Consider the following 121,896-nt stretch of genomic DNA (forward strand, 5'->3'; position numbering starts at 1 on the left):
TTAACTGAAAAATAATTGAAGCACAAGCTGCTCGCAACCATTACTTGTAATTACCCTATACATACGCAAATGTTATGTACTTCTCGTGAATAAATAATTCTGTATCACATTACCCTTTAACAGAACTTATATTATCGTTTAATTTAAAGGCGTTTAGTTTAATTTAAACCGACTGTGATAAACTTTGTCTGTTTGAAGGGATATGATGGTGTAAAAATAAATTTATGATTCTTTATGTTTCTTTATCCAATCTACGAGAATACACAGTATATCTTCTTAGTTTTTTCTGTCTTGTACACAGTCTTCGAGTATAGCTTAGATATGTATTTAAAACGTTAACAGGATAACGCCTGTTGGGATCGCCAGATAATATAATTTGGATTGATTTCCCTTTACTTTTTTTTTGTTAAGGGCTTAAAGATCAAATATTTTCCATGTTTAGCTTGTAGTAAAACATAAGTAATCGTGTTCATTGTCATAATCGTGTGTAAAATATGCAGCATACGTTAGGCTTGCAAATGTGGCTCGCGTGATCTTTAAGAAAATCTATTACTAAGTATTGCAAGTATTTCATATATATTTTTCTAATTATAATATGTATGATATTTGTAGTTGTAGGTCAAAGGTCAGGTAGTGTTTATGGCAGGAGGACGCGTATTGTTTCTGTAGCCGAGGCAGGTAATGAAAAATGAGAATTCTCTTTGTTTGAACTATTTATTACTGGGATATTAAAATCATTTAAAATTACGCTTGAAAGTTTTTAATTTAACTGTTTTATATGAATCAAGGAACCAAACGATTTATTTATTGAAATCTATATCTTTATACATACGAAACAAAAATATATCATGAGGTTGAGAATAAGAAAGAGGTAAGACGCAACTTTTTGACCAATCACCATCGAAAGAAGCCGACCAAAGTTGCGTCTTTTGCTTTCTATTCGTACATAGTAATTAATGTTAATGCATTTGATGAAGATAATAGATAACATAGAAATTAATGTTAATGTGAATGATGATGTATGTGTTAGTTTAAAACTAATAATTGAATTAACCACACCATTTAAATGCAGTTTCATCTGCATTATAAATATTAATTTACAATTAATATATTAAACTTCTAATTTAAGAATTTACTAGTTATTTGTTGTTTCATAGTACGGATAAGGTACCAGATTGGCTTAACAGTCTTTCTTTAAAATTATTATTATTTATTACTACCGAATATATCAGGCTCTGGATAGGTAGTGTTTATTCTGTAATATTAGCAAGGAATTCGAATGAGGGGTGACTTAAATCCTAGTTTGGTTTCTCAAGAATTTGGAAAATTCTGCTGACCTTAGATACAAAAGTTAATAACCTGGACCAGGCTTACTAATTATGTTCAAAAATACATGTAATCTGAGGTCCGGCGAAAGGCTTAAAGCCTCCTATTATTATTTAAGTCCCTCTCCTCTCCAGCAGACGCAATGCAGATAAGAAAATAACAATAATAGTAAAAAATTACTACAACAATTTAGATGCTAATTAGCTCAGGCTTTAAATGGTTTCAGTTTATTATTTGAGATAACCTTTTAACGTTTTCAAGTTTGAAAAGCTAATTAAGGGTTAGTTTACGAGAAAGAAGAAAGATAATAGGTTTTATGTAAGTTTAGAAAATAAATTCTTAAAACGCCGACAACGCACTCGCTAGCCCTCTGGCATTAAGAGTGTCCATGGGCGGCGGTATCACTTAACATCAGGTAAGCCTCCTGCCCGTTTGCCCCCTGTTCTATAAAAAAAATTAACAATCACAAATAAACATATATACAATATATATTTAAACAAATTAGGCAAATTAAGGTGTTCATTTGTGATGTAATTTTCTAAAATTCTATAAAGATATAAGCAGATATATTACCGTTGGTATTAAATTAACGATATCACGAAAATTTCATAAAGCAATCATATTTTATAGGTTCATTATCGTAGAGTTTAATATAGCAAAGATATAACATTTGATTTATTAGAGTAATATCATTATGAACAAAGAATTATTGAGGGCTTTATAACATTTTAGATAAAATCGGTGACATTATGTAATATTTGTACAAAGTATTCTTGTGCATATAAAGCTAATATTTGTTCAAGCTAATTGTTGTTTGATTGTTTGTAAAAATTAATTAAACTATTGATTCGATGGCATAAAAAGCTACATTTCTCCTGAACTGTCACATATATATTTGATTATGATTAATATTTGTAGTTTTCCGTTTACACGCGAACTATCGATCATCCAGGCTGTACCATGGATTAAATTTTTAATGGTAGTTTTATTTTAAATAAATATTCTATTATAAATATATTTAACTAGCGGATCCGACAGACGTTGTCCTATCTACACGTCTATAATTTCAAAATTTCAATTTTTAATAAGCCATTTTGATGAAAATTATTATTCAAATGTTATGACAATATCTAACGATCCAGCACATGGTCACACACGATATAACACAATGATAACAAAACTTTTTTTAAATTTCGGGACAGACTAAAATTAAAATTCGAATATTATTTAAAATTTGATACTGCGATGGTAGCGCCGTCTGTCGGATCCAATGTAAAACATTCCAAAATCAACAACAACTAATAAATTGAAAATTAATTAAAAAAACATTGTCCAGCGGACAAAATTGTGAATCTAAACCATTTCCAGATCCCCTTGAACACACACAAAAAATTTCGTCTAAATCGGTCCAGTCGTTTAGGAGGAGTTCAGTCACATACACACGCACACAAGAAATATATATATTAAGATACGCTCAAAAAGTTGCAATAATATATTTGTAATATGAGTATATGTCAAATGAGGATTACGAAAAAGTCAGCCAAAGTCTCTCTTCTGTCAAAGTTCATTTTAGCTGCGATGAAAAGATGTAGTTTTAAAAAGGTGTAAGAAGTGTTGATTTTTTTTAATAAATCAGGCTTAAACTGGTAATCTATAACTGTATACAAGATGTAATTATAAGACTTTAAACAGACGCCTAAAGGTTACGAGACTTCATTTTTATGTATGGATAATTTGAAAAGACGCTTAAAATTATAAGCCTGTGCCCTAGAAAACTTTTCCTTTTAAATTGCAGCAATTTTTTTCGTAAGGCATTTCAACAGTTTTAATTAAAAGAATTCCTGTCGCTTAAATTTTCGGGCCTTTTGAATTGTCCTCTTTTCACAATTATATTCTCTTAACTGGGAGAATGTTTGTTGAGTACACACACTTGCACATACATTGTGAATTAGAATGAAGTTGTGAATAAACAAATGAACGAGATTTTTTCATTACAACTGGCGATGTTAAATGCACATTCCCAGACATTTTTAGGTTATGCATAAACGCAATGGGAAATTGTACCCCACAACACCCACACTAGACTACGACAAATAGATCGGTGTCATATTTATTGATGGGTGGGCTCTGCTAAGCTTTCAGTATAAACTAATCCTAGCGTACGAGTGTTCTCCTGGTATGTCTGGAACGAAAAGGCAAAAACAAGTTTTAAAATCGATTTCCTCTACGTCAACATTGCCTTCTAATCGTCCATAAGATAAAAAACTGACAACGCAATTTACTGCAGCATAAATCAACATTTTATAAAAATATATTTTAATATTTACAACCTCATTATATTGTTAACTTCCGCCTCATTAAATATTTATTGTCATTAACATATCTTATTTTCAGTCGTTTTATTCGTAGCTATTTTCCTTGGAAAAGTAATTTTCTCACAATACGGATTAGATGAGTTTTGTCTTTTCCTTATGAAACGTGGAACGGTTTAATTTGGAGATAAAATAAACATTGTATAAGTGTCCTAATAGTGCTAATATTCTCAAAATATAATAGTGAACGTAATTTGATGACATTAACAATTACCATTTAGTATGGAAGAGATAGCCCGTAGAGAGCCCAACTTAGTTTTTGGCTTTTCTTAGAACTGAATTAAGTGTGATTGATACTTATGTGATTTTTAAAGTGATATAAAAAATATTTATCATTGTTGCCTTATAGATTATATACATAAATATCTCGAATATCAATATAATAGAGTTTGTATTAAATTTAAAATGTATTTAAAGATAAAAATCAGTCACACAAAATAAATTTTTTATTTTAAATTAAATGTAGATAAAGTGGTCTGAAACAGAACACAGTTCTCCAGTTATTTAATTATACAAAATATAAAACTATTACGATGCGAATTTTTGTGACTGTTATTTTGACTAAATTTTTTCATACAATTGTTTTGTATTCTATGGTCGAATAATCTGTGCACAACATCTCTTTATGCTTTTTTATAACTTTTTATAATATGGGAACATTAAAGGCAAATGAACGTAGCACCAAATTTTTGTACTTAAGACATTTCGATTTACTTACACTTTTCTTCGCCATACTAATAGGTTATGTGTGCACATAAGAAGAAAAACACATGATTAACGTAGTGAATCAAGCTCTTCATACAGAAATATATTTTACCGTTTGAATATGTATATATAGCTTCCTAGGACCAATGCATCGTTGGTTTTTAATATGTATTTACATCACTTGTATTTAAATCATTATCTCAGTTTTAGTTAAAACGAATTCTGTTTATATTGCGATCAATTCCCTTTTATATGAGTTGAGAACGTTTTATTTAAAAACGTTATTCATATACGTTATCTAGTCAAGCAACAGTTGTGAGATGCGTGAGGAAACGGGGTCGGAAAATCAATAGATCCTAACCCCTCCTCCAAAGGCCAAAACATCCCTTCCTCTAAATGTACCTTTAGATTATTATTATGGCAATTTTATTTTGGGTAAAGTTGTTAAATACTTTAACTGTGTCGATTTGATATCTTCGGTATGTTTGAATATTAGTGAGATAATACTAGCTGAGGTAATTTCTTACTTAATAGAAATCGAGAGTAATATTTGTGTATTAAAAGTGCATTATACGGTTTTCTCAAATACACACATAATGAAGTGGTAATAAAACCACCGAGTAATTCCCTAATTACACGCGGAAATATCTCATAGTCACCCGTGTATTCGAAATTTAAATATACACAACTAAATATTAATACCTGTGTGGCTAAGGTTCTTGTTATATTACATAGTAGTCAACTATTCAAGGGAAAGGGTAGGATAACTTATGTAAAAGGAAAGGTAGATAGCTTATGTGAAACGTTGGTACTTTTAGCACAGCGCCATTGGTTAGAATTGTATCAAATTATAAACAAATATTCGCAATAAAATAATATTGCGGGTATAAATTGAGATGTAAGCTATCCTATCTTTTAAGCTGGATCAAACTGCACATGTTGTAAAGTTGCAAATTTGATTGATATCGGTTCGGCAGTTTGAGAGTCCATCGCGGACAAACAACATGACACGTGACTTCTATATATTAAGATTGAAAATTGTAGTAAACGTCTTCCCTTGAATATAGACGATAAACGCCGTTGTTATAGTTTCTAGTTCGCTTTGAGATGTAAATAAGATATTGTTAAGTTCTAAATTTCTTGTATGGCAATTTTAATATTACATAATGAATGTGCCTAGCCAAATACGCGCAAATTTCGTTTGTGAAATTCTATATTAAGGGTTTGTTTTGTTGGGTTGTCACGACCCTTTGTTTTATTTGCCCAATGTGTTATATAATTCTGTTTGCCTTTCTTTAACCTTTTTTGTATAACAATGGGTTATTTAAGTCATATATTTAAATAATATATCCTGTGAGTAAGTAGGATATATATATACATATTCTAATAATCCGTGGTTTGTATGAACGTCTTATTCTTTAATATTGAAATATATGTAAAAATATTACTCGGGTTTAATGTCGTATTTTTATGGTAAAAGGGCTTTGAAATCTGTTCAGTAGTTTGAGCTTATTAGTTACAAACCTTATATAGATATGTCTTTTTAAAAGTTTTATATTTTTTTTTGCTTGCACTCCAATATTTGGTAAATAATTGTAACTATGATACAATACAATACAATCGAGTTATTGCAACAAAATATGATGATAGACTAAATCGGAATCCGCACATCAACACTGTTCGTGACAAATTAAGAGCATTGCAATTGTTATAAATATAAAATCAGTATAGAAATAGAACAGGTTCCTGCACTTTGTACCTAACACTTTAAGATTGTAAGGCCTGGTTTAAATTTTCGAATCTAATTGAAAAAAAATTAGTAATTTTTTTAAAGTACTAATAATACCATGAATGTCGATGCTTTGGTAGATGGAGAAATTTTGACTAATTTGAGCATATTTTGGGCGTCAATTTCTTGTACGGTATTTATTTTCAAGAGTGATATGTGCCAAATTTGCATTGTATCTTAACAGATATGTATGTATAGCTGTCTGTATAGGTGACCGCAGGTAGGTTACACGGTTTTTCCTGCCACAAATTATTAGTCCCTTTTTATCTGATTTCCCGAAGCAACAGCCTTGAAATTGGTTTGTGATTTTGGGTATACTGATTTTTACTTTGCGTTTTGTTATTGTGTATTTTTTCTATATTAATTTATGAGTTTAATTTATTTTATGCAAAGTTGTTTACACAGATAACATATATTAGTTGCTATTGTAAGAAGATTTAATCAAAAAGTTCAAATTCAATTCAAACACATTGTGGTGAAACTTTTCAATGCTATAAATATACTTTGATTTTATCACAATCAACAATTATTGTGAATCCAAGATCTTAACAATTCTACAGAATTATAATTCACCTATTAACGAAAAAAATTACGATATTTCAAAGATAAAAAACTGCTTTTTTTGCATGTTAATGCGAGGAAAAGAATTTCCCTTTTAAGTTGCAAAAGTAGGCAACGTTCTAGAAACTAAATGGATACCGCAAAATGTTAATTACATCCTAAACGTTTTAATTGCTTTAAAATACATTTTCTTGACCATTTTCTAAAACTTGAAGTAACGATCGTCGTTTGCCTTAATTTACGGTCTTATATCCCCTAGGTAGCAATTCTCCTGAATGTGACTTTTTATGTTGAGCTGGTGGGTTTGAACCCCAGCTGGTTCTAGGTACTTGTGCCGTTCACACTTGGTTCACTTGGTCACTGGATGACATTAATTACAGCCAGGGTGAAGTTTAATGATTTGACTGCTGATTCTTGGCGTACAAAGCTATTTATATTTGGTAGATGATTTGGTTAATAAATTTTGATCTAAGATACAGATTTAGATCTGTATAAGTATTAGATTGATTTAGATCTCAAATCTTTTGGGATAGACTAAGAAAACCATTCAATGAAACATCTGCAGGAACCTAACGCCGAGAGACTCGTGTGATGTGATTTGGATCAATTAAACCCATGGTTATTCACTTCGCCGTTATATCGTGTAGCCTCAAAAAATATATAGTAGAAACAAAGTGCGTACCAAGGTTTTATGAATACAATAACAGCCAATGAAAGATGGTTTAATATAGGGAAAGCAATTCCCGTAAACGCCAAAAGCACGCTCACATGTTATTATTTCACGCGAACGAGGCCAATACTTTCAATATAATGTGTTACGCGCTGTAATCTGTACGTATAAATATATATTTTCCACCGTATTTTCACGGGCGTATATATTAATCAATTCTTTGTTGGCATTTTTTTTAATATTCAATTGTTTATCTGTCAAAAAACATGCGTGCGTACAAAGTACACATGTCATGTATATGTATATTCTATTCACATTGTTTACACACCGTGCTAATCTTAATATATATATTTCTTGTGTGCGTGTGTATGTGACTGAACTCCTCCTAAACGACTGGACCGATGTAGACGAAATTTTTTGTGTGTGTTCAAGGGGATCTGGGAATAGTTTAGATTCACAATTTAGTCCGCTGGACAATGTTTTTTTAATTAATTTTCAATTTATTAGTTGTTGTTGATTTTGGAATGTTTTACATTGGATCCGACAGACGGCGCTACCATCGCAGTGTCAAATTTTAAATAATATTCGAATTTTAATTTTAGTCTGTCCCGAAATTTAAAAAAAGTTTTGTTATCATTGTGATATATCGTGTGTGACCATGTGCTGGATCGTTAGATATTGTTATAACATTTGTATAATCATTTTCATCAAAATGGCTTATTAAAAATTGAAATTTTAAAGTTAAAGACGTGTAGACAGGACAACGTCTGTCGGATCCGCTAGTGATAATATAAATAACTTAATAATCTGGGTTTACTGCACAACACAGAATTGTCATCTAAAGTTCTAATATGTAACTATTATACGAATACATCAGCCAATTATGTATTTTTTGTCGATCTCTCTTACTCTCTCTCTCTCTATCCCACCTCTTACTCCATGCCATTGTGCGTGATGCGATGCGCTCTAGCTCACTTTCTCCCTCGATCTTTCTCACACGCTTGCTCTGTTATTAATATTGTGTTTCATCTATAAAATGACCCTAAAGAAGTTTCACTTTAAAATATATTTTTAAACGGTTAATTAATTTTTAAATTTGTTGAGAAATTGTAGGCATTATTCATAATATCAAAATTAATTTGTCGTAATAAAAGACCAAATTCACTTGCTGATTGCTGCACTTTGCTGATTATATCTTTGTAATACGACATATAAAATGAAAATGATAATTTACTCTACATTTAGTTTTCGTTGACATAAAAATGTGTACTATAAAATCTATACATTAAAAATGATTGTAATTAGAAACCTAATTCAAATGTAGAATGGAGTACCCATTATTTTTATAAATTTTTATTCTTTGTATTTACAGAACGACGTTTTCCTACTAAATGTCGTAGTAAAATACCTAAATCAAAATATATAAAGGACTTAGGTGTTAACCAACCGGTAAACTCATCATATTTCATCTTTATAGGCACTCTGGCTCTACCGAAATAATTATAATTAGTCTATTGATTATTTTTTCACGTTCAAAGACCTTGAGATATAAACTATATAAGAGCTTTTTTAATCGAATTAACTCCTATGAAGCAATATTATTCATAAAATTTTGCATAATTCAAGATTTCGTCTCACGCTATACTTTGACTTTGAAGCATCGCTGTTAAGTTTCACAAAATAGCTTCTGTAAAATAGATCAAACCTACTTTAAGTTGCATTTTATCTTGCAAAGGCTTTTTATTGTTATATGATTAACTTTTGACAGCTATTACCTCCTCATACGCGGAAAATTTCTGTCGAACATTCTCTTGCAGTCTGAAAACAGGAAAAAATCACTGCGGACAAATCTTATATTTTTAAAAATTAGTTTTGAAACACCGTTAGTTTATTAATAAAACATACAATTAACGCAAAATAGCTGTATTGCATGAAAATTACTAATCAAAGGTTATTGAAGCGTAATTTAGGGAAATAAATTGTTAATGTAATTTATGAGCAACACGCCTTCATAAAACTTGTATTTGCTATAACTTCAGGTTCGTTACCAAATTACAGTTTCATTATACAAATTACTCACTTATTTTCAATTTATGTAATAAGCTTTATTAATCGGCAGTTCAATTTAGAAGTGATGCAATGTCAAGGGAAGTAAAGCGACATTAATTGGGGTTAAAAACCTTGATGGGTAGCCATAAAAATACACATAGTTTTTGGATTATACAATTTTCATTTCATGTATGTAGTACTGTTAAATTTCGTTCTGGGCTTTTGATTTTATTATATTTATATAGTCATATGGTCCTTACAAATAATTATTATCAAAAACAATACCCTTTTGCCTCCTCATGGTCACAATTAAGTTGTATAATTTTGAAGACTTCTAATAAGGGTCTTTATTACATCCCAACGATTGTATCTGGATAGAATCAAGCCTACTTGGCTACGAAATAACCCGATCTTTTAGTTTAAGAGTTTTAGTGTAAAGTTTTACTGAAAATGCTTGAACCAAAAATAGCTAAAGTACATTCTCACAATACATTTTAAGTAAAAGCTGTGAATAGAAGTTTCCTAATATCTTAGTTTTACGTAACAAGGCAGAGAGCGACCGTCGACTTCTTCCTCTCGAGAATAGTATAAAAATATAGTTTAACTGGAATAGATTTCTACCATTACTCCAGTTGATTTATTTGCTCTGCGATAAACGGCCTGCCATAATATAATAGCTTTTCTATATTGTTTTGAAATTAATATCGATTTTAAAATTGCGTTATAAGCTTGTAAAAATAACGCTGAAACAAGATTTAATATTTCATACTCGTAGTTTCATAAGCGCTAGTTTTATTAAAACATTGTTGATTAATTTTGTTGAAGATAATCTATATTTTTTGACACTTACAATCGCTGATGTTTGATTTCAATCTCCTTTGCTTTGTGCTATCGCATTGAGTGAAGTAATTGTTTCGATATTTTTTACAAGTTTTTATGTTATTATTTAGAACGTCAATAATATATCATTCAGTGAATGTTTTGTCTGCTGTAATTTTTTTTTCTGTTTGGTAACGATTAACTATTTAACGAACTAGTAAAATATTATATGTACCTTTCAAATTGGCACAAAAATTATTTTGCCCTTATCCGTACGAGTAGCAACTGTATACATTTTTACCTGAGTTAAATACAGTATGTAATAATGTAATAACGACCATCAATCTATGTGGTGCAGTTGTACAAAATAGTTATTTTGACATTACTGCTTTCTCAACATTGTTAACTCTCAAAGCGTATCTGAATTTTCTTTTGGATTCCCAGCTATCTATATACTTATATAGTCTTTAACATGTTACATTTTAATAATAAGTATGATGAATTCCATCTGTGGCTATGTTTTCAGTGTATTTATTTGTAATTATATATAATTTTTGTTAGTTGTAGGATTACGAAATAAATAAATAATAAAGTAATGTAATAATATTAGATCTCTTTATTACGATTAGGATCACTGAAATTTCAAGTCACTAACAATGGATATATTCATTAAGACATATTCATTCAAAGCTTAACCGTGTATTAAGGAAGAGTTTGCAGAGTTATGAAGCGATAGCGTACCTGTAAGTTTGACCACGCTATCTGCCTTAACTTTGACTTCCCAATTTACATACCTTTCGATAGGGGAAACTATTTATCGTCTGAAATGACTACATTATAAAGTTTTGTGTACGTCAGACTCAGGAAACCGTTTAGCGCTGCGAGCAAAATGCAGATGTTTGGATGTTTATATACGTAAGAATATAAATTCTCATTTAGACATTTGCTTTTCCAAATGTACTGAATTATTAAAAGCAAATTAGTCAAGCCCATTTCTCTCTTCATCAAAGCGTAAACACAATTTTATATAAAGAGATGAGAGTACTTTTGTTCATATTGTGCAATTATATTGTTTATTTTTTATGAAGATATTTTTTATGAAATGGTGGTGTGGATTTTTGTAATGATCGATAAATGCTGTAATGTAAATTAAATGCTCGATAAAAAATCTATGTTTGGTTTTGGTTCAAGGTTTGTACTTGACTGTAGAAAATCCATTTTTTCGATGAAAAAAAAACATTTATTTTAATTAGGCTTTTGTCAGTTTTTATTATTAATTATCTACTATGTAAAAAAGTTACTTGATTGTAGGGCCTTTGTAAAAATTATGCGATGTTAATTTATCTTTGTTAATATTGTTTGAAATAAATATTAACGCTGCATCCTTCATATCGGTTTTCAATAAACATCGTTCGTCTTATTTAACTCCATTTGCAGCCTCCGTGCCAACTTAGACAGTTTAATGAAGCTAAACTTGGCTGAGTATTCAGTTAAGTTAAAACGTGTTTGTTAAAAGAAATAATTTACGATCCACCAGCTGTTGATGCGAGTAAATTAATTATTCACACTTTAATGAACGCAAAATACAGGAGTGTAGCAGGCAGACTCATGGCAGACAAGGCTAAGATAAAATATAACAAGTAAAAAAAAAATTCTAACTTGCAAACACTACAAAATAAATTAATAAAAACACTATTAAATACATTTTTTACGTAGACTAATAAAATCTACCAAGAAACCAAAATTGTGATGATTGAATAACTATATGAAGCACCTGTATCTAAATTTAAAAAAATTAACTACCTCTCTCCATAGTCTATACTAATATTATAAAGAGGAAAGGTTTGATTTTCTGTTTGTTTGTATGAATTGAATAGGCTCCGAAACTACTTGGCAGATTTGAAAAATTCTTTCACTGTTGGAAAGCTACATCATTCCTGAGTGGCATAGGCTATATTTCATTTTCAAAAAAAATAGGCATCCTTACTAAAATTACGATAACATTAACATTTGTTTATTATTTGATACAATTCTAACAGATGGCGCTGAGTTAAAGGTAGTTTAGTTTAGGTCCGTGTCGTGCTACCAACGTTTCACATAAGTTCTCCTACGGTTTCCCTTGATTAATTTACTACTATGTAATATAACAAAAACCTTAGCCACAGCAACGCTTGGCCGAGTCTGCTAGTAGCTTATCATTTAAAAAATCAAATACACAACTACACGCAATACTCGTCGAGTGAGTTTGCTTATCTTGTCGAAGTCGCGTTCAAATTATTTGAAGAAATCTATTAGGTTGTGCAATTATTAAATCAATTACCAGCGAAAATTCGCATTATTAGCGCGTTTAACAAATTCAAAAAGGCATTAAAGATGCATGTTAAAGTGAACATAGAAGACTAAAGTGAGGACGGCTAATGGCGACGTGTATCTCGCTCATATATACTTACATATTAAGTTTCTCATGTAAAATATACATTTTTTGTAATGCTTCTCATTATCGGACTTTAAACATAAAAATATTCAAAAGTATAATAGTGAGAGTAAAAACTAGAAACTAGTTTCGTATTCATGCACCACGATTTTTAACATATTACAAGCAAATTTGCTTCAAAAGCATTTAAACAATATTACAAAGTTCAGTATTGAATTTGTACTTATTTTTCTTAATAGACGTATAGGCCTGTACCAGGCACACGATGTCGATTTGTAGGTGGTATCTTTACAACGCTTTTCTGTATCATCCGAGCAAGTTTAAATGTCGCAATAAGAAAGTTCTATTAGTTCACTGCCGTGATTCAAACTCACAACCCCAGGATTTGGGCAACTAGCCACTAAGCTGACACTACTCTCCACTGATTAATTTAAATTGATTCTGGTGGAAATGCTTTAACTCGTGTCTACCTCTTTTATCTATACATTACGTATGTGTGTGGTACGTATTATGTGTGAGTCAAGTCAAGTCATAACTTTACATACCACACGTTATAATGCTTTCCGTTTCTGCTCTAAAGCTAGCGAATTGTCAAACTAAATAAAATAATGCAAGGACGTGGTTTCAGTAACAAGATTTTAATGTTACATTTAAGTTATAACTCTGTTATAACAAAGAGCAAGTTTAAGTTAAGGAAGCAACATTTAAGCAATTTATAGTTCTTTTACATTAAATACGTTTACAAAAGTTAGCGTTACTAGTTATTTGTATTTTGACATTTAACTTGTTTGAGGTAACTTTTATAAATATCCTAATATCTGTCAATTTCTTTTATTTAACGTTAAAAACCCATAATAACCCTTTTGTCAAAAAAAGTTTTATAGTTATATAATTTCCAGTACGGGTTGATGTCTCAGACTTAAATGCAACTTTAATTTCAAAGTATTTTCTCTGAAATGTTTTCGAATGGTTGTACGAAGAGATCTTAGCCAGCATTTTCCACGTTTGAATTCAATGGAAATTTATTGGGAATATTATTATATGGGTATAGATTAAGGCTATGAAGATAATTATAAAAATCTAACCTATTATGATTCGTGAATGCTATTAATTGCATTTCATATCATGTCTTTCAATAATTGACTTATCTTGGCGCATTTAAAAATAAATAATATTATTATTAACACACCAGTCAGGCTTGTCCGTGAGGCTTAATTGTTTGGCATTTCGTAGGGCCTCTTTGCATCTTCTACCGCATTTACCATGGATGTGAAGACAGAATAGAAAATACCATTAGTATCACCTTGACGTCTTCCACAGCGTAGCACTTTTTATATCAGCTTTTGCCGCGCCTCATCACTAAGTGGAATCAGCTGCCCGCTAAAGTATTTCCGTACCAATATGACTTTGGGTCCTTTAAGAAAGAGCGTACATCCTTAAAACCTTCTGGCAATGTTCCCCCTATTACATAAAACATATGATTATGAAATTAGTAGCTACAATCCTTTATTCATTTTATTACTTTATTGTATTTAAGCTGAAAAATAATAACCTGACTGTTAAACTGGAATTCAGAGCATGCCACGTGAAGGCATTGTCTGTTAAACATGTTTCCGCTTACCAGACAAATTCTTTTGACATTTCTTAGAAACTTCTACAATTGTATGTGTGTCAAGCTAAAAGGCAAACAAAGAAATAGTTGTATTCGAGCAAAAAAAAAACTGTTGTTCAGCTAAATATGGTTACAGTAAAATAAGCGTAAATATAAAGAGAAATACAACGAAATGCTCTCCCAAAACAGTGAAGCTTATTAAAAACTTAAATATTCATGAAATTTATCTCGCGGTAAGTAGTGTAGATGTGTTATACATACATAAGCACTGCAGTATATAACTGCATTGCACCTTTCTGCCGATTTATATACACACCGAAATTCTGGTTGACTTTTAGTTTTATACTATTGCGTGAAACAATTTAACGATATTTATCAGTTATATTTAAAAAGGTTTTCGCATCGTTTAACAACTAAGCCTTTATGAAAGCACTATTCTTCACCACTTTGTGCACCACTGTGTGATACAGCTGCCCGTTGAAGCTGAGGTCCTAGGTTCGATCCCGGCTTTGCACTTTATTTCTGTGTGCGCATTTAACGTTCGCTCAAACGGTGAACTGATTTTTTATGACGATTTAAGGTCTTTCAAGAAAAGAGCTTACTAATTCATACTGGCCTAGTAATGGACTTGCCTTCTGGCAGCGTCCATGTGCGGCTCGTTTGCTCCCTATACTGTATAAAAGATTTTATAAAGTATGTATTTTTTTTAAGAATACTACAGTAAAATAGCGTAATAATTTAAGCTAAGCGTAAATAGAACCTATTCGCTAAGCTAAAAAGGTTTTTATTGGCAAAGAGCTTGCAATAAATTAAGGTTATCAACAGTTAGCCTGTGTAGCGCAAATTGAGCAATGCAAACCAGTTTAATTGCAGTGTTTTGCTGCGAAATAAATTTGTATGTTAAATCTTTACGGTTAATTAAATATGTCAAATGCAAAAATTGGGCTTGACTGTTTATTTATTATAAATATTTTATGATTGAAAGTTTTCGTTGGCGTTAGATAGTTGAAACAGTTCTATATCTGTATTTATAAAGTGGTCCAAATATAAGCTAATAAATACCGCTTGTCATAATCTCCATTTCGTTTGGATAATGTAGTACCCACTATACATGCTCGAAATAGTTGACATTCGTTGATACTTGATTTTAAAGTCAAAGTCAAATAAGTTTATTACTATAGGTAAACAAGTACACTTAAAAACGTCAGAAAATAAGTTAATTTAATTAAAAATGTACACTTACTACCAGTTCACAAGTCAAGGGCGTAGAGCGTGCAAGAAGAACTGGCAAGAAACTTTCCGCCACTCTTTTTAATGGCTACGTCTTGAAGTATACAAATTGTTTGAACAGAAATTAGAGCACATCAATCCAGATTAGGATCATTTAAATAGTCGTCAAACTTATAAAAAGCTTTATTGATTGACGAGAGCTTTGTTTTTAATTCTTTAATTTTGCTTGGGAGTTTGTTGTAAAAACGAATACAATTTCCAAGTAGTTTCTCATTTGGAGTTTGGTTGGTCGTACGCTTAAATTATTTATGTTTCGAGTACTATACTGGTGAAAGTCTACATTTGTTTTAAAATAGTTTAAATTATTTGTACAAACAATAAGGCTTCAAGAATATATTGATCAGATAGTGTCATAATATTTAATTCCTTAAATTTATTCCGTACTGACTCCCTTGACACAACAAATACCCCGAATCGCCCGCTTCTGCAGCACAAATATGGATTGAACCTCTACAGGAGCACCCCGTGCGACATAACGCTGTGAAAGTAGTTTTACCAACAAAATCTATACATCGGTTTAAAACCTTTAATAACCCTACTTTTATAATTCTAAATGGTATTGATAGAATTAAACAACTTAAATGGGAATAAAACGGGATATGAAGCTTGTCAGGGAATATCCCATTGAGAATACGAAAGCGATATTTTATTATTTTTTAGTATCATAAAAATGTAATAACCGTCGATACAGCAGTAAAGTACTTCAAAGAATGAAAGAGATTCTTTTTAAAACCCCATTCAATTTCGTTACTTTATAGCTTCAGTATCCTTAAGTGTTTTCGGATCTTTGGCTTGTTAATGATATTTTCATTCCGAATGGTAAAAGTGTTGTGAATTTTTTTTAATGACATGTGAACTACACTTGAAATGGGCTTTGATTTTCTACATATTTACTCTTTCTAGATACCCTTGAGAATTTTGCTTCAGTACAAAGAAAATCTCGAAGAATATTGCTTGCAAAACCTATTAAAAAATATTATTTAAAAATGTATAGCCCTAAACAACGGGTGCGGATTGCGTGCCGGATACGCTAGGACGTAGGGGTACCCCGTAAAAAAAAACAAAGAGTGCTCTAGCAGCAGCAGCTCTAGTATCAAATATGACAGTACACTACGATTTTCAATGAATTCTATCTGTACTGTTTAAAAAATAGTAAATTAATTTTTATCTGTCCATATACGTTGGGTTTCATATAAATTATTTAAGACTTACCCTTTCCGCATCTAAAAGCTAAAAGTCCATTAGATGAAGAGGTTTTATCGTTGAAATATAAATGGAAATTAAAAATTTGGTAGCAAACTATCCTGGTTATGAGCAATTGAATTATTTCTTAAGTTGTTTCAAGTAATAATAATTTTTAACTAACAGCAGCATCTTGTTTATAAGACAATTTCTGTCCCTAATAAACTAAACGTAAAACTGCATAGAAATTATTATATTGGAGTAAATTAAATAGAAAATAACTGATTGATATGTGTGTGCATATTTTACTATTTTTATATTGTATGATATGAATAAAAATAAATCAATGTCGCTACAACCTCTTTAGGTCTTGGCCTCAGATTTCTGAATCTGTTTCATGATCATTTTTAAATCTAGCAAGTAGGCGATCAGCCTTCAGTGCCTGACACACACGTCGACTTTTTGGGTCTAAGACTTGTCGGTTTCCTCACGATGTTTTCCTTCACTGTTTGAGCAAATGTTAAATGCGCACTTAGAAAGAAAGCCCATTGGTGCACAGCCGAGGATCGAACCTACGACCTCAGGTATGAGAGTCGCACGCTGAAGCCACTAGGCAAATACTGCTCTATGGTATGAATAACATTAGTAATAATATACTTCGAAGTTATATATTATATCATACTTAATATATTCGAAACACAAGGTATATTGAAAGAATAAATCTTCGGAGACAATTCTCCCTTAAAACCTTTTCGTAGAAGCGTTTTATGATAAAAGAAAAACTAGAATATTGGGTGACGCAGAATATTGAAAGTATTTTGAAACGTAAAATACTTGAATACAAATTGTCTTTTTAACTTGGTTTTATCGCCGACGCGTATAAAAGTGACATTTATCTTACGAGACACTCCATTATGTTGGGAACAAAAGATCAGATCGAATTACATAAATTAGACGACATTTTTCTTATAAACGTTTTATCGGGAGTTGTAAACTAGTATTATTCTGTATACATATCAAATTATCTCATGATTGATAACTTTTTAAATATTATCATTAACATTTTAGCATATAATCTTATCTTTACAGAAGGCTAATTACAAAATTTAATATATTAAAGAGCATATTAAATAATTATTAAATATTTAAAGAAAAACACTTTTTTAACGGATTGAAGTTAAAAAAGTCACCGTGACCACGCACGCTGTAAAGCACGCCAAACGTCCGTTAAATTTAAAATTATGTTTAAATAATTAAAAGTTTACAATAATGCATAACTTTAATCCGTTAAAAAAGTGGTTTTCTTTAAATTTGTAAAAGTTATGTTAATAAAAGACAATCCTATTTATTAAATAATTAATTTCTTACTTAGTCCATTAACTATTATTGTATAAAATGTCCCATTTCTAGAAGATTTTTTTAAGGCGATTATTAGTTCTATATATAACTATAGCATAATAAGCCTTTTGTAGGATACACTGACCTTATACATCTCATATAAATAACTAAAGAACGCACTGGTAAATGGTGCAGGGCTGAGAGTCCTTAAAAAAGAATGTACCTGAAAAAAATATATACGAACGTAACCGCAAAAAATCTTATAGTATTGTCGTTTTTAATAATACCACGGTAATTAAGTACAATAAAAATGTGCAAAATAGGATGTAAACATTTTTCTATTTAAATTAGTACAAATTTCTGAGAGACTCGGAGATGCTCTGTATTTCTCAGAAATTCGTTTCACTCAATAATCCCTCAATTGTCCTCACCAGGTGCTACAAGTTAAACGAAGCGTTCTGGGATGTGTACACTGTACACACTAGGTACTTACATATACATTTCATTAATAGCTGTTGAGTTATTTTGTTTTAGAAATTTACTTAGTTACAAACTAAGTAAATATTGAAAACAAAATAACAACTACTACTTTTTTGGAATGTTTTAAATGTATTCTATATTCAAATGTAAAGTAAAATACTGTATAAGATGACAATTGAATTTCCAATTCGATATTTAAATACAACAAAGTGATTCAATATCAAAATACAAACCATAATTGTATGAACCGCCTCGTAGCATCAATATCAGAGGCTTGCTCGGAATAATTGCCTTGAAAATTGCTAACCCGGAAACTGGAATACGAGGCTTCGATGTTCCGTTTCAGTACACTCACGCTTCAAAGATGTTTGAGCGATGAACAACTATGTCTTTATCGGTAAAATAGGACTAATTTACTTTGAAATAGTCTGACATTTACACCTAATTATTAATGTAACAGTTTTGTCAAAATATGCTTTTCTAGATAACGTTTAGAATTTAGTATTAAATATTTTATGAATGAATCAATGCACGGTCACGGGTTGTTTCTTTAGAAACGTTGGCTTATACTTACGATACTCAGAAAAACCCATAATAAATATATTGGTCTTATCATATTTTTCTCATAATAATTCCGCACACACTCCGAGGCTGACCTGAAAAAACTGCGAAAAATATTGTCACATATTCCATTCAAGTATCAGTGCAAAAAGCAACCCGGCGAATCTTATATTATCAAAAGAGGTCCCATTTCTGTCAGCGATGTGTTTGACCTCAATAACATATTCCAGTTATTTACATCTTGGAACTATACCCGCTTTTTCGCACGTCATATGTATGAATCGATTTTACATCTAAATCTTTTGTATTTGTAATAATGTTAACGTATATTATAAGGTATTATTACTTATTTTATACTTTTTTTCATTTAAGTTAAGAATATATAAGGACATGGATATTCATTTATGTGAACTAATTTTTAACTAGTTCTATACTAATTTTAGTCATTATTCATATAAAGAAAAGCCAGTTGTGCAATGTACTATAAAAAGGTCCCCATATGAAAGTCGCAATTACAGACTTTAAAACACGATTTCACAACTAAAGCTGAATTTTTTCGTTTAAATATAGATATAAGGTCTGAGGTGATTTTTGTAATATGATATAAATAATCATTCAACAACTACCATAGTTTACTGCTTTTATTTTTAGAAATACAGTTTTACCAGAATTTTATACATATATAGAGAAGCCAGTTGTGTAATGTAATATATAAGGTAAGCCGATACAAAGTCGCAATTACAGACTTTAAAACACTATTTCACACCTGTATGCTGACCTTGTTATCTTATCCCTAGATAATACAACATAATCCGCTTTCATGATACTTAACTCGTTAAATATAAGCTTTATACATACACAAAATAACACTTACGCTAAGAATTTTCGTCGCCAGTGTCCCACTTATAGCATTTTTTGTTGTCAATTTTCCTTGTATTAACGACACCACGATAGTATCCTATTACCCATCTCCGGATGTGCCAATAAAGTATTTCTAGCGGAGTTTAAGAAAGTCTCATTTGGCGGTACCTTTTTAAATCGGTTAGATCTGTTGACAGGTTGAAAAATCGGTATATTAGGTTTCCGTAAGCCTAACTTGGTGAAGGTGAACTAATGCAAGGACCATAATAAGTGTTTGATTTTATCGTAATTAGTATCGGTTATTTTTTTGGGTCCTAGCTATTTTTCCCCTTTTCTCGCTATATTTTCCTTTAACATTTGACCGAAGAATTAGAAACAAAAAAAAATATTCCAACTCACGACCTCACAGTTGAATAGTGCAACCTTAAGCCACTAGGACACCGCTGTTATTTTTTACGTAGCCTCGGGTTTTTTGGTATATTATAACAGCACCACAATCCTCAAAGCCCTCTTAAAAAAATTTTCATTGTAGGGTTTATATTAACAAGAGATTGAGATACTACAGCAAAATATGTATATTATAATATAATTTTGTTGGAAAGTATATTGACTTGACCCTTATCAACTATAGTTAACATTCTAAAACCTTTATTAAAGGCTCGTGTATATGGATTATGATCTGGATATAAAATCTGATGATTATGAGCCAGTATCAGCTTTCTATTTGTTTACTTTGTATACGATGAATAATTGTACCCATCCGATGCGATAAAAGATCAATTTAAAATGATGACAACCGTTAAATGACACCGCCGCCCATGGACTTACTCTGCCGGGAGGATCGCAACCAATCGAAACCAACAAGAAACGCCGGAATTGTAAGAATTCCTACGATTTATTCTTGTTGTTTTGGATTTGGATAAATTGGTTTGGAAATAATAAAGTGAATTAATTTTATTCTGTGAGTAAAGTGATAGAAATATAAAATTAAATTGGGTTATATTATGGTTAATATGATTCGCACTGGTTTCTTTATAACTAACGAGTTTATCTTAGAACCGCGCGGGAGCAATCAAAAGAAATGGTTTAACTTCAGTATCTGAGAAAGCTATTTAGGATCTTGTCATGCTTTGCATTTTTACAGTGTAAAGATTTTACAATATCATTCCATGTAAAATAGCTAAAATAACTGTTATTTTATCACCAGCTTGGAGATTGAAATTGTATTAATAAATTAATTTGTTGTTAAATATTAAAATAATCATTTTAATTTAAGAAACAAAAAAATACTTACAAAATTACCTACAAAGATTAATTTGTACTCATTCTTACAAAATGAAGTACTAATTCTTGAAAGGAGGCAACGCATATGCGAGTCTTCTGGCAATGTATCATCCATGGGCAGCGGTATAACTTAACATCGGGTGTGCCTTCTGCCGGTGAGCCTCATTTTCTTCAGTATTGCATAAGAAAACACGTGAAAGTTTTTCCTCGTACTAAATAAAAAACGTTTTCGTTTTTCTGTTGGCTTGCTGTAGTTTACTCACTGATTGAGGTTCCTAAACTGTCTGTTTGCATATCTGACTACTGAATGCGAGAAGGGAATGAAATAACACAGCGCATTCAATCCGTCGCTTTTGATTCATTTGAATTCGGATCATATTACTTAGGTATTACATATTGATTGATCATATTATATAGGATATTTATTTATTACTTAGGTAGGATTGGATCTGAAACTTTACAACCTATTGTCATACAATTCATAAAGACAATCATAATTGAAAATTAACGTTTGGAAGATGCCATAAATCCTAGCACACGAGATGTTTAAGACATTTATTTGAATGATATATTACAAAGTTAAAATCAAATTTCATTTTCAAATAGTGCAATTAATTTTACTATCTTTCTGTGCTTTAAAACTCAAATATCAGAGAGAAATTTAAAGAAAATAATGGAAAAGTTGTAGGTAGCATAAAATGTATTTTCCAATAATTAATATACCATAATTCCAGTGTAAAGGTGCCTTGACATATCAAAAACATTAAATTTTATTCTGGTTTTTCGATGAATTAAGCTAAAAGTAAATTCTTGTCAAAGACATCTATACGCGAAGCTGAAATAGGCCAGTACTATTATACTTACATGAAATTGCACTCGCGTACTCAAAGAACTTGGAATTTCTATTAGATAACAAACCCAGCTGCATTTCATTTCTACTGGATAAATATGTAAAAATTGGAGTTACTTATTTATAAAAAATATCACGACAGATACAGAACAGTAATATTTAGGATGAATTTAATACAGATATTGTATGGGACTTCTTTTATAAAATGACAAGTACTTTTAAGTAATAAACGAGATTATCTATAATAATTCTTACAAACTTGGATGAAGATAAGCCCATTAAGTTGTTCGTTCAAGTATTCTCAAACATACAACAGTAACTTAAGATTAATGCCAAGACATTCTTATATCGAACTCCAAGATAATATAAGAAGAGACAAGAACTTTAAATCGGGCGCAATAATTTAATCACGTATTTCAAAACTAAATTAATGAGCAATGTAAATCACTTAAAAATATAAATTACTTGAAAGTCCAAAATGCAAAGAAATCAAATTTAGTATATGTATTATTAAATGTATCCTCTTTGAATATATCTTCGTTCTTATTGAATCTACGCCTTTTTAATTCAATAAAGATTGATGTGATAATTGTATAACTACGATGCGGCAACTTATATTTCATAAGACATGTCAGATTATTCTATAACGATATTTTATGCGCTAAAAATCGCACTCATTTTGAATGTATTGTGGGAACGTTTTTTACGGAAATATAATTTAATTTAATATTTCAATCCACATTGGGTATAATTATGTATATTAATTCGTGAGCCATTAAAAGTTATCGTATTAACAGTTATAAACCAGTAAATGAGCGATTAAAATTATACAATGTATAAATGCTGATGAGTTTACTTGAATTAAGTTGTAATTTCGACATCGATTTTATTATTGGAATACAAAATTTCAGATTGATTGATTAAAGTTGAATTTAAATATTTCAATATTTAAATTCAACTTTAATCATTAATTGACTGAAATCATATATTCTTGTGGGTTTTGTCGGTTTTTCTTGATCAGCCTGGGCGACAAATGGCCAATTTTTTTGCCACTTCCTCCTTCTCTAAAATTCCATCTCTCTCTTAAAAAGTATTATTAATTACCTACCGGAGTTAAGTTTACTGTGCTTTGCTAAATTCCATACGTGTATGCCACATATATATTTCTTTAATAAGTAAAACCGTAATCAAAATGTAAACAAATTCAAACACTTGACGTCAATAAGAGCCCTTTATTTTTTTAACACTCACAAAATTCCGATATAAAAAATATTAAAAAAAAAACATAAAAAAGCGGACCAATTCTTAAAAAGCCGGCAACGCACTCGCGAGTCCTCTGTGTCCATGGGCGACGGTATCACTTAACATCAGGTGAGCCTCCTGTCCGTTTACCCCCTGTTCTATAAACTTCCTTACTATCCCTAATATTATCTTATAAGCTAAAAATTAAAGCCAATTGTTACCCAGCTTCAAACAAAGTTCATTTAAAATATCTGAACATATTCATACAAAAACCGCCATCGAAGTTAATTCGTGTATCAGTATAATTAAAAAAAAGCAGTATTTCAAATATAACCATATAAGTTCCAAACACGTTATTATTGACGATAACATAGTCAAGCAACATGCAATTTGTCCGTGAACTAATTTCATAGTTTCTAGTTATTGGCATGCAAATGCCGTAATATTTATTACTATATGGATAAGGGCAATGAATTGCAACTGTTAGTGTTTCTATTCGATTACATACATCATTTATCTTACTTACAGTTGATTAGATGTGCATATCTGAGCTTTTTATTAATAAATATTGATTGCACGATTTTATTGTGTTCTGTGTTAACACATTTTGTTGTTCTATGATTTTGAAATGTATACAATACAATAGTCCAGTTTTTATAAATCTATTTGTTTTCATTATTAATAATATCACGTCTGAAAACATATACAGATGAAAAACAAACAGTGAATTACGGCTTATTCCTATTCATAAATATGATTTAGATTCTTATTATTTTAAATAAGTAATTAACTTAAGGATTACGTTTAGTTTACGTATAAAATCTTAAATTTACTAGAGGAATTCAATTCAGAAAGGAGGAAAACTAGTTACTCTACGAGTATACTATTGTATAATTGTATTTGTATTGTATTTTATATAATTGTACTACATGTCATTCTATTGTTTTTGTTGTATTGTAAATGTTAAGATAACTTTGTACTTGAACTTTTACCCGTGACAGTTGTTATTTATATGAATCTTCACCATTGTCGCAACATACTTGCATCCTCTGTGGACTCATAAGTACTTTGACCCACATACGACCTCTTTCATTCCAGCTATATTCCCTTATCACTCCTGATTTTAGAGGGGCGTATTAGCTAAAATTGTGGTACACAAATTTTAAAGACACAAACCTGAGAAAGTTCTGTGTCGAATTAATTTTTAAGCTATTGCATAGATTTATCGCGGGCTTTGAGCGCGGCGACCGAATCAAGAAATTCCGTAACGAAAATAAAAACCTAACACATGATGTCGTAATATAGGTGCGCGTTATACGCCAATACGCGTTAGAACGGGACAGAACGCATACTGAACAAGAAACAATTTAATTGAAATTTTGGGAATTAAAAAAAACTGCATGTATAAAAAAAAGTATAATTGCACAAGTTGATAAAAAATGCTACGCATTGGCTTTACCGCGGCAGTCTCCGAGCGCCATACATTGTTTTATATTTAATACTTTTTTACATATTTTTAATAAATTCAACGTTTTAGCCAGTTTATTTCTAAATATTTATGGTTCAATATAAATATTTTGTTATAGCATTCCAATGGTCAAAGAATTAATTTATTACCTTAACCGACAGAGACATCCGATTTACCTATTTCAATTTAAATGTTGTGTGCTAAACACAATTTAACTGCAATTTGTTAGGAAAAATGTTGTAATGAAATTTATGTAATCAACCTTTCCCTTTGTTAATGTCCGTTTAGTATATTGTAGAAAGTTTTAATTAAAAGTGAAACTATGGACACATCGGGTTTACACTATTAATTTATTACATTTAATACTATCTGTACTCTGCGGTAATTACGTCGCAGAGTTCAGCTGTATATTATACAGCCTTAATAAATACATTAATAATAATAATATTTCTAGCATATAGGATATATAATTGTAGATTTCGAATATTAACTGCATTTTCCCTATGACTTACAAAAACCCAGTTACTATTTTATATATTTCATTGACAAATTAAATTGCAGAAATGAAAATGCAATAAAGATTAGTGACTAATTATTTTTTGCATATAAAACTGAGTAGTGAAATATAAGAACATTAACTAATACTTAAAACTCTATAACATTTTCCTTTAAAAATGATTTTCAATGTTCACCGTATTTATCATATATTAAGACGTTGGCAGAGTATATGAAAGATAGTTTAAATGCTAAGCTGCATTCCGGTACTAAATTTCCTTTTAATCATAACACTGTCAAAGGATAACATGTTCTTCATCTTTAATTAAAAACAGTCAGTGGAAATGTCGGGTCGTAAAATATTTTAATATGTAGTAGCGTTATGTGATTTATATACATATTTATATATCACTTAATAAATTGATAAAAATATAACGGTACATAACGGTTTGTCTTTCGATAAAGGCTTTTTTTCCATTTAGTATCTGCACTAAGAACATGTTCAAATATACAGGTTATGGCACATCTAGACAATCCATATTTGTGTCTTATATTGGTCGTAATAAAAACTGTAAACCAAAGTAAATGCACCAGACTCTACTTGTATTTTTATGTACAGTTATTCTATTTAATATCATAACAATTAAATCTCAATGTTAATAGTAAAATATTACTCAAGAATGTAATAACATTCTTGAGACGAACCGAATGGGAAAAGAAAAAAAAACTTTTGTATATCTTTTATTTGATTTAAAAAATATATATATATATAATCGTTTACTATCAATTGTGTTACAAGTTCAGACGAAGTTACAGCACTAATACCTTTAAATTGATGCTAGGCAGGTCTAGTTAAGACTAGCTTAGGCAAGAAATAGATGAATAAGATTAAAGGGGTCTTTAGTTAAGATTTTATTGCATACACAAATATAATTTAGTTTTTATTCTTTTGCTATAGCTAACAAATACATTTTCTCGAGTAATTTTAGTAGAACCATATTAGCATTGACAAAGAATTTGTAGTTAGTTCGGGAAGCAGCTAATGTGATAAGAGACTAAAACTTAAATTAATATAATATTCACAATAAAAGTAAAACAATTATTTCATGATTAATAGTCCAAAAATTTACGTCTATAAAAGTTATACCAAGTTTAAAGCTTGCTTAAATTATAGTATCTATGTTACCTAAAATAGCAGCAAACCACAAGTAGGCGTACCTTTGAAAGCGCTTTAAGTATCATCACGGCCAGGTTAAAAACGGGAATTCCTGGACTTATAAAGGACTCGAGTTTACTTCATCATAGCGAATACAATGAAGCCATTGTTTTAACTCGGTTACGAACCAGAACTTATGAGGTTGTGACCTAGTAAGTTAAGTAATAAAATGTTTGAGATATTTGTTTCTTTATGCTTAAAATATTTTAGAGTATTTTTAAATTACAATATTAATAATGAAAGTTCAGTCAAGGATTATAATGATTGTGTTATTTATTAATAGATTTTCACGAGAATATACATGTAAAATGTGCATATAGACCAGTGCCGAAGCCTTCAAAAATGGTAAAAACAGAAAAAAAATTACAGTAGGATGAAACCCATTAGAAATGCAAGGAAATATGATAAAAATGACAGGAAAAATAAATTACGGTCGATCCGAGTTCGGGAAGTGGGAGGGGGGTGGCTTTTAAGGGGGAAAAATTGTTAATCTTGATTTCCAGCGAAACTACCAGTCCTATGGAAAAAAGTTGAATGGCAAAGTTGTAGGTCATAAAAAGATCTACAACTTTTGTATTTACAATTTTTTCACATAACCTCAAAATTTAGGTGAAAAATTCAAAAAACCATGTTTTTGGTTTTTTATTTATATCTTTTTTAAAAAGTTTTTTTTTTCTACGAAATTTGGTGAAAACTTACCTTATTATGTCCCAAATATACTGTAATTTATTTGATTAAAAATATTTATTTTTTCGCCTCATTTTAACTTAATATCAAAAAATCACCCTAATTTTCAATCGAAAATTCTGACGTCAAAATTTCAGCTTTTTTCAAAAAGTTTTGGGGCTTTTTGTTCGTTGAAATGTCTAATTTCTGATGGTGTAAAAAAAAATTTACATTACTATAGGAAATATTATTAGAAAATGCAAAACATTGAAAAAACCTCAAATTCGAAAATTTTCTTTTAATTGTTTACAATTGTGAGGTATTTATTAAAATTTACACTTTAATTACTCAAAAAACGTAAGATTTCATGCTTCATTGATAAACGAAAAAATTGCAAATTAAAATATACTTCTATAATTAACAAGCAAATAAGTTAATAAAGTTAATATTTAATAAGACATCTACAATATTTTGAAAAAGTTGTAGAATCTTCTGTAAATAATATTTGTAGATGCCTATTTACTGCTGTTTTAAGATAATTTATATACCTGAGTGACCTTCGGTGAATTTTGAATTTTTCTTTGAATAAAGTAAATTTCTCACAAATCACTTAGAGTAACTCAGCCTGCAGGTGTATTTTTAAAAACGATGTTGTACTACTCTGTATCTCGAATACTGGCTAACGGTTTTTACAGCTGCTACGAAATAGCAGGTAGCAGTAAGGCCCAGACCCTCCTAGGTCCATCCCCACTTCTCAATGAAATAACTTACACTGGGCTAAAATTCACCGAAGGTCACTCAGGTATATAAATTATCTTAAAACAGCAATAAATAGGCATCTACAAATATTATTTACAGAAGATTCTACAACTTTTTCAAAATATTGTATATGTATTATTAAATATTAACTTTATTAACTTATTTGTTTGTTAATTATAGAAGTATATTTTAATTAGCAATTTTTTCGTTTATCAATGAAGCATGAAATCTTACGTTTTTTGAGTAATTAAAGTGTAAATTTTAATAAATACCTCACAATTGTAAACAATTAAAAGAAAATTTTCGAATTTGAGGTTTTTTCAATGTTTTGCATTTTCTAATAATATTTCCTATAGTAATGTAAATTTTTTTTTACACCATCAGAAATTAGACATTTCAACGAACAAAAAGCCCCAAAACTTTTTGAAAAAAGCTGAAATTTTGACGTCAGAATTTTCGATTGAAAATTAGGGTGATTTTTTGATATTAAGTTAAAATGAGGCGAAAAAATAAATATTTTTAATCAAATAAATTACAGTATATTTGGGACATAATAAGGTAAGTTTTCACCAAATTTCGTAGAAAAAAAAAACTTTTTAAAAAAGATATAAATAAAAAACCAAAAACATGGTTTTTTGAATTTTTCACCTAAATTTTGAGGTTATGTGAAAAAATTGTAAATACAAAAGTTGTAGATCTTTTTATGACCTACAACTTTGCCATTCAACTTTTTTCCATAGGACTGGTAGTTTCGCCGGAAATCAAGATTAACAATTTTTCCCCCTTAAAAGCCACCCCCCTCCCACTTCCCGAACTCGGATCGACCGTAATTTATTTTTCCTGTCATTTTTATCATATTCCCCTGCATTTCTAATGGGTTTCATCCTACTGTAATTTTTTTTGGTTTCAAAAATTATTGGCACTGGTCTAATATAACATTTATAATAGTAGAATAGCAATATAATATGTAGAATATTTACATATAAAATAAATTGCATAAATTTAAAAATTAAATATTGTTAAACTGGATTGATGTAAGTGTAAAGTGTCCTTAAATGTTCTAATTTTAGCTTTTATTGTGTGTCAGATTTTGTTTCTTATTTAGAGTACTTTTACCTTACTATATAATTTGATTTATGATATGGTTTTGTTAGATATAATCTTTAAATGTAGTTTTAGGGTTTCTGTAACCATTATTGCGTTGCAGGAAATTAAAAGAACATAAAAAAAGCTTTATTATTATTATCGAGCTAGTGTGGCACTAAGTTAATAAGTTCGTACTAACGTCAATAATCATGACATCACCACATCAGGCAATGAAAACAATAAATACATCAACCGATAATACATTCGCTAATAATACAAAATCAAATTTATATCCAGTAATCGTGTTGTGTTTCAATTAAAATTGTATTAAATTAAACGTGATACATATTAATAATAACAATTTACCAGAGACTACTATCAGTCATTACCTTAAATAGTTTTTATATGTAAGTCATAATAAGTTTATTTTAATGTGTAATTTTCGTCTATTCGAAAGGTACACAAGAAACATTATAACTTAATTATAAGAGTAATCTTATGTAATTTTAATAGTTAACTAAGATCCTAACAACCGCACTCTGGATGTTCTATTAAGAATTAACGATAATTTAAGCCATGTAAGATGGTAATGTGTTTACCATGAATGAATAATGAATCGGAAACAAAATTTTAATGAATCTGAATTTTATATCAGTAAGCTGTAAGAAAGATTTGTAGAATTTTGTTATTTTAAAGACTGCCCTTCGAATCTCGTCGTTTGATCCTCTGCGATTGTAGACCAGTCGACTCGAAGACTCTTTTTCACCATCTTCCACCTCAAGAACGAGGTACATGCCAATTGAAGACCAATATCTTATGATCTTATGTTATCATACAGTATATATGACCAATAACATATAAACTGTATGATAACATAAGACCAATTAGTACTTCTCTGTTGCAGACTAATTCGGTCAGTCCGGTATGTCAATAGCTATGTGTGAGTTTCAAACACGTACTTTAGAATACACACACTGTTACTTCTGTTTAGTTTGAAATACTAAGGATTCGTATAAAATAATATTGTGCAATTGTATATTAAGAAGTAAATTACTTTTGTCTTAATATTTTTGCTTGGACGTCAAGAATCGTCAATTGTAATCATAATTGTAATACAATTCAGAGTTGAGCGCTTTCAAGTATGACTGGTTTGTCAAAAACGTATTTGATCTTGTACGAGAGTAGTAATTTGGACTAAGTCTTGGATCTGAATCTTACAACCTAAGTTTATGGGCGAAAGTTACTAGCTAGTACATTATTTCAGATTTTTCTCTAAAGCAAATTCTGAACGTATCAAAAAGTAAATTACCCTTATATAACATTATATAAGTATATTATTATTCTCCGTAAATAAACTTCTTTAACAAAACATTGAGAAAACCACAAAAGACAATTCTAAAAGTACTTAAGTTTTAATAAAAGGAAGGCGGAAGGTTGTTTTTCAAAGTCGAACCCATCCGGAATAACTGAAATATTAATTATCTTTACAACGACGGTTCCTAACAATACGTTTGTAAAAATTTCTAATTAACAATATTTTTGTTATATTTAATACATGCTAGCTTACGAATTCGTAACTTTAATAAATTGAGAATTCTGAAATCAGCGGAGTACTTTTTGTGTTTATTCGTTGCAAAATACAATATATCTATTGATACAGATTAGCATATCTTGTATTTTTTGTGTATGTTGTTGTTGACATTCAACCTAACAAAAGACTATATTCGCAGTTAATCAATACATTAATCACTCAGCTTAAGTCTTCAATACTTTAAATAAAACCCATAGCTTGCACGATACACACAATACAAATGTAAAAAGATTTTATACCATTGGCTCGGTACACAACTATAGTATATAACCGAATGGATAAAGGAAAAATGTATGATGGTGTATTTTTCAAAAACACATTCATTCGTCATACACACACACACGATCAATCACTTATGAATATATGTATTCATTCTTTTTTTCCCTTTTCACTACCATTGTTTTAAAACCAATTGTGTTAGTTGTTAAAACATTGTTTAATAAATAAGAGAGAAATTTCCCTGTCGCAGGTCTTTAACTTCCTAGGGTAGCCTTAATCTGAACTCTAAGTATAATAGCTAAACAAATAAAATTTAGAATTTTAACATTATAAGTATAGCTGTAAAATAAATAAAAACACCTTAGATCAACGGTAAATGAGAAGAAGCAATATTCGACACACTGTATATGTATATGTTCTTACAGGTATTTTAAAGTTCGATACTTTAAAATACCTTTAAGAACAAAACCAAGTACTGTCGGTAACAAATAAAGAAAATTATCAAATACTAAATTATCTGAAGCTTCTGAAGAGGGTGTAGTGAATGCGATGATTTTGACCATTACCTATAAGGTTCTGTGTTTTAAAGATAATTACTGAATGTCAACGTTCTGAGTTTTGGTTGTGCAACCCGACTGTGCTATACGGAACATCTTCTGCGTAATAGATACATACAATTCTTTGAGCTGTAAATTATCTACTCCTTCGAAGCAAGCTATTTCAAGCTGCAAATGTTAAAAACTCGAAGCCTTACGCTTTAGAACTCTGAAATTTATGCAATCTCTTTCGCACGGACGTTGACTTAATAGAATTTGAGTTTTAACTCTGTTTTATAGTTAGCTGTTTCTCTTAAAGGAATTTTTCATCCGAAACGATGATAACAATGTTTGTGAAAATTTTAATATCATATTTTTAATAACAGATTCATAATTTTGATAGAAAAATGATTTATTATAAAGAGTAGAAAGAAATATACGTTTATTAAAATAAAACTCATTACGTCTTAAATGTCTTCCGAGAAATAATTAAATAGTGAAATGTCAATGTTGTTTCTTCTACTCATTCAACTGATAAAAGTGATTATAAACATGTTATCTAGAATTTGGTATTTTCAACAGGCTGCGTTCTAACACCACTTAAGTACAAAACGATTTTTATTGTCACATTTAAGTGTACATTAGAAGCCTAAAACGATCAATGTAACGCAAAAACAGAAAAATATCTTGTCTGACTTGAAACACACCTTAACAAAATCTGTATTCAAAAATAAATGTAGATGGGAAAAGCTTTATTCAAGAGTTGTTTATTTTATCTGACCGGAAAGAAAACTTGTGCCTGCCAGTATCTAGAATCGTAAAAGTCAGCATTTACTGAGCTGTTAACAGCGGCAATAAAGAGCGTCGCGTGCTTACCACCTTTGCTTGGCACGGTGGATAACTTGTTGCTTATAAGATACTAGATGTATGATGAAACCAGTTTAAACTTTCTTATACGGTTGAATATTTTGAGACGTAAAATCTTACCTAAGTTTTTTATATTTATGGATCCAAGTAACCGTTCGCAACACATAAAAAAACCAAATTATCGTCAAAGTTATACTATTTTAAAAAAAGTATTAAGTATTTGTGTTCTGAAGTATAGGTTTAAAATATAGAAATGGTACTTTAGGTAAGTTGTGAAATAAATCCTTCCATTTTATTTGATAAAATATATTAGGACACTCTAAGCTTGTAACGCGGCACATGAAATCGTCAGCACATTGAGGGCTTCACTTGACAGATTCCTGCCCCCAGACGTCTTGGCATCGGTGACCGCTTTCCATCATCCTGTCTATTTGTATATCCACCTACATAAATCACAAGCCTTTTACTTTGTTACGTTCAGACAGACATTTAACATTGTAGGAATTTAATCGAGGTTGTTAAATGTACTTTATAGTTTATTCAATGTTTAAATAATCATTTCTCATTAGTAGATTGATGTTTAAATTTAATTGAATTTTTCATAATAAATATTGTTTACGCGTAGCAATATTGTAGAACACGCGTAGAGAACTCGAGCGCGTAGCATATTAGAACATACATTCTAATTATTGTAATGTAAATGAGAGGCATTAGTCATTTAGTATTAACGCTTATTTTGTCGTAACAATCTGCATTGCGTTTCATACGTTATTTAGATAATATTTTGATTTTCTTATTAAAATCGCTAACAGCTTGGAGTTACGATATTCATTTGGCTTGTTTAAAATATTAAACATTATAACAATATTTGTTCCTAACCAATAACTATTTTATTTATGTATTTTGCATTCACAATAACACCCGGAAATTAATCATGAACTGTTATTATGCAAATACGTTGATATGAATAGCTGCTATGTTTGCAATATTGGTATTTAATTAAGCCAGCTAATAATGTAATGTAAAAACCACAGGTAGTGGAAATGGAATGAAATTTCTATTATAATATACATTCATATTGGTTTAATGTTAAACGATAAATGCAAACATAAAAAACACTGTTAACAAAATGCGTGATTTAAAAAAATAATAAAAAAACGAAGGAGTCCAAACCTCTACGATACAAAAGTGAAAGGTGTATTTTTTAAAATATTATACACTTAATGCATCAATATCTTACCATAAATTGCAGATATTATAAAAGTTGTTTTTTTTAAATGTGAAAGCTTCTAGTCGAATGAAGTACAATAAATGGTTATTATGGATATAGACTGAATAAATATGGATTTATTCAGTCTATATCCACGGGTCACGTAGAAGATAAAAAGTCTGCCAATTTGAACGACGAACTTAGAGGAAGTTAGTCCGTAGTTATTGATTGTGCTTTAGATTCACTATTTCGGTCTGGCTGGATTTTAACGATACTATTTTTATAGGCTAAAAGAATATAACGTTTTTTTGACGTTTTTTGTATTTTTCTTTATACAATTTGAAAATATAGTAAGTTCAGGGATATGCACTTTGATTAAATCGCTCATCTGGTTTTAAATAAATAAAGTTAATTACAAAAATTAGTGAATAAATTTTATTTTCGCTTTATGAGTGTGTACATTTCAGTAATCTGGTTTAGCCTCGTTGACCGTAACCAACGTGATTCTCATTACAATTTTTCTGTTCCCATACGAATAACGTCGCTAATATCCGATCATATTTTATACTTGTAAATCTGTCTTATCCTTATCCTATAACCTTATCTATTAGTAGCTAGTAAACAAAAAGATAAAATAAGAAGAGAAGAGATAAAATAAAAAGTAGTAAACGTAATTTAATAGATCAATTAAGTTTACGTTTGGAGTCTTTTAACAATACTCTCTAAAGTATTTCTCCTTCTAGTATGTAATAGAAATTCTTTCTGTCATCATTATTTGTAATACAGCCAGTTATGAGCTGAGGTCTTTTGCTTCCAATTCTTTATCAATTTTCTTAATTAGTTCTACGATAAAGTCGTATGTGTGGTCTTAGATTCAAGTTTATATGTACATTAATTAATACATTATATTGTAAATATAATATAGGTTCTTATTACGTTGGATTATATATATGTACTTTTAATGTGTGCTTTTACTTTGAAATTATTTTCGATATTTTATTGTGAAAGCGTTATGTAAATAGCAGTTGAACTTTAGAATTTTCAACTGTAGCTCTCATCGATCTAACAAGGCTAGGATTAGCTGGTGATGCTCACAGTTCAGATTTGCGAGCGAGCTCCCAGCTTAACTTAAACTGTTGTGAACCGATTACATATTACCGGAATATAACTGCTAAAACGAAGTTTTAATATTTTGAGAAGTATTTTGACAATTAAAAAATATTTTTAGCTTAGCTTATTCATTATTTATTTTTGAAGCTGTTTAGCTTTAAGTTACTTTTGGAGTGTAGTTTCACACATAAATAATAATTAAGAATCATCTAAACCTACAAAGTTATATTTAAAATGATTAAATATAAAAAAAAGGAAGTTAATCGAATTAAAAAGTTTAAAAAGTCCTGTGGTTACGTTTAAAGATGGCGGCATTATATTTGTATATTTTATTTGATTGTTGTAATGTTTAGGTTTTATTTAAATACATTTGACTAACTAAGATGTGGATGGTTTTGGTTGTTACTCCATTTTGGATTGACATTTGTTTATTTCTAAATTTTCTCTTATGCATTCTAGTGTGTCTTTTCAGATATATGTATCTGAAAATACTATTTAAAATTTAAAAACCAATTTATGCTACCAAATTATTGATTGAGTAACGCTGCCAAGTTTCTCATACTTCACTTACCTTTTGGCTAACAATTCCTTTTGCCAGATGTTAACTTTCAAACTTACTTTTAATTTCACTGAACCTTTGGTGGAGAATGTGAATGTGAAGGCTATTATTCTTTTTGACCAGACTTTAAATTCACTCAAATATTGTGAAGTGCTAATAAGACGACAAGAAATATCTTTCTTCGCCCTTTATAGACTCTTTGATACAATCTTACGCTTAATTTTCTTTGCAACTTAACTTAGACCTAAGCCACTAGTCTGGAATTAATCTAGATGGGAGTCAGTCAACAGGTAACACAAGAATCTATAGGGACATTTTTAATAAATTTTCTTACACAAATATTTCTTTTTTTTTCTACATTAGAAGATATTAATGTTCTTTTGTAATGACAAATGATTGTTTTACAATATTTGCACGTACACTTGCTTCAGTACCACTGAGCCTATAATAATATTATATTCGTAGATATATTTAATGATATTTATTACGTGTGTTCTTTTCTCGTTTATTGCAGTCTTTTCACGTTTTCTTATACAAGTTAATAAATATAATCTGCATGTAAATATCACCGACATTTATAAGCCTATTACATACCACTCAAGGTATGTTTCTAAGTAAGAACAGTTTAATTGGATTTCCGGTCACTATCAGATTAGTGTGAATTTTTAAAGGCATCGTATATCGGTTTTGATAGGGTCCGGAACATTCGGTGCTTCCCCAGGGACGATAAATTTTATACAATGTACCTATTTGTTCTCTCGGCACGCACTATATACATTATCCTTACGATATAGGAAGATTTACTAATTAACAAGATTTGTGATGTTTGGGCAAGTGTCTTAAACCTAAGCGATAAGAATGTTACTGTAAAATTAATTGTGGTATAACAATGTGACGGAATATCATGTCACAAGATAATCCCTCTTGTAAGAGATACTGTTGACCAACCACAACTTAACGGATGCATGCATTGCGTGTTTTGTTTCATCTCTGCAGGTTCACCTACTGTTAATACTTGTAATATTTTCCGAAATTCGGTATCATCATCATAACTTTAACTGTAACTTAATCTACTAAGTAATATTAAAATTTGTCCAAAATTTATTAAGAATAAAATATAGACAAATTTAAATAGTTTGGTCCCTGTGGTAGTGTACTTTTAACGCCTCGCTGTATTGGTCAAATCTATTTGAATTCTCTAGTGAATCACAATAAGCAACCGAGGAATCCATTCCTTGTTAATTTCTAAATATAATTCTAATAAATTTCTTGCAGATAAATTTTGACACATGACACATTAAATTAGGCTAACACTGTTCTTAACTATAAAAAACAAGACTTTATCTTTACTGATTTGGTTTTTCATAGCCTCAAAGTCCGTGAAACATAATCGAGTTCCCGGAAGCTTATCGGGAATAGCAGGCAATCAATTTTTACGTTCTCTCCACGTTTGAAGGTTAAGAAAATTTCACTTCGCAAACAAACCGTTTTTATTTTTTGTTTCGTTTTGAATATAATCCCCAAGGGCTATTTGAATTTTGTCCTTAGTATTGTAGTAGTAATATTAAATGTTTGGATTAATATGTATTTTGTATAATCTTTACAGTTCTCGTGAAATTTGGTTAGAATATTTCGTAGACATTTTTAATAAACGGTTACGGTTCTAGATTTGATTCTCGGAAAAATAAAATGAGGAAATAAAGATATAACTGATAAACAACGGAATCTGGGGTGAATCAAACCGTAAGGATTTTTATTATTTTAAGAGTTACATAATAAAGCAAACAGCATTTGCTTAAACTGGATTTACTTTAATCACAATTACTACTGAAATAGAAATGAATTGATCGAATTTAAGATATTTAACGCAGTCTCAGTTAGATTTATTCTTGGTACTACTTCTTTTTTATTTACAACATATAATAAACCCATAGTGAATACAAATGACACATATTAACATAATCATATACGATCTGACCTCCTTTAATAATTTAACATTCCGTAGTTATGAGAGTCAAGTGATGGAGGCCCAGTAATGATCACCAAGTATGAATTAATATGTCAAGAGCATATATTTGATATCGAAATTTTATTCCCTCCGCGTATGTTTCAAGTGTTATTAATGCTATATTATATATACACATAGTACAAGTTAAACCACGTTAGTAATAAACCAGAGATAACATCTGCCTTGAATATGGCGTATGACGCGTAAATGTAGTGCTAGATTTTATATAAAACAAACCCATATTGTCTACCAAATGCACCAATGAGGATTAAGGATTCAAAAAATAACTGCTAATTCTGTTAAAGAGGTCTTCCGGGTTTTTAAGAAACTGTTATAAAAATACAAGATCGCTGTAATATTTAAATTTAAATATGAAATAATGTCTCAATAAAATGTATTAAATTCGTTAAATGCGTCGATTATGAATTTAACATGCACTCAAGTTCATTCGTTTGCATAACGTGGACTGACAAACATGCATACAAAATGAACTGTTAATAAATGAGAGATTTCCATACGTAACAAGCTGGTATTTTATTAATTCAGGCACGTGACTGATTTATAACTCTCTTTATTAAGACTGAGTACTGAAAATGTAGTCTCTTCGTGAAATTTATATCCTTATTTTGCGCGGGAATTGTTAGTTTTTCATATTTTTTATTCCCTAAAAGTTTTTAGGGTAGGATATGTTTAACAAAAATCATTAACTCTCAAAGAAGCAAAACCACTTTAAAAGAGGTTCTCAATAATATATATTCCCGAAATAAATCGAATTTCTTCTTAATAATTAAAAATGAGAATGAAAAGGACTCGTGTACATACGAGTCTTTTTCATAACTAAATTAACTACATACAGAAATTAAATAAAAATTTCCTAAACATCATTAGCCTTCTATTCATTTATATTTTTATTGTTGACCTGGAATCAAAATAATAGGAGCCGTAGGCACACTTTAATATAATAATGTATAGCTCAAATAATTTATTCTTATTATTTCTTGGCTATATAATCAATAGATCTTATCAACAAAATACTATATTATGATAATCACTTGTCAAATCGTCCAAATGAAGACGGAAAGGTTCATTTTCAAATCGATTTTGGTGGCTATTGGGCGACATTGCGTCTGCCCTTGGGTTCAATATTAAATTCTTGAGTATTCAAGAATATTAAAGATAATTTTTAAATGTTTCTTGTTAAATTTAACCGTCTAAAATATTAAGGAAATTTATTTATTTTTATGTCATATGTATGTAGAATAGATATAGTATGTGGAATATTAAAAAAGCATAGTTTGATTTTACACTAGTTTATATCACCAGTTTATAACTTGAACGTTTTTTTTTAATTTGCACAGCCGTGTAAAAAGTGCATCACGTTCTATACAATTTCTTGCAATTAATATAAAGCCTTATTTTTATATCTCTCAAATGTAGAACTTTTGTTGAATTGACTTAAACTTGTTTTAACAAATATAAAGGCAGCTTATTTTTTTAACCTCGCTTCAGAAACGCTTACATGTTGAGAAATATATATTTAGTAAAGAAAATTAAGAATATAAAAGAAATTGCCTTCGTATGAAACATTTCGCATTCAAACCGGAAAGCATAACATATCTTAATCCCGTCTTTAGCTAAATGCGACTTGAATTAAACACGAAATAAAAACGATGAAATGTATGTACTTTTTTAGAGAAACCTGAGTTTACCAGTGTTAGGATTTTATGCTTAATGGGGAAAGGTACGAAAGTTTTTTTCAGAATATTGTCCGGTAAACAGTTGCAGGATATCATCCTTTTGTATTGCTGATTAGTGTTATTATTAGTACTATTAAAGTATACTAAAATAATTATTTTATTCCTTGGTAATTTGGTATTAATTTCTTTGGGCAATCCCCGATCCCCTTGACTTTATTTCTATATGACTGGTTTTCAGGCATAGGAGGTTGATCACCTACTTGCTTATTACAGAATCCCAGCTGTTTATTAATTATTTTATAATATTAATTAATAAACATGTTTCACTACAGAACTGTGCTACATATAAGTGAATTTTAGTCGTAGGAAGTGTTTTTATTTATTTGTTACTGAGGTTTAACCATAATTTAAATCCCTAATAAAACTATATTACATATTAACAAGTTATAAGGCCAAAAATACTAGCTCGCTTGCGTGATGAACTGGTATTTAAGTATATTTTATGTAGTGTGGTTTTGGAAACTAATGACTTGCATACATTTTTAATGGAACGAAAGAAATCGCTCAGTCACGTATTTATACGAACGCTCGCCTAATTTACTAGTCAATTTATCGAATTCTCTGTATTTTAGAAAATATTATTATTTAGTTTTATATAGTATATAAGTTATACTACATAAGTTAACTTTTGTATTTCAATTTAGTAAACTTAAAATCTGGCTATTAACGCTATGGAGTTTTATTAAAAAATACAAACATTTAATAATGATAATACAACGTCTAATATCAGAGTTTGTAAACTTAAATAGCCCATATCTACGTTGGATCAATGGCATAATAGACATGATTAATCTTTGTATCAGCCCCATATGATTGGGTATGGTATGATACTTTACGTGACTGCGTAAGTGAAAAATGATATCCACTCGTTTTTCAGAATACAAAAATAAAATCTTATACCTTAAATACCATTTTTTTTAATGCAAAACAAAAGCCAGTTTATTCACACTAATACAAAATATATTCCCTAACGCCGTTTTGTCCTAGCAACTAACTTTGTAACGAAAACAATTTTCTCATGCCACTGAACGATTTCGAGGGGTCGAATATCAATTCCTTTGATTGCACCTACGTGCGAAATTTAAACTATCATAAAACCAAGACTGGCAATAATAATTTGCAAGGCACCACTTTGCATAAAGAATATCGGCTATATTTAAGGTAATCGTAAAATGGCAATCTTATTGAATTTATAAGTTCCATAATTTTATTATATGTATATTTTATTAAAAAATTTGGAACACGTTATTTAAGTAGCAATCTGTGGTTTTAGGAGTGACGGTTAATAAACGATATTCTTAAGTCAACTTACTAGCAAAACGTGCATTTATTTGAAAAAAATAACTTGTTTGCTGATGGTCTATGATAATGAAAACTGGAATTCTTATTCTCCATTTTTTGGTTTAGTTATTAAAAACAAACTCCTGTATAAAACGACTTTCTGTCAAATAGTTCTAGCTAAGGTTTATACATTGTTATCGAATATTCAAGGTGTATTCTTGTGCTAAGTTAAAGTAAATTCTTTTTGTTTTCTATTGTGTATGAGTTTAACGATACATACTTTTGCTTGTAGTGTGGTAGAGTATTCGTAAAAAGTATGTTATATATAACAGAAAATAGTCTGTAGTTATAGAAGACTCTCGAATTCCCATAATTAAGCTGCAAGGGTCAAAATAAAAATTCTAATTAGCTGGCATAAGTTAAACGACAAAAAATGAAAGCCATTTAACCCGTTCAATGCAAACTAACGAAATGAATGTTTACTTATACGGAGTGAAATCGCGCGATGTTGTGACGGTGTACAGGTGGTAAATGATGAGGGGCGCGGCGTTTTTGGCGTATCGAGCGACGGCGGCGGCGCGCGCAAGCCCTCAGTACAAGCTACGAACGGAACTCAACCGGTCGCCTCTACCGTTAAATGCGACTAACCATCACGTTTCAGGCCGCGCGGCGGTCAAACCGCCACCGCCTTAAACGGGGCCCTCAATACCCTCAGTGCTGAAGTGAAAGGACTAAATTGTGATTGACCCGTTTAATGTTCCTCGTTTTGTCTGTGAAGTGTAGTGTTCAATGTAATGAGATTAATTACCCGATCCTTAATTAACCAATTCCATTCCCACTGATATACTTATTATATTTTATACTTTAATTAATATTAGAGTTCACATGGAATAGCTATAACGCAGCTATTTAAAACATCTGTACAATATATTATTCTGGTTTGCCCAATTAATTAATACATATTTATTACTGATAAATATTTCATTTTAGAAATAAATATAAAACAGCACTTATTTGAAATATATTTAATTACATAATCGATACTTATTTTGGGGCGTCGAGGTTATTTTTAATGCTATTTGGATCGTAAGAATATTGAGAATTAAGAAAGGTGCTACTCGCTACTAGTATCAAAATTTTTAGTATCTGTTTTACAAAAATTCTTCAATATTTCAAACGAGTTAACTTTATTTCAAAACGGGCTAATTCAATTTATTTGGCAGAGCCTAGCAATAATTCATTGATGAAGCGCTACGCTGTAGCAAGTCGTAGCATCTGGCCGGATGTAGCGTCGGTACGAAAAGTGTACTTTAAAATGCAACCGTTATTGAATTTTAAGTGCATACTCTGAACTTATATTCGAATTCCATTTTTGAAATTCGTGTACAAAATTATTCGAATTAAATTTTTTATGTTCAGCTATTCGTAAAAATGCCTTGCCTTGCCTAATTTATAAATGGTTCGTTGTCGATACATGAATAGATATTTATTAGCATAGTAGTTTATACTTTCTTTTAACACATATTCGTATTTCAGCGCGGAATCCTATTAAATGTTAGTTATAGTTCTAAAACAAAGCAAGCCTAACCCCGTTTTGCGAATGGGCCATTTTCATGATACTAAAATATTCATCGCGTTTCCTTAGGTGCAATGAAAATGCTGTAAATGTGTCCAGATTCTAGTTACAAAGAACTAGTTTTTAACCTCACATTTCATGCCTTCCATGAGCGAATAAAACGGGCGTTTTTAATGCGATCTTAATATTTTACTTGGTCTTTATCTCAAATTAAATTACGCGTTGCTCGGAGAGTTCAAAAGCTCAGCTTGATTGATGATCAATGTTTTGATAACACGCATTCTTAACTGCCAGAGGAACGAGGCAAATTGAGTTAAGATTTCCTTGGGCGTTTATTGTATTGGCATTGATTAATATTCCCGGATTCCCACTTACTATAATTATAATTAATATCACGGTGAATCTTCATAGTTTCAGGATAATTTTATATAATGTATCAATCATATTTTTACTAATTTACGTAGCTCGAGACCCAGACAACATAACACCGTTATGATTTTGACAAAGTTATCTGGGCTTAGAAAAAAACGATTTTCTTGTAAATTACTATCACTAAAGTAAATAAAAAAATTCCGTTATATATAAGTTATTTTAGAATATCTAGGTTTGTGTAACTAAACACGTAACAGTGCAAAATTAATGCTTAAGAGGGTTAAGGGTAGATGTTTTACGGTGAGAGCATTGTGATTTTCGCTCTCATGAAACTCATAGTTGGCGTGAAGTGTTGACCCATTATATATGTCACCTACTACATAATTATTTCGTGCGAAATTCTAATCGAGACTTAAATTTATTATTTAAGTTATCTAATAAATACAAAAACATTTATTATTAACAAAACAAAAATAAACTTTTGTTTTGTTAATAATTTGCCCCCTGTTCTATAAAAAAAAAACTAAGAGATAATTCCTTCGTCTGTAACGCATAAATACTTAATTAATTTGATATATGTTATAATCTTTATTGAGATTAGTAGATGAGGACATGCGTAATCCAAAGTCATATTTACCTAAATATTTCAAAGCTATTAATGGAAGCGCAGATACGAAACACTTTACGATTATAAAACAAAGACAGGAACCGTTGGAATAGCCAGTGTATTACACTTATACTTCTAACCAAAGATGTTGATAGTTTAAAAAAATGTGTCAGATAAGCCATGAGTAGGTCAAAAAACAAGTAAAATTACACAAGTCTTCTCGAGTACACTACCTCATTAGTAAAAAGAAAACTGGCGTCCGAAGCACAATACCCTATGCCAACTTCCTTTTCCTGGCTTTCTTGTACGCTTCAGGCAGCTGTTAATGAGGCCCCTAGATACAAAAATAGACATACGTATTCTATAGCCTAATGGATGGACATAAAACCGAAAATCGAGTGAACAACGCAGTTTTATCCCGAAAAATATATCAGCGTCCATTCAACTGGATACCGCGCTATGCTAGCAACTTTTCCAATTTTAATTTCTCATAGAAAAGAAAAACATCGTTCTATTTTTGATTATTTTTATCGAAATAAACAATCAATGTTGCAAATAACACGGTGAAACTTGATGATGAAATTTAAAAACTGAGCTGATTTCGGCCGTGCGAACTCGACCTAGATTCTCCGAATTTTTCATTTATCGGTCAAGATTACAGTTCTTTGTGAATTTGTAACAGTATACGATTATACTGTTAGCAAATTATTTCCGAAACTCTGTTATTTTTAATGCTAACTTCAAAAGAAAGTTCATGGAATACATTAAACGGAAAAACTTCTCCGAGATAAAGTTGTCCGTGGTTGCATTAAATCCTTAGCGAGACGCACCGCGAATAGCTAATATGAAATTTTAACTTGAGCGCAATAAATAAAGGAAAATGACTATAAGAAAATATTACACCAAATTTCCATTGCGTGCTTGGGAAACCGAAAGAACTGAGAAGGGCGCGATAAATTCTTTAGGTATTTTATAACTTTCAAAAGAAAAGTTTGCGTGCTTTTATCGTTGATATTACTTCTTGTTAATCTTTACATGATTGAGCTTGTATTAATCATTAAAATATTATTTTGAAGTAGACGTATGTCGAGTATGAATTATTATATTTTTTATTCTCAAAAAATGAAATTGCATGAAAAAAACTATGAATGAGAATTGAATGAAATAAACTATATTACTTAAGTATAATCAGAGCTGTCGACTGTCTTTAACTCTTGGGTGTAAACGAACCATATTGATATTTGTGGCTATCTCATTATTCTACCAGAAGCAAATGTTAATTTAAAAATGAACTATTTTAAGTTTATAACAAACTATTGGCTCTGGCTATATTTCTTATACTTTTGATTAAAATAAATATTTTCTAGATAATGGCCCGCCTATGTAGTCGGCGAAGGTATTAAATAGCTTACGTAAATGGTATTGGTAACTCGGATGATAAAACACGACTATCTATTTTCTTTAAATACTTTTTGTATGTCCTTAACAGCAAATCCCAAAAAGATGCCTCTTAATTTAATGATAAACATTATTTCTTTTAAATTCGTCTTCGTTGATTTAATGCCCATAGCTTGCTTTATTATCTCTTTTGTTTTTATAAGATAAAGGATATACTTAAGATTACTTTCTGCGTATGCTTAATAGGATCGTACATTGAAAAGTATCAGCAAATATTATATCTAAGAACAATAAATAAAGCGGCTTAATTATTATTTATATATACTCAATACTTTTAATGCAGTCGGCCGTTAGGTAAGCTCAATTAAATTGCGATAAATTCCAACATATTTAGAGCGTATAAAAGTTTTACCAGAATTATATTTGGATAAAAAAATTCAGTTGATTCACGCAAATAGAACATGACCTTGTTAGCATTATATTTAATTTTTAATTAAGTACGAAACCGAACAAAACTTACAAACTAAAGGCTTAATTATGAATATTTAATTTAACTCATCGTGTGTTCATTTATTTATTATATTTAAATAACGGTGCAATTATCTGCTGTTTGGTATTAAGATTTGGAGGAAAACGGGCGTAATAAGATACGAAATGTTACGTCGATTAAAATATCCGAGAAACGGTGAAATAAATGTACATTATTTTAAATCAGTATATATTAATTGATTATATTTTACTAAATGACGTTAAAGTAAACACTTGATTTACAACTGAAGTCTATTTAATACGACCTTGACATTACATTTAAAATATCGGTCGAGATACTGCGAACAATATTAATTTTTATATAATGGCAGCATTCATTTTCATCATAAAAATAATATAGAATTGACTTGGCAAGACCCGTTAATGGAAAATAGTCTAGGGTCGAGGGTACACTAAATGTAATACTGATGTAGGTCGGGTCAATCACAATATTAGAAATAATCATTGAATACTAAATGAGGGTTTGAATAATTTACGTTCGAGTTTTATATCAAAAATAACTATTCGTAATCGATGGTGTTACCATAAATAATAATTGTTCTTTGATAATAACTTTATTCACTTTTAATAAATTACTTTATATGTAATAATATACATTCCAGGCTCTTATATTGTATGTTCTTCACACATGTAGTCGAACTTAAATGTTTTATTTTCGATTAATCTTAGTATTTGAAAGAAGGTATCTTACAGAGTTTAAGGTAATAACAAAAAAGTTATTTATGTATTTAACGTTATTTATGAAATATATATATATTTAAAAACTGTCATAACGCGGAACGCAATGTTTATACTGTAATTTACAGAAATTAAAAAGAACAGCTGGTAGATTCCAATTATAGGACGACCTAATGATAAAAAACTGAAAACACAAAAATAAAGTGTAAAAATTGTACCCCATTTTCCCTTGGAGAGTCCAAAATCTCTACCAAATAAGATGAAAGTCAAGATTGTTAATTGGATTAGCTTTGGATATCAGCCTAACAGTCTTACTGATAGTATCTCTTACTTTAATTAATAAATCTCTTTTAAGTGCTTTCAAGTACGGACCTAATAATAATTTATATTATTACTTCAATTCCTGTTTCAATGTAATGTTGACATGTTGAAGTTTAAATGTCAATATTAGGCATGTACAATAAAATCTAAAAAAAAATAAAGACTCAATGCTCAATGCAGGAGTAGATTTAAAAAAGTTAAGTTTGTGAACTTCTTTAACGATAAACTTAAATAAATATGATACAAAACTTTACCTATAGAGAAATATGAAGAAAAATTTAAATATTTCATTTCTCGATACGTAAATTTCATTTAACAAAAAGTGTTACTACCATATGGACTTGATATTCACTGATTACATGTTTTAGATGAATGAATAAGGAATTAAATAATATAAAAAATTAGGTATGAGCTGGGTAATATCTAAATATTTAATGAGCATTTTTAATATCAGTGGGCACTGAAGTGTAGGCCAAAGAGTAAAGCTAACATGACTGCGTGTCAACACAACGAAGTGCTACGAAATTACTACGACATTCACGCTCGATATCGTAGCCTTTTTTGTAACGTTTGTAATATTGATCTTATTAGCGAGTATTTAAATAACAACATTTTCAAATAGATTTTAAACGTGTTTTCACTTTTCTAAACTATTATTTGAATATTTTAGATTTTCAACCGTTATTCAATTACTATTTATCAAATCATAGATAGCTTAATGTCATAAAAATAATGTTAAAGGAAAGTAACCTGTAAACAAATAACTATTAATTCTACAAACATAATAAAAATATTAATATTAATTTCTTCATTAACGCTCTGAGTAAGTGAGTAAGTTTCTCAATATTTATGTTTAACGCGAGTAGTGTGCGTGTTGAATCATGATTACAATTTGTCACGAATAAGCTTATACAACAAACTAGAAGCAAAGATTTTTTTGTGTTCACAAATAAGTTAAATTTTAAAATGGAATTCCAATTCAAATTTCTTGATTATACTATTTGATGTGGTATGTAAGGGGGGATGAAGTGTAAAACATATTTTTTGTACAAAAATAAATCTATTTATTTATTTATTTAATTATATCTAACAATAATATTGTCAGTTCGCTATGTTCTTAAGAGACGTCGCGTCAAACCAAGCGGGTTCATTAACCGCAACTTGTTATGAAACAAGTCGGCTTCGGAGTGCAACATCTGGCCCCATATTTGAACAATTGCCAAGTGCATTTCTCTTTTCACTGCCGCTCTACCGTAATAATCTTTGGACCATTTGTTCGCGCGTTGCGGTGTGGCCAAACTTGGCACGCGCTTTCACGACTTGTCACAGTGATTGGTGCCTTATTGATGAATATAGTAAAATCTATCAATTTTTAATTTGGGACTATAATATGAAATACTAGTAAATAACAGTATGAGGTGTTAAATTATATAGAATTCATTGAAATTGTTAAAAGATTGGTGATAAAATGTCTTTGAATCGATTTATATTTTATTGAGTATGGTCTACAAATCCAATTAGTGTTAAACTAAACTTTTGGCAGGCTTTGGCAGGTTTCCAAGCATTTCAATCAGAAATTACCATTCCTTATCTTCAAAATGCGTTATTGTTTTTATTTGCTATATTATATATATCCTTATCCTAATTTAGCGAAGCGGTAGCATGACCTGGCATCCCTATTTCCTTCTATCCTTCTATGCTGGGCGTGCTTTCCACCACTGAGATTTTCTCATGTGGAATCTGAATCGAACCGTTTAGCTGCCTCCGGCAAAGACGCATCAACGTAAAACACACAAAAAATTGTCTATAACCTACAGATCCCAATAATTTTCTTGAATTGTGTGTTGTTGATGTGTCTTCCTGAGGTTTTGGAATTCCCCACTGGTGTGTGCATAATCCTCATTATGTGCAAACTAGTGATGTTGTTTCAAGAATAACCAATTATATCCTTACAGAAGTGCAATAATATTAATTCAAATTAATAAATAACAATTCCGTCGAAGTACAAAGTATATGCAGTGTTAAAGAATATATTAGTTTTCAATCTTAACTGTAAAGTGGACAAAATGCACTAAAAGTGAAGTGTTAAAATGTTTTCAATGAAAACTGTCCGTGGCTTAGGATTTTTTTGTGTGCAAAGTGTTAAGTGTAAGATATGGGATGACTCATAGTGAAGGATGTGGCCAGCTCACTCTTCGATCACAAGATGATGCACGAAATTCTCGACAATGCTGGGGCAGGCGCAAGCGGCGTGATGGAGGAAAACGAGGGAGGAGGGAGTGGGGGTGCCGCGGTCGATATGGACGATTGCGGCTCCCTCTCCCTACCTCCTGACCTGCCCCCCTATTCAGGCGATTACATTATCAGTGACTATATGGAAAGGCTCGGTACTCGTCTTAATATTCTGGAAACTGAGCTCAAGTACGCGTGGAGAGCATTAGATCTCCTCAGCCAAGAATATGTAAGAATGTGGGATCGATTAGAAAGACTTGAGTCTTTGCTCGCAGATCAACAGGGTGTTATATCAACTCTTCTAGATTTTTATACATGTCGAAGTGTATCTCGAGATCCTCTATCTAGACTTGAGGTGATAAGAGAAATACTTGGAAATGGGACTGTGGAAGATGGCATAGAAGAGGGATTAGATATAGCCAGTCGAAATGCTGTTCTATTAGATCAGCAAGAAGAAGTAATGGAATCAGATGAAGCTTTTTATAGAAGTTTAAACCAAGCATATAGGGATGATTACGTTTATGAAGAAACATCACGACCTACGTCACAGCTAGACATGATTTGGGAAGCACCTGAGGAGCCTGAATTGGATATTTCATCTGCTGCTGGCCAAATATATAGTGCAAAAGATTATAAACATTATCGTGGTATACAAAGTGGACCTGGTATAAGTGAAAGAGATTTAGTCCATATGTCTACATTAGGTACAATAGAACAAATAACTGTAGATAAATTGCATGAATTAGATAGGCTGACTACGCAATTACACAAAGATTCCAGAGAGTTAAAAGACTTAAAAGCTAGACTTCTTAGTCCAGAAATTAAGATCACAGCGAAACATGACAGAGATATAGAAGCTAAAGCACTTGTGGAAGATGGAAATATAATTAATGAACAGTTAAAAGGCGTTTATATAGGCGGCGATAATTGGGCCTTGAATGATATGATGAAAAGTTTTGATGAATTTATGCTTACAACGCCAAAAGATAATTTACTTACGGATAAATCTCCATCAAGGTTATCACTAACTGAAAGCAATGTCGGAGATAGAACTGTGGACTATTTACCAAATTCACTTTCTCCACGGCGAAAATTTGTACCGGAAAGGACTTCTACTGAACCTTATACCACAGTAACAGGTCGTTTAGCGTATAGTTCTGCTGTAGCAAATGCCGAGATAAATGCGGCTAAAGCATCTAAATCTCCCAGTGCATTATCAAAAGACCGATTCGATTATGGCTCGGATTATCAAATTAGTGATCATACTGGGCAAAATTACTTTTCTTCTAAGATCACTCAACAAGCTTTTACTGACTCTTATAAACAAAACAAAGAACAACACTCACCAACATCGATTCATGATTTATATGATGGAGGCGTGGATAACCGACTTGATTTGAATTTTGGTGAATTTCGTAAATCTCCCAGTCCTCCACCTCCAGCACCACCAAATGGAGCTGATATATTTGGGCCTATTGAAAATAATAATGAAAAATTAGGAAAGCATCAAACTTTACTTTCGACAGGACTCACAACAATGCAAGCAGAAAATATGAGATTAAGCCCTAGGTCGCCTAAATCTCCAAAAACATCACCGAAACATGTGAAAAGAGATAACACAAACATTGTAACAGCTAAGTCAGATTCTGGATTATCATCTATGAGTGGATGGTCGAGTTTAGAAAAAAGTCCAGGCTCTCCGAAAACTGGTCGAGTGTCACATATTCAAGAAAGTCATAAGATAAGAGTTCAGTCACCACAATCAATTCAAAGAAATTCTTATGAAGATGCAAAACCATATTTAGAAACCTTGGTAGATTCATATCTATATGAAGATAAACAATATCAAAAGGAATATATTTCATATAAGCCTGATAATTCTAAGGAGGAACAAAATATAATTGATATTAATAAGTTACAAGATAATATCGGTAACATATTTATAAAAAATGACAGTATTTTTCCTGTACCGAGTCAAACTACACTTAGTAATATAGGGGAATATTATTACGGTCATGATGCGCCATCCATATATTCAGTAGCTGGAAATAGGCAGCCAATTTTTACTACTGTGTATAGCACACCGAGAGGAATACTTTCTGAAGATAGAAGTTTTTCCGAGTTAATAGATAGAAATCAAATTTTAGAATCAGATGTAAAGCAGGCAATTGATCCATATCCTCCTGAACCAAGTTATCATGCACAAACAGTAGTTATGTCTGGAAATAATCTTAACAAGAAATCCTTGACTCGAACAAATACGATAACTGGATCAGATAGCAGTTTTCAAAATGGATATAAAGTGTCTCGTACGGGATATCCTCCTGGAAACCTCAACGATGCATTATCATACTATCCTACATCTAGTAGGTATGACTCACCAAAACGTACACCGTTAGAAGAACGTATTTCTTGGCAAGGTGGAAGTCGATCACCAACAAGCTCAGTAGAAACACTAAGTTTAAAATCACACTCCCTCAGTATAACGGAACGAAAGCAATTTCAAAACCAATTACAACAAGAGTACTTTAAACAACAACAGTATGACCAACGTAACGGAAACATAACAACTGACATACAGAGCCATGATAAATTAGGTTCAGACCATAAAACTAGAAAAGATCAGTATAATATGGATTCTAGTGGTATTTTAGTTTCTGAGTCAGGCTATTTATCTATTTCCTCGAACCTAAAAATGAAGAGCCAAGATAGGCAAAGTAAAAAGCCTAAACGAACTTCATCTTTAAAATCTGCAATGACTTCAATGAGTCAGTGGTTGCCAGATCTGCATTTACCTAAAAAGCATAGGTCACATTCCCTTCCATCTGGTGTAGATTCTGTTGATCAGGAGCAACAAGAAAAAACGTTGAAAGAAAGGCTACTGTCAGCACAAAGAAGAAAGAAAAAATACCATTTAGTAGCCTCGATGTCAGGTTTATTGCAAAAAGCAAGGAGAAAACAACAAGCTAGTCATCAATCTTTATCAGATCCAGAGACTTCTGAAACAGAATGGTCTGGTGGTCGATCCAGTGCTCAGTCAGAAGACAGTGATAGTGTATTTTCAGATTCAATTCATGAAAATAATATGTTTTCAAAGGTTCCTGTTAAACAAAAGCAACGAAAAATAAACAGTCAAGAAAAAATAGAACAACAACAAATGATTCAAGAATTACAGCAGCAACGAGCTGAATTGCAAGGAGATGCTGATGATGAATGTATATTGGAAGAAAATGAACGTTATCCTTCAACATCTAACGGGATACCGCGTGATAAAAGTGATGATATTGACTTTCATTTTGCTAGAGTTAGTCAAATGAAGAAAAATAACATTCAAGACTTGGAAAAACTGGATATTGATACTGATATTACAAACGTCGATCCATTCGAAGATGAAAAAGAAGATAACGATTCACCAGCTGCCATATTCGCAACTGTAGGTGATATGAAAAAGTCTTCAATCACATCAGAGGACTCACATAGTGATAATAACAAATCATACAGTGGAAGTTCACAAGAGTTTGCAGTTTCTCGTGCACTAGGCAAATACCGTTTACGTAAATCATCGTCTATTACCGATGATACTTCAGAAACGTCTCCACCAAAAATTGAAACTAATTTTGTTGAAGAAATACCAGACGACTCAGATAAATACAACGATAAAAAACAAAATAAATTAAGCCCGCCTGAAGTAGTAAAAAACAATGCAGGACGTGCTGATGAGGGCTTTGTATATCCAGAAAGGAGTCCCTCTTTACAAAGTAACAGAGGCATGCAAAATAAATTTCAACCACGACATCAACAAAGTCTTGATATTCCTAATAAACACGATGATGATGACAGTCGAAGTACACATTCCTGGAGGAGTGGGTCAAGGGTATCTTCAAGGAGGCAAAGTACTGAAGATAGTATTGATTCTGAAGACGAATGGTACCGTTATGAGCTCCGAAAGTTAGAAGAAATGGAGCATTCAGGCCAAGATGTAGAAAGAGAACATTTACTACTAGAAGAACCAGAAACATTAGAGGAAGAGCCCAATGACATATTAAAAGAAAGGATGTCTTATGTTTTACGGGAGTTAAAACTTAAAACAGCTCCTATTAAAGTCAAATATGACGAAGCAAAAACGGAAGAGACATGGAAAGACATTACAACATTTCCTGATATGGAGGAAAATATTGAAGATGTTATTTCTCAAAAATATTCGGATGATGAAAAATCATATGCCGATTCTGGCTCCGGAGAAACATCTGGACCCGATAGTCCAGTTCAAAGTGGCGATGAGTTTGAAGAAGATGACGAAATGCCTCAAATGCGACAAGAACCTATGGGTGTTGAACAACCACCGCATCAAGATGCTCCTGCTGGAAGCAAATGGAAGTTGCTAAAGGCTCTGAAAGACAGAAAAGCTGAAGAAAAGACTACAGAGACACCGGTTGCTACCACACCATCAACAGAAAAGGACAAAGTTAGCGCAGGTGTAAGTTACTTAATGCAAAAATTTCACGAAATTAGAGTTAAAAGTTAGATATGTAAAGATGTAATTGACATATTACGGCTTGACACTGATGTATGTAAAAATACCGTTTAAAAATATAATATTATAGTATTGCTAAGTGGTAATTATTACCAGTATTAATTCCATACTAAAGCTTAAAGTGTATGAGCACAGTTGACGTCTCTCTTTTTTCGTCTGGTTTATATTACCTGTTAGAAAAAGATGCTTAAAATACTGAGGTTGTGAATATTTATCTCTCATTCCAACTTTATATACAAACAACTTTGAGTATACTCTTCTTTGACAACACTTTTATACGTCGTTGATACTTCAGCTATACAATATTAATAAAGTTCATTTTTACAGTTATTATAAATTACTCTTTACTTAGAAGATAGGTGCTCTTATGAATACTAAATAGTATAAGTCGCATATTAACAAAATTACTGTTTCTAATATGAGGCAATAACTAGTTTTACAGCTACAATAAATAAGTCTGTTTAGCGAATTAGCATATTTTTGACTTAAATTATTCATGTCGACAACATTCAAACCAAAATATAAAACTAGGCATTTATTACGTGTAAGTCGCCGGTAGTTTAAGCATTTTGCTTTCTCAACTTCATTTAAAGAGCGTCAAGCATCGAAAATAATTTTGTGGTACAAATTCATCACCATATCATGTCATATCAAATTTACGAATCAGGCCTCAGATATATTTTTGCGTACAAATATAAATCGCTATTTACAATACATCGAAATTCACAAATTCATCGTTATAAAATGAGTGTCACAATTATGAATTTAGATTAGAGGAAATAAATTAGTGTGAGTATGTTACGTAGCTCGACACTTGGTAAATTGTTAGTTGGCACTTGTGGTAGGCAAATTAGGCGTTACGTACAGCTATTAAAGATATGAATTGTGTAGCAAATATGATATAAAAGCTTAACATTGATATGTATTGGAATTAAGTGTATACAATCCTGCTTCTGCCATATGGTGTTCGCCGAATCCTATACTACGGCATTCAAATATTTACAATATGTTTGTTAATTTCAATTCTATCTTTGTTTAATCAACTGTAAAATGACAATAGTAATTTTTAGATATCTTAGTAGGTTTTTATAATATTAATTCTCCATTTCAATTGTTACTATTAATAAGTTTTGTAATTATGATGGTTCTTATAATATTTAATGAAACAAATAAGAACATTATGAATGATATTATAAGAATTATCATGTGATTTATTGTATATTATTTTATTGTTTATAAATAAATGTTAGGTTTAAGTTTTTTTTTGTTTTTATTAATTTTTTATTTTGCTTTTTTTATAGAATGGAACTGGTGGATTCAACGAGCAAGGCGGACGAGGCAATGGGTACGTAGATATTATTACTACCTACTTTTCCTAACATAAATAATAAAGATTTAAATTAATATAGTAAGCAATGTTGTACACCTTGAAATAAAAAACTATACATAGCAAAACTTTATAAGTATTTTCAATTTGATATTTTATGTATCATTTAAAAGATATTTTCAACTTAATTGTTTAGTTTTAACTATAAATTGTAACATAATTGAATATTCTTTTTACTATTCCTATATTTTTATGACATCATTTTTTTTATATAAGATAAAAAATATACATTTATACATTCATTAAAATACTGTATTTTAGGCACCCGGGAGATAATCCATTTTACAGCAACATTGATAGTATGCCGGATATTAGACCGAGAAGAAAATCCATACCACTCGTTTCTGAACTTGTAAGTAACCTTTCTGATCTTGATAAGAGACCCGAGGAAATTAGTTTACGTCCTATCTGGCCGGTTTCAATTTACTAAGCCTTTGAAACTTTCCAAGGGTTTATTTGAAACTGACTTTTGATGTATATGGCTCGCGTCAACGTTAGCTTTCTCATGCTTAGTAAAATTAGGCGCGTAATAAATGTTTTCTTCAGGAGTCAACTTGTGTGTTCCGTGAAAGGGCTATGGGATTGTCGTAAGCGTTTTTAGTAACCACAAAATTCGATATTCAAAATTAGTCCTTATTTCAAAATCAAACGTTGTATACTTCGTTGAAATGAAAACAAAACACGATCATGTTTTGTCGTATTCTATTTGAATGCTTATTACTTCATAAAAAAACATTTCCCATACCTCTTTCAATATTAACCTAAATTTTAGTTTATAAACTTTCTTTGGTGTATCAATGTTATTTCTTATGTGATTTTCCTTTCTAACCTTGGTGGCCGTATTGATTAATGTTTTAGTGAGCCTATCATCATAACCTGGATCGAAATTTAGAGGTCACCTAATTGTAGATATGAATAACGAATATTCCTGATTAAATTAATGGTAATATTGCATTTTATCCCCAACCGTGGACCCGCAGGTTCTCAAGGTATATCTCTCCCAATAAACTTTCTTATTTCTGCATGCAGTTCTACTAATAGCTTTAAATATGCAGAGTGTTAAATCGGCCTAATGTTGCATCTAATGGATAGAACATTCATAATTACATATGACCTATTGGTCATATGCAATGGTCTGGTTTCTATAAGCCTTATTTTTTGTCGGGTCGAACTATATCAGGTTCGCTATACAGAAATGAGAGATACGATAGTTAGGCAAAACTAACGATACAACCAATCACGTGTTGCTTTGCTTATGTATATTAATGTGTTGCATATGAGTATTATAAAACACTTATTCTATTGACGTTAGCAACAGAACTTAATAATATATAATATAATACCTGTACTCTCCCACAGATAATGTATAATAATATTTTTATACGTAAGAAATTTTTTTATATGCAATGTGTATATTGTAAAGTACAGACGCTGTAGAATTTGAATGTAATCACTATTAAAACACGTTGATATAACTTTTTACAAACAACATACGGCCGATTTATTAATTTTTAACATCATCAACGTTTTTGCTTGCTTTGCCCAACAATGCATGATTAAGATGTATTGACGTTTTATTAATATTAATTCAATAAAATATATGCACATAGGCTTTACTTATAGGGAAACATATTTTAGATTATAATAATATTGTTTATTTTTAAGCACATTTTATAGTGTTTTATAAATATTTATTGAAAGTTTAACGTATTTTGATAGACACGGAAAGCTTTTAGGCATGCGTAGAAATAAAAATACAAAATGAATTTGTTTTATTAAAATTATTGTCTTGCTCAGACCATGGCTGCTACTAAGAGGAATGCCGGATTGACATCAGCTGTTCATCGAGCGACACTGAATGATGAAGAATTGGTAAGCGAATCGATATTCAAAAAATATTAATATTTCTTATATATTAAATACTCTTTCGCTGAAACACTTTAACCTTTGTAATAATATTATTTCTAAAACAAAACATTTTTCCAATTTAAATTGAATAAAATATCATATCATATCTCCGATACTGTATAGTATACAATAGACGAGAATCCCTATTTGAGGGAAACTTTAACAGGTAATATTTTGGTATTCAGTTAACAAACAAGGCTGTTACGTTCCTTAAAAGCCTTTCGAGAGGTGAGGTAACATGATAAGGGAAAATCTTTGTTTGTTAAATATTTAGGTAAAAATAGAGTCAAAGTGTATTAAAAACTTAACTGCTTTGTTATTTTCTATCAAAAAATCTATCTTTTTATATAATGGTAGTAATAAAACGTATATTATTCTTATGAGAATAACTTAATTCAATAAAGGAGAGTGAGTATCCCCTACAATTGAGTTTTCCTTAATTACGTAAACAATTTCTTTACAGAAAATGCATGTGTATAAGAAAACTTTACAAGCACTTATCTACCCGATATCTTCAACCACACCCCACAATTTCGTTCTTTGGACGGCGACATCACCAACGTATTGCTATGAATGTGAGGGTCTACTTTGGGGAATTGCGAGACAAGGTGTCAGGTGTACAGAATGCGGTGTCAAGTGCCATGAAAAGTGTAAAGATCTCCTCAACGCTGACTGCCTACAGAGTAAGTTTCGTTTTTGTCTACTGAAAATTTTAGAGCCACTCCTATTTCCAGCCTATATTTAGAAGATTTAAAATACTTTACCCAATATTAAAAGAAAATAAAGAAATAATCTAATAAATTAAAACCAAATGTATGTGTTGTTGTATCAAGTAAATTGTTAATACCAAGAAAGAACCTTTGTACACATTTAGAATTTTCGAAGATCAATCGTTTCGTCATTATATTTGAAGAGAAAAAACCAATAAACTGACGAAGATAATGTTTGTTGGGAGCTGCGAAGCGCTCTCCCTTATTAAACTCGAGTTGTGTCAAGTTGTTCTCACAGAGGTCACATTGTCTGTACCGATGTAGCTATACATTATTATTCAGTACGGGAACTGGTGACACGAAAATTGTCATTCTTCGTTTTAATGTTCTATATTCAAATTTATATTTGTGTTTCGTACTGTTTGATGTTGTTTTTGGTGTGCTATAGTAAAACAACTAGCCAACTGAATTTAAAGGTAGGTAGTGTTAGTTTAGATTAAGGATCTGAAATGTAGTTTCATGGAGTGCATGGTAAGGTTTATTTCACACCTTTGGGCATTTGTTCTACTCCGTGTTTTTTTGTGTCCAATAAATATTAATTACTTGCCTTTATGTGTGCAATGCGCCAAAGGTTGCATGTGTGTCGAGCAGTGTGTTTAACGATCAAACATCGTCATACAATCGTCATTTGTATAATGTTTCTGAGGCAGGAAGATAATTAAATGATTCATTAATTTAATGTTTTGCTGATGTTTATTTCTATCAATGTTGTGTTTTATTTTACTGTCTTTCTTCCTTTCTCTTTTGTCAGACCTCATATAATAGCATGAGTTACTCTTCAAAATCGGTGTTCGCTTCATCGGTGCATGGCTATCGATCTACGGTTTACACTATTTTCAAAATTATTCCCTATTGTAATTTTTATCTCATTTGTGCACATTCATAAAGGCGGGCAGTCGGTTGTGACGAAAAATGTGATTTTTTATGACCTAGTCGACTGCACGTCATCATATAAGTCATAGTCTACACTTTAAGGGCATTATATCACTATTTACACCACACACACTTCCTCTTCATACATACCATTAGACATTGATACGTATACAATCTTCATCGTAGTGTTGTGGTATATATGTTTTTGAAGTGTAGATCTTTATCATGTAGATAGGGATCCGGTCCTCTCCCTTCGGGTGCCCCGCCCAACGCCGAAACTAACAAAATCCTGGAACGGAGTCGTATTCTCAATACCCTACTTTACAATCCACTGTTTAACACTCTTAACCGAATTGGCTAGACGTTTCAAATACACCAGTGCCCTAATAAAATGGACTAAACAAGATGAATGTTAGCATTGTGTGCACGCAATCCACAACCTCTCCACTTTACATTATATGTGGTCTTAGTTTAAATGTTTTTCTTTCTCGCGTCTATAATATTATTTGACTATCTCTTCTTTTATTGTTTAATAATTTAGATTCTCATTCTTATTTAACGATTTTAAACGGCTGCCTGAAATGCGCAGTAAATATAAATTACAAGTTCATGACAGACATAACTAATACAGTGAAAAACAAGGGTATGATATAACAGAGTCTTGTATTACCAAAATTTAAAAATATGGAATGTTTCGATGGTGGCGCCGTGTTCAGGTTTGCTTCGGCTGGCGCAGCTCAGGAATAATGACTTAACTAGAACCGACAGTAAGTCCTAAATTCTGTTTTTGTATGCCAAGTTGGATTCTGGTTAGGTTGTGTTCTATGAGTGGTCGTGGCAGGCCTGACTGCGGGGCGGGGAGCCCCTGCCCGGCGCAGCCCGCAGCATCAAGAACTGTCTTTGCACCGCCTGAGCAGTGTGTTTCGCAGGGGCGGCTGAAAAGTCTTCCAAACATGGTGCCGAGGACAAAGCAAACTCAATCATAACAGCCATGAAGGAACGAATGAAGCAACGGGAAAGAGACATGCCAGAAATCTTTGAACTCATCAGGTAAAACATTTTTGATTCTATGTTATATTCTGTTATTTTTGCAAAGATGACTAACTCTCTATTTTATAGATCAGCTTAGATTGGAGAGAATTATGGTTTGATTTTATTTTAATATAGTTGTAATTAAGAAATTTCTTAATGTCAGTACTTATAGTTTGTATAGAACGTGCTATTGAAACAAATATGTATGTAACAGACGCGTGTTCAGCATGGAACCAGATGCACACTCGACGCATATGAATACGGTGAAGCAGTCCGTCCTCGATGGTACTTCGAAATGGAGCGCCAAGATCGCCATCACAGGTTGGGAGTTGTGTCGTGGCTAACCAGTTCTTTTTCAACAGAATCCGGAACCAGGGATGGCGTCGACGCTCCTGTACACACACATTACAATCACAACACTAAATTGCGTTGTCTTTCGTTTCATGTGGCGACCAGGCGGACTTTTAACGTCGATCCTGACACTCACATAGACAACCTAGAACAGGCTGAGCAAATTACTATTGAAGGAACTTCAAAATGGTCCTGCAAAATCGCAATCACAGGTTTGCAGTGGTCTTTTGCGGCTGCGGACCGCGCGCTCGCAAGTTTGATCTATTAGTCTCAATCTTCGCCTGATTTCTCTTTACCTTATATGTATGCTCAAGTTTAGATTTCCTGTTATTGGAAAATAAGTAATCCTTTACTTTAGAATTACATATAGACTTGAGCAGACACTAAACACATACCTTACCCAATCCATTCACGAATAAAAGCACCACCCATCACCTATATCGTAGCTTATTCAACTGCCAATGACTTGAGGAAATTCCACGAATCAACACCTTTCTTTAAAATGAACACGGTTTGAGTACACACAAGCGAATTTTTAATTGCCACACTAACGCGAACACAAAAAACACTCCAGACTGCATGTTTAACACAAATTTAAATAAGCATTTTGAAGATAACATTGCAGGAACTTAAATAGATCTAAGATAAACTCGATGATAACCGATAAATAGTAGGTGAATGCATTTATTTAGCATTTAGCATGTCTGAACCCCATCTCTTCTTCTATTCTATCTACTTCTGGATTCGTGAAAATTCCCACAAAATTAGCTCATTTCCCAGCATACTTTATGAAATATTCTCGACAGAGTTCCATTAGCATTTGCGATAATGTAGTCGCTATGTTTCAAGTTGTTTTAGATTTCGAGTTTGGGCATATCTAGTTGAAAATTTTGGTAGATTTGAAGTTAGAGTCTTTTACCCTGACACATATCTCATGGGATCACCTGTTTGAGGTACATTGGAAGCTTGGGGCAGGTAAGTAATCATTATGTTAACGTTGTGATGATGATAAAGTAATAACTTGCTCTGTACAATATTTAAGTTGCGATTAGCTTTTAGTGATATCAGCTTAGGCAAGAGAACAAGTAACTCCATCGTATATAAAGTCGATTATTTGAAAAGCTAACAACGCTTACGTAATATTATATAAAATTTATGAGAACCTTCAAAGTTATTAAATGTGCCTTTTATGGGCAGTTATTTGTGCCCAAGGACTGATCGCTAAGGACAAGAGCGGCACCTCCGACCCCTACGTTACCGTCCAGGTCAGCAAGGTCAAGAAAAGAACCCGAACAATGCCGCAGGAGTTAAATCCTGTCTGGAATGAGAAGTTTTATTTGTGAGTATTGTCACTCTTCTAAATATAAATCATTTCTCTCCATAATTAAAACGAGTAACAGCAAATTTAGATTTATTTTGTATCTGTACATGTACCTAGCAGTAATTATTATAGCTTTAAAATTTAATTGGTAATCATATGAATCGTTAAACAAATAATGAGTTTACGTGTAGTTTGTCACACTATTCATAATTTGTTTAGTGTTAAATCTGTTTGGACTAGTTCAATCGTAAATTTAACTGTGTGTAATTTAAACGAAAATATAAAAAAAATATGTATTAAATATAATTTTTTTATAGAACAGGGGGCAAACGGGCAGGTGGCTCACCTGATGTTAAGTGATATTGCCGCCCATGGACACTCTCGATGCTAGAGGGCTCGCGAGTGCGTTGCGGGCCTTTTAAGAATTTGTACATGATTTATTAATTCTATATCAAAATTTATTTTTGGTAATTACTTATTTACTGAACAGTGAGTGCCACAATTCATCCGATCGTATCAAAGTCCGCGTTTGGGATGAGGACAATGACTTGAAATCAAAACTTCGTCAGAAATTAACGAGAGAATCAGATGACTTCCTTGGACAGACAATTATCGAGGTAATTTACTATGCTAATGTTTTTGAATGCTAATAAAACTTAAATTGCAATGTATTAGATAACATAAAACATTCAATTTTGAAATTGTGCTTCCAAGTCCAAAAGCTAGCTACTAGTAATTGGCTTATTAGATTGATTATTATTATATTATAATTTATTAAAGATTGATGTTGGATGATTTATTTAAATAACTGATACCAACGTTGTAAATAGAATACATAATTGTTTTATTGTCCAAGAGTCTAGACTAGTTAGCAGCTTTGATACTAGTACATGGTTTCTAATTTATTATAATGTCATTGTATATATGTATAGAATTATTATTTAAAAAAGTTACTGAGTGGTGTTTAAAAACTGTAAAATATTACATTTCTGCGTGTAATTAAAGTTGTTGCAAATAAAAGTTCTCATTTTCTCCGAATATCCAGTTTTTGCAAATTTGAAATCCATCATTTGAAAATCTTAAATAATTATCAAATGCATTTTGTATTTTAAATTATAATAATCCAGTGGCGCACAGATTGTATCAGCTTCTTTCATCACTTATATTCCAAAAACAAATGAGCAACATTCTATCTGACACAATATGTCGTCGTCTTTTGGATTTGATACAGACCGTATAAGTGAGTCTTAGATGCGGACATATACAAAAAGTCAATTCGTGTACAAATGGGGATCGAACCTACGACCTCAGTGATGAAAATTGGACGCTGAAGCTATTAAACCAAATACTAATCTTTTGTAAATTAGAATTCCGGATATATTATTATTTCCGCTTTAACATTTCTAAAGGCAGCTATAAATTATTAACATTCACTTGCTCTTAGTCCCCGTTGTGAATGCAATATACTCCGACTTTTAAACTCGAACAATTCCTTTGCGACTGCAACTTGAAGATATTTAATTTCATCAATGGAAATACAATGCATTGAGTAAAGAAATTGCAATGAAAATTAAAAAGTTATTCTTTTAATAAGACGTATATATTTAATTTTCTTTGATACTTTTCTTGAAGAAGTTGGATATTTACTATAATAATTACTCTGTAGACAAGAATTAACATCATTTTTAACTGATACTTAATGAAAACAGAAAATAGCTAATTTATTCTATATATAGGTTGGATGCAAAATTTATACCAGAATACTATGAATTAAAAAACAGCTGTTTTAAAAATATACTAATTATTATTTTTTTTTAATAATATTTCTTTTTAAATAGTTACAGATCATTCGCTTTTTTCAATATGAAAAAACAATATGTAATCTTCTTTTTTCTCTTACTCCAATTTTTATGATACAGAATGTTCTACATTCTAGGTTCGAACTCTGTCGGGTGAAATGGACGTCTGGTACAACTTAGAGAAGAGAACAGACAAGTCCGCGGTATCTGGAGCTATCAGACTTCACATCAATGTTGAGATCAAAGGAGAGGAGAAAGTAGCACCTTACCATGTTCAGGTAAGTTATTTTGTAAATAAAAATAGTTCTGTTAAAATCACGTCAATATTGTGTTCGAGTATTATTCGACAAATATTCATATTATCTGAAATTTTCTTGTACAATATTGTTGTAATTGGCTTTTAAATTTCCTTCTGATAGCAATATTTTTACTGTGTCTACTGTCATTAAAGTAATATACTAAATAATAAACGTCGTAAAACGCATATAATACACGTCTAAAGTATCTTTTTAATATTTCATAAAATAATAAAAAATATTCTGTAATTCTTTTTTACTTTGATAAAACATAAACAAAAAGCTGTATAATTCTGTGAACCATATCAAATATATAAAAGGTGACAGCAGCGTGTTAGCATATTTTTTGTTCAAAACAAAATACCGTTAGCCTTTTGTCTTTTAAACGATGTTACGGACGATTTGGCAGCTTGTCAGTGCCCTAAAAGGAATGAGTTAAGCTTTATTCATTGGAAATATTTTGTTTTTATATAAATGCTAGTTCTCCAGTTGCGTATACTGGATTTTTCCAGTCGTTGGTGGCACGGCTACCGGGCACAACTTTTATGTTACCTGTAGTCTATCATTTTGGACTTATATTTGTCGATATTCAATATAGACCTTGTTAAATTTATTAACACTTCGTGGCAGAACAAAAACATGCAACCATTGTATGGATTTTTTATTATAAATTAGTAACAAATATGAAATATGAAAAAAACATAAATTAACATACTTTCTAAACATTATAAACCCTTAATAATTCATAGCTATAATATTAAAATGTTTCGTGAAATAGCCAGTAAATTATCATTAACACTCTTATTATTGGTTGGAGTCTTTTAACATTTTCCTACAATATTCCGTTTTGGCAAAAATCTTTTATATTGAAAGAAATTGTGTTTAAAAGCACATTTTCGACCATATGGAGTAATCAACAGGTTTAAATATTGGCATTCAGCCGTCTGGCCTTAAGCCAACCACTTTTCCGCATAATTAGCAAATAACAAGTAGCTAACTACTTGTCAAACTTAGTTTTAACATTGCTGTGTGAAACGCATGAATTTTTGAAGATGGTTTATTTTTTGTGATTCTGTGGATATGTTATAAAAATACATTCACATATAAAATATTCATATTGTTTTAATTTACATTGAGCTTGTAGTCTTATACTTCCTGATAATATTTAATTTTTAGGTATTCCTGAACTTATTATCATTAACTAATAAAACATTAACTTAATAGAATAAGTACCACACTATTTAAAAACATAATTCGATATTTTTATGTATTAATTTTGTAATATTAAATACTAGTGTCCAATTTCAAACTTTCCTCCATGGATCCCTAAATACAATGATACTTTTTTTAACTAGTGGTTTTAATGATAACCACGTTCCACCAAACTTTTATAAAATTAGTAATAATCAGATCGTTTTATGCGATAAAAACTGTTAACTATATATACCTTCTTGTCGCTTCTGTGATACTATAAACCACTAGTGTTTTAAATCCATCAAAAACAATGCAATTTAAGAGCATCAAGTTTGTTGTTCTCGTGGAAACAAGTCCGATGTTATTATAAGTTATGAGCCCTGTTCAAACTTTGTTTAAATCTGGTGCACGCGGTCAACTGGAATGTATTACATGATCTACTCTATAATGTACAGTGTTATCTTTACATTACCTACTCATAATATTATATAAACATTTTGATAATAATTATTGGTGTCTTATTCCAATGGCGCTATTAATGTGTTCCACCTCTAAGTTGCGAATGTGAATTATATGAATTATGTAGTAGCTTATAGCGTATTGTTTGATGGATAGTCTGTGAAGTATGGCATTGTCAAAATTAATGATTGCTTATTATCTTTGGTATAATAGTCAAGATATGCGTAGTAATTATCCAATTATAGCCCTAGCTTATGATATTAGTAATAATACCAGTATGTAACTTACTAGGAATCATTGCATGTACTGGTCATGCTCTACGGAATAGTTTTATCTCATTTTAGTCATTGTGATTTCATAAACATAAATTGTATAAGGTTCATTATTAGAATTATCATTTTCTATAAAACTCTAGTTTAATAATTATCAATTTTCCAAGGAGATTGTTCCAATCCACGATAAAGTGCGAAATTAACATACATTAAGGTAGTTTCAAAGATACTCAAAGTGAAATTTCTGTTCTTGTTTCTTGGAAAAAACTTAAAAAGAGAATTTAATCCAATTAGTCTCTCGGTGCGTACTAAAAATGAGTTGTAAAGTTTTTACGAGTTTGAAAAACTTAATATTAGCAGTAAAAAGGCTGGATTATAATTACATAATTAGTTTTCTAGCTACCCTTAGCTTCGCATTCGTAAACATCGTGTAATTTTACCAATATATTTCAGGTCTCACTACATTTTTTATGTTATTAACACAAAACCATAATTATTACAATTACCTTACCCAGGAATTTATTTATGAATTGGTGAAATCCATAGAGTTTTTTGAGTTCATGGCATTGTTAAGATAACAGCATTTCTCTCTCTCATGTCCTATCACCCCTAGGTGGGGCAGAGGGCGTCCACAGCGAGTCTCCATCGCGTTCGGTCTTGGGCCTCGTATTTCACCTCGCTCCAAGTCTTACCAGCTCTCTTTGCCTCGTCCGCTAGACGCTAACATTTAAGGAAGTCATATGTCTTTGGCAGTCTTTATTGTCCTAATAATTTTTCGTAATCATATTAACTCTGTCTTAGTATTTTGTATATGACTTTTCTACCAACAAATTAAAATAATTAGACACAATGTTATATGAAAAATGTTATTGATTTTAGTCAAGATACTTTTGATGTGGTTATGGTTATAACTTAGTCCCTTTGAAAATTGTTTGATGAGTCATAATAAATAATTTTATACATTTAATTAATTAAATAACACACATAATACTATATGCTTTCGTTTGTTATCATATATTTTTGCTGCCAATATTGTACGTATAATACGTATAATATCATATTAACGTGAATATTGGCGCTTTATAACATGCGTACTTATAGCACCATTGATTTCCATTAGCTACCAACTCACAAAATAACATGACTTAGTACAGTTATAAAAACAAAAGACTATATTTGAAAATAAATATAATTTATATTAAGCAAAGCAATCAAGGAGGAAAGCTAAAGAAATTACTGGAGCAAGAATTGCTTGCAATTATACTAAATTTGAAATATTTCATTTTTAAAGCACAAAAATAAATACGAATCGAAGATAATGATAGGTAATATAGTTTAGTCGACATCACAGGAGAACGAAGAGCCGGCAGCTACATCGCACAAAGAATTAGTCTAGCTATTCAAAGGGGGAACGCTGCCAGTATCTTCGGACTCCTTTTAATAATATTTTGTAATTATTAAATTTTACGGTTCGTTATTAGGTATATTTTTATGTATTATGTTATTTGTTTTGAATAAATTCTTATATAACAATGTTATATTAATGATAGGTTAATATCAAAGCAGCATAGCTTAAAATAGCATATGTCAATGTTAACCAACTACTAGTATTTTATCTCCGTAACGAGTTCCTATCATGTGATTTGCATGCAAAGTCGTGAACAGCACCTATTATTTTTATTGGCAAAACGAATTCCTCACGTCGTCAAATACAAATGAAAGAAATATATCTTTACGTATAAAATTTTATTCGTTTGATCGAATTTGTCACTTGCCTTATAAGAATTCCTCGAATGTGGGTACCGCGTGACATATTTCCCAATAAAATACCATTGTTCCGGGGTTATCGACACATCTGGGACTTGAAATAGTGACATGTTTTATTTTGTAGTGCAAGATGCAATTTATCGGTTTTTCTTTCGCGGGTTCCACATAGTATGTTGTGCTTTTGTATTTATTGTATCCATGTAGGTATATAACATCAATAGTACCTTCCATCGTATAAGGCTTTCTACAAAATTTATTTAATTTATTTAACGACCAAATTGAGTAGGTAATATTGACTTTTGTTACTCATTTTAAGTGCATATCGCTATGTATTGTATATAATATTTTACAATTCAATTTTTTTTATGTAACCTTCGATATTTCTTTATAGCATCGATCACTGTTATATTGATAAAAACATTAAAAATAATTACAGTCGCGAATTTCATTAATATTGAACTTTGTCTTTCAATGGCCTTTCCATTTCGGAATACTAAGAAAGCTATTTATATACGCGTCAGAAAAACAAACAAAGAATGTTGTATATATATAGTGATTCAAACGCAGTTCCAGAAGTTGCTCGCTTAAACCACTAGGCCCACACGGCCCTAAACTTGTCTTGTCTTATAAAAGAAGGAAGCTTCAAACAAAGCCATAGACAAAAGCTTAACCTAATTATTATTATAAAGCTTGCCCTCACTGGGATTGTAATTTATGAGTAATGCAATTAAAAGCGGCTTGCGTGTGACGTTGCGACCTCTTTTCCGATAATTAAGGTTAAGACTAGCCGGCCTTTGGAAATGTTACTCGATACTCTTAGGAAATCTAAGTGCTGGGAATATATGGAAAGATAAAGTTAACGAAGATATTAATAGTAGTAAATTTTCTAACTATATGTAAACGTCATGCTTAAAGAAATTTTAATGAAACCAATATTTCAGTACTGATTACTATATAAATATATAGTTTATTTTATTAAGAGCTATATGGGACGTATATAAAAGAGCGTAAACTTAAAATAATCATGTACCTTCGATAATAGATTTGCAATCACATAATAATCATATCGAAAGTTATAGGGTGGCAAAGCACTCGCGATCCCTCTGGTATTGAGAGTGTCCATGGCCGGTAGTATCACTTAATATCAGATGAGCCTCCGGCCCGATTGCCCCTGTTCTATAAAAAACGTAAATGCGTAAACGCGGTAATCTTTGTTTTTAATACTCAGATATCTGTTTCATGAAAATGTTGTTACATAATAATTCTGATGTACAATCTTCTAATTGTCAAACTTTAGTATTAAAGTTTTATTCTTAAGTATAATATTCTTTTACAAATGTCGACGCTACGGTGGACATACTTTTATAATTACGAGTACCGAGAGTTTTTTACGCCGGCTTTTTCTCTCGGCCTACGCCCTTTATCTTCTTTGCCAATGAGTAGGGATGCCTACAGATTCAAATTTAATGACGTAGAATAAGTGATACCTATCTGATGTTCCATAATATTTTTTTGAATTAATAACATAATGAACGAATTAAAACTAAAGCGTGCTTATAATTGTCCACAGAAATCTAGCGCGCTTAAAAATCCAGTAGTCCATTACATTTAAAATCCTTTCAATGACTTGACGTAAAATACTGACAAAACCCAAATTTCAACGAAGAATGCGGATTATTTCATTAATTGCGGCATAGACAGACAATTGTTCATTTAGACGACTATTACTGTAATTACATGACGTCACATTCCAATACCGGTCGGGGTTTAATGGACACTAATTTATTTCCTCACTTTCAGCCTTTCTAAAGGGAAGTGGATATTTCTCAGGAGCATTATTCTATTTTTGAATTGTAACACTTTGATTCACTAGCTAAAATTTTTTTCTCAAATATTTTTTTTTTTTTAAATTAGAATTAAAAAATTCAAATTGAATATGTATTGAAATATAATTCGTATCTTAGGCTTTTTTGCTAAACGCTTGACGCATTTATCGGCGTGTGAAAATTTAAATTTAAAATTGTACATTTTTATTATGCTACCTAACTCTGAGGCCCTAGATTCTCCGGCTAGCCACTAATTGATTTATCTTTCTATGAGTACAAGTCTTCGCTCATTGTTCTTATTATATGACACAAGCTGACCCAGCGAACTTTGTTCCGCCTTAATGGCAATAAATAAGCAGGTTTTTTTTATTGGAAAAAAATACAAAAAAATTAAATACCTACATTAATCATTCATTATTATTTCTGTATTTTAGTACATAGGTTGCATATTTGCTCTCGTGATTGAGAAGCACGAAGTCGAGCCATACTACGCGGCGCTGTTCACGTGTAATTTCTTGTTCTTCTTCAGTCCTTTCATTTGCAGTATTTCGAATTCTTCTTGCATTACGGCTTTGTCGGGAAAGATTCGATCGTCTTTGAAAACTCAAATTTTCAACCATACCGAGTTTTATAGTTCACTGTTTATATGTTCAATGGGCAATGGCACTATCATTACATTATAATTGTTAATTATTTATTTAATAGAAATAGTTAGAATATTGATTTCTTACAAATATCAGCTATCATTTGCGTTTTCTTATTCCAAGTCTGATTCCTTTTTGTTATACCACGTTTTATAGTGACTGACGTTTCATGTCAAGTCACACGGGAACACTGTCGAACGGGATAAAAAGTATCCTATGTCCGTCTCCTGGCTCTAAGCTACCTCCATACCAATTTTCAGCCAAATCTGTTCTGCCGTTCTTGAGTTATAAGTGGTGTAACTAACACGACTTTCTTTTATATATATAGATAATGAAAATTAATATGACATTGGCAGACCTATTTTTATATTGCTGATTGTGCGGATTTTTATAATTGATCGATTTAAATGTACCACTTTCTTGCAAATAAATAATGTATTATTGTTATTATATTATTAAAGTTAGAGATAAAAGACCAAAATTGCTAATGGTTTTGAGTCTCAAAAGTTCCTTTACTTCAGAATTTTTACGAAGCTATGGATAATTAGTAATTAGAACACCGCCAGAGGCCAGTATCTTTTAATGAAGGTAAATGTATTTTATAGCAGTAACTGACATAGTGAAGTGCACTTAGCGACTTTGCTTTTAACGCATACTGTGGTAACTGCGGTTACATTTAACAAGTAGCTAAGTGGATTCCATTTTTGAATTTTATGGGTAAACAGATTTTATTTTCTTTTTACAGTTATTGATATATTTGTAAAACTTTTATTTTACGTATATTGCAATATATAATTTATTGCACCATCTATTCCTTTGTCCGAGTAATGTACTATAAATTTATATCGACATACAATATCCACAAAAATACAAAACGCGTCTAATATAGCGTAAAACAATTAATTAAATACTTAAGAACGTAATAATTGTTAGCTATAGTTGAATATATTAAATTATATAAATATATTTTAAGAGATACCCCCCAAAACCTTCCTTTATGCAAAATAATTCAAATCCACGTTTCAGAGTAGGTAAACGTAGCAAAATGTTACGATTAAAAATCGCTTGTATTGCAGAACCGTATACAGCACCCAATATACCCTGTTTTAAGCAGAAATTGGCCTTTTCATTGTAACGGAAAAGCTAAGTGACAGTTACATCATGTCAGCTTTGAAGCAAAAAATTCAAGCCCTCATGAGTCGGCAAAAATCTCGCCATTCAGCGCTATCACTGAGACAAATGTTAACTTAACGACGCTGTAGATGAAAAAAATATTTTGTTAAATAACTGTATAGTTTATTTAATAAAGTTTACGGGTAAAAAACAAAACAATGGTTTCGTTTGCGATTGGTCATGGAATAAATCGTTGCGTGTCTTTGATTGGGCTGAATTCTGTTAATTAATTATGAATATTTTCCATAAATTATTTTTGTAGTTTGGGAAAATCGTTAAACTGCGTCGAATTAGTTAACAAAGGGTTATATTTTATTTACACATTTTTTCTAACTAAAATATTCACACTCTAACTTGGTAAGCTAAAGTTATTTAAGTATGTAGTATTGGTTTTTTAATTCTTCTGTCACAACAATTAATTAGTAGCCACTAAAGTAACTATAACTGACTGACTATCTAACATGTAATAAATAGGTAAAATACGCCGGTGCGTATATTTTTATATATGTTTGAATTATTTGTAAAAATACTGCTGAAAGATAAAGATCTGCTAAAAGATTTATGTTGACTGACCGAAAAAAACTCATAGCCATCCCCAAAGAAGCAAAATTTGGTATTTAAGTTTTCTTCGCTTTTAATGTGGCATCCTCTCAAAGATCACGATCCTCCCCAATTATATTATATTACTGTAATATATCATGGTAATGTCCGACAATGGAGCATTATATGTGAGTAAAAATCATATAGGAGATGAACTGACTGAATCGTTTAAGCAGATTACCAGATCACCAACTATAATTGATCTGTAATAATAAATGAATTTATATCAAGGCGAATGTAGGCATTACATACGCAATTCGATTATCTAACAAATAACGTCAATTTATTAACAAACCAATTATATGGTGGTTGCGTTTGGCAAACGTATTAATTTTCAACATTTGTGGTGGCCATGTATACAATATTTTTTCTATTGTTAGGTGTGGTTTGTTATAAGTGTCTTTTGTTAACTTAGAAAAAACGTTCAGATTCAGAATTAAATTATTGGGTTTAATTAATTAAACAGAGGTCCGCCGTTTTCAGTTAAGGCCCCGCGATATTTAGCTTCATGCACTTCCGGTTATTTCTTTCACCTGGTCTCCCATCTTTGGTATTATTAATGTATTCGCTTATATACCAATAGATAATATTCTAAATCCTCTTTTATGTTCTTCATTGCGTATGGGATTATTATACCGTGCGTCTCTCCAAGGGATTCATAGTTTTTGTTATATACTGTTTTCTGTCTTCTATAGTGTATTAAAAATATTTTTTTCCGGTATTAAAAATTTATTATTACATTAAAAAGATACATTTCTAAATAAATAGTTTCAGATTTCTATGCGTTTCCCACTTATTATTTTTCGTTATAAACAAGTTCAATATCAGGCTTCTTTGCCTGATACATCGTCGTTATGCCTTATCCTACTATGTATATAACCATATATGACACTTAAATTTATATTTGGAGTTAACCTTACAAACTATAAATTTCAAGTATCCATAGTAGGTAAATTGAAACGTTGATTTTCATTCCGGAAACGGAAGCAACGGACCCCAATCACTGGCAATTTACATCGTTAATATTCATTAGACGTTAGATATTCCCTTTACGAATTCCCTCTCTGCTCTGTTTTGACAATTACTGCAATTAAACTAAAGCTTTAATTTAAAATTCCATGTATTTTTATTATTTCAAAACCTTTCACAAATTTATTTCGTTGTCTAAATAAATGAAACTAACATATATTTTTCCGATTGTATTTTTTCTTAATTTGTGTATTATTCCCATTTCTGCGAAGGGCCCGATTAATCATCCTCAAAACTGTACTCTTAGTAGACGTGCAGATCGTGAGATTAGGCATGAGCTACCAACTATTTTTTTAATTATCGTATGAATTGAAATAGTTACCTGTTTGCGGAACATTAATACCAATAACAGCGGCTTCACATACAGTATTTTGCTTGCATAGGCTTAGTGGTTTCTACGTGCAGATCTCATCACTGGGGTCGTAGGTTCAATGCCCGTGTACCTATGGACTTTCTATTTACGCATTTAATGGTGAAGAGATAAATCGTGGGAACACCGGCATGGCTTATTCTCGGCATGTGAAACATGAAATCGATATAGAAATCTAAGATCTAGATTTAAAATATTCTTGGGCCTCTGGTTTTGTTTAATATGTGATTTTCCTTTCTAGTTTAACATAATGTATCTAGTAGAAACAAAAAAAAAACACGAAATAGTAAATATTTTTTAACGCGAATCTATGGTAGTATGACAGCAGATTTTCAATGAAAAAAATAATAGCAGAAACATACTAGTGTATAAATATAATGTGTATGACAATATTTTGTTATATTGTTACTAATAATAAGAAACTTAATGAAGCGAATGCACACATCTGAACCATAAACAACTTGCCATGACACGCTCCTATTTCCTCCCAAATAATTATACCCAATGAGATTGAACCAAACTGGGTTACTGTGTCACTTATTATAAAAGCCTTTACACTTGTCGTGTTACCAACTCCATTATTTATGAATGAAACGGCAAAATAATGTGATTCACGAAACGCTATTCCGAATAGATTGAAATGAGTTAGTTTTGAATTAAATATTTAAAATAAAGGGTGTCACAATTTTTTCTAGATTCGTAATCGTAAAAATTTTGGATTATAAAAGTAACTTGATTCTGTTTTATTTTCTATTTCCATTTATATAGAGACAATCACATAAAGTATCTTTATATTCTACTTCTTAGACTTACTAAAGGCCGACTTAACCACAACCTACCTACCCTAACCCAACCAAAGACCGTACCTATCTTTAAAACCCCTAACCGATACGTCTAATTATTGCCTCGACACTACTCTATTCTCAGCTTGCCTCAGGGCATTAAGATTGAGATCTATAATTGTCTTGGTTACTAATTCTACTTTTAGTATTAAACAATACCAGAAAAATTGTTTACCTAAAACGCAATACATTGAAGACGGCTCGTACGTACGAGAATTATACATTGTTATTATTATTTTGTTACTAACAATGCATTCAGAATTTATATTATTCAAATGGCTGATAATAAGCAGACCCACTTTTTAAGCCATCGCAGAATATGGTTATGATTATTCGTAGCGCAAAATCACTTGCATCATGAGCATACCCCACACACCTTTACGTTCTTACCCACACTTTTACACCATTACACAACACAGCCAAATTAGGTACCACTTAGCTAAATGTATGATGTATTCATCTCTATAATTTCAGTGTATCTGTTTGTTATTATTTATAATATATGTTAGCTGCAGGGTTACGAAATAAATAAATAGAATAAAAATTAAATCGTAAAATAAAAATTAAATTTCAAAACGGAAGAATTTAAAAACAGACTGTTACACGCAGCGTCTGTATCGTACAGACCCAATAAAATAAAGCCCCCAGATAATCTTTTAAGGAAAATAAATGGGAGGCATCTCTCTCAGTCTAAAGGTGTCTGAGCTCTTTATGATGAGAAATTTTCATTTCACAAGAGGCATAATGGAAAATAGGCTAACGTTTAAGCTGCTCTGAATAAATAGAGATAAAACTATTTAAGAATTAGCTTTTGTATTAGAAGTTGGCGTTTGAGGCCAAATTTTTAAAACTATTTGTTACTCGGTTTTACCGGTTGTAATTATTAATATGTCAAGAGCAGTGTTGGTCTAGTCATAGTGGGTTCAGCGTTTTACTCTCAACCCGAAGGTCATAGTTTCGATCCCAGTTGTGCATCAATGTACTTTCTATCAGTGAAAGTAAACTTGATTTAGACAAAAAAAGTAATGAGGGTGTGTCAGATCGACATATTATTATGAAAAAGAAACAAAAATCTGAGGCTGAGGCCTAAAAAGTTTGTAGCGCCACTGATGTGTTTTACTTTAATTAATTTTAATTATTTATATCGTAATGATTGACAAGGTATCTGATGACCTAATGGTTAAGTATATGATTTTCAACCCTGGGGTCTGGTGTTGAAATCTCCTAATAAATGTTTCTATACAACCAATATTCACTTGCCCGAAGGTAAACATCGAAGACGTGTGTCAGGTTTCTAAATAAAAATGTTGATGGAATATAAGGTTGGACCATAAAGGCACAAATATATATATATTATTAAATACTCGAACATTTAACAGGAATTTCATATCGAGTAGTTTCGGAAAAGTCTGTATTGCGATTGCCATTCAATATAGTTTTTCGGGTAATATTAAAATGTTTTGTATAGTCTATATTATTTTAGTTCACTGCAGTACATAAATTCTTCAACTACGAATGTATTCTCTATATATTTCCGTTCTCTAATAATATACCTATATCGAAACAAAATAAAAATAAGGTATAAAATTCCTATTTATATTTGTTTCTATGTTACCGTGTATGTTAAAATGTATAGCACCAATGTACATATTTATATGATAACGTGTTTATTATAGAGGAGGTTGGACATTAGTTTTAACAGTGTAATAAACTAATTTAGTTGATAGCTTAGTTTGAGGATAAGGAAAAAAGGAAAAAGAGATAGATAACTACGGCGTTAGATTGCCTTTCTTTTGACGTTCTTGATTTATAAATGGTTTTTCTTGTGTTATATAAAAAATAGTATCTTTTGTAAATTTGTAAAGGGTCTACTTAAATTAATTTAGGGTTTAGGTTTTCGAAGTTATTGGGATTGTTTTTTTAACTTTGGGAAAAGCCCTCAAATAAAGTGTCAAAAATATGTCGTAAAAGTTACCACAGTTACAGGTAATGTTTAGTTTTATATCAGTTATTATATTGTTGTAACATAAAACAGGTAGTCCTGTTTGTTTTTCAAAGCTCGGCTATCCAGGTACTTTTATATAATAGGAGACAAATGGGCAGGAAGGTCATAGTCAAGTGATTTCGCCCGTCCTTGAATACTCGCAAACCAAGTGTGGAGTTTCTTGCCCATTCTTCTCCACACGAAACTACCTTTGGAAGGGGCAACTAGAATCATCTTTATATTTTATTTTACGTTCAAAAGTACCATATGGTTTTATTTGTAATAAATGATTTAACTTTGACTTTGAATGTAGGCCAGGGTCGCAAGTGCGTTTCCGGTTTTTTTAAGAATTGGTATACGCAGCTAGCCCGATCCTCCAAAGTATACGCGGTAAACGAGTTAGGTGTCTTTGAGCATATTTGTGCTCTATAGCTCGGCCGAGGCACGTCCACACTATTCAAGCTACAATTACTAAGACGTCATGGAACATTAAAATCTAGCCTAATATAACACTAATAAGTATTTTAACTCTAACCTAGTTTACTAATAAGAATTTTAACATAAAAAATCTATCCAATTACACTACTTACCATCTCTATTAAAGGGGAGACACTCTGTTCTTGTGTTCAATTTTTTTTTCACTCACTATGTAGCACTTTATACTAACGTGCAGTATCATTAATTCACTAGTTCAGTTTTGTCCTTTTCAGTCGTCTAGTAAAACAACTAGGCCCATGGTGTCAAGGAGTTGAATAGCCTCGACATTCCCGTGATGATGGAGCAGGATTCAAGTTTCAATATGATTAAGAAAATGTTTTAATATTTTATAAATTAAAAACATTGAATGTTTTCTTTACGGAAAGGTATCGTGAAATTACAACATTTTCATCCCTCAAAAGGATAAGCTGAAAATATTTTTGTGTAATAATTCTCAAATACAAAAACAATGGAATAATTACGCGTTGTCATGCCGAAAATTGTTAAAGAATTATTTCTCTTACATGATAAATGATGTTTTTTAGGATGTATCAACTTCATACTCTTGGTATATTTATTTAATACGTATCGCCCCTGGCTAGTTTAAATATTTTAGAAACCATTAATTTATTTTGTCAGGTTATTTACAGTTATTTGCTATTTATTGATTAAGACATTGTAGACAGAGTTAATACCGTATAATTAAAATAATAGAAGCAAGGGCTTATCGATTTCTTTCATTAAAAAATCATATAACCGAAAATTTCACGCACGTTGTTTGTTCCTTATGGACCCTATGCAATTTGATCTAAGTTAAAAGATAGTTTTTTTTTGGTTTTCAGTTTATATATATATTATATATATTTCTACTGTCCGTGTGTATGTCACTGAACTCCTCTTAAACGGCTGGATCGATCTGAATGTTATTGTTTGTGCGTTTGGGTGGAGGCCTGGATGGTTTAGATTCAAAAACCGGCCGGGCTGGTGGCGTTGCAGTCGGTACTTTAATACTTTGTTTAATCGCTTGAAATATCATTTAGTACAATCTCTGTGGGTCCGCTAGTTCAAAAACAAAATTACGCGTTTATATAACGTAAAATGTTAATTTTGGCTATAAAGTATAAACTAGAAGGAAATTTATAAGAAATTATGGAGATCTGATGCCTTCAAATGGTGTAGCTAAATTGTTACTGCCATGACTTTTATCACTCAGGTTTCTGTACAAATTTTTTAAAACAGTCAACATGCAACGAGATGTTAAGCAAAACCTATAAAATGGGACGTTAAAATTTCAACACTAGATAAAAAAGAAAAACTAAAAATAAATGTTGTATACCAAAATATTCTGAAATATGAAATAATAAAATCTTTGAGGTCAATTAAGCCACGGCTACCATAATATATCAATTGTATTTCTTTTAAACACTTTTTATTTAGGCAAATAATTTTTGTTTTTAAATTTGAATTTATAGCAATTACTTTTAGTCAAATCAGATTTCTCCTAATGAATCCCTTTTACAGAGATTTTTACTACCATTTTCTAACTCAATAGAACAAACACGATCATTTGCGAAACCTTTAGAGCTGCCTTATTATTTCTAAAGTCGTCATTTTATTTTGATGAAATGGATGTTTTTTTTACTATTTAATATCAAGTTTATTTTGATTAAGTCCGCAATTTATTTAATATCAATCATCACTTTATATCTATAATCATCAATTATATTGAAATATTATTTTTGAAAAGATCGCAGTGTACAAACGAAGTAGTGAATTCATATTTTTACAATGTAGGATCCGATATTTTCGCAAGTCTTTAAATAAACATTTCTTGTTTGCTTTCCACACTCGATGTGACCGCCACACCCGATGATTTTATCATTAATAATGCCTACGCCTCTTTTATTATTCTAGCATTAACACATTCACGGATCCGAGTGGAGCGGGGCCATAGTAGCGGTGCCGCCCATTTAGATCCGTGCGATCATCCTGTTAATGTTTTTAAACCATTGCCATCCACAGCTCTCGGATTATTTGGCACCCCACGCGCTGTATGCCGACCACTTGGATCTGAAAACTTTTTTTTAATAAAATTAATAATACATAACATTTAAATTCATTTCAATCATGGAAGACCATGATTTTGCTATTCTTTCCATCGGTATGACCGAGGTACTTGTATGCGGCTACGTATTCTCTTCAATAATACTGTTAAATAAAAACTCTCCTTCGCTTCATTCATCCAGGTGTCATTTTCAATATATATATTTGTATATGAGGAAAATTCCAACAAAGCAATTACTATTACTTTCATTATTAACCCGAACAAAAGAACCTTGCTCAGCGTATTTGCACATAGCTTTTGTTTGCGAAAAAGATACAATATTGAAAAATGATCGCCATTATTACTGATACGATGAATCGAGGCGATAAATTTCTGATTGACGATTGATGAGTTTAATCGTTTATTAATTACGGGATAAGTTTTTAACGTTTGGACAAATTTAGAAAAATTTTATAGCCGAGTTGGTTAAAGGCTTCTAGGGTTTTTTGGTTTTAAAGTAATTATAATTAGATTGATATTTATATACAGTTGACATAGATTAAAAAAAATACATTTATATTCATAACTGGTATAAACACATGTATGGTTACCAGTAGTCCTCGGCATATGGATAAATAATACGGTGATAAATAAACTGCGCCTTCGAAATTACCATAGAATCCTCATCAAATGGATGAAATGAAAATAAAAATTGTCAGATATATATACTTGCTTATTCACTGAGTGATTCAATATAAAGAGTACTATCGGCAAAACTTCGTTGGTATGCAAACACGGAACAAATGCACGCCGTGTGACCACGAATTTTGGCAAATGGCAATGGAAAAGATGGCTTTCAATTTTTTGCCAACACTGATTGAAACTGAAGCTAGAGTTAGAACATATGTCAACCTAAACGAATATAATATTCTCGCATCGTATTATGTACATACATGCATACATGACTCGGCCAAATAGTAATTTATATTACAAGATTATATTCTATAATTATGTCTTATGTTTTATCCATGTAGCCGCATGTAAATTGGATATAGTAAACGGGTAAGATTAGTTATCGTCTTACATGGGCTTCATGGTTAAACGATATCTTGTATATTCTAACAAAGACGACCCATGAACTTATAACTACTAACACTTAACTTTGGCTCACCCAGTTTAAACTCAATACGTTAAATACATGAATATTTGCGCTGTAATATACTTGTGGAAAAAAGCTGTGTCTACAATATGGTTTTATTAGATGGAATATAAAACGAAGGCGTGGTTTTTGGGACTGTAATTAATCGAAAGGAATAAACGAATATACTATTAATACAATTTAAAAATATGACTTTCATCATTTCTATTTTTTCGAAAATAAATGTTTACAGGTTTATTTATTTATTTTCTTGTACTACTTAATATCTAAACAATTAAATCATACACAGAATCCTAAAACTGATTACACGTTGAAACATAAAACGCAGTTAACAAATGTAATAATTATAATATATAAGTAAACTAAAAAAAGATCAATAATCACTATAATATAATATAACAGGTAGTACAAAGCCATTATATTTAATAAAGAATACCAAATATATTTTAAGCATATTTTAGTTACCTTAAATATATCTTATTTGTGTTATCACAAGGTATACAATACCTGACATGGGTAAAGTAAATAGTTTGTATTATACCGATGTAGAAAAGGTGTGTAGTAAAAGCGACAATAAGTCAGGGCAGTCAATTAAACCATGTAAAAACATCAGGTCGTATTGTTCACGTCTACTTTCCATAGATTAAATACCAAAGTACTTGCAGTAATCTATATAGCTACTATACTTTCGGAAATCCCTGAAACTTAAGTACCTGGTTTTGGAAACATATGCAAGAGAAACAAATTTATTCCTATAGATCATCGTGATAAATTGTGGAAACTATGAACGAATATATGTGTCTTTCCATCGATACATCTTACAAATACGAGTACTTGGGAGGTTACTATAAAATCCTAAAATCTAAAGTATAAGGTAACTTTATACCATCGCCACTCATGAATAATATTACGCTTTTGAAAAACGTGTGTAATCCAGAAATCACATACCTTTTGTACTGTGAAATCAATTTATGTCCGAACCACACAGATTTCCCAAATGAATTCAGCATTGTTATGACTCCAAATTGAAATCGTTGCCTGGAGTTATGACAAGTTCAATATACGCAGATTGTTTAACTTTTGTATTTGAGTTATTTATATTTCCAAAGCAAATTAGGATTGGGAATATAAGCGTGTTGTGTAAATAATGGATTATTAAATGTTTCATAATTGTCTTTGTTAATAAATCGATCGATAATATTTTCATGTTCTCTAAACTGTCAATATTAATTGAGTTAAGTTCATATACCTCTTTCCTCTTGTATGTTCTTAATGTACTGTATATAATATGTTCCGTGAAAAGAACACTATATCTTCAAGACCTTTGAAATGGGAAAATATTTTTTTGTTTCATTTAATAAATTCTTTATTCGCCATGAGAGTGTTAAAGTACAAAAACCTCCACAATTGTTTAATTTATCTTCCAGTACACATGTCTCCATGAAAACTTATTCCACTACCTGTGCGAAGAAAATGGGGGAGCTGTGACACTTCCAGCTGCTCGCGGAGATGACGCATGGAAAATCTACTTCAATGAAAATCCAGAGGAAATCGTCGACGAATTTGCTATGAGATATGGCATTGAATCCATCTATCAAGCGATGACGTAAGTTACCTAAATACTACTGATATTACGATAACAATGAAAAGTAAGATTAATAAAAACAAAATTAAGAAAATTGGCAACATTTCTTAGCTATTTTTATTTTATTCGAATCAATAAATAAATATTTTTATATAGTAAATATATTACAAGTTAATACATACTACACAACTATCCTGAAGGATATTTCTGTATTTTGAATTGCGTGTTGTTCCTAAGAGAATGTAAGTGCATGCTCCTATTAACCATATCTCGTTCTGATAGAGGACAAATCTTTAGTTTTTATTAATTCCATAATTACTTATGACTTAAGATATCCTGTGGTGTAATGGTTGCAGCTCCTTATAAACATTATGTAAAACAAAAAAAAACTTGGCGATTAAAAATTGACGAATTTATTGACAGTTTTATGCTCCTGATTTGAGAACTGGCAGTAGGATGCAAAATTAAAAGTATTTAATATATATTTTTTAAGTTCATAAGTCAACAACTGTACTTGTCTTACTTATATGAATAAACTGTAATAATGTAATTTAAAACAAATCATAATAATTGAACAGACTCTCACACAGCATTTATAAGCAAATCGAATAAACTAATTTAAGTTTATAAATCAATTAATCTGATATGTGACATATTAACAGTTAACTCAATTTGCAGGCATTTCCACTGTCTATCAACGAAGTACTTATGCGCGGGAGTACCGGCAGTTATGTCAACACTGTTAGCTAACATCAACGCATACTATGCTCATACAACTGCTTCATCTGCTGTTTCAGCGTCTGATAGATTCGCTGCTTCAAACTTTGGGGTAAGACTTAGCATAAAGGAAGGACTTAGTAAAAATAGTGATAAAAATGATTGACCTACTAATTAATGTAAAAAAAAATTTACAGAAATAATGCAACAACTTATATTGTACTGTATATAGTTTTAATACATACAGTGCTATATATATATTAAAAATATATTAAAAAATAAATTAACTGTTCATTGAGCTACTTGAGAATTGTAAAAATTGCAGAAATTAATGCAAATTCAAATTTTCGGATATAGATTGTCGGGTCCAATTAAAAACTTCGTTCTTTTTAAAGCCAAGAAAACATATCTTTAGTATTATTATTAAAAAAAAATCTATGCTAGAATGTGATTTTGGGAACTAGTGATTATAATAATGAATGAAGACTTTATTTATAAAACTGCACGCTAAAACAAAATTAACGCGGGTAAAGAGTTATATAAATTCGGTCCTGAGTCCTTTACTCGAAGGCTGTATATTATCGGGGTCGCATAACGCAGGCACGTATCTAAAGATAACCCTAATGACCCCTTACTCAATTAAAAGCAATCCGTTTTATTGTACAATTAGCAATTTGGTTTATCTTAGTCATAAAACTTGTATTGTATATTTAGGAGACAAAATATTGTAGAGAATTACATTCGCGATTGAATGTATTCTTATAAAATTACACAAAGCAAGAAATTACTCATTGATTATTTTTCGTATCGCTCATCAGATATGAACTATCCAACTGATTTAAGAAACAACCGTTGTTTCATTGATATTTTATTATTCTTGATGGAGTGTAAGAACTAAGGGAAACTCAACACACCTTTTTTCATGAAGCAAAACTTTTTTGTTTCTTTTGTTATCTGAAGAGTCACTAATGGGATATTACTCAACAAAGAGTGTGTAACCAAAGAACTGGAAGTAATTGAAATGTTCATAATACTCAATGAAATTGCAAACTAATCTTAACAAAAGTGTTCTTTAAGTTGATCCACTTCTCTTATAGAAAGAAAAGTTCGTGAAACTCCTAGACCAACTCCACAATTCGCTCCGGATCGACCTTTCTATGTACAGAAATAATTTTCCTGCTTCAAGTGCGGAAAAACTTATGGATCTCAAATCAACTGTGGATCTTTTGACCAGCATTACATTCTTTAGGATGAAGGTAAGTGTTTATTTGATTTATATAACCAAATATTATCTGTTCATGTAAACAAACAGTATTTACAATTTTCTTAACCTATACGTACATAGTAATATTAAAACTAATAAAACAACTAATTATACAAAGTATACGTACTTTGTATAATTGGAAACGTTATCTTCTATCGAGAGTAATAGTAGAGTAGTTCTGTTTATTCTCACGTTCTGTTTGTATTAGTCTTAGCTTCTTGTCTGGAATAATGTATGACAAATCCCTTTTTAATTTGCCTGAAGAGGCCGTGTAGAGTATATAGCTTCTACAAACATTATGTAAAAAAAATGCGATTAAAAACAGTGGCGGAAAGTTTGTGAAATGTATATACTATATATATATTCAATTCAATATTATAAATTTAAGCTTTATTAGCTTAGGGTGTTAAATTAAAATAACAAAATTATATGATGTAAATAATTGGGTGTATTCATCAGTTTAACTAGAACTATTTGTTATCAGGTACAAGAACTTAGTAGTCCACCGAGAGCAAGTACAGTCGTGAAGGACTGTGTAAAGGCGTGTTTGAGGTCAACCTATCAATTTCTTTTTGAAAATTGCTACGAATTATTCAATAGAGAATTTCAAGTAAGTATTATTTAGATTCAAATGCTATTTTTTGTATATATATGTACATGTGACATTACTAAGACATCATGAAACGTTACAATCTAGCCTAACTGAAGACTAATAAATAATTTAAGTCTTACCTAGTTTAATTATAAGAGTTTTTAATCAGAAAGTGTCCAATAACACTATCAAAGTGAAGTCTCTATCAAAGTGAAGACACTGTGTTCTTGTGTTCTATTTTTTTCACGCAATATGCACCCACTTTGTCTTTTTCAATTTAAAATGTTGATGTATATATTTCTATACCGTGTTTAAAAATAGGGTGAATAGGCCGTTGACGCAAATATAATACTATTTAGCGTATCGAGAATATAAGTGCGTGCTCCTATTTCACAATGCCTACTTCTGATAGAGGACAACTGTTTATATTTTATTTTTTATTAATAATTAACGAATTATTACTTAAAGATGTCATTTCGAAACTAGTGTAATGGTTGCAGCAAACATTTTGTATAACACTAAACTCGGCCATTAAAAAGAGTGGCGGAGAGTTTATTGACAGTTTTTCTCTTTCGTTTTACGCCCTTAATTTGAGAACTGGCAGGAAATGGAAAATTAGAAACATTTGATATATATTTATTAATTATTTGTGGTATCTAAATAATTTTTTTTTTAAATTTTGTAGTTACTCAAAAAATTAAATTTCATTAAATATAGAGTAGTACTGTAGATTATATTAAATACTTCAACCGTAACAGACCTTATACGTACTAAAGTATTTGGTATTTGCGTGTTATACTAACGATAAAGTTTGGTGCGTGCACCTATTTAATCATGCCTACTACTAATAAAAACAGTAAGCATGGTAAACATTGCTTTATATTTTATTATTATAATTAATTACTTCAAGTTGGCATATGCTACAGCTTCATTGCATCGGTAGTCACGGAAAGGTTTAATTATAAAAAAATATAAGATTACAGATCTATGTGGCATCGCAAGATTTTACTTAGCAGGATTAGAATTCAGGCAAATTTATTCCTCGAAAATAAATACATGAAAGAGAATCATGATTCCATATCACAATTTCAGGTTGACCCAAACGAAGCGAAAAGGGATCCCTCCGATCATGGACCACAGTTGGACTCTGTGGACTTCTGGCACAAGCTCATTGGACTTATAATATCTGTGATAGAAGAGGATAGGAATAGTTACGCGCCTGTCTTAAATCAATTTCCGCAAGAGCTTAACATTGGTCAGGTAAATATTTAGAAATGATACAAGGAAAATTTTAGATTAAGTCGGATTAAAAACTCTTTCAAATGTAGGAAATATTTGAATTACATCTTATAAGTATCGTGGTTAGTTTATCAAATCTTGCACAGTCCGTTTCACAAGGCATTTTCTTTTGCTAACTAGCAACTGTGGAATCAACTACCGGCGGAGGTCTTGCCCGAGAGATACGTACTCCAACTATTCAAAATTCGTACTCCTCCCTTAAAGGCCGTTAAGGCACCCACTAAAATTGGGTGTCTGGCTCCGATGCGGCATCCCGCAGGCTCGTTTGCCCCCCAATTATATAAAAAAAAATCTTGATAAACTCTGTATCATTTTTGTCAGTGTGTATTTTAATGCGTATTGTTTTCATGTTTTAAATTCCAGCTATCAGCAGCTACAATGTGGTCTTTATTCGCTGTGGATATGAAGTATGCTCTAGAAGAACATGAACAGCATCGGCTGTGCAAGTCTTCTGCCTACATGAACTTACATTTTAAAGTAATTACTGTATTTTATAGTACTAGTAGAAATTCTGCAGCATTTGATTTGGAGTTGTGCATTAACGACATTGATAAGCGATTATATTACAACAATTTCAATTAAATTGTTTTCTTACTCTCTGTCATGTTAAGAAGATGTTTGAATATATTATAGAAAAAGTACGAATCTTCTATTTGTAATTTGTTCAAAAGTGTTCAATGAAATGGTCTTTTATTAATATATAAAAACGTGTACTATCGTTAGTAGTAAGTGAAATCAAAATATTTCTATGATTATAACGGCAAAGTTTTTATCAAATTCGTGTTGCTAAAAAATATAAATTTGTTTAACAGGTGAAATGGCTGTACACAGAGTATGTTAAAGATGTCCCACCTTATTGTGGAGCTGTGCCAGAATACCCCGCTTGGTTCGAGCCGTTTGTCATGCAATGGTTGAACGAGAATGATGATGTCTCTCTTGAGTATTTGACTGGAGCATTCAATAGGGATAAGAGAGATGGGGTTAGTATAAGTTTAGCATTATATAAAGTATGGAGATGGCAGAATTCAACTTACATCAACCTTAGTTATGACGTTGATTAAATAAAAATTGTTTTAATTGTGATAAAATTACACGTATAGTAGGTTACATGTGTGCCATTTTGTGCGTTGGCGTCCTAAGCTCTGATTGACAAATGTAGATATATTTTGGAATACATCGAGCCGGAACGCTCCTAAAATAGAGATAAATAAAAATAAGGGATATTTATAAGCCCCGTGTGTTGATAAGATATTGCATTAGATCTAGGTTCTATGCCCATGATAAGTTATAAATATATATTAGATACAGCATTTATGTAATTTATTATTATTTTTTATTATTTAACGTTACAAAAATCAACTAGTATATTCGACAATTACACAGAATCCCTTTTATCAAAGTTATTAACATAATGAAAATAGTAACGCACCACATCTGTCTCATTATTAATCAATCTATTAAATTTTCCTTGATGCATTTTCGGCCGCCATAACTGACTATATATTTGATTCGTCACTTTCAATTTATTGAGTTAAAAAAATCTTAGTATAATTAAATATAATAAGGAGTTAATTTCGGTTTCAGTTCCAAAAATCAAGCGAGCACGCACTCTTCAGTAATTCAGTTGTTGACGTCTTTACTCAACTTACGCAATGCTTTGACGTGGTTTCCAAGCTTGAGTGTCCAGACCCTGAAATATGGAAGAGGTATATGAAGAGATTTGCGAAGACCATCGTAAAAGTGCTCGTCGCGTATGCTGATATCGTGAAGAAAGAATTCCCAGAACATTTGAAAGAAGAGAGAGTGGTATGTCACTGTCTTTTTAAAAAGTAACAAAATTTATCAATTAATAGAATCGGTAACTTTAATTCGATCTAGTTATGACGAAAATTCAACATTATCGTAATGGAGAAATATTTATTATAATTGATGTAATTTATTTGAGACGGAAAGGTTAAGTAAAGAGATTAATTATTTTCGTGCAACTCTGCAAACCTACAGAATTCCTTTAAAATCCTTGGTTCAACAATATCCCATTGAACAAACATTTTCCGAAAATTTCCAGGCGTGTATCCTAATGAATAACATACAACAACTTCGTGTTCAACTGGAGAAAATGTTCGAAGCGATGGGTGGGAACAAGCTGGAACGAGATGCAGCAGACATCCTCAACGATTTGCAGCAAAGCTTGAATAGTACACTGGATGAACTAGCTTCTATGTTTGCTATAAGGTGTATAATTATTTGAATAAAATGTTAAGATATAAACATATTTTCTGTGAAACAAATCTGTAATAAATTTTTACCGTAAAACTTTACGAAGAATTTTATGCGTGTTTAAAAACGTGAATAGTTACGCTGTCTATGATGTAAATTTTATATTACCTTTTAATATTCACAGCCTTGAGATGCGAATAACGGCGAGTGTGAAGGAATTGGGTGAATTACTTCAGAAGGTCGGTGGAGGTGCAGCACCTGGTCAACCGCAGCCGCCAGCTCATCACGAGGCTGATGAAGTGCTTAGACCTCTTATGGATATATTGGTAATCTATGTGATTTAATCTAGTAAATTTATCACACTGTTTAATTCCCCTAAAGTGACACGGATAAAATCTAAAAATGCAGATTTCAATATAAGTTTTAATTAAAATATACACCATAGTGTTTTTATTAAAGTACATATTATATAGATTGGTATGAATAGCTTTCCTAATATATATGTATACATATCGCTGAAGTAAAATATACATTTGTTTATTTACGTAAATTATTTAACATTTAAGATATTACTAAATCGTATTTTGCTGGGAAACTGTATCTTGATTTACATGTTATTTATTAAACATTTCTGGTAAAATAATATTTTTTTTTCTATTTTGTTGTCATAGTATAATATTATAGTATATTTCTATATATATTAAAAACATATATTTTAGGATGGTTCACTGACGATGTATGCGGAATCTTGTGAGAAGACTGTACTGAAACGGTTGCTAAAGGAGCTATGGAAGATCGTCATGAAGATCCTAGAGAAGACGGTAGTTCTTCCACCCATGACGGATAAAACGGTATAAATGTTGACTTATTATAAACATCTACATCTATTGATACATTGACTCCTAATTTTACCCCAAAGTATTTAATATAATGTAGATATTTTACTAAAGCTGCCTACACGAGTTAACCTAAATAACCATTATTTTATACATTTAGTAGAGAAATTATTATTGCAATATCATTATCTAAATGTGTAATAACAAGTGAATTGCTACAAGTTAGTTACTACCAGTCGCTTTCTACTTAAAGTAATTTTATATATCTCTCTAAAATGAATAAGTATAGTTTAGTTTATGTGTACAGTAAAAAGTAATACTAAACGTACAGATAAATCATCATCAAAGTAAAATATACATTGATATCTAGAATGAATCAACAAATACATCGTGCACGCGTTCACTAAATGATTAATCACAAATAAATCAGTTCCCAAACAACATTATATCAATCCAACAGATGATGCTGAAGAATTTGACGAACAACGCAAAGAACTTGGCAGCCAACGCAAAGATCGAAGATATGACGCAGTTGTTCAAGAGTACAGTTGGCAAACAGGATGTTAAACATGCCTTGTCCGGCGTCATGGATATATCAAAAGAGGTAACAATAGCTGATCATAAACACATATTACCAAGTTACATACATATATATTTTCACGTGATCGTGTATAGTCTAAACCTTCCTCAATACATGGGCTATATAAAGAGAATGTGTCAGTTTGAACAAGTTTAACTCCAAGCTTAGCCAATAAAGAACATACCTATGCATTTATAACACAAGAACATACATATATAAACCAGTATTTTTTCATTATAGTATTTATTCCACGTTCTCTTTTAAGAATCACGGGGTTATTTAATATGCAATACATACCGCATGAGTTGTATTTTCAAATGAATAATAAAATAACCCTTGTATAGCACTTGTCAGCTGAGAAGAGCTTAACACCAAAGCAATGTGCGGTTCTGGATGCGGCGTTGGATACAATAAAGCAATACTTCCACGCTGGAGGCAATGGTCTAAAGAAAACGTTCCTGGAGAAAAGTCCAGAATTACAATCGTTGAGATATGCTTTAAGTCTGTACACGCAAACTACAGATACACTTATCAGAACGTTCGTCACGAGTCAGCAAAATCAAGGTATATTTTAAGTGTTCAATAAACTTCGTCTAAACGTCTTAACAGTAAAGTATTGTGTAAATTTAAATCACAATCTTGTCTTGTGATCTATATAAAATCTAGAATGTATATGTTTGATAAATTTGTGACCAAAAAGAAACATGCGACGAGGCTTTTCTTAGGAGTGACTTCTTAACAAATATATCGCTCTCCCGCTAAGCGGAATGGCATGCACCTTTATCAAAACGGTCAGTCTTATAATGCTGTTATTAAGCGTAATGTTGGAGAAGAAGCGAATACCTAGTACATCAATGTATTATTATTACAGCTTAAATTATTTTCATAGTACATTGCAAATTTTTTGACATAGATGCCGCTGTGGCAGAAGAGGGTAGTGTGGGTGAAATTTCTCTTCAAGTGGATCTCTTCACGCATCCAGCTACTGGTGAACATAAGATCACTGTAAAGGGTTGGTTGATTTTTGTTTAAATTTACGTCCTCTGAAATAAAAAAATATATAAAGTATTATTGCGTAATCGCCATAAATGTATGCAGCCAGGATAATAAAAACGCAGGGGTCGATATGTGTTTCGTCTGCATAAGAAAATTAATGAAATTTTTATAAAAACTATCTTAAACTCCTACCATTTTCACATTAAATTTTACAACTGAATGTTCAATTTAAAAATAATGGACAATTGAATAGGGCTTTTGAAATCCAAAGAGTGTATTTTGAATATATGTCTCTGATTATATTAATACCGTTGTATTTTTCTCCAGTTGTGGCAGCGAATGACTTGAAGTGGGTGATAGCAAGTGGAATGTTCCGTCCGTTCATAGAGGTCAATCTGATTGGTCCTCATCTCGCCGATAAGAAGAGAAAATTCGCCACCAAGTCGAAAAGTAACAATTGGAGTCCAAAATTCAACGAAACTTTTCACTTGTAAGCTTACATAATTTTCTTAAGTTGTTTATACATAAGCACCAAGAGTAAAAATACATTTGTAGAATCTCTGAATAATATATTGCTTTCAACGAATTTCAATTAGCTCTTGGGATTTACAACTCGATATTTTTTTATACGTGTGTTAAACTTTACAATTAAGTTTAAGTGAATGTTACAGTGGAAGCTACAATAAAAACAAAACAATGGTTTTTAAGTGTATCAAAGTCATCGTATAGTGCATATAAAAAGGCACTTAAATATCAAATTCTCATCACACTTATTGCACATAAATAGAATCCGACAGACATATCAATATTAATTATTATATATTATTACTATTATTGTTAACTTTAAAAATATAGAATATTTAAAAGATAAATTTGTGATACTTTTGAGCAAGTTAACCTCTCGAAGAGAAATTCTAGTTAATGTCAAATTTTATTACCAGTATGGTGAGCGCAACAGAGCAATTGGAGCTTTTTGAACTACACGTATGTGTTCGGGATTACTGCTTTGCACGGGAGGATAGATTGGTCGGCGTGGCCGTCATGCGTCTAGCTGATATTGCTGAACAGGTGAGATTTACTTTTATCATATATATAATATACAATCAGATGTTATAATCAGAGATTATGCCGTCATTTGCTGATATTCCAATAGTATTCTTTTTTTTATGAATAATATAAATAATATTATTAAAGAATTTAGTAGAGGCGTATTATTCATAATCATAAAATAATAGTTGATAAAACAACCGATAGTATTAACTAAAGTATTTCCGAACTAGTCTGGCTCAGGGTCCTTAAAAAAAGAGCGTACCCATTCTTAAAGAGCCGGCAACGCACTCGCGAGCCCTCTCGCATTTAGATGTGTCTATGGTATCCTCCTTCTGGTGAGCCTCCTGCCCGTTTGCCCCCTACAAAAATATTATATGCATTTCATGACTATGTTCAAACTGATTGAGATATAAGTATACATTATTTTGTATTTATTCTGAAACTGATATTTTAATTAAAATTATTTTTGTCATAGAAAAACGAAAATGTTAACCGATTGGTAACACGAGTGCCGGATCGGCAAAACCAAATGACTGACTCTGTAAGTGGCTACGTCCAGGATGTTCCATCTGTGTTTTTATTTTTAGTTATTTCTGTGGAGATCCTCTCTAATGAATGTGCAACCTCTTGGTAGTAACTAGCAGATATCTATGTTGTCCTATTTAGTTGACTTACTTCGATGTGGCTGCGATGAAGATTGATGTAACCTCTACGGCTTCTGTAACTTCTTGGTAGAACTAGTAGAGCTATCTGTGTCTATATCTTCCTTCGATGTTCCTCTATTGTCTGTGTTTTACCTTTGACTAAATCCCCACATTTGTCCTTAGGGCTCATGCGCGTGTTGGCTGCCTCTCGGCACCCGAGTCAAAATGGATGAGACCGGATGGACGATACTTAGAATTCTCTCGCAGAGACACAGCGATGAAGTTGCTCGCGAATTCGTGAAACTCAAATCTGAAATGCGAGCTGAAGCACCAACAGGAACTCCAGGGCCCACGTGAACGTAAGATGAGATCTGCAGCGAATAGATCAGATCTTCCAAACATTGGCAACTGGATATACTGGTTGTGATAAGTTATCAATAGTCCTTAAAGCGAACGATTTTTACGTGGACAATGATCTCGAGACTACGAGCGTTCCGGCGGTTAATGGTCAGGCCTGGGGACGAATCTTTTAACGAGCCGCTGACTCTGACGGTGATCGATCAGTCAGGGTTAGAATATACCTCGTCAAAAGGTGGATAACCTGGGGCGTATTGCGTTCGATACAATCTCCTAGAGATTCGTTTTTGTAAATATTTACGGTGTTAAGTTATTGCGACTAGTAGGAATATTTTGCACAAACTCGTAAAATTAGCGAAAAAGACTGACCGTAGGCGGCCGGGCGCTTTGTCCATTGACCTTTAGGTATACGACGAAATTTTTCCTCGAATACTCTCGCTATAGAAAATTTCTAAAAGTATAAAGCAGATATTCTTGTAGATTTCATTGTTTCTTCCATAGCGACGTTTTACTATCGCAATATAAGATTTTTATAGGCATTAGACATTTTGTTGGATACCTAAATGCAATGGACTTATGCGATTAATGTACTAATCTGTTTATGGACCAAACTGTCGTTAATATGAATGCATACCTTATCCTTACGTAAATAATAAATTAACATTATTTATCTAATTAATCATCTAATTGTTATACGTGTACAGTTAATATGATATGGCCTTATGTGAATTTCTTTTGTTGATGCTTCTGGTGAGAAAATGAAATGTAAACAGGCTAAATGATTTTTCACTTGCAAATATATATTAGATATATATACACAATATCAACAAAACCAACATGTTTGATTATCAAAATTTTGGATTAAAGCACGGAACATCAAAGTAATTTTATAATACAAATTAAGCTAAATAATGCTAAAATTACGATAATACCTGTTCAAACCTCCAAAAGAATATTATTAAAGGTATTATTAACTAAAGTAATAGTTTTGAAGTCTAATCCTATTAAATAATCTATGGCAGTATTTAGTTTTAGTGTTTTTTTTTAATTTGTTTGATATCTGTTTGAGTTATCGCTTTGGTTTTTTGGTTTCTTTAGTCTATTGCAAGTCTAAAATCACTAAACCTGTTCAGAGTGCTTGTATTCGTGTGAATTTAAATTTAGAATTGTTCTTTTAGGTGAATGTTCAGAACTGTTTGAGACGTTAATTTAAATGTTTGTCATAGCCTTCTCATTTCATTGTATTGTGATCGAATTATATGTAAATAAAAAAAAAACGTTAATACGCGTTCACTTACTCGCTATTTATTTACGCTTGACCTTAATATCTTAATAATCCCACGTCCTTTTGTATAAATTATTGAAAATTGTGATATTGTTATATCTAAACTGTCGTGTTAAACCTGTTTCATAGTTCGTGAGTGTTGTTACATTTCGTTCTAATTTATTTGTCCGAATCGGGGATGTAAGCCTTAAGATTCTATTAGCTTAATAAAGCTTATACAAATTGAATCTTAAGTAATGAGAGCTTACTACCCTTGGACATGTTTATCCATATATTATAGTATATAATGTTTAAAAAATAATGTATATTAGACATTCAGTGCTCAAAATATTGTTTTGTTATATTGCGTTATCTGTCCAGTTGTTTGTAATCACAGTGTTTACGCATATTTTAAAAATATATTTTCAGTACCGCTAAAACGTGAATACCTCGAATTGTATACGAAAACTTTGTTACAAGTGTTGATCCGGTTTTATATGAAATTGAGGAAATAATATTTTAAGAATATCAATTTACACCGTATGTCGCATTATAAAAGTTATAAGTCATTGAATTGTCTGCAAAACAAATTAAATATTTGAAACAATACTTTATGACGTAACTACGTGTCAAATTTCAACTTCACTAATGCAATTTATGTCAATATATAATCTTATTAAAGAAACTGTATGAAAATGGCATTAGAATACCACCACACAAATTTCTGAACTAATTCATATATCCCATCTATGTATAAGCGGTATTGAAAATATATGAGAGCACCTCATTCCGGCACGAAAATTAGATTTTCAAATAATTATAGTATTTATCATGGATTACATATCTGTAGATAGAGGAAGTGGTTGTCTAGGCCAGATCTCTATAATATATTGAAAATATATTTACGCGATTTTAATTCAAGTCTATTTTTTGTATTTCTGATACTGATGATTTAATTATCGTATATACCTTTAATTACCTTGATATTGCCATTTTCGGAAGTGTACCTGTAATTGGAATGTTTTTTTTTTTTATTAAACTTCATCGTTCCATAGTATGTTAAATGAGAAATATAGATAATTAAATCACCCGTTTTCTTCAAATTCGACTGAATCTTTCTAATAAAATAGTTGATTTCCATATTTTCATATTTGTTTTACGGCACATTAGATATTTTAGATTATCCACAGATATCTCTTTTGTTGAACCTCTGATTCTTCCGTATACTTAATGTTATTTAGTAAAATTACTTTATAGATAAAATGTCCCAAGATCTTTTTCAACAGAAAAATAAATTTTAACTGAATAACATCTTATTTATTTATATTTCGTTCGTAAAATAAATATGTTTATGAAGTGCAGTCCGCGTGAGACATATTTATTTAATTCACATTGGTTTATTTAAATTTAGCCAATTTGTTTCTTGGGACATCTAGGAGTTTCTGTAGTGAAAGTATATTAATGGTTAGAGTTTATGAAATAGATTATTTTATTAGCATTATTAAGTTCCCATTCAACGTACAACTCACATGAAACTAGAAAACGCAACAGTCAATCAAATGTAGCAAGATTTAGCCGTCTCGCTTTTTGGTGTGAAAAGGATAGAGTCGACTATATTTTTCTATATTGGTTTTGTTGGAATTATCAACCAAATTATCAATATATTAAGAAACATTGCATTGGAATTGTAGTGCCTATATTATATCAGGATTCAAATTTCGTTAAAAAGCGCACAGTGTCATTCATTATCATTGCTGTAACGAATACCTTTACCAATTGACAATACTTGGTAATTATAATTTTTAAGATATGATGCCCTGCATCTTGTAAGTCGGTTACGCTCCAATTCTAGTATTAAATCACTAAACATTGCATATATCTTTGTAAAAACGCATATATGTAAATGTTACATGTTTAAACACATTATTGAATTTAGAATTTTTATGAAAAAAAAATAAATATCCGTATTTCAAATATAACATGTGGTTTTATTTTCCTTGCATTTATTGTTCATGTGTGATTTCTGGACTGTTTTGATTATCTGTAATCAGGTGTCAGAAATTATAATATTATACTATGGTTTATAGTTTAGATGTTTTTTGATTTCTAATACATAATATATATTTTTTGTTTTTATTTATTTTGCCTATTTAGTATACACTGTCCAAGCAGTTGCGTTGACAAAATATCTGCATCCATACTTTTAGCAAACAGGTACAGTATGAGTGGGTGAAAAAAGAAAACGTAAAGAGAAAAACCATTGGCTTACAGCTGGGGACCAAACCAACGACCTCGTCATGGGAGTCTGAAGCAACTAGTGTCGGTGCACCATGATTCAAGTCCATTTATCAAGGAAAAACAAATACCGTTTGTTTTCTTAATTCTATTACACAAATCACTTGTTATTACAAGTTACGGTAATGCGACTAGTACTTAAAATATCTTTCAATATACTTCACAGTTGTAATATTTACAATAGTCACAGGTTCACAGTTTTATAAAACATTTAGCGCACGATACGATACGAAAAAAAACCAAGTGTTGTTACCTACTGAACGTTAGTAGCTAACGATGTAAACTTATCGACGTCCATCACTTTGCGGGCCTCTTGATCCCTTGGCGTTGCGTACAGATCTGGGGTCTCTATACATCTTCTACCGCATAATGGCATCATTACCATGGAGAGTGTTCGAAGGCAGAATACAAAAACACTTGGAGGCGGCGCGAATAAACATCAGATGATCCTCCTGCCCCCTATTATATAAAATTATCAAATATATTTAGTTCGATTGAGTTTTTTTGTACCCACAATACACGACAATCCAGAGGGCATTATTCCTTTCAAAACATTCCCTGTGATTCACGAAGCCCTTTCACAAAATTCCAACACATGATCAAACAATCTATTTAAATGATCTTGGAACGTAGACACTCCTACGTTACGTTACATCGTCACTACCGAGGCCACGCGAGCTATTTAAAAACGTCATCCATTCATGAACCCTCCACAGCATTTCAAGATTCATCGTTACTCTGTGTACACGTCTTGTAGTGTTGTGATCTGAAAATGAGTGGAAATTTCCTGACAATACCTAGCGATGATTCGATACGACGCCGGTCGCGGGTAAGGCTTCATTGATTATATAAGTTTTAATAGAAATTAATCGGATTAAAACGATGTAACAGTCAACAAGAAGTTAAACGGTTATTTTGTTATTGCATTAATATCCCTCTTAAAGACAGTTCCCAGACTAAATAAGTATCGCAATCAGCGAGGAAATGCTGCCAAAGTTTAAGGTAAAAATTTAATCTTTTTTAAAAATGGAATAATCTACGTTGTTGGCGATGAACTCCAACAAAGTTCAACAAGTGTTTGGAGATTCAGTGATACTTAAACACTTATTATGAAAAAACTTTAAGGTCTCTATTTGGATTAAGAGCGGAACGCGAAGTTTTCATATTACCATTTGTACGTGCGTTATAATCAAACTATTTGTTTATTAATTGAATAATACGTAACTTTCCTAAACGCTGGTACTTCCTTTCACTCTAATTTCCAAAAGGACCTGTATAGAGTTGACAGGCTTTTAAGCTGTCCGCAGCATCAAAGTAAAAAATAACATGACGGTATGGTATGATAACGTATCAAATTTTAGAATTGATTTATTTTTGATTGTATATATATTTATTATACAAAAATATGGTTGATTGAAAATTAGATTTTTTACTTTTACCGAGTCTTTTGTTACATATATTTTGCAGCATAATCATTCTGTATTCTATACTGTTATGTGTTTTAAACAAGATATTTAATTTCCAAAAATCCAAGAATTGAAACTTATAGAAAACCTCAAATAGATTACTTAATACGTGACATGTGCAATGTAATAAATTGTGTTGTATTCTTGTTGGCGGTAAAACGAATCAAAAGAAAAACGTTAGCATTGTTAGCATAGGTGTGTATTAGCAAATAAAATGCGGCAACATTTTGTATGTTGTTTTACTTCATCGAAGTAGTAACATTTCATTATATTCAACCATTAAAATCTGAAACTTTTATCATGGTCTACATTGCCTTTCAAACTTTAGACTTTTGCGTCTTTCAAGCTGTTAAAATTCTTTCAAAGTACTTTAAGCTCCTGTTTCACACTGTATGGATAAAGTACCAAATAGATATGCAACACATAAATTATTCGAAAGATAAAAGTTCCAAATCAGATGCTTCGCGTTTCATGACGAATAGCGCTTTCTGACAGTCGTGAAACGCAAAAATACTGTTTATTCTGCCAATAAGTAATAAATAGCTTATTTGGAACTTATCCGGACATTGTGAAACAGACCCTTAGTGCAAATAAAACGGCTTTACAACGGACAGTTAATTTTACTAAAAAGCGGGAGCATTGTTAAGCGTTTATTAAATTGGAACCTTCAGGATTTTTTGTACACAATTTCGTGTTTAGTAAACACTGTGAAATATATCAACCAAAGTCACGCGTCATTAAAAGGCATAGGACTTATTAGATTCTCTTGAGATGTAACTTTGTCACCTATTTTGTAGAAAATTTTGAGGTATAGGTAACAAATTATTTAGTTTTCACTAAGCATGTTATTAATGGACTTACTTTGCGGACTAATCAGCCGCATGAAATATGAAAAGGAATTTCAATCATACATTCCCGGTACTAATTCAACCTCCGCCACGGCTAACGTCATAAAACAAGAATGCTCGCGTCAATCCTTGACCCAACTGAAATAAACAAGTGTTTACATTCCGTAGATGTGGGTTCTCTTGTACTGTTCCTGGGCCTTTTTAATACTAAATTTTTTTCTTTCTCCTATTATTTTCATTATATTAAGGAAAAATCTTTGGATTTCTTCAATGTCATGGCTCAATCTTTATATATATTTATTTTTTTATAGAACAGGGGGTAAACGGGCAGGAGGTTCACCTGAGTGATACCGACGCCCATGGACACTCTCGATGCTAGATGATTGGCGAGTGCGTTGCCGGCCTTTTAAGAATTTGTACGCTCTTTTCTTGAAGGACCCTAAGTTGAATTGGTTCGGAAATATTTCTTTTGTGTTTATTAGGTTATGTTTATTTTATGTTATTATGAATAAATTCTTTTTAAACCATTTTAAAACCCGGCACACTTGAGACTGAAGTGGGATTATAAATATTTATTGAAATTGTATATTATTATCGTTAACATGGATCATATTAACATTGATCCTCAAACTCGGCAGTGATGGTGTAATCGGCTTATTTTCTCGAATAGGATTATTTACTTTTTAGGGCTTTCACACCCACATTTAAATGTGAACGTACAAATATTTCATTCTTTTAACTATATATTTATTTATCAATAAATAAATAAATATCTATAATTAAAAAAAATCTGTGGTCACACATCGTTCAATAATAACTGACATCGAAGGTTTTGTGGGCGTTTTTGTAGTAACGGCAAATTTATATTTAAAAATCTCTTCCTACGTAACCAACATGAGTCGCTGTAAATATTCATTACAATCTCTTTGTGTCAGAATTCAGTATTGATATTTATTTATTTCCATTTGGACCGTGATAGTTCGTATTTGTCATATATATAAATCATAAATAAAAACTGAACGCTTTCTGATATGCTTCAGAATAATATTTTTATATTTTAAAATGTTCGATAAATTCGTAAAATGCCTATTATCTGCGATAATTCGAGCACTTAAATCGTGTAATAAGTTTCCATTTTAAAATTGAGTAAGCTCGTAGCCGAGCCTTTTAATATACGCAAGCTTTCAGGACAATTAACGGAAGCTGTTGACAAAATTTAAATTTTAATGAAACCTTCCGTATAGAGTTTATTAACACCGACAAGGTCGACAGTTCAAGATTTTCTCTTTTTAATCTAAAGCTCATTGAGATACATGAACGCTTAAAGGTTTATTTACCTCTATATTACATAATAAAATAAAGTATCTGGACCTTGTATATGACATTAACCAAACTCTGTTTTACTGGGGAAGACGAAAGTAATATGATGAAGCGGTGATGTTAGTTATTTAGACTATGCTTTGTACTTTGCATGTGTTGTCCTCACGAGAATGTAAGTGATTGTTTCTATTCCACCATGTCTACTGCTGATGGTGGACAAATCTTTGTATGTTATTATTACTCATATAAATCTATATAAATTTAATTACTTAAAGATGTCATGTGGAACATGGTGAAATGCTTGTAGCACCTTTCAAAAATCTTGTAAATCAAAAAATTGGCGGAGGATTTGTAAAATTAGAAGCAATAAACATATATTTCTTTAATAACGTTCGTAAGTGTAAATTATGACACCTAAATGAAGAAATGATTTTGAATTTGAATTAATTACTTATGAGTTTTCACAAATTGACACAAATACAAATTATTGTAAAAGATCTGTCACAGTCAATTAACCTCCTAGTCGTTTAACTAAACGGTGTCGTTTAACTAGCGACCTGAAATATATTCAGCCGTAGCATTTATGACTCATCATAACTCTACACTCTTTCATTGCACTTGAAATGTATGGAAAACTCCATAAACTTTGAAAACAATATCAAAGTTGTGGTTTACCGATGCCATATTGACAGTTTGAGAAGTTTCGTTTCGAAACTCGAAACTCGTATTTAAGAGTGGCAGAAAGTCGAATTAAATTTAAATTAACAGTCAACTGGCCAGGCAAGTAATAAAACATCATCGATCCAATTCATTTACCTAGCTGTTTGAACAACAGGCATCTAGTTAAACAAGCTAAGCTAGTTAAACACTATTTTGAAGCTAAGCTAAGCTAAGCTAGTTAAACACTGAAGTTGGCTGCGACAGGGCTTAAGCTAAAAAAGTTATTGTATGCTCTGGGCTTCCTTAATCTAGCGTTAGCTATGTAAATAGCTAATCTTATAATGTCTTCAATCATAAATGCATGCGTGGTACATGATTATAATTTTGGTTGTGACGTTATTTTAAAAGTATGATGTGTCCGATGATATTAAATTCATTTGATGTCAAGGGCATGTTTGTTTAAAATTAAATATTTATGAGTAACGTGTTTATTTGGATAAGGATTATAATGTTTTAAACGGCTTCGAAAACATTTATTTTAAATTAATTTTAATCGCATTAGAAATAAAAAGTGAGTCATCGTGAAAATGTAAATGTAGGTCGTAGTTTTTTGGAGGCATTATATTTTTATTAGATATGAGGAAAATTTATTCAGCGCCGATGAAGTAATATATGATATTACTTCATTTTACTTTCGAAGCACAAATTTAATCAATTACCACATACCATATCGTAATATAGAAATAAGATAAAGAGAAATCTAACTTTGGTAAGCGTTTGAGAACTCGTGGTAAATGTAAAATTAGAAGCATTTGAATACATTAAATTTCTTTTTATGACGTTCATTATGTTACCAACATGAATAAATGATTTTGAATTTGAATTTATTTGTAATGCTGATACAGGACAATTCATGTAAAAATCATGAAAAAATCAATAATAGAAATGAATTTTAACAAAAACCGGACAGGACAGGCATAATTATTACAAAAAATAAAAATGTCTTAGCTTACATCAGGTGTACTGATGAAGCCGGTGAAGGCGGTTTTTTATCGTTGTCAGACTTTGATTTTGTTTTGCCCCGAGTGCGGCTTTTAATTTGTTGTTAGTTGTTGGTTGTTAGTTGTTGTTAACTGGTTTTGAACTAATTTTTACGAAATTTTCAGCTCACTTATTTAAATTAGAGTAAATTGTATAGACTTATAGAATATTAAATTGATGCATAATAACAGTGTGTACTGTTCCGTAAAATTTTATTTAACATTTTTATTCAGTTTGAAGCATCAAAGCTCAGATAAATGAAGTTAATTTTTCAAAGGATTTGTCTTTAAAACTCTTAAGAGATAAAAACATTGTTTTAGTATTGAATATGCCAGCAGCTTCTCCTTTGTGGTATATAATAAGAATAGAATCATTACGTATTAAATGTGATAATTTAGGTCTTACGGCTTTTTAATCTAGACGATTTATTACATTCCTAGGAATAAATAAAATGTTAATTGATATTAGCCATAGATAATTCGTAATTGTGAGCATGTGCCAAACCTCAAAATCTTAATGTTAAATGAGATGTCTTAAAGAAAAGGCTCTAATTAAAATGAAAGAAACGTTATAATTCTTTCGCCATTTGGATTATTATTGTTTTAAATTTATAAATTATGACCTTGCGTTTTACATCAGATAATAACTGAGTTATTTATTGCCTAAATTTGTTAAAAAGTTTTTAATATATGTATATAGTAATATAGTACATTGTGTAGCTTTATCTGTGTATAAAACAAAGTGAATTGTTGATAAGTCACAAGTACTACCTCAGTTGTATTAAGTCAAGGAGTCTAACCACAATCCGCTCTAAACAGTTTCAAATGCTATAATAAACAAGCAAGCAACACAACGGTATTAGATAAACCAAATGTTTATGGCGGTTTAATATCATAGAATATACATTTTTGTCTAAATTGTGAAACAAATTGGTTAAAGTGGCGATAGTTCATCTGCAACATGGAACACGCAGGTTGAAGTCCGAGGTTCGTAAGATACACTAATAACACGAAATTTTTTTTAAATATAATTTAGGAGCATTTGATCACTAAATCTCGTAGACACATCCGATGAGATCGACAAAAATTAGGTATTAATTTATTATTAATAGTCAAAATGAAAAAATATTGAGTTATTAAAAAAAAATTGTTGTCCTCAAGTTGTGTCACTCATTTCCCTGAGGTCGTCGGTTCGAACCACAGCTGGAATAGACTTTCTATGTGCGCATTTAACACTCTTTCGTACAGTAAAAACAATCATTGTGAGGCACCGGCATGCAGTTCCAAACGCGACGAAGTTTGTCAACACAGAGGGCTACTTGCCTAGAAGAATAAACAAAATTACCGAATACGAAGAAAAAATTTAGTACAATACGAATACTAAACAGATTTGTTTCGTATTCATTATGTTAATAATGACCACGAAACATAAATCTGAGGCCAAGTAGTAGCAAGGTAGCACCAGTGGCATTTTGGCCAGATGACTGGCCATGCGTCATACTCGTGAACGGGTGCTACTAATTGTGGTGACTGGTCGTACATGAATTCGTGTATGCGGTGATATTTGGTTGTTTATACTACGTATTTGCGTGTTGTTCTCACGAGTATGTAAGTGCGTGCTCCTATTTCACCATGCATCCTGCTGATAGTGGACAAATCTTTGTTTTTAATTTATTTTATTATTCTTTATTACTTAAGATGTCATATGGAACATGGTGTAATGGTTGCAGCTCCTTAAAAACATTGTGTAAAAAAAACTTGGCGATTAAAAGGAGTGGCGGGGAGTTTATTTCCAGTTCTTCTCTTCCGTTCTACGCCCTTTGAGAACTGGCAGTAAATGTAAAATTAGAATCATTTAATTTAATGTATATTTCTTTTTTTTGACGTTCATTATGTTACCTATATTTATATTTGTTTGTTTGTTTGTAAAAGCAGTTCAATATTAATATCGTTCATTCCAAAAGGGTGCAAAATTACAATTAATTTGCGTCTTAAATCGTAGTGATTAATGTGAAATAGGGTCGTGAAGCCCTATCAACTTTGACTTAACAATTTTCTGAGTCAACAAAGACAAATTACCACGCGGAGGCTTACGTAAATCACTGAGTTTCCACATTTTCTTCAATTTTCTTTCAGCCTAATGAGTGAGTGGGTTTGCCAAGCAATATCAATTTACATACGTATTTTTGCCAAGATTTAATAAACGAAAAAACATTTCAAATATGCTTCTTAGGGTGATATTAAAGAAATACCTAAGCGACAAATAAAAATATTATTCCTTGTGTACGTTTAAGTTGTGTGACACTGTTTAACACTGTGCAACAATAAAAACATTTTAAATAAGTTGATTTGGGGTATATTAATAAAATGAGTAATCTAGGTGACTAAAAAAGGTATTCCATAAAAAAGGTAAGAAAATTATACATTTCAATCTTAAATGAACTTTTTTGCTCTTACAAAGTCCTAGGTAAAAATTAATATTTATTTATTATTTATTAACACTTCGTTGCATTACATAAAAGGAAAATATTAAACATAATTTAATGACAAGCAACTGGCGGCCTTATCGCTTTAGAGCGATTTCTTCCAGACAACCACTGTGAGTAAAGGAAAAAACCACTATGAATATACTACATAAGGTAGGCAAGAAGTGCAAAAATACATATTACAAATAATAAAATAGGGAAAACAAAAAAAACATACTTAACAGAAACAAAATATTTAAATATTAATCTTTACCTAGTTCTTCTAATCTTGAACTACACATATAGTAGGGGAGCCCAAGAGGGGATTTCGGGATTTACTCAAGCGCGGCAGATTAATATACAGGGGATACCTTGTACCCGGTTAAGTACCTCCACCAAATATGAGGCCCATATATAAGTCCGCCCGTGAAGGATACAGGATCAGATTAGTAAAAAAAAATTGATCATCAGACATTCTCGAGCGCGTCAGATTAAGGTAGTGTGAGTTAATCACATTATAAAAAGTGTATGTCGGCGCGAAGCACCTGTAAATAACGAATCCAGATTAATTAAAGCTGTCATTAAATTATTGAAGATAATGACGTCAGTTATACTGGTGTCATAGATTAGTTTGTTGGCATCTGCCATTTAATTTCGACATTAGAGTCTACACTTTAAAGGCTTCTGCTTGGTTCGACCGCTCAATCGAACTGAGGCTCGCACCAATCAGTTCCTGTATTTATAACAACCAGAATTTGTAATAAACAAGCTTCGTAACATTTCGGGTACTCGTTCCACGACCGAACCCGAATAGACCACAGAGTCAAACAGAGTCATAAGAACGAGTGTCAAAGATTACTTTAATATTTATTGTTATTAAGTCTCTAATATTTAAAATTATGATAAATAACTTTCCATAATAATAATTATGACTATGGAGTCTTAATTATTGATAGTGATTAATTATAAGATCTAGCAAAATAGACAAGTTAAATGAACTAGTCATATTAACGGTTATAAACAGATTTGACTTCGATGTCATTAAATGATAACGACAGTGGCAGCTGACACTAACACGCCATTGCTGTAACATAAATAATAAAGACTATAAAATTACTACAGACTATCAAAAAATATGAATCCCAAACATTATTAATATTTTTCGTAACAATATATAAATTTGCGCCGATATGTATATTCCACTAATCTGACAATTTGAGAGTGACGTAAAGAGAGGGGAGGGCAGCAAAGTTGTAAAAAAAAAACGTCATCTTGACATTCTCGAGCGCAGCTAATTTTGTTTTTATTTTGAATGAAATAATTCAAGTATATTGAAAAATATATAATCTGACGATTTCCGCAAGCCGAAATAACAAAATTTCGTCGATAAAGTTCGTGCGATAAACGCGTGCAGCTGCGTGATGCCTACATTTCCTTTTCCGCGTTTCCCTCAAAATTAGATTTCATGTGAATTTGAACCGATTCGGACCGATAGATTTTGAGAAATTTTGAAAAATCTAAAAAAATAACAATTTGTTTTTTTGAAAGTGTTTTTTTGCAATAACCTTTAAACGGCTTTATCCATCAACTTCGAAAAACTAATCCACCTTTAAGCTTGAAAAACGACGTCGATCGCCACTAAACTGGTCAAAATCGGTTGATTCGTTCGAGAGATATCGTGAACGAAAGAAAACCGAAAAAAGTGTTTCTATCACATAACTTCGACATTTCATATCGGATTATCGTTTTTGATGAAATTAAATAATAAGGGGTTAAAAAATGCGTCGATCGCCGTCAACTGCGGGAAAATTGCTTGATCCATTCAAAAGTTATTGGGGTTTGAAAATTTCAAAAATAGTGTTCTATGAGACTTCTATCAGACTTTCGAGCTGGGAGACTCAAACGCATAGAAATATTATTTCTTTGAACTCAGCAAGCTCATAAGTACAATTTTAAGCGCCCAGGAATGGAATTGCAGGGATGGCCTTTAGGGTGAACCGTTTTTCTAATATTTTTTTTGTCAGATCAGGCAAATCCCTCTAGATAATCGTCAGATTATGAGACAGTACGTTTGGAATATAAATCTGAACCATATATATCTTAATCTGACGCGCTCGAGTATTTCAAAATGGCGAATTTTTTTTGCACATTATAATAATGGCTGCGAGTTTGCGTCAGATCGAAATCGTCAGATTATTGAATGAGAGCTTTTGTTTTGGTGCACTTAACACCCCCTTAGAAAACCTGACGCGCTCGATTAAATTTTTTTTTTTTTAATTTTTAACCCTTACGTACAACCACCCCCATCATGCAAATGATCAGATTAACATACGTACATTATTAAAAATACGTAGGACATTGATGCTATCAATATCTGACGCGCTCGAGTATGTCCATGCAACAGTTTTTTTTTTACATATTTAAACATCTATAGCCGCTTTCCCCACCGATGAAAAGGTATATATCATATAACATTTTTCTTCTTATCATCTAAGCTTTGCAACCCAATAGGTCTCCACGACGCTCGAGTAAATCCCCATTTAGCATCGTGGGCTCCCCTACCAATACGTGTCCATGCGAAATCTCGTGGCCGCTAATAAAAAATATTACAAAATAAATTATATCACTTTGCTTGTAAGGGAAAGTATGAAAAATAGTTTTAGGTACGCGTTTGTTAGGCGTATATAAATCACCTTTGGGGATTAGTTGTGACAAATTACCGACCATGAAGGCCTTAGGCAGATTTATATCAAAGGATTTGTTTGATAAATATTATAATTATAATATTTTGATTTATGGTATAGTATGGCTACATATACTATAAAATTATGGCGTACCTTTTCCGCCCTAACGTTTAAATTTATTTTTATAATTTGCATAACAATTTAAATGTTGACGTCAAAGTCAAAATTACTTTATTCTTATATATGTACGTAGGTAAACAAGTACACTTATGAAAAAAGAAGTTAAATTCTAAAATTACATTTATTTCGCAAGTCAATGGCGTAGAGCGAGCAATAAGAACTGGCAAAACACTGCGTCGCTTTTTTAATCGCTAAGTTTTGAGTCATACGAATTGTTTAAACTGGAGCAAATCAATATGATCATTTAAATATTAATCAAATTCATAAAACAGCTTTATTGATTTATTTACTTTTATGAAAGCTTTGTAGTTATTAATTGATAATTCTCTAATTTCGCTTGGGAGTTTGTTTAAAAACGAATACAATTTCCATATCAGGAGTTCAGGTTGGTCATACGCTTTAATTAGAATGTTATTATTGTCTAGTGTTATGTCCTCGTTTTAATTATTTTTATATTTCTGGATACAGCTTTATTTTAAACCTTTATCACGCTTCGTTAGTAAGCGTAGATATTATACTCATATTATCACATCTACCAAATCAAGTTATCCGGATAATCAAGATATATATTGTATATCCCGGGTAGGGACGATAAAAATTAATAGTATTAAGAAGACGGACTTTCACAAGCAATCTCTAGTCTTAGCCGGGTCAGATTTTATCTTGTAATGAGATCAACTATGTACAAACATTTTTGAAATAATATGTGGCTAATATGAAAACGAAAAAAGACGATTGCAGTTGACTTTTTTAATGTAAACGGGCACCTGAAGTTAAGTGATAAACACTCACATTACCAGAATTCTAGCAATGCCCGCCTTTTATAAATTGGTACGTTTGTTTCTTGAAAGACCCTAAGTCGAATTAGTTCGAATATACAGCGTTGGGCAGCCGTTTCCACATAGTGGTGGTGCGCAAAAACTGTATTGAAAAACGCTCAGTTGTTGAACAACGGACGTCGAAGTAATACGAAACTAAATCAAAGTCGAACGGAGAGCGCGCAATTGTTTTGACAATCGTTTTAAAATCTCACGGTATGGCCGGTCCTATAAATAATAATTAGTCCCGGATTCTTCCGTCCGTCGCCACATCTACGCACAAACAAAGCTTTTCTAATAATAGCGCGTTGTTAAATAATAGGTTTATATGAATCACATTGGCAAGTGGCAGATTTCTTTCATCGCTAACAAAGACTGCGCACGATTCTGAGATCCTGTTAGGGACAGCTGTTGGCAAGGTCGATCGTCGTAAATCATACCATATGGAATTTTCATCATACAAGGCGATGTATTAATAGAAACAGAGGATGTGGAATGTTGAATATATTTATTTGAATGTACACCGATACGATAATATTAAATTCTTTGTACTGATTTTTTTTACCGGTTTTCTTTCTACGCGCTTCAACAGGAATTGCAGGTAGGGCTCTAGCCTTGAGCTCGTTGGTTTGACCCTCAGCTAATTACAAATTGATTTTCTACATAGTCCAGTTTGTGAAAAATTTATGAATGTACACAGAATGCAACGAAGAAATCGTGATTGGTGATTATATAGATGATCACACTTTTTACCTTACAATAAAGACAAATAATATAAAACAGTTACTGAAATTTAGATTTTGATATGATGATTTGACATGATAACCGCGATAATTTGTTTTATTATTGTTTTTATGAATAACCGTTATTTGATTGCACCACATTCATACACATACGACTTAGTTAGTTAGCTTAGTACTGATCCAAAAATAATTAATAATAATAAAGGCCGTCCATTTCCAATATTTACAAATGTTGAATATAGTTTAGATTTGTTATATATAATTTTTTCTCAATATTCTGACTTCCTTCGGTACTATTGATCGGAACCCCTTTAAGGGCCTTGGAGGTGGAGCTTCTTTCAAAGTTTCTACAGCCATGGCTTTGTCTTATATCCTTTACCTTTTGTAGCGCTCGTTCTTCTTCTTCTTCCCTTTGGTACCTTCTAAACTATATTTAATCTAAGTGATTTATTGAGGCCGCACTACTGATCACGCATTTAAGACGCGTATAATTTAATCAAAGATGAACATGCACTAACTATTAGCATAATTTATTTCCATAAATATCTAAAGACATATCCCTTATTGAAATATATTTAAAATAAAATTTTAAAACATATTTTATTTCATAATTATAATTTATAATTTTAGCACCTTGAATTGGACCTTGAATGGACTATATATGTATATGTGTCGTAACATATTTGTTTTTATTAATATTGTTACAGAAACTTTGTGAAACATCACATACACTACACTTTCTGTATTCACAGATAAAAACTATTCACAGTTTTACTCTAGTACATGCATTTGAAGTTTCATCTGCCGCGACAAAATCCCGTAGTGCGGCCACTCTTTTTTCCTTGAAAAAATATTTTATGGAATAAGCTTGGAAATTAATTGTTTTTACATTAATTTCCAATTTCCAGGACTTTCTAAAAATACTTAAAAAATAATTCAGTTTCAATTTTTACACATACTATTGATTTTCAATAACATAAGACTACACTAAACCACGTTTATAATTGTGTTTAAATAATGGTATGTCTAGTCTAATGACACACGTCGTCATGCGTCTTTTCTTTGAATTAGATTAAACGCAAAATACACCAATCACAGTCAACCCAGACATGCTCTCATTTTGTATTTCGTTGTAAATTCTAATCCACCAAAAGATTTTAATATGTCTTAACAACGTGATTCTAAAGGTTTTACACAGAAATTAATATTTAAAGTGAGACAGACTTTTGTATTACTTTTAAATGCATCCTTTTGTATCTCGAGTCGTCCATTAAATTATCTTTAATTAAAGAACTCTCAGACCTTTTTTATGTTCTGATTGGATTTATAGAGAACTTATTTCATTTTATAAATGGCTTTAGTAACTCGTAAATTTGACAAAAAATTTGACTTTGACTGCGAGTTACAACTTAAGACTAAGTTTATTGGTATTTTAGTAATGAATGGTGAATAATTACTTTCCAAACTCTCTGATGAGTCCATGAGCACAGAAACTCATTTAATTACTTTTGTTTCTTGTGAATAAAATCTCGCTTTGAACCCGCGGATGGCGCCGGGAATCTCGTTACTCCCAAAGGCTTGCGGGGTGTGTTGTCTTGATCGCGCCTCGCTTAACGGCGGGACGGTCGTTGAGTCGGGCCTGGAGCGGCCCTGGGCATCTAAATCTACACTCATTTAATTGAAGAAATAGTCACCAATATGTAATGTTTGTTACATACATAAATACCGCGTCTTTAGACTCAATTACTGCCAGCTATTGAGTGGCATGTTAATCAACTAATTCTACAAGTTAAAAATGTCTCAGTCTGTACTAGGATCTACAAGGTATCTTTTAAAGCCTCATTGCTGAGTCTCATCTGATTCATTAAACAATTATACATAAATCTATCTCTTACAGAGTTCTTCTTTAACGGACTTGATTTCGGCGTTCGACACAAAAGCGCAGGCGCACACAGACCTACAGAAAATAACGGCATTCAGCGGCAGCTTCGACAAGAACCACAAACCCACATTCTCAAAGGATGAATATGGCAAGTGAGTTATTACTTAGGTCGTATACAATTGGTGTGTTTTGTAGTATGTAATAATTTAGAATTTCGCATTTATTTATCAGCTATCATCTCATGTTGTTAATTCTGTAACTAATGAGAAGGCATGAAAGTCTTTTCTACTTACCAAATAAATTAATCAAGCAATGGCGCTAAAACCTTTTTAGGTACGGGCTTTACATTTCTGTGTCTGTTTCATGATCAGTTGTCAATCTAATTTGCATGTAGGTGATCACTCTCAACGCCGTAGTCTTTTCAAGTCTAAGGCAAGCCGGTTTCTTTGTGATGTTTTCCTTCACCCTTAGAGCGAATATTAAATACGTACATGCGACGATCGAACCCGCAACCTCAGGTATAAGGGGCGCACGCTACAGCCATCGCTGCTCATACAGTAATAGTCAAGGTTTTCAATTATGAAATTGTAATATGCGACTATCTATATAATATTTTATGTTTATTTGTAACTTCCTAAATAACCGTATGGAAGATTAATTAAATCAATATAAAGATGTAAAGATTTCATAACACATCCGACATCAGACAGTACATCTGCCATATTCCCAAGCAATGTCATGTATTTACGTAATATATTATATACCATAAAGTATAAACTTCCATTTCCAAAAAAAAACGCCCACTCATTTCTAAACTAAAACTAACTGCTCAACAATGTTCTAAAACGGGCAAAGGGTAAATAATTGTTTATTATAATTATAATTGTTAAAAAAATAATTGTTTACCCTTTGCCCGTTACAACTTTAAACCTTGGCATTTTCGTTCTTGAAACTTTTATTATTAAACTAGAAATGTGCCAGATTGTCTGAGTTTTGAAACGTGATACCTCAAAATCTAGCCAGCTTTTGTCATGTGCCATGAGTACAGTTGAGATTTTTGAAGTAAGAAGAAAAATTATTCAAAATCATGATCGACGTTTATGTAATAAGTGTGAAAACGAAAATATTGACCATTTTATAAATATCGATTATTTAGACAAACTTTTTAATGGTCGCATGTCCATGAAATACCCCATATGCTACGGGAGTGAACCGTTTGTTTATTTTAATTATTCATTTAATGTCGATGGAGGAGTAATTGATGCAACTTTTTTGCTCTTTCCTTCGTTATTTATACGTATAATGAATGTTTTTTATTATGGTTTGGTTACCTTTAATATGGTTTCGTAACCATATTAAATTGTTAATTATCATATAAAGAACGTTTAAATTTAATAAGCATTTAATACAAGGTGACCCACATTCCTTATTACAAAAACAAAATAAAAGCCATAGAAATGTACACGAATTTATTGGCAAATAATTTTATATTAAAATCATTAATCACAAGAAATCGTATGTTATTCGAAATTTTAAAGGAAAATAATTAAATATATTGTTAAGATTAGAAGTAGGTAAAATACTCGTATATATTGTAACTCCATTTTCCATCTAGATATTCTTTGCTTTGTCCTAAAACAATAACATACAATAGAAAAAATATTTTTTTCAAGACTACAAAAATGTTTTTCATTTGTTCAAGAACATCTGTTCATGCCAATATTGTAGCAAGATTCAAATAAACATTGGAAAAAATCCGCTTTTAATTAGGTTAGTGTTCCGAAAGCGAAGATACCATATGGTTGCGTATAAATATATACATTGGTAATTTGAAGGGACAAAATTTTGCGTTTATATTTTTAGTTTCAACAAGTTTATATGTTAAGGATCTATTGACGTTGTATATTGGCACTCTTAAAATAGGAAATATTGGACTAGTGTTTCAACATGCGATTCTCAACCATATGGTTGAGCGTTTAAACCCTGATTATCAGTACCAATGGAACAAAACGCGAAGGTTGCAAGGTATACTAACTTGATTGAACATTGATTGGACGACTGTAAGCATTAATTGCTAGGTTCGTAACACTTGTTTAATTGCATGTTACGGCGACACATACTATCCTTTAGAAGTAAGAAAACATTGATTATAGGTTATTTCAAGTGGGAGTGGTTACTTAACAGGTCATATAAAAAATATTGAAACCTGTTGAAGTTTGAGGAACTCATTAGATACAAAAAAGCACTTGTTTTACAACTGATCTTGATTGTACGTATGACAATGCAAAAAGTACAATTTTCCCAAAATTGGAACCCAGGACAACGATTTAGAAGCAACTTGTTTTTCGAATTTATAATAATAATAAGGATTAATAAATATAATAATATAACATTAAATAAAAATGTAGTTCTTAAACGTAAATTGTAACCTTGAAATCTTTTCTCCCTCATAATAAGAGGATTTGAAACTATACAATTCTATCGTTAGTAGCACCGTCACAACAAATAATCCGGATGTTGACTTTATTCAAGAAAATGTTATCTAAAATCAAAAGGGAGGTTCAATGAAAAATAAATAAACATTTATTTGTTAAACGTAAATTTTAATCTTGAAATCCTCTCTCCCTCAATAAGAGGATTTAAAACTAAGCGGTTCTATAGTTGGAAGCACCTTCATAAGAAATTATCTGGATTGCAACTGTATTCCAGAAAATGTTATAAATTTATTTTTCATAATATTCACTAGGGGCACAGACATGCTGTTTATAACCATAAATTTTTGAAATTAATAAGTTATACGATATACAATTTTTTCAAATCACACCTTATTGTTTAGTTCGGATCCCACTGTGAAAAGAAATACTCTACCGTAAAAGTGACTCTATATTACAGGTTTTGGCACATTTAATAGGGATTCTGAAAAGGTATTTTACATTTTCACATCACAGCCTCTAATTTCTTTTTAGGACAAAAATTCAAAACGTATATATACAAAGGACTCGACCATACCAATATAGTACATATTATTAAAAAGATACATGATTTAGATTTTCAATTTCATTATTTTATTTTGATTACTAAAAAAAGTCAATTTTCTTATGAAAACGCAAAATGAATCATTACTCTGCAGGGGCTGACCTGAAGGACGTTCCATAGAACAATTTTTTGCAGCTGATGACTATCGATCTAATCCCTAGTTGCGTTTGATCCACGACTTTTTGGCCACCTGTATAAACATGACCATTAGGTAAAATTTATTTTCATATTATTTTTTTGAAAATGTTATGAGCATAATAATTCTATAACGACAACTATGTCCATGCCCCGCGTTAAGTAGTAAGTACTTTTGTTGCTTACCCATTAAAAATATATATTAGGTAAGAGATTTAGGTTGGAAATAAATAAAAAAATGTTATTATATTCATAATTATAATAAAAAAGGAGGAATTTTTTAAGCAACTATCTACTATCGATGAACAAAGTAGGTTTTATTAAAATGGAGATTGATCAGCATTATTGGCATTTGCCGAAGATACTAATCTTATATGGCAACACGCCGACAATTTAAATTGAAATTAAAGGTAAATAATACAAGATTTGAAGAGAAGAACGAATAAGAAATCGATGAGAGTACTAAAAGAATTAATTCTTAATTCGGTTAAATCTATCTTAAGACAGAACATTGACTGTGTGATTGTATCCATTAACAAAGAAATTAGTGAGAATTTCGACGCAACGAAACTCTGCTGACGTGAATTTAATTTAATTTTATGTTACACAGAAATGAGTCTACCAAAAATGGACTTATCGGGATTTCAAAGCTTTACTTCAATTAATTGAATATGATTTAACTTCCCTGATTTGGACAAGTGATGAATTTGTAAGGATTGATTAAATCTAAGAGGCTTATATGAAATTAAGCAACTTGAATGTCACTCCTATATTTGCAGTAGCGGGTCGATTGTTGCTTGTTATTTAGATATCGGTTTTTATCTCCGATAGAGTGATTCGGTTTTTTCCAATTTTACATGTAGCAATCAAGTTGTAGTGACATTGCTTTGAAGTGTCCTCGGTTGTTGGTATTGACGAGTTTACAGCTAGAAAAATATAGATTAATAAGAAAATACAAAACCTGATGTTTTATTGGTATAAATCTGAAATTATCTAAAATCTATAATATATCGACTCTTACATGTGCCAATGTACTAATATTAAAGTTCAAACATAAAGGATAATTAATTATTCTTGATACTTTAGGCAGATCTTTATAATGTGGGTTAGGATTTATTTTTTGATGTATTCGAATTAAAATTAATATTCAATTTTATGTAAGCGTTTAAGTTAGGTTAGTTAAACAATTACGAAACATGTGTGGGTTTTTGATAGTATTGCTTAAGTTTATCGTGTTTTTCAGGTAACATTGGTTAATACCAAATATGATGAGTCTATGAATAATAACTAATTATATTACTTAGTTAATCAGTTGCATCAATTAATTATTCACATATTAGTTTTAAAAAGCCCAATGGCGCTTCAACCCTTGGTATTGAGGTTTCTTGGTCACCAGACTGAATCGTTTTCGTGATCGTTTTTTTCTAACAGGCAAGTAAGAATTCAGCATTCTATGCCTTGCGGTTAACGTCTGATGTTTCCCTTCACCGTAGGAGCCACGGTATTATTATTATGTACGCACATCTAAATGTTATTTAATTAGTTGTTCATTAGTATTGTCTTTTATTAACATAACTATTACACATTAAAAAAAAACACTTTCTTACGGATTAAAGTTATGTATTATTGTATTTAAACTTATAGGTAATTATTTTAAATTGCGAACAATCCGCGGAAATGGAGGACACCGTGAGCAATCTCTGCAGCAACCCCTACATCTTTTAGTCGATACCAACTTCGGAGAAATAAATAGAGATAATACAATATTTTCTACAGCTGTGATACTTTTTGACATTTAACGCCTTTGTCTTCAATCACCGTGACCACGCACGCTGTAAAGCACGCGATACGTTGGTTAAAAATTTAAAATTATGTTCATTAGTGTTCGAATCTACGACCTCAAGAATAAGGGAAATTCAACTCACCTGACCAATACTGTTCGGTATTTAGGTTTGATTTTATATCAAGATTCACTCGGCTAGTATTTGCCATATTTTCCCCACGTCAAATTGACAGATTCATCCATCTCACCTCCAGTAATTACAAAACGTGATTCGTGATATTTCACTTCGTTATTTTCTCGTACGAGGGAGGGAGTTTTCCAAGTGAAAATTATTAATTAAATTACTTGAAAGTTTTGGAATTTATTCTAGTGAAACAATTTAATCGTTCAGATGTTTTTATTGTATGTTAAACTACATTCTTCAAATTTTAATAAATTTAGAATAACAACTAACTTTAGGTTTATTATTTTTATCAATCTCTCGGAGATCACTTAAAACACACATTTGAGAATCCATTATATAAATAATAATACATAACAGCGTGCAATTTTTTCTACAAATAAACTTAACATAGAAGCTATAAACATTAGGAGTCACATCATTATAGTCAATACTTATATTATTTTATCAACACATTAAAATATATTATTACGTCATCAAATTAATATTAATTATATTGTTTCACACAAATTATAATTAGTAGAATAATACATTTTAATCGAAAAGTAGTACATTAAGTCGATTTTTAAAAACTCTATTAGGAAGATCTTTTCATGTTTTTGGTAAATTATTATAAATCTTGATTAACAACAAAAGTTGTCTTATATATATGTCGTATATGTATATTGTATACTCTTTGCCAATTAGAAAACCGAGTGAAAATTACTAAACCGGGGTCAATCTCGCATTTTACTGCGATCTTAGCGGCTTTCAATTAAAATCCATCAAAATCTATAGTGCATAAACATAAGCTACATTATATCAAATATCTTGGTGGAACCTCAAAAGTTAATATTTTTGTTTAAATTGTTTAAAAAAAGTGTTAAACGACGGCATTTTATAACAATTATTCTTATTTTATATAAGTATTTTAAATACTTTATTTATATCCTTATTTTTTATTATAGTAACTGAAAAACATGATTTATAAATATATATTTTTATAATAATAATAAGGTTGCCTTGAAAGTTACATATTTTGAATAATACTTTTTAATGACTCAACAAAATGTTAGCTTAATACCACGCGCCTTTATATACACGGATTTAAACGTAGATTTACAAACTTTACTATTAAAAACCCACAAACTAATGATAATTATGTTTTTTAGGCCAATCCCCGGATCAAAGACGGAATCCAGAGGAGCAGAGGCACAGGCCAGAGTATGTACAGAGATGAAAGAACTTTGCGAGATTATCAATGAGTACGGAAAATCACCATGCAAAAGTCTCCTTCCTCCGGAACTTCAGTGCGCTACAAAAGTTATCTCATTCGGGGAACTTTTCACGGTAAGCTTTTAATCTTGAAAAGTTTAAATCTTGAATTGACAGTCACCTACACAGGTACAAGAAGTGCAAAATAAATCAACAAAAAGAAACTCAAAATAGCATGCAACTGTAACTAAAATAAAATAGTATGTAATGAAAAAATATAAATAATAAAATGTATAAACAGACATGTAAAAGCTCTGGCAAAGGTTAATTGATTCAGTTTTAATATATAAAAGTAGTTGATAATTATAATATTAGTAACAACCGAGAAAATAAAACTTGGCGATTAAATACAGTTGCGGAGAGTTTATTGCCAATTCTTCTCTTCCGTTCTACGCCCTTGATTTGAGAACTGGCAGTAAATGTAAAAATAGAAGCATTCAATATATATGTATTTGACGATCATAAGTGTACATTGTGTTACCTATATGAATAAATGATTTTTAACTGTGACTTTGATCGTACATACATGCATTTATTTGTCTGCAGCTAAACTATTATTTTATTCCAAACAATTTACCCGGTCCTAAAAACTTATTTATCATTATAAGTATTGATAATTCGCTTACACTCTCTATTTGTTTAGTCTTACGAAATCAGGACACGTCTTTAGAATAATTTGAATAATATTATCCACTCGAGTGAAACTCATTAGCACCTATAAATATTCCTTATGTCAAAAATTGTGAGTGACAAATTCGTTGGCGCATTGAATTATACACCTTAAAATATCCGTGTGTTTATGATAAACTTCCTCAGTTCTATTTCTGTTTCAGTATTCAAGTTTATTAATATGAATCTATACTAATATTGTATAAAGTAAACTTTACAAAGAAACTACTGGATGGATTTCAAAAATTATTTTTACAATGAGGAAGCTGCATTTTTACTGACTGACATAGGCTATATTAAAAAAAAATTGAGATCCCTAACAAAAATGCAATAATAACCCAAGGAGTGAAAAATTATACATAAAAAATCTGTCATCGCGTGCACAAAACATAAAATATGTATAAAAATATAGATAAAACAAAAAATGTTGTACATTCCTTTTATAATGAAATGTACGAATTTTTATAATGAAAAACATATGTACCTATAGTCTGTATCTACACGAGTGAAACCGCGGGGTATATAAAGTTAGAACACATCGATTGTCCATAACATATATACATATACTATGCGACTAGCATGGGTACGCTCTTTTCCATATATTTTTCTCATTATTATTAAAGTAATTATCCGAGTCTGCAATTTAACGATCACAAAAACGTTTTTTTTTGTCTAGGCCTGCTGTACTGCTTAGTTAGGTTTAAATCCATTACGTTCATTCAGATTTTTGGAAAAGAGAATGTATTCTTCTTCTCTTCGGTTTACGTCATATTTCAGACAAAAAGATAATTAATAATCGTTTGACGCTACAACCCAATATGGATCTTGACCCCAATAGTGATCAGCCTTGACACATCTGACAAATGTTGTCAAATTTTTTAAAAGTTATACAGAAAGTCTGGTAGTGCAGAGCCGGGGATCGAACGTATGAAATACAGGGTGAGAGTCCTACATTGAAGCCTCTTGACCAACAGTGATTTCATATAGCTAAAATATACATTTACAATAACATAGTTCATACCATTATCAACAGCAATGTATAAATATTAACTTTAGCGACCAATATTCTTGTAAAATAAGCTTCATAATGAATTTAACAGACGGGGTAAACATAGTTGAAGACGCTCGGAGTGTATTATGGGTTAACAAACTCAATACAATTCTTGCATAGAAACGCAAAATATCTAGGAAAATTCCTATAAGCCGGTTTCATAATAACGTAGCAAATATTCCGCCTCGCATTGTATCCTAGCCATTAAACGATATTCTTTTGTTAAATTCGTTAATTTTATTAGTCATTGTCAGGTTATTTAGCGTCAGATCAATGCGACTGACAGTAATGATCTTGGCACGTGTTCCGGTGATACATGCGGAAAATATTTCAAGACCTTTTGCTAAATTAGATACGAATAATAACGTGACTAAACAGCAAAACAAAAAGTAATGAAAGGGGATTAAATGAAAAATGTATAAAACTTTAAATGTAATTTGCGTATTCTTTCTCGCAACTTCGGTTTTGTTCCCTTGTTCAAGTGCACTTCTTCAGTTGCACTCTTCATTTGTGAAGGTTGTTGGCGCCGCACAACTCCACTCTTCTCAGTCCTCGATACGCCTTTGTGTCTCTGTGCCTGGGTGATGGTAAGACCCATATGGACCTTTACTCGATCTAGCCAGTAGGGATCGGCCTCTAGGTCTGGTGCTACTCAAGTGCTCAGGCTCTATATAAGTGCTTTCCTCAACAAATAAGTATCGCCACTTTAGAAAACCAGAACTTCTAAGGTTCAAAATACGACGGCACATGTCAGGTATCGAAAAATACCAAAGAAACATAAAGGGTTGTATCGCACATACAGTTTTATTTGTCCCATAATTAAAATTCCATTGATTTAAAATTAATTTTATATCCAAACCCAGACAACAATACGCAATCGAAGAAAAACTTAGTGTTAATTAATTAAGCATTCACGTCATTCTAAATAAAATTATTACGTCCTAGTGATTTCAAATTCAATCCTTCGGTTAATGTACTTTGGAGACAGACTAACTGCAGAAACCTCCTATTATTAATATCAACCAAATGAATAAATACGTTTAATTCAGTTGTAAAATTATCCATAAATTCATCAAGTCATTCGTTTGGAATAAATTCGTAACATGAGTCAATAATTCCAGAGCAAAATTATTTACAAATTTAATTTTTGAAAGTGCAATTTGTTACGAAGTTATTTTCAATATAATACTAACTCGTGTAATTTAACACTACATTTACACCTTATCACGGGAGCACTAGCTACCAAATACAAAATAAGACAAAAATTTAAGTACTTTGACGCCAGCACACGAAGAAAAGCCCAAAACCTTGAAATTTCTTAGAATTGTTCTTATCTAATTATAGGAGTGTGACAGATTATTGGAGCGTTAATGGAATATTTAGATTCAGTACTTTTTTTTAAATTTGAATTATCTATATAATTTTGGTACCGACGCGACGGACGAAAAAGTGTAATTGTAAATTTAGTAGAAGACATATCTGAATGAATCGAGGCAAGCAAACCCGAAAATGAATTGTAGTATACTCAATCACGTTCACAATACTTAAGACTGGCCAGTTATAAACTTTGCCAATGAAAACTTTTTTGAATTTCACACTCCGCAAAACAGACTGTTCAATATTTCACTATGCAGGTGTTGAGATAATGAGTCTTCCGCTATACAGTCCTGACCTGGCACTCTGCGACATTCATTTATTCCCAAGAACTAAAGATAAAATTATTATTATAATATATATCAAGCGAGGTACTCGCTTTATGAGCCCTGTAAATGCGGTGAAAGCGTACAAAAATGCAAAAGAAGAGTTCCCTAAAGTAGAATGGGCCCACCGCTTTTCACAGTGGTTCCATCGAATGCGAGGATATGTAGAGGGGAACGGAGATTACTTCGAAAAACAATAAAAGTATTGGAAACTTTCATTACATTAAGCCGTTTTTTCATTTTCTAAACGAGACGACGAAAGAGAAAGATTTTTTAGCTGATACTTTACTGAGCTGTAAGACGATCTTGTAGCGTTGTTTTATTTATTATAATTAGATATTTAATTATGATAAATAATACAAAGCGATGTTTGATACGATATGGTATATATATTTTATTAAAACTTCTTTCAGAGATCAGTTGAGTTGGTCAGCGATAGGTAAATTTCTATTTATGATGAAACCTACGAAAAATTTAATCGAATTTAAATCTTAACAAAAAATTTAATATAGATTAGTTTTAAATTTTCTGCGTTTTATTAATTTTATATTGTGGGGGTAAAGGTTCGAGGGTGAACATTCTTATAATACATTGACGTGAAAATACTGATAGAAACATGAGAAGTCAATCTTGTGATATCGGATTCTTTACTCTGAATTACAAATACTTGCGATCGATTTTGTAAACGTTAATATCTTCTTTCAGTTTTAAATTTTGATTGTAAATATTTTCTACTTTAAGGTTAAGGTCAAAATTACGCTATTCGTAATTTTATACAGTTTATTTAGATTTTTAATAAAGTCGTTTCTGCAAATTTAAATAAACACCTCAGTGTTATATTATAGTAATCTATTTTAAAAAAACACAAAAGAACTAAACTATCTGTTGACCACAGTGTAAACAAATTTTTATAGAGCGTTGAGGGGGTAAGAATATTTTTATAAATAGCGATACTGGATAATACAGGAATATTAAATATACTATAGTTTTAATTAATTTTATCCAATTTAATAATTTATCTACCTATAGACGATGATTAACTAATAAAAACCAAGGAGCAACATTCCATCCGCCCTCATTTATTAACAACAAGTATGAAAAGCGTTTGATTCACTACTGACGTCACAAAGCATTGCGTTTCCGTCGGCATACATCACTCCGACATTAAACTTGGCATCCATTCGCTCATAATTAGCAACATCACGCCAAACCGAATTAGGCATTGCCCGCTAACGTCTGTAAATAAATATTTTTAATTAGATACGCTCATGATTTAAGAACCCAGAAAATTTTATCTATAGTTGTTAACTTGAAACAAATCTTTCGTGAAACCGCCAACTTATTTAACAGAATACTGGAATAGTTTCAGATATTCTTGGATTATTACCCACATCTGCGATGATAGGATGCGATAATATTATGAAATGGGAGGAAATATAAGTTATTACTGATATTTGTTTAAAAAATATTTTTAGGTTTTGTAATACTGACTGATCGTTTATTATTAATATTATGTTTGCTTAAAAAATATTTAACGGATACAGCTTATCACAATATTAACACAACAGTCCTGGTTAGCTGTATTTTCGGAGTTATGTAAATAAAGTAATGAAAAATATTGTTTAAATAACCAATACAGGAACTCAAGTTATATTATGTTTTATTGAATTTGATATGCAATAAGATTTAGAAGCACCTCACTCAATAGCTTAGAGATCGTTTACTTGTGAGGAACAAAAGTTTTGAAAATGTTGAAGTTCGAAAAGACGTTACGTGCTTCTTCTGCTCTTAATAAAAATTCTTAAGATGTTTTAAGAGAATTCAATTTTCAGATATACACGGTAATATCCGATAAATTGGTCGGTATTTTGCTGAGGACGAGAAAATATCATCTAACTTACTTCGAGGGCGAAGTGTTATTCCAAGTAAGTTGGTGGCACTTTGAAAGGTTGTCAAAATTTATCTTAAACTTGAATGTTGGCACTTTTAAATTCAATGTATATTTGAATTGAACTTAAAATAAATGAAATATGTATACAGAATTGTGTCTTTGCAAATAAATAAGATAAAACATTACTGAAGTAATTGTTTATGATTCATTATAAGACCAATAATGCATAGTAATATTTAATATAAAATTTTCTTCCGTACTAGCTTTACTCTATACATAGCGTAGTACTGATAGAAATATTATAATAATAAAATAACAATACACCCCATCTGTTGGCCTTCTCAATTTCTTTCCACTCTGCTCTGCTCTGAGCTTTCCTTTTTCCAGTTATGGTTTTTATTCGTCAAGTCAATGGGAACTGCCTATTTTTACTATTGCCTCGTTTTATTCCCTTATTTATTGGGTACCAATTGATCACTTTTCCATAAAACCCCGTAAAGGCTTGGCCACAGATTTCGGTATTCGATCAGTGTAGTTTTCTTAATATCCAACTTTTATGTCGATTTCCTGATAATCTCAGTATTAAATACTGAAAGGTCCAGAACCTTTTTTAAAAACTATCAGGAACTATAAATTCATTATTTTTTTATCTGCTGATAAGTACTCTGCTAACACCGACGCAGGAGAAATACGCTCAACGCTACGCTAGGCTTTAATTAAAACAGTGCACGATGATAAAATTAAGCAAAGGTTCAAACTGATATTCATATGGTTTTTTTTTTCAGAAACGCGACGATGATGTTCCCGTATTCCTAATGCAGTCAATTGCAGATATCAGATCATACTGTGATAACAAAGCACTTCAAGCAAGAAGATCGGTTTCACCAATGCCAAATTAAACGCACAATGAATTGTAAATAATGACTAATTCTCATGAAAATTTGTGTTGTTTGCTGTTTTAAAAATAATGAAATGAATAATTTGGGAATTAATGCTAATGAATGATTAATGTTTCTGCGCACATGGTAATGATCTTATGAGCTCATAGGATTACCAGGTGCGCTGAATAGAGCTTTATTACGTGGAATAAAGATTTTAATTTGTTTATCCAAGGTATACCAAACTACGTTGTACTTATATATGTGGTATATCAAATATTGATATCACACCAAATCTGTTCTATAAAAAAAAAACTTTGACTTGAGTACGGCGATTCTCTTAATTTACTATACGCAAATTTCAGTTACTTAGAAATTAACGATAATATTATAACGTTTAATATTCAGAGTCGTGACAAAAACGGAACTATTTCGTAGACGTAAGGGACTTCGTATTCTGAGTATCTGAAATTTTAAGCGAAAACGAACTCTGATTTTAGTACACAAAACAACGCTTAGATAAACAAGAAATTTAATATTAATATATTGATTGAAGAATTCTATATTATTAGAACTTTTCAATTGATTTATTTAAAATTCTAGTCAATATATATTATATTTTATATGTTATAAAAAGTATTTAAAAATATATAAACGTTGCATCCTCTTCAATAATTAGAAAAATACGAAAAGGATTTATTTGTAATAACTTTTAAAAAAGTAGTGTTTTTAATGAAAAGCTATTATTTTTCTTAATTATACAGTATTATAGTCATTTTTAGCATAAACATGTTTTGTTTATATAGTTCTGTTTTATGCCCTATTTTTAATCGAATGGAAGGAATTTCCACATATGTTGATCGCAAAACTTATTAAGGAATGGGTCTTACTCTAAGGTTTGTTTCTGTATTAATAAAATTACCAGGAAGTTATATCAGTAAGATTCTTCTACGAGAAACTTCTACTTTTTTATTAGCCCATAAGAGCCCTATTCCGATAAAATTACGATTGATAAATTAACCTTTGCTAACTTGTTTTCATTACTAGTCAATCAAAGTCTAATGACTTTTCGTTATAAGTTATCATAATTGATCAATAAGGTTATCATGTAATTTGTTTTATACTCAAGGGAATTGATTGAAATGTTTGCAAGTGCCAACTTTGTAAATAGGTGAGTTAGCGAATAAGAATTATATTTTTAATACACTGGTTTTTGTTTTACTATAATCAATCCTCTTGCAGTATTTATTTATATATTAGTTTGACAATATATAAAAAAGCATAGTAACACAACGTGCATGTATTAAGCCCTTATATATAAAATTGACGTTTTATCGTACTGGTCAATCTGATCTCAAATATCTACTCTTTGGTTAGAAAATGAAGCTGTATATTGGTCCTTCTAAAAATATATACATA

At 31.2% G+C, this 121,896-nt stretch overlaps 2 protein-coding genes across 13 annotated transcripts; both read left to right on the plus strand.

Annotated features, from left to right (window-relative positions):
• The first annotated feature begins 40,863 nt into the window (after positions 1–40,863).
• LOC111003573 (protein unc-13 homolog A) lies at positions 40,864–93,477 on the plus strand. 12 transcript variants are annotated; one of them, XM_045628422.1, is made up of 30 exons: positions 40,864–41,044; positions 47,710–52,463; positions 53,822–53,865; positions 54,169–54,259; positions 54,888–54,896; positions 55,705–55,779; positions 56,279–56,498; positions 58,376–58,508; positions 58,705–58,811; positions 60,039–60,180; positions 60,653–60,779; positions 62,099–62,239; positions 79,525–79,703; positions 80,361–80,511; positions 81,497–81,655; positions 82,148–82,273; positions 83,348–83,515; positions 83,918–84,031; positions 84,367–84,534; positions 85,139–85,360; positions 85,620–85,786; positions 85,956–86,097; positions 86,491–86,622; positions 87,068–87,211; positions 87,532–87,751; positions 88,101–88,199; positions 88,511–88,673; positions 89,125–89,251; positions 89,709–89,774; positions 90,061–93,477. In XM_045628422.1, exons 2-30 carry the CDS (start codon positions 47,961–47,963, stop codon positions 90,232–90,234), a joined length of 8,313 nt encoding a protein of 2,770 aa, XP_045484378.1. In that variant the 5' UTR covers positions 40,864–41,044; positions 47,710–47,960; the 3' UTR covers positions 90,235–93,477. The 12 variants fall into 12 exon arrangements, with proteins under 12 accessions (XP_045484378.1, XP_045484379.1, XP_045484381.1 ...); XM_045628423.1 differs by lacking the exons at positions 40,864–41,044; positions 58,705–58,811 and adding an exon at positions 58,947–59,053 and having other exon boundaries at positions 47,420–52,463; XM_045628425.1 differs by lacking the exon at positions 40,864–41,044 and having other exon boundaries at positions 47,420–52,463; positions 58,388–58,508.
• A 995-nt stretch (positions 93,478–94,472) lies between these two features.
• Positions 94,473–121,686, plus strand: LOC111003632 (actin-binding Rho-activating protein). The gene is made up of 5 exons (XM_022274259.2): positions 94,473–94,622; positions 107,915–108,051; positions 114,186–114,363; positions 119,541–119,633; positions 120,385–121,686. Exons 1-5 carry the CDS (start codon positions 94,566–94,568, stop codon positions 120,496–120,498), a joined length of 579 nt encoding a protein of 192 aa, XP_022129951.1. The 5' UTR covers positions 94,473–94,565; the 3' UTR covers positions 120,499–121,686.
• Positions 121,687–121,896: the final 210 nt, after the last annotated feature.

Source organism: Pieris rapae, chromosome 5 (genome assembly GCF_905147795.1).
Source record: "Pieris rapae chromosome 5, ilPieRapa1.1, whole genome shotgun sequence".
NCBI lineage: Eukaryota > Metazoa > Arthropoda > Insecta > Lepidoptera > Pieridae > Pieris > Pieris rapae.

Bases quoted from the DNA above. Each gene is read 5' to 3' on its own strand.
- LOC111003632 (XM_022274259.2), top strand. From the start codon at position 94,566: ATGAGTGGAAATTTCCTGACAATACCTAGCGATGATTCGATACGACGC. The intron at 114,364-119,540 runs GTAAGCTTTTAA...TTCAATTTTCAG, and splicing joins CATTCGGGGAACTTTTCACG to ATATACACGGTAATATCCGA. The intron at 119,634-120,384 runs GTAAGTTGGTGG...TTTTTTTTTCAG, and splicing joins AGGGCGAAGTGTTATTCCAA to AAACGCGACGATGATGTTCC.
- LOC111003573 (XM_045628422.1), top strand. From the start codon at position 47,961: ATGATGCACGAAATTCTCGACAATGCTGGGGCAGGCGCAAGCGGCGTG. The intron at 55,780-56,278 runs GTAAGCGAATCG...ATTTCTTTACAG, and splicing joins CACTGAATGATGAAGAATTG to AAAATGCATGTGTATAAGAA. The intron at 88,674-89,124 runs GTAAGCTTACAT...TTTTATTACCAG, and splicing joins TTCAACGAAACTTTTCACTT to TATGGTGAGCGCAACAGAGC.